Here is a 144,179-nt window from a genome sequence, read left to right on the forward strand (position 1 = left end):
TTATCTGAGGTACTGAGGGATCACTTTCTGTGGTACTGAGGAAGCACTTTCTGAGGTATTGAGGGTGCACTATCTGAGGTATTGAGGGAGCTCTTTCTCAGGTACTGAGGAAGCACTATCTGAGGTACTGGGAAAGCATTATCTTACATACTGATGGAGAATTATCTGAGGTACTAAGGGATCACTTTCTGTGGTACTGAGGCAGCACTTTCTGAGGGATTGATGGAGTACTATCTGAGGTATTGAGGGTGAACTATCTGAGTTATTGAGGGAGCACTATCTGAGGTATTGAGGGAGCACTTTCTGAGGATATTGACGGTGCACTATTTGAGGTATTGAGGGAGCACTTTTTGAGGTACTGTTGGTGCAATATCTGAGGTACTGAGGGAGCCATTTCTGAGGTATTGTGTGTACACTATCCGAGGATCTGAGGAAGCACTATCTCAACTATTGTGGGAGTACTTTCTGAGGTACTCAGGGAGTACTTTCTGTGGTATTAAGCGAGCACTACCTGAGGTACTGAGGAAGTACTACCTGAAGTATAAAGGGAGCATTTTCTGAGGTATTGAGGAAGCACTATCTGAGGTACTGAGGGAGCATTATCTGGATACTGAGGCAGCATTAATTCATGTACTGAGGACGCACTTTCTGTCGTACGGAGGAAGCACTTTCTGAGGTATTGAGGGAGCACTATTTGACGTATTGTGGACCATTATCTGAGGTACTGAGGGAGCACCTTCTGAGGTATTGTGCGAGTGCTTTCTGAGGTACTGAGGGATTACATTCTGTGGTATTGAGCATGCACTATCTGAGGTACTAAGGAAGTTCTATCTGAGGTACAAATGGTGCACTTTCTGAGCTAATCAGTTTGCACTATCTGAGGTACCGAGGAAGCACTGCCTGCGGTACTGAGAGTGCACTACCTGAAGTATTAAACTGCATTTTCTGAGGTATTGAGTGAGCACTATCGGAGGTATTGAGGGAGCACTTACTGAGGTATTGTGGGAGGTTTTTCTAAAGTATTGAGGGGGAACTTTCTGAGGTACTGAGGGAGAACCTTCTGAGGGACTTAGGAAGCACTGTCTGACTTATTGAGGGTGCACTATCTGATGTATTGAGGGAGCCTTTTCTGAGGTATTGTGGGTGCACTACCTGAGGTATTGAGGGAGCACTTTCTGAGGTCGTGAGGGAGCACTTTCTGAGGTACTGAGGGCGTACTATCTGAGGTATTGATGGAGCATTTTCTGAGGTACTGATGGTGCGCTGGCTAAGGTATGGAGGGAGCATTATCTGAGGAATTGAGGGAGCACTTTCTGAGGTAATGAGGGAGCACTATCTGAGAAATGGAGGGAGCACTTTCTGAGGTAATGAGGCACAGACAGTCTGAGGTACTGAGGTAGCCTTTTTTGAGGTATTGGATGTGCAGTATCTGAGGTACTGAGGGAGCACTTTCTGAGGTATTGAGGAAGCATTATCTGAGATACTGAAGGAGTACTGTCTGAGGTACTGAGGGTGCAATATCTCACGTATTGAGGGAGCACTTTCTGAGGTAGTAAGGAAGCACTATCTGATGTACTGAGGTTGCACTCTCTGAGGTACTGATGGACCATTTTCTGAGGTATTGAGCAAGCATTTCCTGAGGTACTAAGGGAGCAATCTCTGAGGTATTGAGGGAGATTTATCTGAGGTATTGAGGAACAATATCTGAAGTATTGAGGGAGCACTATCTGAGGAACTGAGGCAGCACTTTCTGAGGTATTGAGTGAGCACTTTCGGAGCTATTGAGTGAGCATTGTTTAAAGTACTGAAGTAGCACTTTCTGAGGTCTATTGGGAGCACTTTCTGAGGTATTGCGGAAGCACTATGTGAGGTACTGAGTGTGCAATAACTCAAGTATTGAGAGAGCGCTTTCTGAGGTACTGAGGAAACACTGCCTGAGGTACTGAGGGAGCACATTCTGAGGTATTGAGGAAGCACTTCCTGAGGTACTGACAGAGCACTATCTGAGGTATTGAGGGAGCTCCTTCTGAGGTATTGAGCGAGTATTTTCTGAGGTATTGACGAAGCACGATCTGAGGTAGTGAGGGACCATTTTCTGACGTATTAAGGAAGCACTGTCCGACGTAATGAAGGAGCTATTTCGGAGTTGTGAGGAAGCACTGCCTGAAGTACAGAGTGTGCACAATCTGACGTATTGAGGGAGCACTTTCTAAGGTATTGAGTGAGATATATCTGAGATATTGAGGGAGCACTTTCTGAGGTATTGAGGAAGCACTGCCTGAGGTACTGATGGAGCACTCTCTAAGGTATTGAGGGAGATCTATGTGAAGTATTAAGGAACTCTATCTGAGATATTGGGGGACTACTCTCGGGGGAACTGAGAGAGATCTATCTGAGTTATTGAGGCAGCACTTTCTGAGGTATTGAGGGAGCACTATCAGAGGTATCGCGGGAACAATATCTGAGGTATGGCGTGAACATCTTTTGTGGTATAAAGGGAGCACTATCTTAGGTATGGGGGAGCACTCTCTGAAGTATTGAGGGAGATTTATCTGAGGTATTGATGAACAATATTTGAAGTATTGAGGGAGCACTATCTGAGGAATTGAAGGAGCACTCTCTGATGTCCTGAGGTAGCACTTTCTGAGGTATTGACTGAGCACTTTCTGAGCTAATGAGTGAGCATGATATGAGATACTGAAGTAGCACTTTCTGAGGTCTAGAGGGAGCACTTTCTGAGGTATTGAGGAAGCACTGCCTGAGGTACTGAGGGAGCACTATCTGAGGTATTGAGGAAGCACTGCCTGAGGTACTGATGGAGCACTCTCTGAGGTATTGAGGGAGATCAATGTGAGGTATTGAGGAACTCTATATGAGGTATTCAGGGACTACTCTCTGAGGAACTGAAAGAGAACTATCTGAGTTATTGAGGTTGCACTTTCTGAGGTATTGAGAGAGCACTATCTAAGGTATGGGGGAGCACTATCTGAGGTATTGTGGGATAACACTCTGAGGTATTGAGGGAGCATTATCTGTGGTACTGAAGAAGCGCTTTCTGAGGTATGAAGGGTGCACTTTCTGAGTTATTGAGGAAGAAATCTCTGTGGTATTCAGGGAGCAATTTTTGAGGATTTGAGCAAGCACTCTCTGGGGTACTGAGGCAGCATTATCTGAGGTACAGAAGAAGCACTTTCTGACGTCTTATGAAAGCACTGTCCGAAGTATTGAGGGAGCAATTTCTGAGTTGTGAGGAAGCACTGCCTGAAGTACAGATTGTGCACTGTCTGAAGTATTGAGGGAGCACTTTCTAAGGTATTGAGTGAGCACTATCTGAGGTATTGAGGAAGCACTTTCTGAGGTATTGACGGAGCACTTTCTGAGCTAGTGAGGAAGCAATTACTGAGATATTAAGGAAGCCCTATCTGAGGAATTGGCGGAGCTCCTTCTGAGGTATTGACCGAGTATTTTCTGAGGTATTGAGGAAGCACTATCTGAGGTACTGAGGGAGCACTTTCTGACGTATTAAGGAAGCACTGTCCGACATATTGAGGGAGCAATTTCTGAGTTTTGAGGAAGCACTGCCTGAAGTACAGAGAGTGCACTATCTGACGTATTGAGGGAGCACTTTCTAAGGTATTGAGTGAGATATATCTGAGGTATTGAGGGAGCACTTTCTGAGGTATTGAGGGAGCATTATCTGACATACTGAGGGAGCATTATCTGAGGTACCGAGGGAGCACCTTCTGAGGTATTGAGGGTGCACTATCAGAGGTATCGCGGGAACAATATCTGAGGTATGGCGTGAACATCTTTTGTGGTATAAAGGGAGCACTATCTTAGGTATGGGGGAGCACTCTCTGAAGTATTGAGGGAGATTTATCTGAGGTATTGATGAACAATATTTGAAGTATTGAGGGAGCACTATCTGAGGAATTGAAGGAGCACTCTCTGATGTCCTGAGGTAGCACTTTCTGAGGTATTGACTGAGCACTTTCTGAGCTATTGAGTGAGCATGATATGAGACACTGAAGTAGCACTTTCTGAGGTCTAGAGGGAGCACTTTCTGAGGTATTGAGGAAGCACTGCCTGAGGTACTGAGGGAGCACTATCTGAGGTATTGAGGAAGCACTGCCTGAGGTACTGATGGAGCACTCTCTGAGGTATTGAGGGAGATCAATGTGAGGTATTGAGGAACTCTATATGAGGTATTCAGGGACTACTCTCTGAGGAACTGAAAGAGAACTATCTGAGTTATTGAGGTTGCACTTTCTGAGGTATTGAGGGAGCACTATCTAAGGTATGGGGGAGCACTATCTGAGGTATTGTGGGATAACACTCTGAGGTATTGAGGGAGCATTATCTGTGGTACTGAAGAAGCGCTTTCTGAGGTATGAAGGGTGCACTTTCTGAGTTATTGAGGAAGAAATCTCTGTGATATTCAGGGAGCAATTTTTGAGGATTTGAGCAAGCACTCTCTGGGGTACTGAGGCAGCATTATCTGAGGTACAGAAGAAGCACTTTCTGACGTCTTATGAAAGCACTGTCCGAAGTATTGAGGGAGCAATTTCTGAGTTGTGAGGAAGCACTGCCTGAAGTACAGAGTGTGCACTGTCTGAAGTATTGAGGGAGCACTTTCTAAGGTATTGAGTGAGCACTATCTGAGGTATTGAGGGAGCACTAACTGAGGTATTAGCGGAGCTCCTTCTGAGGTATTGACCGAGTATTTTCTGAGGTATTGAGGAAGCACTATCCGACATATTGAGGGAGCAATTTCTGAGTATTGAGGAAGCACTGCCTGAAGTACAGAGAGTCCACTATCTGACGTATTGAGGGAGCACTTTCTAAGGTATTGAGTGAGATATATCTGAGGTATTGAGGGAGCACTTTCTGAGCTATTGAGGTAGCACTGCTGAGGTACTGATGGAGCACTCTCTGAGGTATTGAGGGAGATCTATGTGAGGTATTGAGGAATTCTATCTGAGGTACTGAGGGACTACACTGTGATGAACTGAGAGAGAACTATCTGAGTTATTGAGGTTGCACTTTCTGAGGTATTGAGGGAGCACTATATAAGTTATGGTGGAGCACTATCTGAGCTATTGTGGAATCAAACTCTGAGGTATTGAGGGAGCAATTTCTGAGTTGTGAGGAAGCACTGCCTGAAGTACAGAGTTTGCACTGTCTTAAGTATTGAGGGAGCCCTTTCTAAGGTATTGAGTGAGCACTATCTGAGGTATTGAGGGAGCACTTCCTGCGGTATTGAGGGAGCAATTGCTGAGGTTTTGAGGGAGCACTATCTGACGTATTGAGGGAGCAATTACTGAGATGTTGAGGAAGCACTATCTCAGGTATTGGAGGAGCTCCTTCTGAGGTATTGAGCGAGTATTGTCTGATGTATTGAGGAAGCACTATCTGTGTTACTGAGGGAGCACTTTCTGACGTGTTAAGGAAGCACTGTTCGACATATTGAGGGTGCTATTTCTGAGTTGTGAGGAAGCACTGCCTAAAGTACAGAGTGTGCACTATCTGACGTATTGATGGAGCACTTTCTAAGGTATTGAGTGAGAAATATCTGAGGCATTGAGGGAGCACTTTCTGAGGTATTGAGGAAGCACTGTCTGAGGTACTGAGGGAGCATTATCTGACGTACTGAGGGAGCATTGTCTGAGGTACTGAGGGAGCATTTCCTGAGGTATTGAGGTTGCACTATCGGAGGTATTGCGGGAACAATTTCTGAGGTCTGGCATGAACTCCTTTTGGGATATAAAGGGAGCAGTATCTTAGGTATGGGGGAGCACTATCTGAGGTATTGAGGGAGCACCTTCTGTGGTATTGAGGGAGCACCTTCTGAGGTATTGAGGAAGCACTATCTGATCTATTGAGGGAGCATTGTCTTTGGTACTAAGGGAGCACTTTCTGTGGTACTGAGGGAGCACTATCTGAGGTACTGAGGGAACACTTCCTGAGGTATTAAGGGTGCACTTTCAGAGGTATTGAGGAAGCACTATCTGAGGTCGTGATGAAGCACTCTCTAAGGTACCGAAGGAGCATTACCTGAGGTGTTGAGGGAGCACTTTCTGATGTTTGTCGTCTGCTCCTTCTGAGGTATTGAGCGAGTGCTTTCTGAGTTATTGAGGGAGCACAATCTGAGCTATTGAGGGTGCACTATCTGGGGTACCGAGGAAGCACTTTCTGATGTATTGAGGAAGCACAATAAGAGTACTAAGGGAGCACTGTCTGAGTTACTGAGGAAGCACTACCTGAGTTATTGAGGGTGCACTGTCTGAGTATTGAGGGAGCATTTTCTGAGGTACTGACGGCGCACTATCTGTGGTACTGTGGGAGCCATTTCTGCGGTATTGTTTGTGCACTATCTGAGGAACTGAGGAAGTTCAAAATGAGGTATTGAGTGAGTACGTTCTGAGGTACGGAGGATGTACTTTCTGTGGTATTGAGCAAGCACTATCTGAGGTACTGAGGAAGTACTATCTGAGGGATAAAGCGAGCACTTTCTGAGGTATTGAGGAAGCAATATCTGAGGGACTGTGGGAGCATTATCTGACATACTGAGGGGGCATTATCTGAGGTCTTGAGGGATCACTTTCTGTGGTACTGAGGAAGCACTTTCTGAGGTATTGAGGGTGCACTATCTGAGGTATTGAGGGAGCTCTTTCTCAGGTACTGAGGAAGCACTATCTGAGGTACTGAGAAAGCATTATCTTACATACTGATGCAGAATTATCTGAAGTACTAAGGGATCACTTTCTGTGGTACTGAGGCAGCACTTTCTGAGGGATTGATGGAGAACTATCTGAGGTATTGAGGGTGAACTATCTGAGTTATTGAGGGAGCACTATCTGAGGTATTGAGGGAGCACTTTCTGAGGATATTGACGGTGCACTATTTGAGGTATTGAGGGAGCACTTTTTGAGGTACTGTTGGTGCAATATCTGAGGTACTGAGGGAGCCATTTCTGAGGTATTGTGTGTACACTATCCGAGGATCTGAGGAAGCACTATCTCAACTATTGTGGGAGTACTTTCTGAGGTACTGAGGGAGTACTTTCTGTGGTATTGAGCGAGCACTACCTGAGGTACTGAGGAAGTACTACCTGAAGTATAAAGGGAGCATTTTCTGAGGTATTGAGGAAGCACTATCTGAGGTACTGAGGGAGCATTATCTGGATACTGAGGCAGCATTAATTAATGTACTGAGGACGCACTTTCTGTCGTACGGAGGAAGCACTTTCTGAGGTATTGATGGAGCACTATTTGACGTATTGTGGACCATTATCTGAGGTACTGAGGGAGCACCTTCTGAGGTATTGTGCGAGTGCTTTCTGAGGTACTGAGGGATTACATTCTGTGGTATTGAGCATGCACTATCTGAGGTACTAAGGAAGTACTATCTGAGGTACAAATGGTGCACTTTCTGAGCTAATCAGTTTGCACTATCTGAGGTACCGAGGAAGCACTGCCTGCGGTACTGAGAGTGCACTACCTGAAGTATTAAAGTGCATTTTCTGAGGTATTGAGTGAGCACTATCGGAGGTATTGAGGGAGCACTTACTGAGGTATTGTGGGAGGTTTTTCTAAAGTATTGAGGGGGAACTTTCTGAGGTACTGAGGGAGAACCTTCTGAGGGACTTAGGAAGCACTGTCTGACTTATTGAGGGTGCACTATCTGATGTATTGAGGGAGCCATTTCTGAGGTATTGTGGGTGCACTGCCTGAGGTATTGAGGGGGCACTTTCTGAGGTCGTGAGGGAGCACTTTCTGAGGTACTGAGGGCGTACTATCTGAGGTATTGATGGAGCATTTTCTGAGGTACTGATGGTGCGCTGGCTAAGGTATGGAGGGAGCATTATCTGAGGAATTGAGGGAGCACTTTCTGAGGTAATGAGGGAGCACTATCTGAGAAATGGAGGGAGCACGTTCTGAGGTAATGAGGCACAGACAGTCTGAGGTACTGAGGTAGCCTTTTTTGAGGTATTGGATGTGCAGTATCTGAGGTACTGAGGGAGCACTTTCTGAGGTATTGAGGAAGCATTATCTGAGATACTGAAGGAGTACTGTCTGAGGTACTGAGGGTGCAATATCTCACGTATTGAGGGAGCACTTTCTGAGGTAGTAAGGAAGCACTATCTGATGTACTGAGGTTGCACTCTCTGAGGTACTGATGGACCATTTTCTGAGGTATTGAGCAAGCATTTCCTGAGGTACTAAGGGAGCAATCTCTGAGGTATTGAGGGAGATTTATCTGAGGTATTGAGGAACAATATCTGAAGTATTGAGGGAGCGCTATCTGAGGAACTGAGGCAGCACTTTCTGAGGTATTGAGTGAGCACTTTCGGAGCTATTGAGTGAGCATTGTTTAAAGTACTGAAGTAGCACTTTCTGAGGTCTATTGGGAGCACTTTCTGAGGTATTGCGGAAGCACTATGTGAGGTACTGAGTGTGCAATAACTCAAGTATTGAGAGAGCGCTTTCTGAGGTACTGAGGAAACACTGCCTGAGGTACTGAGGGAGCACATTCTGAGGTATTGAGGAAGCACTGCCTGAGGTACTGACAGAGCACTATCTGAGGTATTGAGGGAGCTCCTTCTGAGGTATTGAGCGAGTATTTTCTGAGGTATTGACGAAGCACGATCTGAGGTAGTGAGGGACCATTTTCTGACGTATTAAGGAAGCACTGTCCGACGTAATGAAGGAGCTATTTCGGAGTTGTGAGGAAGCACTGCCTGAAGTACAGAGAGTGCACTATCTGACGTATTGAGGGAGCACTTTCTAAGGTATTGAGTGAGATATATCTGAGGTATTGAGGGAGCACTTTCTGAGGTATTGAGGAAGCACTGCCTGAGGTACTGATGGAGCACTCTCTAAGGTATTGAGGGAGATCTATGTGAAGTATTAAGGAACTCTATCTGAGATATTGGGGGACTACTCTCGGGGGAACTGAGAGAGATCTATCTGAGTTATTGAGGCTGCACTTTCTGAGGTATTGAGGGAGCACTATCTAAGGTATGGGGGAGCACTATCTGAGGTATTGTGGGATCACACTCTGAGGTATTGAGGGAGCATTATCTGTGGTACTGAAGAAGCACTTTCTGAGGTATTAAGGGTGCACTTTCTGAGTTATTGAGGAAGAACTCTCTGTGGTATTCAGGGAGCAATTTTTGAGGATCTGAGCAAGCACTCTCTGAGGTACTGAGGGAGCATTATCTGAGGTACAGAGGGAGCACTTTCTGTCGTATTATGGAAGCACTATCCGACGTATTGAGGGAGCAATTTCTGAGTTGTGAGGAAGCACTGCCTGAAGTACAGATTGTGCACTGTCTGAAGTATTGAGGGAGCACTTTCTAAGGTATTGAGTGAGCACTATCTGAGGTATTGAGGAAGCACTTTCTGAGGTATTGACGGAGCACTTTCTGAGCTAGTGAGGAAGCAATTACTGAGATATTAAGGAAGCCCTATCTGAGGAATTGGCGGAGCTCCTTCTGAGGTATTGACCGAGTATTTTCTGAGGTATTGAGGAAGCACTATCTGAGGTACTGAGGGAGCACTTTCTGACGTATTAAGGAAGCACTGTCCGACATATTGAGGGAGCAATTTCTGAGTTTTGAGGAAGCACTGCCTGAAGTACAGAGAGTGCACTATCTGACGTATTGAGGGAGCACTTTCTAAGGTATTGAGTGAGATATATCTGAGGTATTGAGGGAGCACTTTCTGAGGTATTGAGGGAGCATTATCTGACATACTGAGGGAGCATTATCTGAGGTACCGAGGGAGCACCTTCTGAGGTATTGAGGGTGCACTATCAGAGGTATCGCGGGAACAATATCTGAGGTATGGCGTGAACATCTTTTGTGGTATAAAGGGAGCACTATCTTAGGTATGGGGGAGCACTCTCTGAAGTATTGAGGGAGATTTATCTGAGGTATTGATGAACAATATTTGAAGTATTGAGGGAGCACTATCTGAGGAATTGAAGGAGCACTCTCTGATGTCCTGAGGTAGCACTTTCTGAGGTATTGACTGAGCACTTTCTGAGCTAATGAGTGAGCATGATATGAGATACTGAAGTAGCACTTTCTGAGGTCTAGAGGGAGCACTTTCTGAGGTATTGAGGAAGCACTGCCTGAGGTACTGAGGGAGCACTATCTGAGGTATTGAGGAAGCACTGCCTGAGGTACTGATGGAGCACTCTCTGAGGTATTGAGGGAGATCAATGTGAGGTATTGAGGAACTCTATATGAGGTATTCAGGGACTACTCTCTGAGGAACTGAAAGAGAACTATCTGAGTTATTGAGGTTGCACTTTCTGAGGTATTGAGAGAGCACTATCTAAGGTATGGGGGAGCACTATCTGAGGTATTGTGGGATAACACTCTGAGGGATTGAGGGAGCATTATCTGTGGTACTGAAGAAGCGCTTTCTGAGGTATTAAGGGTGCACTTTCTGAGTTATTGAGGAAGAAATCTCTGTGGTATTCAGGGAGCAATTTTTGAGGATTTGAGCAAGCACTCTCTGAGGTACTGAGGGAGCATTATCTGAGGTAAAGAAGAAGCACTTTCTGACGTCTTATGGAAGCACTGTCCGAAGTATTGAGGGAGCAATTTCTGAGTTGTGAGGAAGCACTGCCTGAAGTACAGAGTGTGCACAATCTGACGTATTGAGGGAGCACTTTCTAAGGTATTGAATGAGCACTATCTGAGGTATTGAGGGAGCGCTATCTGAGGTACTGAGGGTGCACTATCTGAGTTATTGAGGTTGCACTTTCAGATGTATTGAGGGAGCACTATCTAAGGTATGGGGGAGTAATATCTGAGGTATTGTGGGATCACACTCTGAGGTATTGATGGAGCATTATCTGTGGTACAGAAGAAACACTTTCTGAGGTATTAAGGGTGCACTTTCTGAGTTATTGAGGAAGAAATCTCTGTGGTATTCAGGGAGCAATTTTTGAGGATCTGAACAAGCACTCTCTGAGGTACTGAGGGAGCATTATCTGAGGTACAGAAGGTGCGCTTTCTGACGTATTATGGAAGCACTGTCCGACGTATTGAGGGAGCAATTTCTGAGTTGTGAGGAAGCACTGCCTGAAGTACAGAGTGTGCACTGTCTGAAGTATTGTGGGAGCACTTTCTAAGGTATTGAGTGAGCACTATCTGAGGTATTGAGGGAGCACTTTCTGAGGTATTCAGGGAGCAATTACTGAGGTATTGAGGGAGCACTTTCTGAGGTAGTGAGGGAGCAATTACTGAGATATTAAGGAAGCCCTATCTGAGGTATTGTGGGAGCTCCTTCTGAGGTATTGACCGAGTATTTTCTGAGGTATTGAGGAAGCACTATCTGAGGTATTGAGGGACTACTCTCGGGGGAACTGCGAGAGATCTATCTGATTTATTGAGGCTGCACTTTCTGAGGTATTGAGGTAGCACTATCTAAGGTATGGGGGAGCACTATCTGAGGTATTGTGGGATCACACTCTGAGGTATTGAGGGAGCATTATCTGTGGTACTGAAGAAGCACTTTCTGAGGTATTAAGGGTGCACTTTCTGAGTTATTGAGGAAGAACTCTCTGTGGTATTCAGGGAGCAATTTTTGAGGATCTGAGCAAGCACTCTCTGAGGTACTGAGGGAGCATTATCTGAGGTACAGAAGGAGGACTTTTTGACTTATTATGGAAGCACTGTCCGACGTATTGAGGGAGCAATTTCTGAGTTGTGAGGAAGCACTGCCTGAAATACAGAGTGTGCAATGTCTGAAGTATTGAGGGAGCACTTTCTAAGGTATTGAGTGAGCACTATCTGAGGTATTGAGGGAGCACTTTCTGAGGTATTGAGGGAGCAATTACTGAGGTATTGAGGGAGCACTATCTGAGGTATTGAGGGAGCGCTTTCTGAGGTAGTGAGGGAGCAATTACTGCGATATTAAGGAAGCCCTATCTGAGGTATTGGGGGAGCTCCTTCTGAGGTATTGACCGAGTATTTTCTGAGGTATTGAGGAGGCACTATCTGAGGTACTGGGGGAGCACTTTCTGACGGATTAAGGAAGCACTGTCCGACATATTGAGGGAGCAAGTTTTGAGTTTTGAGGAAGCACTTCCTGAAGTCCAGAGAGTGCACTATCTGACGTATTGAGGGAGCACTTTCTAAGGTATTGATTGAGATATATCTGAGGTATTGAGGGAGCACTTTCTGAGGTATTGAGGGTGCACTATCGGAGGTATTGCGGGAACAATATCTGAGGTATGGCGTGAAAACCTTTTGCGGTATAAAGGGAGCACTATCTGAGGTATTGAGTGAGCACCTTCTGAGTTATTGTGGGAGCATTATCTGTGGTACTGAGGGAGCACTTTCTGTGGTACTGAGGGAGCACTATCTGAGGTACTGTGTTAACACTTTCTGAGGTATTAAGCGTGCACTTTCAGAGGTATTGAGGAAGCGCTATCTGAGGTAGTAATGAAGACTCTCTAAGGTACTGAGGGAGCATTACCGGAGGTATTGAGGGAGCAATTTCTGAGGTATTGAGGGTGCTCCTTCTGAGGTATTGAGGGAGCTCTATCTGAGCTATTGAAGGTGCACTATCTGTGGTACCGAGAAAGCACTTTCTGATGTATTGAGGAATCACAATAAGAGTACTGAGGGAGCACTATCTGAGTTACTGAGGAAGCATTACCTGAGGTATTGAGGCTGCACTTTCTGAGGTATTGAGGGAGCATTTTCTGAGGTACTGACGGCGCACTATCTGTGGTACTGAGGGAGCTATTTCTGAGGTATTGCTTGTGAACTATCTGAGGAACTGAGGAAGCTCTAAATGAGGTATTGAGGGAGTACGTTCTGAGGTACGGAGGGAGGACTTTTTGTGGTATTGAGCAAGCACTATCTGAGGTACTGAGGGAGCATTATCTGACTTACTGAGGGAGCATTATCTGAGGTACTGAGGGAGCACTTTCTGTGGTACTGAGGGAGCACTTTCTGAGGTATTGAGGGTGCACTTTCTGAGGTAATGACGGTGTACTATCTGAGGTACTGAGGGAGCCATTTCTGAGGCATTGTGTGTGCACTATCTGAGGTACTAAGGGAGCACTATCTGAGGTATTGTGGGAGTACTTTCTGAGGTACTGAGGGATTACTTTCTGTGGTATTGAGCAAGCACTATCTGAGGTACTGAGGAAGTACATCTGAGGTATAAAGGGAGCACTTTCTGAGGTATTGAGGAAGCAATATCTGAGGGACTGAGGGAGCATTATCTGACATACTGAGGGAGCATTATCTGAGGTATTCAGGGAGCACTTTCTGTGGTACTGAGGAAGCACTTCCTGAGGTATTGAGTGAGCACTATCTGAGGTATTGAGGGAGCACTTACTGAGTTATTGTGGGAGCTTTTTCTAAAGTATTGAGGGAGCACTTTCTGCGGTATTGAGGGAGAACCTTCTGATGGACTGAGGAAGCACTATCTGTGTTATTTAGGGTGCATTATCTTAAGTATTGAGGGAGCTTTTTCTGAGGTATTGAGGGTGCACTACCTGAGGTATTGAGGGAGCACTTTCTAAGGTATTGAATGAGCACTATCTGAGGTATTGAGGGAGCGCTATCTGAGGTACTGAGGGTGCACTATCTGAGTTATTGAGGTTGCACTTTCAGATGTATTGAGGGAGCACTATCTAAGGTATGGGGGAGTAATATCTGAGGTATTGTGGGATCACACTCTGAGGTATTGAGGGAGCATTATCTGTTGTACAGAAGAAACACTTTCTGAGGTATTAAGGGTGCACTTTCTGAGTTATTGAGGAAGAAATCTCTGTGGTATTCAGGGAGCAATTTTTGAGGATCTGAGCAAGCACTCTCTGAGGTACTGAGGGAGCATTATCTGAGGTACAGAAGGTGCGCTTTCTGACGTATTATGGAAGCACTGTCCGACGTATTGAGGGAGCAATTTCTGAGTTGTGAGGAAGCACTGCCTGAAGTACAGAGTGTGCACTGTCTGAAGTATTGTGGGAGCACTTTCTAAGGTATTGAGTGAGCACTATCTGAGGTATTGAGGGAGCACTTTCTGAGGTATTCAGGGAGCAATTACTGAGGTATTGAGGGAGCACTTTCTGAGGTAGTAAGGGAGCAATTACTGAGATATTAAGGAAGCCCTATCTGAGGTATTGTGGGAGCTCCTTCTGAGGTATTGACCGAGTATTTTCTGAGGTATTGAGGAAGCACTATCTGAGGTATTGAGGGACTACTCTCGGGGGAACTGCGAGAGATCTATCTGAGTTATTGAGGCTGCACTTTCTGAGGTATTGAGGTAGCACTATCTAAGGTATGGGGGAGCACTATCTGAGGTATTGTGTGATCACACTCTGAGGTATTGAGGGAGCATTATCTGTGGTACTGAAGAAGCACTTTCTGAGGTATTAAGGGTGCACTTTCTGAGTTATTGAGGAAGAACTCTCTGTGGTATTCAGGGAGCAATTTTTGAGGATCTGAGCAAGCACTCTCTGAGGTACTGAGGGAGCATTATCTGAGGTACAGAAGGAGCACTTTTTGACTTATTATGGAAGCACTGTCCGACGTATTGAGGGAGCAATTTCTGAGTTGTGAGGAAGCACTGTCTGAAATACAGAGTGTGCACTGTCTGAAGTATTGAGGGAGCACTTTCTAAGGTATTGAGTGAGCACTATCTGAGGTATTGAGGGAGCACTTTCTGAGGTATTGAGGGAACAATTACTGAGGTATTGAGGGAGCACTATCTGAGGTATTGAGGGAGCGCTTTCTGAGGTAGTGAGGGAGCAATTACTGCGATATTAAGGAAGCCCTATCTGAGGTATTGGGGGAGCTCCTTCTGAGGTATTGACCGAGTATTTTCTGAGGTATTGAGGAAGCACTATCTGAGGTACTGGGGGAGCACTTTCTGACGTATTAAGGAAGCACTGTCCGACATATTGAGGGAGCAATTTCTGAGTTTTGAGGAAGCACTGCCTGAAGTCCAGAGAGTGCACTATCTGACGTATTGAGGGAGCACTTTCTAAGGTATTGATTGAGATATATCTGAGGTATTGAGGGAGCACTTTCTGAGGTATTAAGCGTGCACTTTCAGAGGTATTGAGGAAGCGCTATCTGAGGTAGTAATGAAGACTCTCTAAGGTACTGAGGGAGCATTACCGGAGGTATTGAGGGAGCAATTTCTGAGGTATTGAGGGTGCTCCTTCTGAGGTATTGAGGGAGCACTATCTGAGCTATTGAAGGTGCACTATCTGTGGTACCGAGAAAGCACTTTCTGATGTATTGAGGAAGCACAATAAGAGTACTGAGGGAGCACTATCTGAGTTACTGAGGAAGCATTACCTGAGGTATTGAGGCTGCACTTTCTGAGGTATTGAGGGAGCATTTTCTGAGGTACTGACGGCGCACTATCTGTGGTACTGAGGGAGCTATTTCTGAGGTATTGCTTGTGCACTATCTGAGGAACTGAGGAAGCTCTAAATGAGGTATTGAGGGAGTACGTTCTGAGGTACGGAGGGAGGACTTTTTGTGGTATTGAGCAAGCACTATCTGAGGTACTGAGGGAGCATTATCTGACTTACTGAGGGAGCATTATCTGAGGTACTGAGGGAGCACTTTCTGTGGTACTGAGGGAGCACTTTCTGAGGTATTGAGGGTGCACTTTCTGAGGTAATGACGGTGTACTATCTGAGGTACTGAGGGAGCCATTTCTGAGGCATTGTGTGTGCACTATCTGAGGTACTGAGGGAGCACTATCTGAGGTATTGTGGGAGTACTTTCTGAGGTACTGAGGGATTACTTTCTGTGGTATTGAGCAAGCACTATCTGAGGTACTGAGGAAGTACATCTGAGGTATAAAGGGAGCACTTTCTGAGGTATTGAGGAAGCAATATCTGAGGGACTGAGGGAGCATTATCTGACATACTGAGGGAGCATTATCTGAGGTATTCAGGGAGCACTTTCTGTGGTACTGAGGAAGCACTTTCTGAGGTATTGAGTGAGCACTATCTGAGGTATTGAGGGAGCACTTACTGAGGTATTGTGGGAGCTTTTTCTAAAGTATTGAGGGAGCACTTTCTGCGGTATTGAGGGAGAACCTTCTGATGGACTGAGGAAGCACTATCTGTGTTATTTAGGGTGCATTATCTTAAGTATTGAGGGAGCTTTTTCTGAGGTATTGAGGGTGCACTACCTGAGGTATTGAGGGAGCACTTTCTGAGGTAGTGAGGGAGCACTTTCTGAGGTACTGAGTGTGTACTTTCTGAGGCATGTATGGAGCATTTTCTGAGGTACTGTTGGTCCGCTGGCTAAGATATTGAGGGAGCACTTTCTGAGGTATTGAAGGAGCACTATCTGAGGAATTGAGGGAGCACTTTCTGAGGTAATGAGGCACGGACTGTCTGAGGTACTGAGGAAGCACTATCTGAGGTATTGAGGGAGCACGTTCTGAGGTATTGAGGAAGCACTATTTGATTTGCTGAGCAAGCACTCTCTGATGTACTGAGGGAGCACTTTCTAAGCTATTGAGTGAGCACTATCTGAGCTATTGAGGGAGCACTTTCTGAGGAATTGAGGGAGCAATTACTGAGGTATTGAGGAAGCACTATCTGACGTATTGAGGGAGCAATTTCTGAGATGTTGAGGAAGCACTATCTCAGGTGTTGGTGGAGCTCCTTCTGAGGTATTGAGCGAGTATTGTCTGATGTATTGAGGAAGCACTATCTGTGGTACTGAGGGAGCACGTTCTGACGTGTTAAGGAAGCACTGTCCGACATATTGAGGGAACAATTTCTGAGTTGTGAGGAAGCACTGCCTGAAGTACAGAGTGTGCACTATCTGACGTATTGATGGAGCACTTTCTAAGGTATTGAGTGAGAAATATCTGAGGCATTGAGGGAGCACTTTCTGAGGTATTGAGGGAGCACTGTCTGAGGTACTGAGGGAGCATTATCTGACGTACTGAGGGAGCATTATCTGAGGTACTGAGGGAGCACCTCCTGAGGTATTGAGGTTGCACAATCGGAGGTATTGCGGGAACAATTTCTGAGGTCTGGCATGAACTCCTTTTGTGATATAAAGGGAGCAGTATCTTAGGTATGGGGGAGCACTATCTGAGGTATTGAGGGAGCACCTTCTGTGGTATTGAGGGAGCACCTTCTGAGGTATTGAGGAAGCACTATCTGATCTATTGAGGGAGCATTATCTTTGGTACTAAGGGAGCACTTTCTGTGGTACTGAGGGAGCACTATCTGAGGTACTGAGGGAACACTTCCTGAGGTATTACGGGTGCACTTTCAGAGGTATTGAGGAAGCGCTATCTGAGGTAGTGATGAAGCACTCTCTAAGGTACTCAGGGAGCATTACCTGAGGTGTTGAGGGAGCACTTTCTGATGTATGGAGTGTGCTCCTTCTGAGGTATTGAGCGAGTGCTTTCTGAGTTATTGAGGGAGCACAATCTGAGCTATTGAGGGTGCACTATCTGGGGTACCGAGGAAGCACTTTCTGATGTATTGAGGAAGCACAATAAGAGTACTGAGGGAGCACTGTCTGAGTTACTGAGGAAGCACTACCTGGGTTATTGAGGGTGCACTGTGTGAGGTATTGAGGGAGCATTTTCTGAGGTACTGACGGCTTAATATCTGTGGTACTGAGGGAGCCATTTCTGAGGTATTGTTTGTGCACTATCTGAGGAACTGAGGAAGCTCTAAATGAGCTATTGAGGGAGTACGTTCTGAGGTACGGAGGGTGTACTTTCTGTGGTATTGAGCAAGCACGATCTGAGGTACTGAGGAAGTACTATCTGAGGGATAAAGCGAGCACTTTCTGAGGTATTGAGGAAGCAATATCTGAGGGACTGAGGGAGCATTATCTGACATACTGAGGGAGCATCATCTGAGATACTGAGGGATCACTTTCTGTGGTACTGAGGAAGCACTTTCTGAGGTATTGAGGGTGCACTATCTGAGGTATTGAGGGAGCACTTTCTGAGGTACTGAGGAAGCACTATCTGAGGTACTGAGAAAGCATTATCTGACATACTGATGGAGAATTATCTGAGGTACTAAGGGATCACTTTCTGTGGTACTGAAGAAGCACGTTCTGAGGGATTGAGGGAGAACTATCTGAGGTATTGAGGGTGCACTATCTGAGTTATTGAGGGAGCACTATCTGAGGTATTGAGGGAGCACTTTCTGATGTATTGACAGAGCAATTACTGAGGTATTGAGAGAGCCCTATCTGAGGTATTGGGGGAGCTCCTTCTGAGGTATTCAGCGAGTATTTTCTGAGGTATTGAGGAAGCACGATCTGAGGTACTGAGGGAGCATTTTCTAACGTATTAAGGAAGCACTGTCCGATGTATTGAGGGAGCTATTTCTGAGTTGTGAGGAAGCACTGCATGAAGTACAGAGTGTGCACTATCTGACGTATTGAAGCAGCACTTTCTAAGGTATTGAGTGAGGACTACTTGAGGTATTGAGGGAGCGCTATCTGAGGTACTTAGGGTGCACTATTTGAGGTACTGAGCGAGCATTATCTGAGGAATTGAGGGAGCACTTTCTGAGGTATTGACGGTGCTCCTTTTGAGGTATTGAGCGAGTACTTTCTGAGGTATTGAGGGAGCACAATCTGAGCTATTTAGAGTTCACGACCTGTGGTACCGAGGAAACACTTTCTGAAGTATTGAGGAAGCACAATAAGAGTGTTGATAGAGCACTATCTGTGTTACTGAGGAAGCACTATCTGAGTTATTGAGGGTGCACTGTCTTAGGTATTGAGGGAGCATTTTCTGAGGATACTGACGGTGCACTATTTGAGGTATTGATGGAGCACTTTTTGAGGTACTGTTGGTGCACCATCAGAGGTACTGAGGGAGCCATTTCTGAGGTATTGTGTGTACACTATCCGAGGATCTGAGGAAGCACTATCTGAGGTATTGTGGGAGTACTTTCTGAGGTACTGAGGGAGTACCTTCTGTGGTATTGAGCATGCACTATCTGAGGTACTAAGGAAGTACTATCTGAGGTATAAATGGAGCACTTTCTGAGGTATTCAGTGTGCACAATCTGAGGTACTGAGGAAGCACTGCCTGCGGTACTGAGAATGCACTACCTGAAGTATTAAAGTGCATTTTCTGAGGTATTGAGTGAGCACTATCGGAGGTATTGAGGGAGCACTTACTGAGGTATTGTGGGAGGTTTTTCTAAAGTATTGAGGGAGCACTTTCTGAGGTATTGAGGGAGAACCTTCTGAGGGACTTATGAAGCACTGACTGAGTTATTGAGGGTTCACTATCTGATGTATTGAGGGAGCCTTTTCTGAGGTATTGTGGGTGCACTACCTGAGGTATTGAGGGAGCACTTTCTGAGGTAGTGAGGGAGCACTTTCTGAGGAACTGAGGGCGTACTATCTGAGGTATTGATGGAGCATTTTCTGAGGTACTGATGGTGCGCTGGCTAAGGTATTGAGGGGGCACTATCTAAGGAATTGAGGGAGCACTTTCTGAGGTAATGAGGCACAGACTATCTGAGGTACTCAGGTAGCCTTTTCTGAGGTATTGAGAGTGCAGTATCTGAGGTACTGAGGAAGCACTATCTGAGGTATTGAGAGAGCACTTTTTGAGATATTGAGGAAGCACTATTTGATTTGCTGAGGAAGCACTCTCTGAGGTACTGAGGGAGCACTTTCTGAGGTATTGAGCAAGCACTATCTGAGGTACTGCGGGTGCAATATCTCACGTATTGAGGGAGCACTGTCTGAGGTAGTAAGGAAGCACTATCTGATGTACTGAGGAAGCACTCTCTGAGGTACTGCTGGAGCATTTTCTGAGGTATTGAGCAAGCATTTCCTGAGGTATTGAGGGTGCACTCTCTGAGGTATTGAGGCAGATTTATCTGAGGTATTGAGGCATAATATCTGAAGTATTGAGGGAGCACTATCTGAGGAACTGAGGGAGCACTATCTGATGTACTGAGGTAGCACTTTCTGAGGTATTGAGTGAGCACTTTCTGAGCTATTGAGTGAGAAATATATGAGATACTGAAGTAGCACTTTCTGAGGTATTGCGGAAGTACTATGAGAGGTCCTGAGTGTGCAATAACTCAAGTATTGAGAGAGCGTTTTCTGAGGTAATGAGGAAGCACTGCCTGAGGTACTGAGGGAGCACTCTCTGAGGTATTGAGGGAGATCTATGTGAGGTATTGAGGAACTCCATCTGAGGTAATAAGGGACTACTCTCTGAGGAACTGAGAGAGCACTATCTGAGTTATTGAGGTTGCACTTTCTGAGGTATTGAGGGAGCACTATCTAAGGTATGTGGGAGAACTATCTGAGGTATTGAGGGATCACACTCTGAGGTTTTGAGGGAACATTATCTGTGGTACTGAAGAAGCACTTTCTGAGGTATTAAGTGTGCACTTTCTGAGTTATTGATTAAGCACTCTCTGTGGTATTCAGGGAGCAATTTTTGAAGGTCTGAGGAAGCACTCTCTGAGGTACTGAGGGAGCACTTTCTGACGTATTAAGGAAGCACTGTCCGACGTATTGAGGGAGCAATTTCTGATTTGTGAGGAAGCACTGCCTGAAGTACAGAGTGTGCACTGTCTGAAGTATTGAGGAAGCACTTTCTAAGGTATTGAGTGAGCACTACCTGAGGTATTGAGGGAGCACTTTCTGAGGTAGTGAGGGAGCAATTACTGAGATATTGAGGAAGCGCTATCTGAGGTATTGGGGGAGCTCCTTCTGATGTATTGACAGAGTATTTTCTGAGGTATTGAGGAAGCACTATCTGAGGTATTGAGGGAGCACTTTCTGAGGTAGTGAGGGAGCAATTACTGAGATATTGAGGAAGCGCTATCTGAGGTATTGGGGGAGCTCCTTCTGATGTATTGACAGAGTATTTTCTGAGGTATTGAGGAAGCACTATCTGAGGTACTGAAGGAGCACTTTCTGAGGTATTGAGGAAGCACTATCTGAGGTACTGAGGGAGCATTATCTGACATACTGAGGGAGCATTATCTGAACTACTGAATTAGCACTTTCTGAGGTATTGAGGGTGCACTATCGGAGTTATTGCTGGAACAATTTTTGAGTTATTGCGTGAACACCTTTTGTGGTATAAAGGGAGCACTATCTGAGGTATTGAGGGAGCACCTTCTGAGGTATTGAGGGAGCACCTTCTGAGGTTTTGAGGAAGCACTATCTGCGCTATTGAGGGTGCATTATCTTTGGTACTGAGGGAGCACTTTCTGAGGTACTGAGGGAGCACATTCTGCGGTATTAAGGGTGCACTTTTTGAGGTATTGCAGAAGCGCTATCTGAGGTAGTGATGAAGCATTATCTGACATACTGAGGGTGCGTTATTTGAGGTACTGAGGGAGCACTTTATGTGGTACTGAGGAAGCACTTTCTGAGGTATTGAGGGTGCACTGTTTGAAGTATTGAGAGAGCACTATCTGAGGTATTGGGGAGCTCCTTCTGAGGTACTGAGGGAGCATTTTCTGACGTATTAAGGTCGCACTGTCCGACGTATTGAGGGAGCAATTTCTGAGTTGTGAGGAAGCACTGCCTGAAGTACAGAGTGTGCACTATCTGACGTATTGAGGGAGCACTTTCTAAGGTATTGAGTGAGGACTATCTGAGGTATTGAGGGAGCACTTTCTGAGGTATTGACGGAGCAATTACTGAGGTATTGAGGGAGCACTTTCTGAGGTATTCAGGAAGCAAAATCTGAAGTACTGAGGGAGCATTATCTGACATACTGAGAGAGCATTATCTGATGAACTGAGGGTGCACTTTCTGTGGTACTGAGGAAGCATATTCTAAGGTATTGTACTATCTGAGGTATTGATGGAGCATTTTCTGAGGTACTGAAGGTGCGCTGGCTAAGGTATTCAGGGAGCACTATCTGAGGTATTGAGGAAGCACTTTCTGAGGTACTCAGGGAGCAATTACTGAGGTATTGTGTAAGCACTATTTGAGGTATTGGGGAACATTATCTGAGGTATTGAGCAAGTGCTTTCTGAGGTATTGAGAGAGCATTATCTGAGCATTATTTAGGGTGCACTATCTGGGGTACGAAGGAAGCACTTTCTGATGTATTGAGGAAGCACAATAAGAGTACTTAGGGTGCACTATCTGAGTTACTGAGGAAGCACTATCTGAGTTATTGAGGGTGCACTGTCTGAGGTATTGAGGGAGCATTTTCTGAGTTACTGACGGTGCTCTATCTGAGGTACTGAGGGAGCCATTTCTGAGGGATTGAGTGTGCACTATCTGAGGAAGTGAGGAAGCTATAAATGAGGTATTGACGGAGTACTTTCTGAGGCACTGAGGGTGTACTTTCTGTGGTATTGAGCAAGCACTATGTGACGTACTGAGGATGTACTATCTGAGTTATTGAGGGAGCACTTTCTCAGGTATTGAGGGAGCACTTTCTGAGGTAATGACGGTGCAATATCTGAGGTACTGAGGGAGCCATTTCTGAGGTATTTTGTGTGTACTATCTCAAGAACTGACGAAGCTCCAAATGAGGTATTTTGGGAGTACTTTCTGAGGTGCTGAAGGAGTACTTTCTGTGGTATTGAGCAAGCACTATCTGAGGTACTGAGGAAGTACTATCTGAAGTATAAAGGGAGCACTTTCTGAGGTATTGAGGAAGCAATATCTGAGGGACTGAGGGAGCATTATCTGACATACTGAGGGAGCATTATCTGATGTACTGAATGAGCACTTTGTGTGGTACTGAGGAAGCACTTTCTGAGGTATTGAGGTAGCACAGTCTGAGTACTGAGGAACCACTGCCTGAAGTACAGAGTGTGCACTATCTGAAGTATTGAGGGAGAACCTTCTGAGGTATTGAGTGAGCACTGTCTGAGGTATTGAGGGAGTACTTACTGAGGTATTGTGGGAGCATTTTCAGAAGTATTGAGGGAGCACTTTCTGTGGTATTGAGGGAGAACCTTCTGAGGTACTTAGGAAGTACTATCTGAGTTATTGAGTGTGCACTATCTGAGGTATTTAGGGAGCCTTTTCTGAGGTATTGAGGCTGCACTACCTGAGGTATTGAGGGAGCACTTTCCGAGGTAGTGAGGGAGCACAATCTGAGGTACTGAGGGTGTACTATCTGAGCTATTGAAGTAGCATTTTCTGAGGTACTGAAGGTGCGCTGGCTAAGGTATTGAGGGAGCACTATCTGAGGTATTGAGGAAGCACTATCTGAGGAATTGAGGGAGCAATTTCTGAAGTAGTGAGGGAGCAATTACTGAGGTAATGAGGAAGCACTTTCTGAGGTTTTGAGGGTGCACTATGTGAGGTATTGCGGGAACACTTTCTAAGGTATTGGGTGAACACGTTTTGTGGAATAAAGGGAGCACAATCTGGGATATTGAGGGAGCACTACCTGAGGTATTGAGGGAGCACCTTCTGAGGTATTGAGGAAGCACTATCTGAGTTATTGAGGGAGCATTATCTGTGGTACTGAGGAAGCACTATCTGTGGCACTGAGGGAGCACCCTCTGAGGTGCTGAGTGTGCACTATCTGAGGTATTGAGGAACACTATCTGAGGTATTGAGAGAGCACTTTCTGAGGTATGGAAGGAGCTCTTTTTGAGCTATTGAGGGAGCACTATCTGAGGTATTGAGCAAGCACTATTTGAGCTACTGAGGGAGCAATCTCTCAAGTTTTGAGGTACCATTTTCTGAGGTATTGAGGAGGCACTATCTGAGGTACTTTCGAAGCGCTCTCTGAGGTACTGAGGGAGCACTTTCTGAGGTATTGCGGAAGCATTGCCTGAGGTACTGAGGGAGCACTCTCTGAGGTATTGAGGGAGATCTATCTGAGGTATTGAGGAACACTTTCTGAGGTATTGAGGGGACAGTTTCTGAGGTATTAAGGGAGCGCTTTCTGTGGTATGGAAGGACCTCTTTTTGAGATATTGAGGACCACTATCTGAGGTATTGAGGAAGCACTTTCTGAGGTATTGAGTGAACACTTTCTGAGATATTGAGGGATCATTATATGAGGTACTGAGGGAGCCGTTGCTGAGGTATTGAGTGAACACTTTCTGAGGTATTGAGTGAACACTATCTTAGGTATGGGGGAGCACTATCTGAGGTATTGAGGGAGCATTATCTGAGGTACTGAGGGAGCACTTTCTGAGGTACTGCGGAAGCACTATCTGAGGTATTGAGGGAGATCTTTCTGATGTATTCAGGGAGAACTTTCTGAGATATTGAGGGGGCACTTTCTGAGGTATTGAGCGAGTAATTTCTGAGGTATTGAGGGAGCAGTATCTGACGTACTGAGGGGGCAATTTCTGATGTATTGAGGGTGCACTACCTGAAGTATTGAGGAAGCAATGTCTGATGTACTGAGTTAGCACTATCTGATGTATTGAGGGAGCACTTTCTGAGATATTGAGGGGGCACTTTCTGAGGTATTGAGCGAGTAATTTCTGAGGTATTGAGGGAGCAGTATCTGACGTACTGAGGGGGCACTTTCTGACGTATTGAGGGTGCACTATCTGAAGTATTGAGGAAGCAATGTCTGATGTACTGAGTTAGCACTATCTGAGGTACTGAGGGAGCACTTTCTGACATATAGAGCGTGCACTTTCTAAGGTATTGAGTGAGCACTATCTGAGGTATTGAGCGAGTACAATCTGAGGTATTGATGGAGCACTATCTAGGGACTCAGGGAGCAGAGTCTGAGGTATTGAGTGAGCACTTTCTGAGGCAATGAGGGAGCATTATCAGAGTTATTGAAGGAGCACATTCTGCAGTACTGCGGGAGCACCTTCTGAGGTACTTAGGAAGCACTATCTGAGGTAGTGACGGTGCACTATGTGAGGTATTGAGAGAACATTTTCTGAGGTATTGAGGGAGCATTTTCTGAGGTACTGATTAACGGGTAGTGATTAACAGCTCCATTTCAGAATGGCAGGCAGTGACCAGTGGGGTACCGCAGGAATCCGTGCTGGGACCGCAGCTTTTTACAATATATGTAAATGATATAGAAGATGGTATCAGCAATAACATTAGCAAATTTGCTGATGATACAAAGCTGGGTGGTAGGGTGAAATGTGATGAGGATGTTAGGAGATTACAGGGTGACCTGGACAAGTTGGGTGAGTGGGCAGATGCATGGCAGATGCAGTTTAATGTGGATAAATGTATGGTTATCCACTTTGGTGGCAAGAACAGGAAGGCAGATTACTACCTCAATGGTATCAAATTAGGTAAAGGGGCTGTTCAGAGAGATCTGGGTGTTCTTGTCCACCAGTCAATGAAGGCAAGCATGCAGGTACAGCAGGTCGTGAAGAAGGCTAATAGTATGCTGGCCTTCATAGTATAGAAGCAAAGAGGTGCTTCTGCAGCTGCACAGGGCCCTGGTGAGACCACACCTGGAGTACTGTGTACAGTTCTGGTCTCCAAATTTGAGGAAAGACATTCTGGCTATTGAGGGAGTGCAGCGTAGGTTCACGAGGTCAATTCCTGGAATGGCAGGATTGCCTTACACGGAAAGACTGAAGCAACTGGGCTTGTATACCCTTGAGTTTAGAAGACTGAGAGGGGATCTGATTGAAACGTATTGGATTATGAAAGGATTGGACACTCTGGCAGGAGGAGACATATTTCCGCTGATGGGGGAGTGCCGAACCAGAGGACACAACTTAAAAATACGGGGTAGACCATTTAGGACAGAGATGAGGAGAAACTACTTCACCCATTGAGTGTTGGCTGTGTGGAATGCTCTGCCCCAGAGGGCAGTGGAGGCCCAGTCTCTGGATTCATTTAAGAAAGAATTGGATAGAGCTCTTAAAGATAGTGGAGTCAAGGGTTATGGAGATAAGGCTGGAACAGGATACTGATTGGGAATGATCAGCCATGATCATATTGAATGGCGGTGCAGGCCCGAAGGGCTGAATGGCCTACTCCTGCATCTATTGTCTATTGTCTATTGTCTATTGTACTGAGGGTGCACTATCTGAGGTTTTTAAGGAGCATTTTCTGAGATACTTGATGATGCACTATCAGAGGTATTGAGGCAGCAGGATCTGAGGTACTGAGGGAGACCTTTCTGAGGTATTGAGGGAGTTCTTTCCGAGGTATTGAGCAAGCACTATCTGAGGTACTGAGGAATAATATCTGAGGTATTGAGGGAGCACTTTCTGAAGAATTGGGGGAGCACTATTTTATTTACTCAGGAAGCACTCTCTGAGTAACTGAGAGAGAACTTTCTGACGTATTGAGGAAACACTATCTGAGGTACTGAGGGAGCAATGTCTCAGGTATTGAGGAAGCAATTTTCTGATGTACTGGGGGAGCACTTTCTGAGGAATTGAGTGACTACTTTCTGAGCTATTGAGTGAGCATTATATGAGTACTGAGGTAACACTTTCTGAGGTATTGAGGGAGCACTATTTGAGGTATTGGGGAGCACTATCTGAGGTATTGAGGGAGCACTATTTGAGGTATTGGGGTATCCTGTCTGAGGTATTGAGGGAGCTCTCTCTGAGGTACTGAGGGAGCACTTTCTGAGGTATTGAAGAAGCACCATCTGAGGTACTGAGGGAGCCTCTCTAAGGTATTGAGAGAGATCTCACTGAGGTATTGAGGAACACTATCTGAAGGTATTGAGGAACACTATCTGAGGTATTGATGGAGCATTTTCTGAGATACTGAAGGTGCGCTGTCTAAGGTATTCAGGGAGCATTATCTGAGGTATTGAGGGAGCACTTACTGAGGCACTGAGGGACGGACAATCTGAGGTACAGAGGGAGCCCTTTCTGAGGTATTGGGTGTGCACAATCTGAGGAACTGAGGAACTGAGGAATCACTATCTGAGGTATTGAGGGACTACGCTCTGAGGTACTGAGGGAGGACTTTCTGAGGTATTAAGTGTGCAGTATCTGAGGAACTGAGGAAGCACTATCTGAGGTATGGAGGGAATACGATCTGAAGTACTGAGAGAGCACTTTCTGAGGTATTGAGGAAGCACTATTTGATTTGTTGAGGAAGCAATCTCTGAGGTACTGAGGGAGCACTTTCTGAAGTATTGAGGAAGCACTATCTGAGATACTGAGGGAGTACTGTCTGAGGTATTGAGGGTGCACTATCTGAGGTACTGAGGGTGCAATATCTCACGTATTGAGGGAGCACTTATTGAGGTATTGAGGAAGCACTTTCTGATGTACTGAGGAAGCATTCTCTGAGGTACTGAGGGAGCACTTTCTGACGTATTGAGCAAGCATTGCCTGAGGTACTCAGGGAGCAATCTCTGAGGTATTGAGGGAGATTGTTGTGAGGTATTGAGGAACACTATCTGAGGTATTGAGGGAGCCCTCTCTGAGGAACTGAGAGAGCACTATCTGAGGTATTGAGGGTGCACTTTCTGAGGTATTGAGGAAGAACTATCTAAGGTATGGGGAGGACTAACTGAGGTATTGAGGGATCTCACTCTGAGGATTTGAGGTAGCATTATCGGTGGTACTGAAGAAGCACTTTCTGAGGTATTGAGGAAGCACTATCTGAGGTATTGATGCAGCACTTTCTGAGGTTCTGACGAAGCACTATCCGAGGTACTGAGGGAGAACTATCTGAGGTATTGACGGAGCACTATCTGAGGTACTGAGGGAGCAATTTCTGAGGTTCTGAGGAAGCACTTTCTGAGATATTGAGGGGGCACTTTCTGATGTACTAAGGGAGAACTACCTGAGGTATTGAGGGAGCACTCTCGGAGGTACTGAGGGAGCACTTTCTGACGTATTGAGGGTGCACTCTCGGAGGTACTGAGGGATCACTTTCTGAGGTATTGAGGGTGCACTTTCTGAGGTACTGAGGGAGGACTTTCAGAGGTATTGAGGGAGCAATTACTGCGGTATTGAGGAAGGACTACATGAGGTATTGGGGGAGCTCCCTCTGAGATATTGAGCGAGTGCTATCTGAGGTATTGAGGAAGCACTATCTGAGGTACTGATGGAGCACTTTCTGATGTATGAAGGAAGCACTGTCCGACATATTGAGGGAGCAATTTCTGAGTTGTGAGGAAGCACTGCCTGAAGTACAGAGTGTGCACTATCTGATGTTTTGAGGGAGCACTTTCTAAGGTATTGAGGGAGAAATATCTGAGGTATTGAGGGAGCACTTTCTGAGGTATTGAGGGAGCACTATCTGAGGTACTGAGGGAGAACTATCTGAGGTATTGAGGAAGTACTTTCTGAGGTTCTGAGGGAGCACTTTCTGAGATATTGAGGGAGCACGTTCTGATGTAATAAGGGAGAACTATCTGAGGTATTGAGGGAGCACTCTCGGAGGTACTGAGGGAGCACTTTCTGAGGTATTGAGGGTGCACTTTCTGAGGTACTGAGGGAGCAAGTTCAGAGGTATTGAGGGAGCACTATCTGATGTATTGAGGAAGAACTATCTGAGATATTGAGCGAGTGCTATCTGAGATATTGAGGGAGCACTTTCTGAGGTATTGAGGGAGCACTTTCTGTGGTATTCAGGGAGCACCTTCTGAGGTAGTGAGGGTGTACTATCTGAGGTAATGAGGGATCATTATCTGAGTACTGAGGGAGAACTATCTGAGGTATTGACGGAGCACTATCTGAGGTACTGAGGGAGCAATTTCTGAGGTTCTGAGGGAGCACTTTCTGAGATATTGAGGGAGCAATTTCTGATGTACTAAGGGAGAACTATCTGAGGCATTGAGGGAGCATTCTCGGAGGTATTGCGGGAGCACTTCCTGACGTATTGAGGGTGCACATTCTGAGGTACTGAGGGAGCACTTTCGGAGGTATTGAGGGAGCACTTTCAGAGGTATTGAGGGAGCACTATCTGATGTATTGAGGAAGAACTATCTGAGATATTGAGCGAGTGCTATCTGAGATATTGAGGGAGCACTTTCGGAGGCATTGAGGGAGCACTTTCGGAGGCATTGAGGGAGAAATCTCTGAGGTATTCACGGAGCTAGTTCTGAGGTATTGGGGGAGCACTTTCTGAGGTATTGGGGGAGCACTTTCCGAGGAATTGAGGGAGCACTTTCTGTGGTATGGAGGGAGCACTTTCTGAGGTATTCAGGGAGCACCTTCTGAGGTAGTGAGGGTGTACTATCTGAGGTATTGACGGAGCATTTTCTGAAGTACTGAAGGTGCGCTGGCTAAGGTGTTGAGGGAGCAATATATGAGGTATTGAAGGAGCACTATCTGAGGAATTGAGGGATCACTTTCTGAGGTAGTGAGGGAGCAATTACTGAGGTATTGAGGAAGCACTATCTGAGGTACTGAGGGAGCACTTTCTGACGTATTAAGGAAGCACTGTCCGATATATTGAGGGAGCAATTTCTGAGTTGTGAGGAAGCACTGCCTGAAGTACAGAGTGTGCATTATCTGATGTATTGAGGGAGCACTTTCTGAGGTATTGAGGAAGCACTATCTGAGGTACAGAGGGAGCATTATCTGTCATACTGAGGGAGCATTATCTGACGTACTGAGGGAGCACTTTCTGAGGAATTAAGGGTGCACTATCGGAGGTATTGAGGGAACAATTTCTGAGGTATTGCGTAAACACTTTTTGTGGTTTAAAGGGAGAACTATCTGAGGTATTGAGGGAGCACATTCTGAGGTATTGAGGCAGCACTTTCTGAGGTTCTGACGAAGCACTATCTGAGGTACTGAGGGAGAACTGTCTGAGGTATTGAGGGACCGCTATCTGAGGTACTGTTGGAGCACTTTCTGAGGTACTGACGGAGAACTATCTGAGGAATTGAGGAAGTACTTTCTGAGGTACTGAGGGAGCACTTTCTGAGATATTGAGGGAGCACTTTCTGATGTACTAAGGGAGAACTATCTGAGGTATTGAGGGAGCACTTTCTGAGGTATTGAGGAAGCACTATCTGAGGTACTGAGGGAGCATTATCTGTCATACTGAGGGAGCATTATCTGAGGTACTGAGGGAGCACTTTCTGAGGAATTGAGGGTGCACTGTCGGAGGTATTGCGGGAACACTTTCTGAGGTATTGCGTGAACACTTTTTGTGGTTTAAAGGAAGAACTATCTGAGGTACTGAGGGAGCACTTTCTGAGGTACTGAGGGAGCACTTTCAGATGTATTGAGGCAGCAATTACTGCGGTATTGAGGAAGGACTACCTGAGGTATTGGGGGAGCTCCCTCTGAGTTATTGAGCGAGTGCTATCTGATGTATTGAGCAAGCACTATCTGAGGTACTGTGGGAGCACTTTCTGACGTATTAAGGAAGCACTGTCCGACATATTGAGGGAGCAATTTCTGAGTTGTGAGGAAGCACTGCCTGAAGTACAGAGTGTGCACTATCTGATGTTTTGAGGGAGCACTTTCTGAGGTATTGAGGGAGAAATATCTGAAGTATTGAGGGAGCACTTTCTGAGGTATTGAAGGAGCACTATCTGAGGTACTGAGGGAGCACTTTCTGAGGTACTGAGGGAAAAATATCTGAGGTATTGAGGAAGTACTTTCTGAGGTTCTGAGGGAGCACTTTCTGAGATATTGAGGGAGCACTTTCTGATGTACGAAGGGAGAACTATTTGAGGTATTGAGGGAGCACTATCTGAGGTATTGAGGGTGCACTTTCTGAGACAATAGACAATAGACAATAGATGCAGGAGGAGCCCATTCAGCCCTTCGAGCCTGCACCGCCATTCAATATGATCATGGCTGATCATTCCCAATCAGTATCCTGTTCCAGCCTTATCTCCATAACCCTTGACTCCACTATCTTTAAGAGCTCTATCCAATTCTTTCTTAAATGAATCCAGAGACTGGGCCTCCACTGCCCTCTGGGGCAGAGCATTCCACACAGCCAACACTCAATGGGTGAAGTAGTTTCTCCTCATCTCTGTCCTAAATGGTCTACCCCGTATTTTTAAGTTGTGTCCTCTGGTTCGGCACTCCCCCATCAGTGGAAATATGTTTCCTCCTGCCAGAGTGTCCAATCCTTTCATAATCCAATACGTTTCAATCAGATCCCCTCTCAGTCTTCTAAACTCAAGGGTATACAAGCCCAGTTGCTTCAGTCTTTCCGTGTAAGGCAATCCTGCCATTCCAGGAATTGACCTCGTGAACCTACGCTGCACTCCCTCAATAGCCAGAATGTCTTTCCTCAAATTTGGAGACCAGAACTGTACACAGTACTCCAGGTGTGGCCTCACCAGGGCCCTGTGCAGCTGCAGAAGCACCTCTTTGCTTCTATACTATGAAGGCCAGCATACTATTAGCCTTCTTCACGACCTGCTGTACCTGCATGCTTGCCTTCATTGACTGGTGGACAAGAACACCCAGATCTCTCTGAACAGCCCCTTTACCTAATTTGATACCATTGAGGTAGTAATCTGCCTTCCTGTTCTTGCCACCAAAGTGGATAACCATACATTTATCCACATTAAACTGCATCTGCCATGCATCTGCCCACTCACCCAACTTGTCCAGGTCACCCTGTAATCTCCTAACATCCTCATCACATTTCACCCTACCACCCAGCTTTGTATCATCAGCAAATTTGCTAATGTTATTGCTGATACCATCTTCTATATCATTTACATATATTGTAAAAAGCTGCGGTCCCAGCACGGATCCCTGCGGTACCCCACTGGTCACTGCCTGCCATTCCGAAATGGAGCCGTTAATCACTACCCTTTGTTTCCTATGAGCCAACCAATTCTCTATCCAATCTAGTACTTTGCCCCCAATACCGTGCGCCCTAATTTTACTCACTAACCTCTTGTGTGGGACTTTATCAAAAGCTTTCTGAAAGTCCAGGTACACTACATCCACTGGATCTCCCTCGTCCATCTTCCGAGTTACATCCTCAAAAAATTCAAGAAGATTAGTCAAGCATGATTTCCCCTTCATAAATCCATGCTGACTCTGTCCTATCCTGTTACTATTATCCAGATGTGCCGTAATTTCATCCTTTATAATAGACTCCAGCATCTTTCCCACCACTGAGGTCAGACTAACTGGTCTATAATTTCCTGCTTTCTCCCGCCCACCCTTCTTAAAAAGTGGCACAACATTAGCCGCCCTCCAATCCTCAGGAACCGACCCCGATTCTATTGAAGTCTGGAAAATAATCACCAGCGCATCCACGATTTCCCGAGCCACCTCCTTCAGTCCCCTGGGATGCAGGCCATCAGGTCCCTGAGACTTATCAACCTTCAGACCTAACAGTCTCTCCAACACCAAATCCTGGCAAATATAAATTCCCTTCAGTTCAGATCCTTCAGCCACTGTTACCTCAGGGAGATTGCTTGTGTCTTCCCCAGTGAACACAGATCTGAAGTACCCATTTAATTCCTCTGCCATTTCTTTGTTCCCAGTAATATATTCCCCTGTTTCTGTCTTCAAGGGCCCAATTTTTGTCCTAACCATTTTTTTGCCTTGGACATACCTAAAAAAGCTTTTACTATCCTCCTTTATATTCTTGGCCAGTTTACCTTCGTACCTCATTTTTTCTCTGCGTATTTCCTTCTTACTAATCCTCTGTTGTTCTTTGAAAGCTTCCCAGTCCTCAGTTTTCCCACTTATCTTCGCTAAGTTATACTTTTTCTCTTTTAACTTTATATGTTTCTTTACTTCCCTCGTCAGCCACGGACGCCCATGTCTCCTCCTGGGATCTTTCTTCCTTTTAGGAATGAACTAATCCTGCAACTTCTGCATTATACACAGAAATATCCGCCATTGTTCCTCCACGGTCTTCCCTGTTAAGGTATTGCACCATTGAACTTTGGCCAGTTGCTCCCTCATAGCTCCATATCTCCCTTTATTCAACTGAAATATTGTCACTTCCGATTGTACCCATTCCCTCTCAAATTGCAGATTGAAGCTTATTGTATTATGGTCACTACTTCCCAATTGCTCCTTCACTTCGAGGTCACTGACCAATTCTGGCTCGTTACACAATACCAGATCCAGAATCGCCTTATCCCTGGTCGGCTCCAGCACCAGCTGCTCTATAAATCCATGAGGTACTGAGGGAACACTTTCTGAGGTATTGAGGAAGCACTATCTGAGGTACTGAGGAAGCATTATCTGAGGTACTGAGGGAGCACTTTCTGAGGTATTGAGGGTGCACTATCGGAGGTATTGCGGGAACACTTTCTGAGGTATTGCGTGAACACTTTTTGTGGTTTAAAGGGAGCACTATCTGAGGTATTGAGGGAGCACATTCTGAGGTATTGAGGGAGCACCTTCTGAGATATTGAGGAAGCACTATCTGAGCTATTGAGGGAGCATTATCTGTGGCACTGAGAGAGCACCTTCTGAGGTATTGAGGGAGCACTTTCTGAGGTATGAAGGGTGAACATTTAGAGGTATTGAGGAAGCACGATATGAGATGGTGATGATGCACTCTCTAAGGTACTGAGGGAGCATTATCTGAGGTACTGAGGGAGCACTTTCTGAGGTATTGAGGGATCACTTTCTGAGGTATGAGGGAGCACTTTCTGAGGTACTGTGGAAGCACTATCTGAGGTACTGAGAAAGCATTAGCTGACATTTGATGGAGCATTATCTGAGGTACTGAGGGAGCACTTTTTGTGGCACTGAGGAAGCACTTTCTGAGATATTGAGGGTGCACTATCTAAGGTATTGAGGGAGCATTTTCTGAGGTACTGAGGAAGCACTATCTGAGGTACTGAGAAAGAATTATCTGACATACTGATGGAGCATTATATGAGGTACTGAGGGAGCACTCTCTGGGGTATTGAGGGTGCAATATCTGAGGTATTGAGGGAGCACTTTCTGAGGTATTGAGGGAGCAATTACTGAGGTATTGAGAGAGCACTATCTGAGGTATTGCGGGAGCTCCCTCTGAGTTATTGAGCGAGTGCTATCTGAGGTATTGAGGAAGCACTATCTGAGGTACTGATGGAGCACTTTCTGACGTATTAAGGAAGCACTGTCTGACATATTGAGGGAGCAATTTCTGAGTTGTGAGGAAGCACTGCCTGAAGTACAGAGTGTGCACTATCTGATGTTTTGAGGGAGCACATTCTGAGGTATTGAGGGGGCACTATCTGAGGTACTGAGGGAACACTTTCTGAGGTACTGAGGGAGAACTATCTGAGGTATTGAGGGAGCACTATCTGAGGTATTGAGGGAGCATTATCTGTCATACTGAGGTAGCATTATCTGAGGTACTGAGGGAGCACTTTCTGAGGTATTGAGAAAGCACTATCGGAGGTATTGCGGGAACACTTTTTGTGGTTTAAAGGGAGCACTATCTGAGGTATTGAGGCAGCACATTCTGAGGTATTTAGGGAGCACCTTCTGAGATATTGAGGAAGCACTATCTGAGCGATTGAGTGAGCATTATCTGTGGCACTGAGGGAGCACCTTCTGAGGTATTGAGTGAGCACTTTCTGAGGGATTAAGGGTGAACTTTTAGAGGTATTGAGGAAGCTCTATTTGAGATGGTGATGATGCACTCTCTAAGGGACTGAGGGAGCATGATCTGAGGTACTGAGGGAGAACTTTCTGAGGAATTGAGGGAGCACTGTCTGAGGTACTGTGGAAGCACTATCTGAGGTACTGAGAAAGCATTATCTGACATACTGATGGAGCATTATCTGAGGTACTGAGGGAGCACTTTCTGGGGTATTGAGGGAGCACTTTCTGAGGTATTGAGGGAACAATTACTGAGGTATTGAGAGAGCACTATCTGAGGTATTGGGGGAGCTCCTTCTGAGGTATTGAGCGAGGATTTAATGTGGTATTGCGGAAGCACGATCTGAGGTACTGAGGGAGCACTTTCTGACGTATTATGGAAGCACTGTCCGACGTATTGAGGGAGCAATGTCTGAGTAGTGAGGAAGCACTGCCTGAAGTACAGAGTGTGCACTGTCTGATATATTGAGGGAGCACCTTCTAAGGTATTGAGTGAGCACTATCTGAGGTATTGAGGGAGCACTATTTGTGGTATTGGGGAGCCTTATCTGAGATATTGAGGGAGCACTTTCTGAGTTATTGAGGGTGCAATATCTCACGTATTGAGGGAGCACTTATTGAGGTATTGAGGAAGCACTTTCTGATGTACTGAGGAAGCACTCTCTGAGGTACTGAGGGAGCACTTTCTGACGTATTGAGCAAGCATTTGCCTGAGGTACTGAGGGAGCATTCTCTGAGGTATTGAGGGAGATTTTTGTGAGGTATTGAGGAACACTATCTGAGGTATTGAGGGAGCCCTCTCTGAGGAACTGAGAGAGCACTATCTGAGGTATTGAGGGTGCACTTTCTGAGGTATTGAGGGAGAACTATCTGAGGTATCGGGGAGCACTAACTGAGGTATTGAGGGATCACACTCTGAGGTATTGAGGTAGCATTATCGGTGGTACTGAAGAAGCACTTTCTGAGGTATTGAGGAAGCACAATCTGAGGTATTGAGGCAGCACTTTCTGAGGTTCTGACGAAGCACTATCTGAGGTACTGAGGGAGCAGTATCTGAGGTACAGAGGGAGAACTATCTGAGGTATTGACGGAGCACTATCTGAGGTACTGAGGGAGCAATTTCTGAGATTCTGAGGGAGCACTTTCTGAGATATTGTGGGAGCACTTTCTGATGTACTAAGGGAGAACTATCTGAGGTATTGAGGAAGCACTCTCGGAGGTACTGAGGGAGCACTTTCTGAGGTATTGAGGGTGCACTTTCTGAGGTATTGAGGTAGCACTTTCGGAGGTATTGAGGGAGCACTTTCAGAGGTATTGAGGGAGCACTATCTGATGTATTGAGGAAGAACTATCTGAGATATTGAGCGAGTGCTGTCTGAGATATTGAGGGAGCACTTTCTGAGGCATTGAGGGAGAAATCTTAGAGGTATTCACGGAGCTAGTTCTGAGGTATTGGGGGAGCACTTTCTGAGGTATTGAGGTAGCAATTTCTGACGCACTGAGGAAGCACTATCTGAGGTATTGAGGGAGAACTATCTTAGATATTGAGGGAGCACTATCTGAGATATTGAGGAAACACTTTCTGAGGTATTGAGGGAGAAATATGTGAGGTATAGAGGGCGCACTTTCTGAGGTATTGAGGGAGCACTTTCAGTGGCATTGAGGAAGCACTTTCTGAGGTATTGAGGGAGCACTGTCTGAGGTAATGAGGGAACACTTTCTGAGGTACTGAGAGCCTACTTTCTGAGGTATTGGGGGAGCACTGTCTGAGGTATTGAATGAGCCCTTTTTGAGGTGCTGAGGGAGCACTTTCTGAGGTATTGAGGGAGCACTTTCTGAGGTACTGAGGGAGCACTTTCTGAGGTACTGAGGGAGCACTGTCTGAGCTACTGAGGGAGCACTTTCTGAGGTACTGAGGGAGCACTGTCTGAGCTACTGAGGGAGCACTTTCTGAGGTACTGAGGGAGCACTGTCTGAGCTACTGAGGGAGCACTTTCTGAGGTATTGAGGGAGCACTTTCTGAGGTATTGAGGGAGCACGATCTGTGGTACTGAGGGAGCACTTTCTGAGGTATTGAGGGAGCACGATCTGTGGTACTGAGGTAGCCCTTTCTGAGGTATTGAGGAAGCACTATCTCAGGAATTGAGCGAGTACTATCTGAGGTACGTAGGGATAGCTAGGTGAGCTATTGAGGGGGCACTTTCTGAGGTATTGAGGGAGCACTGCCTGAGGTACTGAGGGAGCACATTCTGAGATATTGAGGGAGCACTTTCTGAAGTATTGAGGGAGAACTGTCTGAGGTGGTACAGAGTGCAGAGAATTGAAAGGAACAGATGTTATTTCCTGATCATTTCCTCAGTGTCCCCGAGGCACTCTGGTGTCGTAATTTGAAATGGAAGCCACTACCCATTTCAGAAGATTCAGATCATTTTAAACAATCCGTGAAAAATAACAGCAGCATGTGTCTGAAACATGGTTTGGGGAAAAACTTTCATCAATCTATTGTTACTTGTTGCTTGGAGACGTTTTAGAAAAGCAGGCACCCAAACAGACTAATGCTGTCAATGCTGGTGATGGTGCACAGGAAGATCCAACAAGTCCATCTGGAGCTGCTGTCAGTCTCCCTGGAGCAGTCATTATGTGAGATCAGGGTTCAGTCCTCGGAGAAATCATTTCTCCAGCAATACCTCAACCATGCCTTTACAGCTGTATGTGTGTGCGTGTGTGTATGTGTGTGTGTGTGTGTGTGTGTGTGTGTGTGTGTGTGTATATGTGTGTCTGTGTGTGTGTGTGTGTGTGAGAGAGAGAGACAGAGAGAGAGAGAGAGAGAGAGAGAGAGAGAGACTGCCCGTGTTTGTGTGTGCGAAAGAGTGGATGCATGTGTATCTCTGTGTGTCTGTATATGTGCATGAGAGAGAATGTGAATGTTCATGTGAGAGTGTGTGGCTGTGTGTGTTTGAGGGTGTGTGTGTCTCTGTGTGCATGTGTGTGAGTGAGGGTGTGTGTGAGAGAGTGTGTATGTGTGTGAGAGAGAGTGTGTCTGTGTGTATGTGTGTGTGAGTGTGTCTGTGTTTGTGAGAGAATGTGTCTGTGTGTCTATGTGTGTGTGAGTGTGTCTGTGTTTGTGAGAGAATGTGTCTGTGTGTCTCCCTGTGTGTGTATGACAGTGTGTCTTGTGTGAGAAAGAGTTTGTATGTGTGTGTGAGAGAGTGTGTGTCTGTGTGCATATGTGTGTGAGTGAGGGTGTGTGTGAGAGAGTGTGTATGTGTGTGAGAGAGAGTGTGTCTGTGTGTATGTGTGTGTGAGTGTGTCTGTGTTTGTGAGGGAATGTGTCTGTGTGTCTCCCTGTGTGTGTATGACAGTGTGTCTTGTGTGAGAAAGAGTTTGTATGTGTGTGTGAGAGAGTGTGTGTCTGTGTGCATATGTGTGTGAGAGTGAGTGTGTCTGTGTGTGAGAGAGAGTGTGTGTGTCAGTGTGTGTGAGACAGAGTGGGTGTCCGTGTGTGTGAGAGAGAGAGTGTGTCTATGCATATTTGAGGCAGCGTGTGTCTGCGTGTGTATGTGTGTGTGAGAGAGAGTGTAACTGTGTGTTTATGTTTGTGTGAGTGAGAGCGTCTGTGTGTGAGAGAGAGTGTGTGTCCGTGTGTGTGTGTGAGAGAGAGTGTGTCTATGTGTGTTTGGGGGAGTGTGTGTCTGCGCGTGTATGTGTGTGAGAGAGAGAGTAACTGTGTGTTTATGTGTGTGTGTGAGAGAGTGTGTCTGTGTGTGTTTGAGGGATCGTGTGTCTGTATGTCCATCTGTAAGTATGTGTGTGAGAGAGAATGTCTGTGTGGGTGAGAGACAGAGAGTGTGTGTGTGAGAGAGAGTGTGTCTGTGTGCATGAGAGTGAGTGTGTGTTGGAGAGAATAAGAGTGTGTGTGTGTGAGAGAGTGCGTGTGTAAATGAGAGGGAGTGTGTGTATGTGTGTGTGAGAGAGAGTGTGTCTGTGTGAGAGAGAGTGTGTCTGTGTGCGCGTGAGAGAGTGTCTGTGTGTGTGTGAGAGAGAGTTGTGCCTGTGTGTATGTGTGTGTGAGAGTGTGTCTGTGTTTGGGTTTGAGGGAGCGTGTGTCTTTGTGTGTATGTGTGTGAGAGATATAGCGTGTGCTTGTGTGTGTCTCTGTGTGAGAGAGTTGTGCCTGTGTGTATATATGTGTGAGAGTGTGTCTGTGTTTGTGTTTGAGAGAGCGTGTGTCTGTGTTTATGAGAGAGCCTGTTTGTGGCAGGGTCCTTTGTGTATGTGTGTGTGAGAGTGTGTGTGTGTGAGAGAGAGCGAGAGAGAGAGAGAGTGAGACCATTGCTCTGTGTGTGAGATAGTGAGACCATGCCTCTGTCTGTGTGTGTGTGTGTGTGTGTGAGAGAGAGAGAGAAAGAGAGAGAGAGAGAGACCATGCCTGTGTTTGTGTGTGTTTGTGTGTGTGTGTGTGTGTGAGAGAGAGAGAGAGATAGTGAGACCATGCCTCTGTGTGTGTGTGTGTGTGTGAGAGAGAGAGAGAGAATAAGACAATGACTCTCTCTGTGTGTGTGTGAGAGAGAGAGAGAGACCATACCTCTGTGTGTGTGAGAGAGATAGTGAGACCATGCCTGTGTTTGTGTGTGTGTGTGTGTGTGTGTGTGTGTGTGTGTGTGTGTGTGTGTGTAAACTCGCCAATCTTATTGGGTGCTAATGAATATAAAATCCAGCTGCTGTTGCAGGTGAATTGGTTCTTGTGTCTTGTAAGACTTTTGGCTAAATCTACCAACTTACCAACCGAGTCGAGTCCTGCGTGTTCTTTTAAATGAAGCACTAGGAGAAGATATTCAGTCTCATAATCTTAATTTATTTTAAGCAGTAAGTGGATAAAGCATTCAGAGCTCTGGGTCTAAACCTTTTAGTCCCTGACAAACTACCCAGTGTGCCAGTTCAAAAAGTAAGACCCCGTTCTGTCCCTGACCCAATCTTTTATACAATGAAAAAGGTCATACAAATGCTGAGGTAGAATTATCTTCTGATTAGCTGTTGATCTGACTCCATTTCCCACCTCCTCGCATTCCCGGATGTCTGACCCCACGTGAGCTTCTTTTGCCCGCGAAACGGAGCATCACGTGACCTCCTCGGGGTGCGAAACGGAATGTCACGTGACCGCCTCGCACTCTTCCGGCCGCGAAACGGAACGTCACGTGACCGCCCCCTTGCATGAGTTACGCAGTGTCTCCACAGGCTTCTGAATGCTGAATACATTCACAGTCGCACTCAGCCTTCTGTTTGTCGAGTAAGCCATATATTTACAGTCTCCAAAGACGCAAAATCTGTCAGGGTGGCTTAACTGGGGTAAAGAGAGTGCTGTTCATTCCAGTGGGGATTCATGCAGTAAACCTTCCCCACACACTAACATTCCTCTGACAATGCAGTAACTAGTCCTGCACACAGTGCTCCAGGTACAAACCAATGTAATGTCACCATAGTCTTACCAGAGCATGGGACAGCTCCTCATTACAGAGCGGGGTCTGGTGGGGATTTGATCAGAGGGTCACCAGGGCCCAGCTGAGGGGAGAGGTTGGGAAGGAGAGTCCTTCAGAGTAACCCCAGCTGGTGTGGGAAGAGAACACACGGTATTGGTTTTACTCTGTATTATAAACCAACTGTCCAGCCAACTGAGCTGACCGACCTCACTCCAGGGGCATGCCCTGTATAACCCAATCATTGCCAGCCTGAACCTCAATAGGAGCCACGAGCAAGGCCATTCGGCCCCCACCCTAACCCAGAAGGGAGAGCACGGGAAGCTGATGAAGAAAACAAGCCCCTCCCATGTGGCCTTCTGAAATGGAGCTGGAGGACATTGCAGACCTGGCCTGCTGTTTGCTTCCCCGGGACTGGCCTGCTCCACCTTACAGTGAGAGACTGACGGGAACCTCAAGGAGATTTCACTTCTCACTGAGAGGCTGCAACTCCAATCCAAATCAGGCTGGTTCCCTCCGAGACTCACGGAAGAGTGCAGCACTCTACAGATCAGGGCCTTGTGGAGTCATAACCTCCAGTGTGGGGGCCAAGAGCTGGGAGGTAGTGTTAAGGACAGAAGACCATCCGAAATAGGAACAGGAGGAGACCATTCAGCCCCTTGAGCCTGCTCTGCTATTCAATAGGATCGTGGATGATTCAACATTTAATTTGGGAGCTGAAACCCGGACAGTACAGAGACAGAGAATCAAATTATTCTGCCATACGGGATCATCAGACAGGGGGTGGAACCAGAGAGAGTGAACACACACACACACAGACACACACACACACACACACACACACACACACACACACACACACACACACAGACACACACATAGACACACACACACACCCGCACATACACACAGACACACACAGACAAACACACACACACGCACAGACACACACAGACACACACAGACAAACACACACACACACACACAAACACAGACACACACATAGACACACACACACACCCGCACATACACACAGACACACACAGACAAACACACACACACGCACAGACACACACGCACACACACACACACACACACATTGTGGGATTCAGGCTGTCTGTCGGAATTTTACCACAAGGGGCGAGCTCTACAATGGGGAGTGACAAAGGCGCAAAATGCTAGAGAGGGCAGCTGCACAGTCTGATCCTACTGATCTCACTGCTTCCCACTCCCATGAGAGCTCTTATGTATATTTCTGTGTTCCCAGGTATCTCTCCCACATCTTTCCTTCAATCCCTATCTCACAACATCCTTCATATCTCTGCCCTGTTGCCATTTCCCTGAAGATTCCCTTCCTCCAACACTCTGCCCCTTTCACACCCCATCATGTTTTTCAGGAATGTTTAATCATTCAATCTTCCACAAAACCAACACCTTGCTCATCTCTCTCTGCATCTTTCTCTCAGCTCTGGGGGATCTTGCTATTCTTGTCTGTAAATCATTCACGTTGCATCGTAGCAGCCCCCCCCCCCCCACCCCCCACTCCACTCTCTCAGCTCTATGCTCCTGCTGCGACTCCTCTCTCTCTCTCTGTCCTATATCTCTCCCTGGGATTTCTCTCTTGCTGTCTGTCTGACCTTCTCTCCCTGTCTTTGCCTCCCCTTTTCCCCCTTGTATCTGTCTGACATTGTATTTCTCTTCCTGGGGTTTTTCTCTCTCTCTCTCCCTTTCTCTCTCTGCCTCTCTCCTGCTCTTTTTCCGTTCTTCTCACTTTCTCTCCAACACTCTGCCTGCCCGTATTTCTCTTGTTCTCTCCCTCCCTCTCACTGTCTGTCTACCCATCTCTCTTTCTCTCTTGTAGTTTCTCTCCCTCTGTCTCCCTAGACCCCTGTCCCATTGACTGGGGAAGGGACATGGGAAGAGTTTGTCTCTGTGTCGCTGGATGCTGTACAGTTAATGCGGGGGATCAACCTTTTCCTGGTCTCTCCCGAATGTTACCCCGACTGTGGGGAGGGGGTTAGTGTAAGGGACATAAAAGTACTTTTCTCATTGAGTCTGAAATGAAGAAAAAGAGAAGGGGAGGGTGACAAAAAGAGAAAGAGAGACATCGAGAGAGTGGGGATTGAGTAATTGAGGAGAGAGAGAGAGATGGGCAGTGAGAAACAGGGAGAGGAAGAAGGACACATATGGAGGGAGAAGGACAGTGTGTGTGGATGGGGAATGGTTGCATAGTGGGATCTTTCTGTGCATGACAGCAGTCAGTCAAAAGGTGTGTTAGTCTCTGCATCATGTCCTCCAGCCCAGGAGCTGTGGGTCTACATGGGAAGGGGGAGATTGGGAGACGGGGGGGAGTGGGACAAAAGAGACGGGGGACTGTTTGATGGGGTTTTGGGGTTGGTGGAGAAAGGAGGGGCTGCTGTGAGAGACAGAGAGATTGAGGGAGGGACAGCATGAGACGCAAAGGCTGAAACAGGATGGAGAAGAGGTGTTCAAAGTTTGTGAGAAGATTTGTAGCTCGGGTGCTCGTTGTTATGGTTCTGTTCGCCGAGCTGGGAATTTGTGTTGCAGACGTTTCGTCCCCTATCTCAGTGACATCCTCAGTGCCTGGGAGCCTCCTGTGTAGCGCTTATGTGTTGGTTCCTTCGGCATTTGTAGTGGTTTGTCTCTACTGCTTCTGGTTGTCATTTCCAGCTGTCCGCTGCAATGGCTGGTATATTGAGTCCAGGCAGATGTGATTAACAAACACATCGACCTGGACCCAATATAGCAGCCACTGCAGCGGACAGCTGGAACTGACAAACGGAAGCGGTAGAGACAAACCTGTATAAATGCTGGAGGAAAGATCACAGAAGTGCTTCACAGGAGGCTTCCAAACACTGAGGATGTCACCTAGACAGGGGACGAAACGTCTGCAACACAAATTCCCAGCTCGGCAAACAGAACCACAACACGGAGAAGAGATCTCCACAGAAAGGATAGTCAATGAGGCCATTCAGGGGACAATCCTGAGGATCCGGAACAGGACCAGGATCATTTAATGGGGGGTTGGGGGGGTGTATGGGCAGAAAGGACTCCATCTGTGATACATGCCTTCTATAATTCTGGGACTGGGATCTTGCTGTGCATTAAAACAGCCACAGGCCAGTCAGTCAGCCCAGACTCATTTACCTGTGTGAGAAAGTGAGGACTGCAGATGCTGGAAAGTCAGAGTTACAAATTGTGGAGCTGGGGAAGCACAGCGGGTCAGCCAGGAGAGTCGATGGTTCAGGACTGACCTGCTGGGCTTTTCCAGCTCCACACTTTTCCACTCATTTCCCTCTGCCCCAGGGCTCACAGCAATGTTGGGGGCAGCAAAATATTTGAGGGGGGCTACTTTGGTGAGGCAATTATTTTGGAGGGAAGATATTCGGGAACGGGAATAAATTGGGGAGGACAATGAAAATGAAGGGCATACTGTTTTTGAGGGGGTACAAAATTGGGTGAGATCTTTCCGGGCTGACATAGCGAAAAATAGAAAGGGAGGGTGAGAAAAAGAGACAGAAATGGAGAGAGTGGGGATGGAGAAGGGGGTTGGGAGAAAGAGAGGCAGAGAGAGACAGGGAGAGTCAGAGAGAGTGAGAGAAAGAGTGTGTATGTGTGAGAGAGAGGGACAGAAGGACAGAGAGAGAGGGGACAGACAGGGGGAGAGAAGGGGAAGTCAGACTAAGACTGAGGAGTTAAAACATGGACAGACTGTAGGGGTGATACTTGTTATTCCAGTTGGTTCCAACTCTCTCTCTCAATGGATTTTCACATTCCCTCTCTCCCATGCCCCTGGGTTTTGCTTCAGCCTGTCTCTCTCTCTCTCTCTCTCTCTCTCTGGTTCTGCTTCTGTGTCTGTGAAACTCTTTTCTCTCTTCCTCTCTCTCTCTGGATGGTCAGATGGTCTCTGTCTCTTGCCATGCTGGTCTCCTCAGAAGGCCTCCAGAGATTCAGGCAATCAGTCTGCAGATAAACCCTGTTTTTGTTCATTTCTGGATGGTTTTCAGGAACTTTCTATCCTTCTGGCCAATTAGGAGAATCCGTTAATAGTTTGAAGCATTGCCAATCATTTGGATGGCTTGTTGCTGTTAGTTTCTTTGTGTAGCAGGACCCGGTGCCTTCCTGTCTGGGCCCTCATTTGTTTGGGGTATACGTCTGTCCAGAATAACCGTTGCCTTTTACATTATGCTGTGTTTGCGCCGTGCCTGGTGTGATTTGGGAGATTTCCTTGGCCAATAAACCTTGGCTGTCTATCTGTGTTTTAGCCAGGAGTTTGTGACATCTCCCCCAACTCATCCACTTGAAAGGAAAGAAAAGAATCTTATGCAATAAATTACAAACCTAACTTTAAAAGCTGGTTATGCTTGTTGTCAGAGTAGCCAGCTGTCTGTGCAAAAGCCATTGTGTACATTTTCCAAACCGATGGTCTTATCGCTTCACTTGGAGGTCGCCACTGATGATGCTACCCAGCCAGGTAACGAAACGTCTGGATATCAAACCTATCACCGAGCAAACCTACACCCTAAGTCTTATAGCTGATAAGTGATATCATAAAATCTTGACAGAACAGAATCAGACCGTTCAGCCCATTGAGTCCACAATGACCCTCTGAAGAGAATCCAACTCAGACCCACTCCCTCGATGATATCCCTGAAACCCTACATTTCCGATGGCTATTCCAGCTGGCCCGAATATCCCTTGACACAATGGGAAATTTAATATGGCCAATCTGTCGTAATGGCAACTATGGGCAGGCAATCAATACTGGCCCAGCCAGGAACACTCAAACACTGCAAATGAATGAAACTAAGGTGATCACCCGGGGAGTTCCATCTACCTTCCAGCCCCTGGAGGGTGTGTCCAGGCATTATTCACCATGATCGTACACATTTGTTACAGCCTGCAATCCTAACCACCAGTATCCCGAGATATATCAAGGTGAGTGCGGTTAGGACCACAGCCGATGTGAGAGGAGCCGAATTCTTGGATAACAGGCTATGGGAATGTCATGGTATGACCTGGTCCTTCCCATTTACGTAAGTATGGTCCCTGTCAATGTTCCCTCTGTCTCCACAGTAACTGGGAGGTAATCATGGTCGCCCATCCAAATACCTTTTTTATACAACTCCGATAATTTGGACTTCATCCTAACTTTGGTCACTTGGGTTAAGTGGAATCCCTCATACCAAGCCCAGGTGTCCCACTGAGAGTGTCCTTACAGCTGTTATTAACCCAGCCCTTGGTGAGCTGCTGTCACTGACAGTGAGAGATGTTGGTGTGGGTGTTCTCCTGGAACAAATATTGATGCTGTTTGTCACTAACCCGGGATGGGACTTTCCCTTGGTTGGCCTGCCTGAGCTCCTCCCTCAGCTGTTCCATCATCACGTTACTGCACAGGGTGTGGTTTTACTGCTCACCATAATCTCTGATTGGGCCGTGGATGATCTGGTTAATCGTGTTGGCGTGACCCTCCAGTCTGGTCACTAAGTGATGGTTAGCCTAATTCTCCACGAATTGTCCCATGGTCTCCTCTGGGTTTTCTGTGTTCAGTCTTTCTCAGGCTCATTAGAGGGTCAGGATCCTGATTTATTCTCCAAATTAGCCAAGTCAGCGTCCTGACCAGTAACACTCCTGCCCTGGGAGTGGACTCGTATACTGTGGCTAAATCATTAAGGAGTTCCCTTTTCTTTTGCCTCTTAATTACTTTTCTGGGTTCTGTGTTTTCCCTCAAATTTCCCTGTCCATTGTCCCATTATCCTGTGGGTCAGTTGGGAACATGATTATTTTAATGGGGAAGGACACCACTCTGATTACTGTATCCCTGATACATTCATTATGATTAGTGTCAGTTTGTGATAAATGTTCGTGAACAAGGAATTCCCTGTGAGTTTAGTGACTAGTCCATTGTGAGAGCCTGGTATGTGTGGGACAAGCTGGGGGAGGATCCTTCCCTCCTGGTCACAGCCCGTTTTTAATTTTGTTTCTGAGGAATCCTCCCTGGTGGGCTTCCTGGGATATCACTGTCCGAAAATGACCCCTAGTCCAGGCAGGGATCTTGGTATCCTACTAGCATGCACCCATTCTCGGGGAAACCCTACCAATCGCTTCTGGTCCCTGAGCTCCTGTAACACAATGTGGAAATCTCTAAAGTCTATTTCGTATTCAGCAATTAATTAGCAGAGAACCCAAGCCTCATTACGGGCGCGATTGAGGGGTCGAATCCCAGGTGTCCCTCCTCCTTTCTGAGACATGGGAGACAAAGGGTCGGGCCCAGTTTCTCATCGCTAAGAGAGGTGCAGATCATATCCCCAAAAATCCAGACAAATTGGACCCAGAGTCTCCGGGTGAAGCTGACGGGGGGAGGGGGGAGCATTCCCCTGGTTGTTGTTCTGCAGTTATGTAGCGCCTCTGGAGGATATGCCTTATCCTGCCCTCGAGCAGTGAGGATCGCTGCCTTCATCTCATCATGGATGCCCCTCCCTAGCTGTTGGCCCTCAGGGAGGGCTGAATGGCCTGCTGGACTAAGGCACATGGCGATTCATTTGGTTTGCTCCTCAGCGTCCACTCTGTGTATGACAGACTGTCAGTCAGTATCCGTGCCAGAGACGGGACCTTTTTGGTGCTGCCCACCAGCTGGGTGCCTGGAAATGGCTGTTGTGTACGGAGTGACACCATAAGCTGCTTTACACTGGGTAACCACAGGATTCATGGAATCTGAGTTCGGCTGTGACTCAGGGCTGGGGGCAAAAGGTGCAGTTACCTGGGAGACAGGCAGTGGGAGTCCCCATCTGTGAGCGGGTGTGGATGTGTCAGAGTGGGGCCTGTCATTATCTCCCTGGGGAGGTAGAACACCAAAGCCACACATTATCCCATTCTGGGAGGAGTCCTGGTTCCCTAGGGATTGTATTTGCTCCTGACACCCCCTACTAGGGCCTGATGTGTGTAGCTCCGTGTTGCAGGTGTACAGGACCCATGCAGCTGCTTGGAGCTCATACACTGTCCTTCCAGATTGTCAATGTAACCTGAGGCTGCCTCCCCATCCCCAGAGAACCTCCTTTCACTGGATTGGGCTCTTCCCAATTGTAACTGGAGTCGAATCCTGCAACCTTCTGTCCTGCTCATTGTGTTGGAGACCTAGCTCTGTCACAACCTGTAGGTTTCCCTGGGGTGACCGGATCCCAGCTGCCTTATCCCAGCCAGGGGTCCTCTAGGCTATCTGCAGTGGAGTGAGCTTTCCAGCTTCCTTCCCCAGTTCTCTATGGCCATCTCACCACAGCTCCTGGACCAGGAATCGTTCACTGCAAGGCCAGGCTGGCTTCCTGTGAAATTCTGCAGGACTGTTTCACATTTGTACCGGCTCGTGTTCGTGTTGCTTTGGACGCTTCTGGATGATGGGACACTTCGGTATGTTCATAGAGTTCGACAGCATGGAGACAGGCTCTTTGGCCCAAACTGGTCCATCCACACTAACCCCGTTTCCCTGCACTTGGCCCATATCCTTCCAATACTTTCCTCTCCATGTATTTGTCCAAGTGCATTTTAAATGTTATTAAATGCATCCTCCTCGACCACTTGCACTGGTAGTTCATTCCGTATGTGTACCACCCTCTGGGGAAAAGCATTGTCCCTCAGCTTCCCTTTTAATCTTCCCTTTCACCTTAAACTGATGCCCTTTCATCCTTGATTCTCCAAGCCTTGGATAAAGACTGAGTGCATTCACCCTATCCATGCCTCCCATGATCTTATACACCTCTATAAGGACACCCTTCAGTCTCCTACACACTAAAGAAAATGTCCCTGCTTGTCCAACCTCTCTCTATAACTCTAGTTGAGTTCTGGCAACATCCTTGTAAGTTTCTTCTGCACTCTTTCCAGTTTAATAACATCATTCCTATCGCAAGGTGGGCAAAACTGAACACAATATTCCAAGTGCGGCCTCACCAACATCCTGCACAAATACAACAGAACTTCCCAACTTCGATATTCCATGCCCTGACTGATGAAGGGCCCAGTGTGCCAAAAGCCTTCTTCACTGCCCTGTCTCCCTGAGTTCGGAGAACCGTGCTCCTGGAATCCAAGGTCCCTCTGTTCCACTACACTCCTTCACGCCCTACCATTCACCATGAAACCCCAGTCTTGATGTGACTTTCCAAAATGCAAGATCTTGCCCTTGTCTGTATTTAACTCCATTTGCCATTTCTCAGCCCAATTTCCCAGCTGATCAAGGCCCTGTTGCAATTTCTGAGAACCTTTCTCACTTATTTTAGTGTAATCTGCAAACTTTCTAATCATGCCTTAAACATCCTCATCCAAATCACTGATATAGATAACAAACAGCCATGGGCCTAGCACTGACCAGCTCAGTGGCACAATGGCTCAGTGGTTAGCACTGCTGCCTCACAGCACGGTGGAAATGGGTTCAAAACCAACCTCACAGGATGGTCTGTGTGGGTTAGATCCTGTTAGGGTTAGATTTCCTACAGTATGGAAACAGGTCATTTGGCCCAACAAGTCCACACCGACCTGCTGAAGAGTAACCCATCCAGAGACATTCTCCCGACCCAACATTTACCCTTAACGAATGCACCTAGCAATATAGGCAATTTAGCCTGACCACTTCATCTGACCTGCACATTTTTGGAATGGGGAGGAAACCAGAACACCCAAAGAAAACCCACACAGACACAGGGAGAATGTGCAAACTCCACACAGTCACCCGAGGCTGGGGTCGAACCCGGGTCCCTGGCGCTGTGAGGCAGCAGTGCCAATCACTGAGCCACCATGCCACACCAACTGAGTTTGTACGTTCTCCCCATGTCTGCGTGGGTTTCCTCTGGGTGCACCGGTTTCCTCCCACAATCCAAAGATCTGCAGGTCAAGTAAATTGGCCATATTCAATTGCCGAGAATGTTCATGGATGTGTAAGTAAGTTGCATTACTCAGGGGTAAATGTAGAGTAATAAAGTAGGGGAATGGATTTGAGTGAAATAATCTTCAGAGGACCAGTGGTCTTGTTGGGCCGAAGGGCCTGTTTCCACAGAGGAGGGATTCTATGATTCTATGACCGCTGAGGCACACCACTAGTCACAGGCCTCCAGTCTGACTGTTACTCTCTGCTTCCTACCATCAAGCCAAGTGTGTACTCAGCTTGCCAACGCTCCCTGGATTCCATGCGATCTAACCTTCCAGAGCAAGTTATCATGTGGAACCATATCAAAGGCCTTCCTGAAATCTGTAGAGTCTACATGGACTGGCCTGTCCTCGTCAAACTTATTGATCACTTCAATAAAGAACGCTGCCAAATTTGTGAGGCATGGTCTCCCATGCACAAGGCTTTGCTGACTACTCCCAATCAAATGTTGTATTTCCAAATGCATGTCTATCTAATCTCTCAGCATCTTCTCAAGTAACTTACTTACCACAGATGTTACGTTTACTGATCTATACTTCCCAGGTTTATCTTTGCAGCTATTCTTGAATAACATATGCTGTCTTGCAGTCTTCCAGGACCTCACCCGCAAAAAGATCAGCAGGGACCCCACAAGTACTTCCCTCGCCTCTTGAGGTGCCGTTGGATATGTTTGGTCAGGTCCAGGAGATTTATCCACCTTCATACATTCTAATGCATTCAACACATCCTCTCCTGTGATATGGTCTGACACCAAGAGATCATCACTAACTTCCCCAAGTTCCCAAGCCTTCATGTCTTTCTCCAAGGTCAACACAGAGGAGAAAGATCTCCTGCGATTCTGCGCACACATGTCAACATTGGTCCTTGAAGGGTCCTATTTTCTCTCTAGGTGTTCCTTTTTCCTTGGGTGGGGGAGATTGCAGTGTTGGGTAGGGATCAGTCAGGGAGGGGAGATTGCAGTGTTGGGTAGGGATCAGTCAGGGAGGGGGAGATTGCAGTGTTGGGTCAGGATCAGTCAGGGAGGGGTAGATTGCAGTATTGGGGAGGGATCAGTCATGGAGGGGGTGATTGCAGTGTTGGGTAGGGATCAGGCAGGGAAGGGGAGATTGCAGTGTAGGGTAGGGATCAGCCAGGGAGTCAGTGATTGCAGTGTTGGGTAGGGATCAGTCAGGGAGGGGGAGATTGCAGTGTTGGGTAGGGATCAGTCAGGGAGTCAGTGATTATAGTGTTGGGTAGGGATCAGTCAGGGAGGGGGAGATTGCAGTGTTGGGTAAGGATTAGTCAGGGAGGGGGTGATTGCAGTGTTGGGTAGGGATCTGTCAGGGAGGGGGTGATTGCAGTGTGGGGTAGGGATGAGACAGGGAGGGGGAGATTGCAGTATTGGGTAGGGATCAGTCGGGGAGGGTGTGAGTGCAGTGTTGGGTAGGGATCAGTCAGGGAGGGGGAGATTGCAGTGTTGAGTAGAGATCAGTCAGGGAGGGGGTGAGTGCAGTATTGGGTATGGATCAGTCAGGGAGGGGGTGAGTGCAGTGTTGGGTAGGGATCAGTCAGGGAGGGGGAGATTGCAGTGTTGAGTAGAGATCAGTCAGGGAGGGGGTGAGTGCAGTATTGGGTATGGATCAGTCAGGGAGGGGGTGAGTGCAGTGTTGGGTAGGGATCAGTAAGGGAGGGGGAGATTGCAGTGTTGGGTAGGGATCAGTCAGGGAGGGGGAGATTGCAGTGTTGGGTAGGGATCTGTCAGGGAGGGGGAGATTGCAGTGTTGAGTAGAGATCAGTCAGGGAGGGGGTGAGTGCAGTATTGGGTATGGATCAGTCAGGGAGGGGGTGAGTGCAGTGTTGGGGTGGGATCAGTCAGGGAGGGGGAGATTGCAGTGTTGGGTCGGGATCAGTCAGGGAGTGGGTGATTGCAGTGTTGGGTAGGGATTAGTCAGGGAGGGTGTGATTGCAGTGTTGGGTAGGGATCTGTCAGGGAGGGGGAGATTGCAGTATTGGGTAGGGATCAGTCGGGGGGGAGATTGCAGTGTTGGGTAGGGATCATTTAGGGAAGGGTGAGTGCAGTGTTGGATAGGGATCAGTCAGGGAGGGGGTGATTTCAGTGTTGGGTTAGCGATACTCAGGGAGGGGGCTATTGCAATGTTGAATAGGGATTAGTCAGGGAGGGGGAGATTACAGTTTTGGATCGGTTCCAGACATGGATTTGGTGATTGCAGTGTTGTCTGGGAATTAATCAGAGAAGGAATGATTGCAGTGTTGGGTAGGGATCAGTCAGGGAGGGGGAGATTACAGTGTTGGTTAATGATCAGTCAGGGAGGGGGAGATTGCAGTGTTGGGTAGGGTACAGTCAGGGAGGGGGAGATTGCAGTGTTGGGTAGGGATCATTCAGGGAGGGGGTATCTGCAGTGTTGGGTAGGGATCAGTCAGGGAGGGGGAGATTGCAGTGTTGGGTAGTGATCAGTCAGGGAGGGGGAGATTGCAGTGTTGGGTAGGGATCATTCAGGGAGGGGGGTATTTGCAGTGTTGGGTAGGGATCAGTCAAGGAGGGTGTGATTGCAGTGTTGGGTAGGGATCAGTCAGAGAGGGGGTGATTGCAGTGTTGGGTAGGGATCAGTCGGGGGGAGGGGGGTGACTGCAGTGTTGGTGAATCTGGTTTTTTGGTAACAGTACAGATGGATGTACAGTCTGTATCTGGAACTGTAACCAACGAATCCACATTGTTCCAAAGCCAATAGAGTGTATGTTGGCTGGAAGATCGAAAGTGCTTTTTGAATTTAAGCACAGCAACACCTGCCATCTGAGAGATCAGCTGTTCCAAAATAGATGCATGTTCCAATTACTTGAGGTTTGGCTGCTGTTTTGACCACGATTCCAATTTACCCAATTAGTTTAAGTTGTGCCCAGGATACCAGAAACCAATGGCATTTGGTTTGATCGTTTTGACACCTTGAAACTGATTATAAGAGTTTATTGAGTCGTGGGTGTTATATAAACCCGGTGTTTTGAAAGTATGAGGGAGAGCAACTGCCATCAAATAGCGAACAACTGCTGTCGAGCCCAAGAGCTGAATGGCCATCTCACATTTTCCTCTCAAGGAAATTAGAAAACAATTTTAACCAAAGTACCTTTTTATGTGAAACCTTCTCACATTAAAAAAAAGAAACAAGATGGCCCAGCGAGATCAGCAGCCAGAGGATTGAATTCAGAGGAACCTGTTTGGTCTTGAGATTAAGTTAAAGCAATACTTAATAAGTGTCCAGTTTAATAATTGGAACAGTGTACTTTTGTGGAGTTGGAGTCAGATAATAAGTAGGTAAAAGAAGGGGACTTGGATTTGTGAACAGTTGTTGTTTAGTGTTCACTATTATTTTAAGTAAATAATTATAATTTTCTTAATGTATTGGAATTTTAGAGTTCTTTGTCCTTATTACTTTAACAGATTACAGAGTGAACCAAGACTCTCTGGGTGTTTGGTTTAATTAAAAGAGAGGTTCGATCTCTGCATCGTAATCAATGGCAGGAAATTTCAGATGAGACTGAAATGGATAAGCAGCCCAAAGAAACTGAAAGCTTGATGCTGAAAAATCGAGGCCAGCCATTTCTTTGGTGAGTGGGTTCTGATAATTTCATGTAATCACCTACCACGATTTCTCACTTCAAAACAGCTCATAGATCGCTATTTAGGACATTAGAAAAGGATTGGTTGACGTGGAGTATTTACAGATTAACTCGTCTGTTTAACTGTATCAGTACCGGCTGAAGAATTTGATTTTTGATGGACACTTAGAGGGTTCCAAGCTGATAGGACTTACCCAGTAGGAAATTCCACTTTCCTCGACAATTCCTTTGGATTATGCTAAATTGGGGAATCTGCCGGTTCCCAGCTCAAACCTGCCTCTACACTGGGATAAGGACTCTCTGTAGGATGTGATGGAATATGCTCCACTTGCCTGTATGAATGCAGCTCCAATAAACACTCAAGAAACTTGACACCATCCAGGACAAAGCAACCTGCTTGATTGGCACCTCAACCACAAATATCCACTCCCTCCACCAAAGATGCTCAGTAGCAGCAGTTGGTACCACCTACAAATGCAGTGCAGATATACACCAAAGATCCTCAGACAGCACCTTCCAAACCCACAGCCACTTCCATTTCGGATAATGGCAACAAATACATGGGAACACAATATCGTGTAAATTGCCTTCCAAGATTCTCACCATCTTGAAGTGGAAATATATCCCTGTGTCAAATTCCTGGAATTCCTTCCCGAACAACGTTATGGGTTGACCTACATGGACAATAGCAGTTCAAGAAGGCAGTTCACCACCAACTTCTCAAGGGCCAACTAGGGATGGGTAATAAATGCTGGGCCTGGGCAGTGACGCCAACATCCCATGAATGAATTTGAAAAATTGTTTCATGTCGGGAACAACAGGACCCTCCTGTGGCTTAACTGAGGAGTTTTATTTATTCATTATGCAAGGAATTTGTGTAACTCGCTACTGTGCTGTGTTAGTGATCTTGACTCTGTACTGAGATAATGTTGCCGCATAAATGAACCTGTTTGTGCACCAACTTAGGGTCTGCAGCATATAAACAAGTTTTGTGAAGTTATGCAGGAAAAGCAAGTCATCTTCAGGCTGGACTCCTTGAATAACATAATGTAAGACACTTAAAACACAGATGAACAACAGGAGGATGAAGCTCCAAGACATAGTGAGGAGCAAAATCACAGACTTCCTTCTGCTCTCCATCTCTGGGTCTCTGTGCTGTAGATCCAGCACAGAATGCAGTTTTGTTGCCCACCGTCATTATTGCTGGGACACCCTGTGCAGTATCTGCAGGAACAGGATGAGGGAGGAGTTCAGACAGGCCAGCCAAGGGAAAGCCCAACAACAAATTTGTAAGTCACAGTGTAAACATTTGTTCCAGGAGAAGACCCACCCCAATATCTCTCACTGTCAGTTTAAATTACATTCCCTAGAATATGGAAACAGGCTCTTCAGCCCAACAAGTCCATTCCGGCCCACTGAAAAGGAACCCACTCAGACCCATTTCCCCACCCTATATTTACCCCTGACAAAGCACCTATCACTGTGGGCAATTTAGCATGGCCAATTCACCTAACCTGCACATCATTGGCCTGTGGGTGGAGACCCCCGCAGACACGGGGAGAATGTGCAAACTCCACACAGACAGTCGCCCAAGGCTGGAAATGAAGCCATGTCGCTGGTGCTGTAAGGCAGCAATGCTGACCACTGAGCCACCATCCACCCCAATTACAGCAGCTCACCAAGGTCTGGTTTAATGGCAAATGCAAGGGCACTCTCAGTGCTCGGGATTCCAATTATCCCAAGTGACGAAGTTAGGATGATGTCCAAATTAACGGAATTATATAAAAAAATGTATTTAGATGGCTTATCATATCTTCCTCCCACATACTGTGGAGATAGAGGGGACATTGACAGGGACCACCCTTAAGTAAATGTGAAGGAACAGGCCATATGATCACATGCCCATAGCCTGTCGTCCATGAATTCGGCTCCTCTCACATCAAGCTGTGGTCCTAACTGCACTCCCCATGATATATCTCGGGATACTGTTGGCTATGATTGTAGTTTGGAAAAGGCACCTATCCCCACACATGGGTATGATCCAGATGAATACAGACCAGGGCTATAAGGTAGATGGAACCTCCAGGGTTATCACTTTATTCTTATCCATTGATGAGATGTGGGCATCACTGGCTGGGCCAGTGTTTATTACTCGTCCCTAGTTGCCCCTTTGGGAAGGATGAAGAATGACAATAAGAGTGACATCAGTAATGCCTCCATTGTTGGAAGCCCATCTTGTTCACTCAATCCCCTTCCACCAGGAAAGCCGTTCATGTTCCTCCAGAACCTGGACAATTAGAGATGGGGAATAAATGCTGACCTCAGCAGTAATGCACACATTCAGTGTGTATGAAGAATCACATTTCAATCAGTGAGTGAAATGCTCTTGTTTAAAGAGGGCAGCTCCTGCTCTAGAGAACAGAAAAACAGCTCTGAGATATATTTTCATACATGGAATAAACTGGCTCGATGCAGCATTGGTTGAAATTATTTGTGATCTCGTGATGGGGCTCATGGTATTTGAGTGGGCAGCATTATTGCTGAGAGATCCCAGGTTCTGTTTTTTGTTATTTCATTATGATATACTAAACAGCAACACTCCTTCATAATTGGGATTAAACTTGTTATTGTAATGAGTTTGTTCATTGTCAGAGTTTTGACACAAAGCTGAGCAATGCTGTCGTGTCAATCTCCCAAAGGAGCTTTCAGACAGTATGAGGCAGCATCTCTGGGAATGCATCAGCCCAGAGATTCAAACAAGGAGCTTGTCAGCTGCCTTAAGGGACAGACCACCTCACATGGAAACATGCATCCACCAACTCAGCAGGTGGAGAAGGTATTCAACACCAGCCTTGTTATTATTGGTGTTCCTGGTGTGGCATAAAGACATTTTGGACTTGGTTTAATCTGCTGCTGATCTGCTCTCTGGTTTTACATTTTGAACAACAACGTCACCATCTAATTGACTGGTCAGCCATATCCAGACCCCAGAACAGTGATAACAATCCAATGAGCAGCATTCATGGTACAATTTTCCATTGACAGAGACTCCCAAAGTCACTGCTGCTGCAGAATGTCCTGACTTCAGTATTCTCTCATCTGTTCTGGTTTCATATGTTCTGAAGGTATGAAGAGAAATCATGCAACTTAGTTCTGAAGAAGGGTCTCCGGACTTGAAACATTTACTCTACTTTCTCTCTCACAGATGCTTGCCAGACCTGCTGATCAATTTCTGTTTTTTGATATACAAACGAAGCCTGTGTTCACAAGGATCTTGAAGGTTAAGGGCTGATCTGAGTGAAGTCCTCCAAGACATTAACAGAAAAAGATAAATGATTTCCATTGGCTGGCAATTCTCTAACGAGGGGGCACAGTCTGAGAATGAGAGCCAGAGCGTTCGGGAGAAATGTTAGGATGCACATCTATACACAAAGGATGGGAGAGGTTTGGAACTCTCTTCCACAAACGACAGTGGATTCTGGAACTGTTAGTCAGTTTAAATGAGGAAGTTTTTTTTAAACAAAGGAACTGAAGGATACACGTATTTTGATTTGTGAAGCGACATCCATCTACCATGCCACCCAGAAATGTTCTCGTTCTCACCGTCTCTGGTTAGAGAATTCAAGTCTTGACAGATTGCCCTCCTGGTCTCTGTACGTTGAGGTGTTTGCCATGTACAGATGTGTAGATTTAGAGTGTAAATAGCACCACAGTGCAAATACTCCCTTGTTGTCACTAAGGGAGCCCTGAATGCTTTGATATACTGCACTTAGTCATAGAGATGTACAGCATGGAAACAAGCCCTTTGGTCCACCTCATTCATGCCAACCAGATATCCTAACCTAATCTAGTCTCTTTTGCCAACACCTGGCCTGTATCCCTCTAAACTTTACTATTCATATACCCGTCCAGATGCCTTTTAAATGCTGCAATTGCACCAATCTCCACTACTTCCTCTGGTAGCTCATTCCATACACACACCATCCTCTATGTGAAATAGTTGTCTCCTTTGGTCCATTTTATATCTTTCCCTTTCACTCTAAGCCTATGCCCTCCAATTTGGGACTCTCTCACCCCAGGGAAAAGACTTTGTCCGATCCATGCCCCTCATGATTTTATGAAACTTGAGAAGCCTCCAACACTCCAGGGAAAACAGCCCCAGCCTATTTCAGTCTCTCCCTACAGCTCAAATCCTCCACCCTGGCAATATCTTTGTAAATATTTTCTGAACCCTTTCAAGATTCACCACATTCTTCGTTTGGAAGGAGACCAGAATTGCACGTGGCCTAACCAATGTCCTGTATAGCCACAACATGACCTCCTAATTCCGATACTCAATCATCTGACCAATAAAGGAACGCATGCCAAATGCCTTCTTCACGATCCTATCTGCCTGCAACTCTACTTACAAAGAACTATGAACCTGCACTCCAATGTCTCTTTGTTCAGCAACACACCCTTACCTTTAAGTGGATATGACGTGCTCTGATTTGCTTTTCCAAAATGCAGCACCTCGTATTTATCTAAATTAAACTCCAACAGACACTGCTCGGCCCATTGGCCCATTTGATCAAGATCCCATTGTACTCTGAGGTAACCTTCTTCACTGTCCACTGCACCCCCAATTTTGTTGCCCCCTGCAAACTTACTTACTATACCTCCTACGTTTGCATCCAAATCATGTATATAAATGATGAAAAGCAGTGGACTCAACACCGATCCTTGGAGCACATAAGTGGGCTTAGGCGTCCAGACTGAAAAGCAACCTTACACCACCACCTCTTGCCTTCGAGACAATTCAAATGGCTATTTCTCCCTGTATTCCATATGATGTAACCTTGCTAACCAGTATCCCATGGGAAACCTTGTTAAACACCTTACGGAAGTACATACAGATCCCGTTCACCGCTCTGCCCTCATCAATCCTCTTTGTTACTTCTTCAAAACAATCAGTCAGGTTTGTGTGACATGATTTCCCACACGCAAAACCATTGCTACTTTAAAATTAATCAAACTTTGGTCACTGGCCCCAAAGTGTTCCCCCACTGACACCTCAGTCACCTATCCTCAGTCTGTTACCATTGTAATAGGCTGCTTCATTGCTGTGAATTTGAATTAAAATGAGAAAAACCTGGACTGACTGGAAGCTGCTCCTCCATCAGGTAGGGAGTGGGGCAGGATCACACGACACCGAATTTATAGTAAATTCTGTGTTCCATGATCTTGCCCCACGAACTACCCAATGAAGCTCTCGAAAGCTAATATACTTCCAAATAAACCAGTTGGACTATAACCAGGTGTTGTGTGATTTTTAACTTTGGCCAGTCCAACACTGACACATCTCTGTCCTCATAGAATCCCTACAGTGCGGAAACAGGCCGTTCGGCCCAATAAGTACACACCAAATGAATTTAATTGATTCACTCATTGATTAGAGTGAAGGCATATTTCAGCACCTTCTTCAGTTGCTGCCTGAACTTTGTCAGGGTAAAGGCAAAAATACCATGCAGCAACTGAGAAACTGCATCATGAATCCCAATTCCAGCACAATTCATGTTGATACGTAGACCAATACCCTATCACAAACATTTGGCTCCATCTTGAATACATTGTTAACACGAACAGTAACAAGATAGATTTACTTCAGCTTTGCATTTCGGTGTCTCTGTGAGACTCACCACTGGTCTCCTGTGGGCTCTGCTGGACATTAACATGTGTCTGATGATGAAAACATTGAGCAGCAGAATCAGGGGAAATTGGAAAGTCGGGTTAGAATGTGGTGGAAGAACTCGATTATGACCCAGACTCAGGAGTAATAAACACCGATTGTTATATCACAAAGACAGGGGGTGTTCTCCAGCCAATACTGAGCTGGGAGAATAAAATACCAGAAGATGTTCTTTAAACAGCTCAGCACAGTCGCTGTTCCCAGATCAGTTTCCTAACTGGAATATTTAAATTCAGCTTCTGGCAACAAATGGCCACAAATCAATCACAGGTGAAAGTGATGGCAAACCAGACAGGACCGTCCGCCCAGATATAAAGCATTACAGCATAAATATTACACATCGGGACGCCCAAGAGGAAACTGTGGTGTTTTCAATAAACAATCCGAATGTGTCTCAGGATCAGGTTGAGAATAACGACCAGTCGACCTGCCACTCCCATGGCCACCAAGTAATGGGTATCACATCGAGACAATCCACTGTCTTTATCAAGCAGCATGAAGATCATCACTACATTAACTGTGAGGAAGGCAAGCAAACAAATTATACATTAATTTGGAGGTAAGGTTACAGTACCTTAATGGTTAGTACTGCTGCCTCACAGCGCCAGGGACATGGTCTTGATTCCAGTCTGGGTCAACAGTCTGTGTGGAGTATGCACATTCTCCCTGTGTCTGCATGGGTTTCTACTCAGTACTCCAGTCCGAAAATGTGCAGGTTAGATGATTGACCATGGTACATTTGTCCTCGAGTGACCAGGATTGTGCAGGTTCATTGGATTAGCTCTGGGAAATGCAGGGATAGGATGGGGTGCTGGGCTTGAGGTCAGTGCAAACTTGAGGGGCAACATGGCATCTTGTGCACTGTAAGGATTCTATTCTGTAACTCTATGCCTCACAGCACATTGAGAAAAGGAGAAAAATCTCTTCATCTCTGTAGCCAATCAAAGTTGCCTAATTTCAGAGAAAACAACAAGTGCCCTCTACCTCTTGTCACAATTTTAGTGTTTCTTGCAAGGAGTCACCCATGAAGGAAGCGTTGCTGTAGCTGTTCCCAGTTTTACTGAGATCGCAGCTGGAAGACTGTATGAGACTGTTTTTATCTCCTTGCCTCAGAAAGAATTTAATTACATGAGAAAGTGTATGGACACAGCTCACTCGGTTGATTCCTGGGTTGACGAGTTCATCCCATGCGCAGTTTGGAATGTATACCCTTTGAAGTTCAGCAGAAACAGACATGATCATATTGAGACATAACTGACCCTGAGAGGACTTCACAGGCTGGATGCTGAGAGGATGGCTCCCCACATGATGTTGTGTCGAACGAGGGGAACTGGAGAATGTTTGAAAATGTAGCCTCTTCCATTTCAGACTGAGATAAGGATATATCTGATAATGTGTTGCCCAGAGAGCATTGAAGGCTGAATTTGATAGATATTTGATCAACCTGACAGCCAGTGCTTATGGGGGCCAGGTTTGAGGGGGTTGAATGGTCTACGTCTGTTTTGATTTGTTGTGCATCATGTCACAAATAGGAGGTGATTTGGTCCAAGGGCAATCACTTTAAATGTAAGGGTGCTCCCATTTCAGATTGAGATGAGGATGCTCCTTTGTCCTGAGGGATGTGCTAACTGTGGCATTCTCATCTGCAGGGAGCAGTGAAGATATTCAAGGCTGAGCTCAGTAGCTCCTTGATAGTAAAGGGAGCCCGTGATTATTGGGAACAGAGATGGACAGGGGGTTCAGCCACATTCAGATCAGCTCTGATCTGTCTGAATGGTGAATCAGAGACCGAATGGCCAACTGGTGCTCCTACCTCCCGTGTAATGTCACACAACACGTCTCTGACAGAATTTCTCAAGGCTATTACTGAGGCACAGGAATAAACCATTCAGCCCCTCTAAAGAGTTGCATAGTAACTTGTATTCAGCACTTAGAACATACTGCACAGTGTACCAAGGAGATGATTTAACTCTTTTAAACAACTCCTCCTCATCTGAACATATTCTGTGTATGCGTAGGGCTTGTCCAAAGGGGCTGGCTGTTTTAATATGTTTTGGGTGGAAGGTGGAGAAGTGGAGCATTGTGAGGTTATCTGTGGGTTTGCGGTAGAGTGAGGTGCCCATCCTTGATGGAGATACAGTTGTCCAAGAATGAGACAATAGAGAGTCGTCCATTTTGAGTTTGATGGTGGGATAAAACTTGTTGATATCACTGTGTAGTTTTATCAGTGACTCCTCGCCATGGGTCCAGAGGAAGAAAATGTCGTTGATGTACCTGGTGTATAGTGTTGGTTGGAGGTCCTGCGTAGAGAAGAAGTCTTGTTCAGACATGTGCCTAAAGATGTTGGCATATTGGGGTGCAAATTTGGTCCCCGTGGTTGAACCGTGTGTCTGGATGAAGAACCTGTTGTCAAAGGTGAAGACATTATAATTGAGGATAAAGCGTATGAGTTGTAGGACGGTGCTCGGAAATTGGCAGTTGTTGCTCGTCTTTAAAGAACTCCCAAACCTCAAACAGGTGAAGGGGTAAATGTAGGGGAATGGGTCGGTGTGGACTTGTTGGGCCGAAGGGCCTGTTTCCACACTGTAAGTAATCTAATCTAATCTAAACTATAGAGGAAACAGAGAATAATGAATAACGAACAGTACAGCACAGGAACAGGCCCTTCGGCCCACCAAGACTGTGCTCACACTTGATGCCTTCCCAAATGAAAAACCATTTATCTTTTCATGGTCCATATCCCTTGATTCCCCACCTATTCAAGAAATTGCTATTGTATCCACCTCCACCATTACCTTTCAGAAGCACATTTCAGGTACTTATCACCATCGGTATAAAAAAGCTGTCTCACATCTCCTTTAAACTTTCCTTTCTTACCTTAAAACTATGTCCCATTGTAATTGAGATTAGTATCCTGGGAAAAAGGCTCTGACTATCCACAGTAATAGCCTGGGGCTCTGATTGCAAGTGTAGTGATATTATCACAATCCCACTGACTCTCCTGAAGTCAGCACCTTTCAGGGAGAACACACAATATTTCAAGTCAAATTATTTGTGGCAGGAAGAGAATAGGAACAGCTGAATCTGGATATAACAAAGGTGCAGATGATGGTTTATTCAGCAGCTAGACTGAGACAAAATGGGAGACCTGAGATATTGCGGAGTTGATAGTGAACAGGATTGGTGCTGGAGAGAATATGGAAATAGATATCAGCTTCGAGCCGAAGTACACGTTGTAGTTATACGCAGTTTGATTCCACTTCAGATATTGGCATTAAAATTGTTTGGTTAGGAATGGAGTTTGAGGACAGAATTCATGGCAACAGCTTCCTTTTTTTTCAGTATTTAAGTTATGAGGACAGTAAGTTAGTTCAACAAAGTTTATTGAATTCATAGTCAGATGGAAAGACTTACCAGGAATAATAGTGAGGAGGGGATAGAAATCAGCTTGAATCAGCCAAAGCACTCTTAAGGTCCACCCAATCTTGAGGAAGATTGTGAAGACCCAAATGAAAACCCCTGGTCAGTATTGAAACATTCCAGTCTACTGTTCCCATATTCTGGTCCATTGTTGGAACACTCTCGTGCATTGTTCTCAGACCCTGATCTCTTCTGTCCCTCATTCTTGAACTGTTGATACTGGTTAGTGCTGCAAGTTAAGTTCCTACTAATACTATGTGATAATATTGTAAGAGCCCCTTATTAATAGGAAGTAAACTTTTTAGTGAAATAATTTGATGCATGGAGACTGACATTAACTACAATCACTGAACGAGCAGGTTCACGTAACCCCATTCAAACCAATTTGTTCTATACCATGGTAAATTAATACATTTGCTCAGTCTGGATGGGATGTCTGAGTGTTTCTGAGCAATGGACACAACAGCAAAGTGATTGATCTTAACTATTTAATGCTCCATAGATATGGAAGTGTAGTCAGAGGACTGAAGAGTTTTCAATTACCATCTCTTTTCATAAAAGCAGAGACAAACCCTGTAATAAAGAATAGCCAATATAACATAATGAAAATATTGAGGATACTTCCAGAGTCTACAATTTGGGGAGAATAATCTGTTCCTCAGAAACATTGGATTTACACAAAGCAACTAGAATAGAGACGCAAATGGAAAACACATGTATAGAAAAGAAAGGACAGTTTATTAAGCTAGTATCAGAGCAGATCAATGAAGATGGTCCTGTAGATTTTCTCAACAAAAATACAATCAAGAGTCATTGTCATGGAAATTAAATCTCCTCAACTATTAGCAGGAGCAAAGAAAGGATCTTTATTTTGAATCCTGCAGGATTGACTCACTACGCCAGATGCCTTAATGCAAAGAGCGCTGAAACATTGTACAGATGCTTGCCGTATAGTGTTCCTTATCACACTCTCAAGGGCAACTCCCTGGTCTTTCAGATATAATGGTTCTTCAGCCTTCGCTAAGTTCGACTATCGCAAGGTCAAGTAGAATGTTTACAGAATTCACACAGAGTTAAGCTGACTGCAACCCTTCATCAAAGCATCGTTTGCAAAGATCAGCACGGAATTGCATTAAAGAAAGGCATTCTCTTTAAATTTCACAGCAAATGGATAATTAATTTCACAGTAAATGGATAATTTCCCATTTCATTTTCCCCCTTTTTGTCATTTTATGACATCAAGCCCACCAACAGCAACAACTACAAAGAAATACAGAGCCGTAATAGCTATACATCAAAAAATGTTGAGGAAACACCAGGCCTTTCCTCAGATACCACCTCCCCGAAACACAGCTTTGTGGTGGTACCTTCCCTTGCTCTGGTGTACCCTGTACACAGCCCGTCTGTGAGCTGCGGCAGCCCCATAACCGTATGAGACTTCTAATCACTACTTGCCCTTAATTGGTTCTGGTGCTGTCCGATATCTCCTCGGGCCCAGCTACACACTTGTAAAGGCTGGTGTGTACCCACGTGGCTCTTTCTGCGATCTTAACTGCTGTCTCTGTTGTGGGGAGCACTTGAAATGGTCCAAGCCACATCTTCGCCTTCCAGTTGTTCCTCCTGAAGTCTTTCACCACTATCCAGTCTCCAGGTTCTAGATCATACAGCTTCCCTCCTGCTGGTTGGGGTAGTGCTGCTTTCACTTGATTCTGTATTTGAGACAAAAGTGCAGAGAGTTTTATACAGTAACACAACATCTCATCCTCACAGCGGCCTGTTATCTGTGTTACCTTAGGTCTTGGGCCCATTCCTGTGTTGGACGGTCTACCAAACAAAATCTCAAACGGGCTAGGATTAACTCTTCCTCTCCTCCTCGATCTCATATACCCTAGCACAATCGGAAGTGCCTTTGTCCATGTCACCCCTAGTTCCTCACAACATTTTGTCCATTTATTTTTTTAGGGGAGCATTTTCACTTTCCACTGCCCCACTACTCACTGGGTGGTAGACACAGGGTTGTCTCATATATTTTACCAAATAATCACTGATCTGCTGTAAGACATTATTGGCAAATGGTGTCCCATTGTCACTATTGATCCTTTCAGGGATGCCCTATCTCGGAATTATCTCAGTGAGCAAAGCCTTGGCTACTGCACTGGCATCCTGGTTAGACGTGGGGAACGGCTTCCACCCATTTGGAAAGCATATCGACTATTACCAGACAATACCTTTTCCCTTCGCTGGGTGTTAGCTCAATGAAATCCATCTGTAAATGTTCAAAAGGTTTTTGGGGTTGGGGGTGTGCTGCATGAATTATCTGTATTCCCCTTCCCATATTATTAGTGACACAGATAAAACAATATTTCTGGGATTAATGAGTATATCCCTTAGTGTACCAGTGTGTCAAAATACAGTCGTACGCCCACCCTTTTGACACATGGTCCTTACCGTGTGTCAGTTTGGCATATAATGGAAATAATGATGGTGGTAGACAGGGTTTCCCATTGGGACCACACCATACTCCTTCCCCCACATTGCATCCTGCTTTCGTCCGCTCACACTTTTCTTCTGGTGTGGCCTGTGACTGTAACTCCCGTACATCTGCTGTTGGAGTACAAATTTTTATCAGACACATGTCAATCTGCTCAGTTGGCAGCTGCTGGGCTGCTGTTCTTGCTGCTGAGTCTGCCCTCGCATTGCCTTGGGAAATAAGATCATTATTTTTTGTGTGAGCTTCACACTTACACACAGCGATTGATTTAGGCAACAGGACTGCTTCCAGGAGGTCCGAAATCAGGTCGCGGTGTGTGATGGGCTTTCTGGTGGAGGCCAAGAATCCCCTGTGTTTCCACAGGGTTCCAAAATCATGTAAGACCCCAAAGGCATAACTGCTATCGGTGTAAATATTCACTGTCCTTCCCTCAGCCAACTTACAGGCCTCAGTCAAGGCAATCAGCTCCGCTGCTGGCACTGACAGATGAGAAGGGAGTGATCCCACTTTGACTACCTCGTAGATAGTCACTGCATCATACCCAACACAATTCTGGCCTGTCCCCTTGCTCCTGAATGCTGACCCATCCACAAAAAATTCCATCTCTGGATTCTGACATGGTCAATCCTGCAAATCTGGTCTGGGGCTGCAAATTTCATTAGTTACAGCAACACAATCGTGTGTGTCTCTGTCTCCTTCTGTGGGGAGAAGGCTAGCAGGGTTAAGGGCGTTACATCGCTTTATTATAATGTTAGGCGTCTCCAATAACACAGTATTGTATTGGAGCCAACGTGCTGCTGACATGTGTGTGGTCTTTTGCTCGTAAAGCAGTCAGGATCCTGCATGTGGGATCAGGAGGGTTAATTCACCACAGCCGATTATATCCCTGGATGCTACAACAGCCTTTTCAGCTACAGCCACAGCTCACAGGCATTGACGCAATCCTGCCACTACGGGGCCAGGTTTAGCTGAAAAATATGCTACCGGCCTCAATCTTCCCCAATGATCCTGGAACAGCACAGATGTCATGCAGCCACGCTAATAATCTACCGTTTGTACAAAAGGCTGGTTTGGGTTCAGAATCCCCAGTGTAGATGGAGTTTGGAGCGCCCCTTTTTAATTCAACAAAGGCACTCTCGGCCTCTGGGGTCCACTGTAATGGACTCTGGATCTGCAACCCTTTTCCATGGGCTATGTCACTTAGGAGACCCTCAAGGGTTGTGTAATGTGTGTTAAACATCCTACAGTAGGAGCACATACCCAAAAAGGATAGAAATTGTCTCTTCGTGTGAGGCTTTGGAATATTTGCTGGATTGCTTGAACTCTGTCTTGACCAATAGCCTTCCCTTATTCAGATATTAGGTGACATAAGAACGTCACATGTTGTTGCACAAATTGTAGCTTTGCGAGACTGGCTTTGTACCCTTCCCCCGCTAGATGGCAGAGCAACGGAAGGGTCAACTTCCACATTGTTCCTTTGTTGGTGCCGCAGTCAAGCAATCATCTCCATCCTGCAGCAGCACTGACCCCGGGGTTTGAACAAGAGTCTCCAGACTCCTGCGTAGAGCCACATTATATATGGTGGGAGACTCACAGTAACCTCGCGTGAAGGTATATGATTTCCTTTTGAATGAAAAAGCGAACCAGAATTGACTATCTGGGTGCACCAGATAGCAGCACGTTGGCTCCGATACAATACTTTGTTATTGGAGACGCCTAACATTACAGTAAAGAAGGCATTTGCTAAATCCACAACAGAGAACCATTTCCTGTCCGGTGGAATTTGAGCCAGTATAGTATAGGGTTTGGGAACATTTGGGGCACGAGGAATAACAGCGTCATTGACAGAAGGTCTTGAACAAACCTCCATTCCTCTGGTTCACCGGGAATGTTTGTCTTTTTGAACGGATAAATGGGGGTTCTCACCGGTGAGTTTTCACAGGGGATTATCACTCCAGCCTTTAGGAGGGATTCAAAGACTGCAGTAATTCCTTCTTTGGCTTCGGGTTTTAACAGGTATTGTGCTCTGCGAGGACGATCCTCAGACTTCGGGGTTATCCTTATGGGCTCACAACCCCATATAAGCCCCATATCATGTTTGCCCTTTGTCCACAACTCAGTAGGGACCATTTTTAATCTTGGGTTTGAGACTTCTATCTTCGGGAAACGCCAGGCTATCCCCCTAGGCTTCTCAGAACTAGCGGGCGTTACCTGGACTGTCCTATCTGCCTGGGTAACCAATTTAGTTTCTTCTTATATGTCCGCATATCTGCATTTAATCAGATACCCACATCGTCCCTGAAGACCCAACCTTTCATTCTTTGTGCCTTTAGCACCCATGCTCCTAAATCCTACCACCTGTCACTGGACACCTTCACCAGTGACACGTGAGAGCAGAACCTTCCACATCAACAAAATAGGGTCGACTTGCCGTCACAGATACTTTAGATAAGTTCCAATAAAATTCAGACAATAACAACTGATCTGGTTTAACCAATCTCCTGAACCAATCCTTCTCATGTGGTTCGTCAGGGCCAACGTGATGTATATGTGCTGTGCAGTGCAGCATGTCTCCAGCAAGAAAATCAATGTTAGTAGGATTAACATAGTTACTTGCTTCCAGGGTGAATGAATTGCTCACTGAACTTATCTCTCTCTGGATTAATAGCCACTCATAGACATACATCAGGGGTCGTAGGTCATATTTTACAGCCTGCACTGGTAAATCGTTTCTTTGAATTATCTACAAGCCCGTCGGAGTACTGATCAAATCCAATCCCAGTCTCCGTATGAGATCCCGGCCCATCAAATTTAAAGGACAAAATTCCGATAACAAGAAGGAGAATTAGAATGTTTCCCTTTTACTAGAGGTGCAGAAAATCTCTCCCGCACCATGACTCCTGATGCACCCATTGTGTTCAGGAACCTTTCACTCATCTTTATTTGTGTTGATTGTCTAAACGGGCCTAATGTAAGGACTGAGTATGTTGCCCCTGTTTTACCAAAAAGGTAACTGATGTACGTTCACATATAATATAGAGGTGGGCATCAACTTATACACATCATTGTGATATTGGACATACCATCCACACTTTGCAATCACAGTGCTGAACATTGAGGTGAGATATGTCTCAGTGTGCGAAAGGTTAATAGAAGAGATTAGCATAAGCAAGTCTTCATTGCCAAGCATAAAGGAAAGAGGCTTACCTGTACCTTGTGGGCTGCCCACCTCCACCTCAGCCTTCCCCTGTTAGTCACCCTCATGTCCCACCTCTAGGGACGAGTGAGGCTGTCTGTGTGGGCACCGTCTCACCCAGTGGTCCATTGCTCTGCAAACAAAGCACCCACCAGATCTCCATCTATCAGTGCCTCTTTTCTGACCTCTTCCTCTTCCGCGAACTCCCCCTCTGCCTCTCTCTCTTCCTGCAGCACCTCCCTCCAACAGCTGGGTGACCATTTGCATCAGAGTAAGCTGAGCTTTATGTGTTTGCTGTTCCATCTTAATTTCCGCTTATCCTTCCCTTGGGTAAGCAATATTTCAGCATGTATTGCATGTTGTTCTATCAAATTCAGCTTTCCCGTGTCCAGGTAATACATGTGTCTTTTACCTTTTTCGCTATTTCTTCCTTCATTCCATTGATGAAGCTGTTCCTCAGGTGTGCCTCATACAGTGTGATTTCTGCCGTCGTCATGTCCTCATGTCGTCTCAGTGCACTATGGGTGTTATGGACTTCAGTGAGGTGCGTAAGGTACTGGGACACTCTCTCACATTCCCATTGTTTTCACATTGCTGTTTTGGTCATGTCCATTCGCACTGGGAATGCCTCCCTACAGGCGGTTCCCAGCGCTGCAACAAAAGCATTAAAGTCTCCCTTCTCTTCCACTTGCGGGTTGGCTGCTCTGGCATGGACGTTTGCAGCTGGCCAGGTATCCTTGTGTTTGGTGACATTGGCACCTAGTTTTCATCCCAGGAGACGTCTTATCTCTTGTGACATGGGACGGAATTCAGTACAGAACTTTGTCACTTCTTATTAGCTCCAACCTCGCGTGGGTCAGGCAACTACCCACAGGCACTTTCCAGATCCTTCATGGTCCATGGCTGGTGGGCCAACACTGGGCGCCCTTCTGGACCTGCAACTTCACCCATTGGGTCTTGCAGAACGACCTGGTTAGATGATCGTACACCAGTACCCTCACCGTGAGACTCATCATCCGTCGGGGAGTGATCATGGATAGGCCTTGGATGCCTTTCCACCTTGGAGTGGTCGTCCTTCTTTTGGCCTTCTTGCTTCGGTCTGATGTGGGTATGGTGTGCTCTCGGTAATCTAGCAGGACCTGAGACGGTGGTCGTTGACGTGGAACTTTCACCAGGCGGATCCCGTGGCGGGGGGGGGGGGGGAGGAGGGCAGGTCTCGGAGGGAAGTCATCAAGGTCAGGGTCTGAAACAGATTTCAGACACTGTACAGCTTCGTTAGGTTGTTTCCCACATGGGCACTGGTGGTTGTACGTGTATTTGATCTATCCTTTACTTGAGAATTCCTTTCTCTGATATCAGCCTCAGCCTTCCACTTACAAGAAACACTCCAATTCACAGGTTCGATCTTTCCGTCCCTTTTCTCCTTCTCTCTCTCCTCCCACCTCAACCTTAATATTTCCAGCTGTCTTTTACTAAAACTTCCTCCCTCCAGAAAACCACATTCCTTAATCCACAATTCTAACTGCTTTACACATTCTGGGCGGTACTTTTTTAGCATGTATTGAAATTTTGGTTGGCTATTCCAAATTTTGTGTGGACTCCCCCTTTGTTCGCTCTTGCCAGAACCCATTTTTTGTGTAACATCAAAAGTGTTCAGCTCTCTCTCTCTCTCTCTCTCTCTCTCTGTCTCTCGCTCTCGTGGTACAGTTATCTATTCCCTTTTGACTTTCTTTTACTTCCGGAGGTCCCCTCTCACATTGAGCACGTCCGCCTCAAGGCCTTGGTTTTCGTAAACCAAGAAACCACGTACCTGGTACATCTTCGGCGAGTCCAACTCAGCCAGTGGTGGTTCCAAGTCTAAAACCAGCCTTAACCTTGCTGTCTCCTAAACACTCTTCAGACAGCAATCCCCTTCCCCTTGGGGTTTTACTCTAATACCACGTGAGAGTTCACTGTACCCTTTTCCTGTTGTATTTATTCTCTAAGAATGACTCTCCATGTAGGATTACGCAAACCACGACTATTACCCAACCTTAATTGATTTGAAACCCCGGCGCTAGGCAAATCTACAGATTCCCAGTCCTCTCACGCAAAAGGTCCATTTCAGCTCTCGAGATGAAGTGAAAGACCTTCAAGGCGCTGGCACCTGCGCTTCCTGGGAATCTTCAGAATCTCATCCAGTCGCTGGGTCCGGGGATGAGCCCCCAAGTTTACTGTCATGGAAATTAAATTGACTTGACTCAATAATTAACAAGGGCCTTCATTAAAAATTTTACAAGATTGACCCATTACACTAAGTCAGATGTTCAATGCAATAAGTACCCAAACATTTACACAGACACCTGCCTTATAGCGTTCCTTACCACACTCTCAAGGGCAGAGACTGGGGAAACTCAAGTTGTTATCCTCTCATCCACTGGTGCTAGACATAACAGTTATTCAGCTTTTGCTGAGTTCGACTATCGCAAGGTCGAGTTGAATGCTTACAGAAATCAAACAGAGATAAGCTAACTGCAACCCTTCATCAAAGCATCGTTTACAAAGCTCAGCACAGCATTGACTTAAACAAAGCATTCTCTTTAAATTTTACAGTAAATGGATAATTAATTTCATAGTAAATGGATAGTTTTCTATTACAGTCACAGTGTGTTCAGAGAGTCAGAGGGTGTCACAATGTGTCTCAGAGAGCGTCACAGTGAGTCAGAGTGTCATAGTGTGTCTCAGGGTGTGTCTTAGAGAGGGTCTCAGTGTGTCCCATTGTGTCTCAGAGAGTGTCACAGTGTATCAGAGAGAGGCAGGGAATGTCATAGTGTGTCAGAGAGTGTCACAGCGTGTCAGAGATTGTCATAGTGTGTCAGATAGAATCAGAGAGTGTCACAGTGTGTCAGAGAGTGCCACAGTTTGTCTCACAGAGTGTCAGAAAGTGTCACAGCGTCTCAGTGGGTATCACAGTGTGTCAGGCATTGTCACAGTGTGTCAGAGAGAGAGAGTCAGAGAGTGTCACAGTGTGTCAGAGAGAGAGTCAGAGAGTGTCAGTGTGTCAGCGAGTGTCATAGTGTCACAGAGAGAGTCAGAGAGTGCTGCATGCAGAGTCAAACAGTATCACAGTGTGTCACAGTCTGTTAGAGAATGTCACAGTGTTGCTCAGAGAGTGACAGAGAGAGTCGGAGAGTGGCACAGTGTGTTTCAGAGAGTGTCAGAGAGAGTCAAAACGTGTCACAGTGTGTCACAGTCTGTCAGAGAGTGTCACAGTATGTTTCACACAGTGTCAGAGAGATTCAGAGACAGTCAAATACGTGTCACAGTGTGTCACAGTCTGTCAGAGAGTTTCACAGTACGTTTCAGAGAGTGTCAGAGAGAGCCGCAGTGTGTTTCAGAGAGTGTCACAGTGTGTCTGAGAGAGTGTCACAGTGTATCAGAGATTGTCACACGGTGTCACAGTCAGTCAGAGAGTGTCAGAGAGAGTCAGAGAGTGACACAGTGTGTCTCAGACAGTGTCAGTGAGAGTCAGATAGTGTCACAGTCTGCCAGAGAGTGTCACAGTTTGTCTCTGAGATTTTCATAGAGTGTCTCAGTATGTCATAGTCTGTCAGAGAGAGTCAGTTTGTCTCAGAGAGTGTCAGATAGAGTGGGAAAGTGTCACAGTGTGTCTCAGAGAGTGTCACAGTGTGTCAGAGATTGTCACAGTGAATCACAGTCAGTCAGAGAGTGTCAGAGAGAGTCAGAGAGTGTCACAGTGTGTCTCAGACAGTGTCGGTGAGAGTCAGATATTGTCCCAGTCTGCCAGAGAGTGTCACAGTGTGTCTCAGAGATCTTCAGAGAGTGTCTCAGTGTGTCACAGTCTGTCAGAGAGAGTCAGTGTGTCTCAGAGAGTGTCAGATAGAGTCGGAAATTGACACCATGTGTCTCAGAGTGTGTCACAGTGTGCCACATTCTGTCAGAAAGTGTCACAGTGTGTTTCAGAGAGTATCGGAGAGTGTCACAGTCAGTCTCAGAGAGGGTCAGAGTTTCACACAGTGTGTCACATCCTGTCAAAGAGTGTCATAGTATGTCTCAGAGTGTGTCAGAGAGAGTCAGAGAGTGTTACAGTGTGTCTCAGAGAGTGTCACAGTGTATTTCAGAGAATCAGAGAAAGTCAGAAAGTGTCACAGTGTGTCTCAGTGAGTTTCACAGTGTGTCACAGTCTTTCAGAGAAGGTTACAGTGTATTTCAGAGTGTGTCAGAGACAGTCAGAGAGTCTCACAGTGTTTCTCAGAGAGTTGCACAGTGTGTCACAGTCTTTCAGAGAAGGTTACAGTATGTTTCAGAGTGTGCCAGAGGGAGTCAGAAAGTGTGAAAGTGTGTCATACTGTGTCTCAGAGAGTGTCAGTGTTTGTCTCAGAGAATGTCACAGTCTGTCAGAGAGTGTCGCAGTGTGTCACAGTGTGTTTCAGAGTGTGTTAGAGAGAGTCTGAGAGTGTCACAGTGTGTCATATAATATCTCAGAGAGTGTCCGAGACAGTCAGAGAGTTCTCAGTCTGTATCAGAGTGTCAGAGTCAGAAAGTGTCACAGTGTGTCACAATCTGTCAGAAAGAGTCACAGTGTCTCTCAGAGATTATGAGAGAGAGTCAGAAGATGTCACAGTGTGTCACACTCTGTCTCAGAGAGTGACCGAGTGTCTCAGAGAGAGAGGCAGGGAGTGTCACAATGTGTCTCAGAGAGTGTCACAGTGTGTTTCTGAGGGTCAGAGAGAGAGACAGAATGTGTCACAGTGCGTCTCAGAGAATGTCACAGCATCTGAGAGAACGTCACCGTGTGTCAGAGAGTGTCACAGTGTGTTACAGAGAGTGCTAAAGAGGTTCAGACAGTGTAACAGTGTGTCCCAGAGAGTGTCACAGTGTGTCTCAGGGAGTATCAGAGAGAGTCAGGGAGTGTCACAGTGTGTCACAGAATGTCTCAGAGAGCGTCAGAGATTATCACAGTGTCTTAGAGAGGGATACAGGATGTCTCTGAGAGTGTCAGAAAGTGTCACAGTGTCTTAGAGAGTGTCACAGTGTGTCAGGGATTGTCACAGTGTGTCAGAGAGAGAAAATCAGAGAGTGTCACAGTGTGTCAGCGAGTGTCATGGTGTGTCTCAGAGATAGTCAGAGAGTGCTGCATGCGGAGTCAACCAGTATCACAGGCTGCCACAGTCTGTCAGAGAATGTCACAGTGTTTCTCAGAGAGTGACAGAGAGAGTCAGAGAGAGCCACAGTGTGTTTCAGAGAGTGTCACGGTGAGTCACAGAGAGTGTCACAGTGTATCAGAGATTTTCACAGTGTCTCACAGTCTGTATCAGAGTGTCAGAGAGAGTCAGAAAGTGTCAGTGTGTCTCAGATAGTTTCACAGTGTCTCAGAGAATGTCACAGTGAGTCAGAAAGTGTCACAGTGTCTTAGAGAGTGTCACAGTGTGTCAGGGATTGTCACAGTGTGTCAGAGAGAGAAAATCAGAGAGTGTCACAGTGTGTCAGCGAGTGTCATGGTGTGTCTCAGAGATAGTCAGAGAGTGCTGCATGCGGAGTCAACCAGTATCACAGGCTGCCACAGTCTGTCAGAGAATGTCACAGTGTTTCTCAGAGAGTGACAGAGAGAGTCAGAGAGAGCCACAGTGTGTTTCAGAGAGTGTCACGGTGAGTCACAGAGAGTGTCACAGTGTATCAGAGATTTTCACAGTGTCTCACAGTCTGTATCAGAGTGTCAGAGAGAGTCAGAAAGTGTCAGTGTGTCTCAGATAGTTTCACAGTGTCTCAGAGAATGTCACAGTGAGTCAGAAAGTGTCACAGCGTGTCACAATCTGTCAGAGAGAGTCAAAGTCTGATTCAGAGAGTGTGAGAGAGAGTCAGAAGATGTCACAGTGTGTCACACTCAGTCTCAGAGAGTGACCAAGAATCTTTTGAGAGAGACAGGGAGTCTCACAGTGTGTCTCAGACAGCGTCAGTGAGAGTCAAAGTGCCACAGTCTGCCAGAGAGTGTCACAGTGTGTCTCGGAGATTTTCAGAGAGTGTCTCAGTGTGTCACAGTCTGTCAGAGAGAGTCAGTTTGTCTCAGAGAGTGTCAGATAGAGTCGGAAAGTGTCACCGCGTGTCTCAGAGTGTGTCACAGTGTCTCACAGTCTGTCAGAGAGTGTCACAGTATGTTTCAGAGAGTGGCAGAGATAGTCAGAGAGTGTCAGCGAGATTCAAAACGTGTCACAGCCTGTCACAGCCTGTCAGAGAGTGTATAAGTGTTTTTCAGAGAATGTCAGAGAGAGTCAGAGACAATCAAATACCTATCACAGTGTGTCACAGTCTGTCAGAGAGTATCACAGTACGTTTCAGAGAGTGTCAGAGAGAGCCACAGTGTGTTTCAGAGAGTGTTACGGTGTGTCTCAGAGAGTGTCACAGTGTATCAGAGATTGTCACAGAGTCACACAGTCAGTCAGAGAGTGTCAGAGAGTGTCACAGTGTGTCTCAGACAGTGTCAGTGAGAGTCGGATAGTGTCACAGTCTGCCAGAGAGTGTCACAGTACGTTTCAGAGAGTGTCAGAGAGAGCCACAGTGTGTCACAGTCTGTCAGAGAGAGTCAGTTTGTCTCAGAGTGTCAGAAAGAGTCGGAAAGTGTCACAGTGTGTCTCAGAGTGTCTCACAGTGTGTCACAGTCTGTCAGAAAGTGTCAGAGTGTGTTTCAGAGAGTGTCCGAGAGTGTCACAGTCTGTCTCAGAGAGGGTCAGAGTGTGACACCGTGTGTCACAAACTGTCAGTGTCATAGTATATCTCAGAGCGCGTCAGAGAGAGTCAGAGAGTGTTACAGTGTGTCTCAGAGAGTGTCACAGTGTATTTCAGAGAATCAGAGAAAGTCACAACGTGTCACATTGTGTCTCAGAGAGTTTCACAGTGTGTCACAGTCTTTCAGAGAAGGTTACAGTACATTTCAGAGTGTGTCAGAGAGTGTCACAGTGTGTCATACTGTGTCTCAGATTGTGTCAGAGTGTCAGTGTTCGTCTCAGAGAATGTCACAGTCTGTCAGAGAGTGTTACAGTGTGTCTCAGAGAGTGTCAGAAAGGGTCAGCATTTGTCTAAGAGAGGGTTAGAGAGTGACACAGTGTCTCTGAGAATGTCACCGTGTGTCAGAGAGAGTCGCAGTGTGTCACAGTGTGATTCAGAGTGTGTTAGAGAGAGTCTGAGAGTGTCACAGTGTGTCATACTATATCTCAGAGAGTGTCCAAGAGAGCCAGAGAGTGTCTCAGTCTGTATCAGTGTCAGAGAGATTCAGAAAGTGTCACAGTGTGTCTCAGAGAGTTTCACAGTGTCTCAGAGATTGTCACAGTGTGTCAGAAAGTGTCACAGTGTGTCACAATCTGTCAGAGAGAGTTACAGTGTGTCTCAGAGAGTGTGAGATTTAGTCACAAGATGTCACAGTGTGTCACACTTTGTATCAGAGAGTGACCGAGTGTCTCAGAGAGAGAGGCAGGGAGTGTCACAGTGTGTCTCAGAGAGTGTCACAGTGTGTTTCTGAGGGTCAGAGAGAGAGGCAGAATGTGTCACAGTGCGTCTCAGAGAGTGTCACAGCATCTGAGAGAACGTCACTGTGTGTCAGAGAGTGTCACAGTGTGTTACAGAGAGTGCCAGAGAGGGTCAGACAGTGTAACAGTGTGTCCCAGAGAGTGTCACAGTGTGTCTCAGGGAGTATCAGAGAGAGTCAGGGAGTATCACAGTGTGTCACAGTCTGTTAGAGAGTGTCACAGTATGTCTCAGAGTGCGTCAGAGATTATCACAGTGTCTTAGAGAAGGATACAGTATGTATCTGAGAGTGTCAGAAAGTGTCACAGTGTCTTAGAGAATGTCACAGTGTGTCAGAGATTGTCATAGTGTGTGAGATAGATTCAGAGAGTGTCACAGTGTGTCAGAGAGTGCCACAGTTTGTCTCACACAGTGTCAGAAAGTGTCACAGCGTCTCAGTGGGAGCTACAGTGTGTCAGGGATTGTCAGTGTGTCAGAGAGAGAGAGTCAGAGAGTGTCACAGTGTGTCAGCGAGTGTCATAGTGTGTCTCCGAGAGAGTCAGAAAGTGCTGCATGCAGAGTCAAACAGTATCACAGTGTGTCACAGTCTGTCAGAGAATGTCACAATGTTTCTCAGACAGTGAAACAGAGAGTCGGAGAGTGGCACAGTGTGTTACAGAGAGTGTCAGAGAGAGACAGAATGTGTCAGTGTGTCACAGTCTGTCAGAGAGTGCCACAGTGTGTTTCAGAGAGTGTCAGAGAGAGTCAAAACGTGTCACAGTCTGTCACAGCCTGTCAGAGAGTGCCACAGTGTGTTTCAGAGAATGTCAGAGAGAGTCCGAGACAGTCAAATACGTGTCACAGTGTGTCACAGTCTGTCAGAGAGTGTCACAGTACGTTTCAGAGAGTGTCAGAGAGAGCCACTGTGTGTTTCAGAGAGTGTCTCAGTGTGTCTCAGAGAGCGTCACAGTGTGTCTCAGACAGTGTCAGTGAGAGTCAGATAGCGTCACAGTCTGCCAGAGAGTGTCACAGTGTGTTTCAGAGATTTTCAGAGAGTGTCTCAGTGTGTCAGAGAGAGTCAGTTTGTCTCAGAGAGTGTCTGATAGAGTCGGAAATTGTCATCGTGTGTCTCAGAGTGTATCACAGTGTGTCACGGTCTGTCAGAAAGTGTCACAGTGTGTTACAGAGTGTGTCGGAGAGTGTCACAGTCGGTCTCAGAGAGGGTCAGAGAGTGTCACAGTGTGTTACAACCTGTCAAAGAGTATCATAGTATGTCTCAGAGTGTTTTAGACAGAGTCAGAGAGTGTTACAGTGTGTCTCAGAGAGTGTCACAGTGTATTTCAGAGAATCAGAGAAAGTCAGAAAGTGTCACAGTGTGTCTCAGAGAGTTTCACAGTGTGTCACAGTCTTTCAGAGAAGGTTACAGTGTATTTCAGAGTGGGTCAGAGAGAGTCAGAGAGTGTTACAGTGTGTCTCAGAGAGGGTCACAGTGTATTTCAGAGAATCAGAGAAAGTCAGAAAGTGTCAGTGTGTCTCAGAGAGTTTCACAGTGTGTCATACTGTGTCTCAGAGTGTGTCAGAGAGGGTCAGCATTTGTCTCAGAGAGTGTCACAGTCCATGAGAGAGTGCTAAAGTGTGTCTCAGAGATTGACAGAAAAAGTCAGAGAGCGTCACATTGTGCCTCAGTGTCAGAGAGTGTCACAGTCTGTCTCAGAGAGTGTCAGAGAGATACAGAAGGTGTCACAGTGTGTCTCAGAGAGTGTCACAGTGTCTCAGAGAATGTCACCATGTGTCAGATAACATCGCAGTCAGGCAGAGAGTGTCACAGTGTGTCAGAGAGTGTCACAGACAGTGTCAAAGTCTGTCAGAGAGTGCGACAGTGTGTTTCAGAGAGTGTCAGAGAGAATCAGAAAGTGTCACAGTGTGTCTAAGTGAGTGTCAGAGAGTGTTACAGTGTGTTTCAGAGAGGGTCAGAGAGAGTCGGAGAGTGTTACACTGTGTCGCCGAGAGGGTCAGAGAGTGTCACAGTGTGTCTCAGAGATTGTCACATTGTGTCACAGTCTGTCCGAGACGGTTACAGTATATTTCAGAGTGTATAAGACAGTGTCAGAGAGGGTCAGCATTTATTTCAGAGAGGGTCACAGTCTGTCAGAGGGTGTTACTGTGTGTCTCAGAGAGAGTCAAAAGTGTCGCAGTGTGTCTCCGAGAGTGTCACAGTGTCTCAGAGAATGTCACTGTGTGTCAGAGTGTGTCACAGTATGTCAGAGTGTCACAGTGTGTCAGAGTGTGCCATAGTGTGTCAGAGAGTTTCATAGTGTGTCACAGTGTGTTTCAGAGAGTGTCAGAGAGAGTCAGAGAGTGTCACAGTCTGTCTCAGAGAGTGTCAGAGAGTCCACAGTGTGTCCCGGAGAGTGTCACAGTGTGTCAACGAGTGTCACAGTGTTTCTCAGAGAGTCTCAGAGAGTGTCACAGTGTGTCTCAGAGTGAGTCAGAGAGTGTCAAAGTGTGCCTCAGAGTGAGGCAGATAGAGTCAGAGTGTCTCACAGTGTGTCACAGTCTGTCAGAGAGTGTCACAGGGTGTCTCCGTGAGTCAGAGAGAGTCACAGAGTGTCACAGCATGTCTACGAGAGTGTCACAGAACATCAGAGAGTGTCACAGTCTGTGTCAGAGCGGGTCAGAGTGTGTCACAGTCTGTCAGAGAGTGTCACAGTGTTCCTCAGAGAGTGTCAGAGAAAGTCAGAGAATGTCACAATGTGTCTTAGTCTGTCAGAGAGTGTCACAGTGTGTCTCAGAGCATGTCAGAGAGAGTCAGAATGTGTCACAGTCTGTCACAGAGAGTGTCACAGTGTGTCACCGTCTGTCAGAGAGTGTCACAGAGTATTTCAGAGAGTGTCAAAATGCGTCACAGTGAGTGACAGAGAGTATCTCAGTGTGTCACAGTCTGTCAGAAAGTGTCACAGTGTGCCTCAGTGAGTGTCACAGTATCGCAGAAAATGTCACCGTGTGTCAGCGAGTGTCCCACTAGGTCAGAGAGTGTCATCGTGTGACTCAGAAATTGTCACAGTCTGTCAGAGAGCGTCACAGCATGTCTAAGAGAGTGTCATAGTGTGTCACAGTGCGTCTAAGAACCAGTCAGAGAGTATCACCGTGTGTCTCAGAGAGTGTCACAGTGTGTCTCAGAGAGTGTCATAGAGAATCAGAGAGTATCACAGTGTGTCACAGTCTGTCTGGGATTGTCACGGTGTACCTCAGAGAGTGTCAGAAAATTCAGAGAATGCCACAGTCTGTCATAGACTGGCAGAAAGTGTCACAGTTTGTCTCAGAGCGTCAGAGAGAGTCAGAAAGTGTCAAAGTGTCAGAGAGTGTCACTGTCTGTCTCAGAGAGTATCAGAGAGAGACAGAAAGTGTTCTAGTGTGTCTCAGAGAGTGTCACAGTGTCTCAGAGAATGTCACAGTGTGTCAGATAGAATCACAGTCGGGCAGAGAGTGTCACAGCTTGTCAGAGAGTGTCACAGTCTGTCACAGTCTGTCAGAGAGTGTCTCAGTGTGTTTCACAGAGTGTCACAAACTGCTTCAGAGAGTGTCAGAGAATCGGAGAGTGTTACACTGTGTCTCAGAGAGTGACAGAGAGGGTCAGAGAGTGTCGCAGTGTGTCTCAGAGAGTGTCAGAGTGTTTCATTGGTTGTCTCAGAGAGTGTCACATTGTGTCACAGTCTGTCAGAGAAGGTTACAGTATATTTTAGAGTGTATCAGACAGTGTCAGAGAGGGTCAGCATTTGTCTCAGAGAGGGTCAGAGAGTCCACAGTGTGTCTTGGAGAGTGTCACAGTGCGTCAACGAGTGTCGCAGTGTGTCTCAGAGTGAGTCATATAGAGTCAGAGTGTCACACAGTGTGTCACAGTCTGTCAGAGAGTGTCACAGGGTGTCTCCGTGAGTCAGAGAGAGTCACAGAGTGTCACAGAATGTCTAAGAGAGTGTCACAGGGCATCAGAGAATGTCACAGTCTGACTCAGAGCGGGTCACAGTGTGTCACAGTCTGTCAGAGAGTGTCACAGGGTGTCTTAGTGTGTCAGAGAGAGTCACAGAGTGTCACAGAATGTCTAAGACAGTGTCACAGAGCGTCAGAGAATGTCACAGTTTGTCTCAGAGCACGCCACAGTGTGTCATAGTCTGTCAGAGAGTGTCATAGTGTGTCTCAGAGAGTGTCAGAGAGAGTCAGAGAGTGTCACAGTGTGTCTCAGAGAGTGTCAGAGAGAGTCAGAGAGTGTCACAGTGTGTCTCAGAGAGTGTCACAGTGTGTCACAGTGTGTCAGAGAAGGTTATAGTGTATTTCCAAGTGTGTCAGAGAGAGTCTGAGAGTGTCACAGTGAGTCATACTGTGTCTCAGAGAGTGTCAGACAGGGTCAGCATTTGTCTCAGAGAATGTCACAGTCTGTGAGAGAGTGTCACATCTGTCACAGAGAGGGTCGGAGTGTGTCACAGAGAGTGACAGAATGAGTCAGAAAGTGTTACAGTGTGTCTCAGAGAGTGTCCCTGTGTGTCACAATCTGTAAGAGAAGGCTACAGTGTATTTCCGAGTGGGTCTGAGAGAGTCAGACATTGTCACAGTGTGTCATACTGTGTCTCAGAGAGTTTCAGAGACAGTCAGCATTTGTCTCCAAGAGGGTCACCGTCTGTGAGAGAGTGTTATAGTGTTTCTCAGAGAGTGACAGAAATGGTCAGAGAGTGTCACAGTGTGTCTAAGAGAGTGTCAGAGAAAGTCAGAGAGTGTCACTGTTTGTCATTGTCTGTCAAACAGTGTCACAGTGTGTTTCAGAGATTGTCAGAGAAAGTCAGAGATTGACACAGTGTGTCACAGTCTGTCAGAAATTGTTACAGTGTGTTTCAGAGAGTGTCAGAGAGAGTCAGAGAGCATTACAGTGCATCATACTATGCCTCAGAGGGAGTCAGAGTGTGTCACAGTCTGTCTCAGAGAGGGTCAGAGAGTGTCACACTGTCTCAGAGTATGTCACAGAGTGTCAGAGTGAGTCACAGTGTGTCTCAGAGTCAGTCAGAGAGTGCCAGAGTGCATCTCAGAGCGAGTCAGAGAGAATCAGAGTGTCATAGTGTGTCACAGATTGTCAGAGAGTGTCACAGTGTATCTCAGAGAGTGTCATTGAGAATCAGAGAGTGTGACAGTGCGTCACAGTCTGTCAGGGAGTGTCACAGTGCATCTCAGAGAGTGTCATTGAGAATCAGAGAGTGTCGCAGTGTGTCACAGTCTGTCAGGGAGAGTCAGTGTGTGTCTCAGAAAATGGCAGAGAGTGTCAGATAGAGTCACAATTTGTCTCAGAGAGTGTCACAGTGTGTCATACTGTCTCTCAGAGCGTGTCAGAGTGTGTCACAGTCTGTGTCAGAGAGTTTCAGAGAGGGTCCGAGTGTGTAACAGTGTGTCACAAAGTGTCTGAGAGTCAGAGAGTGTTACAATGTGTCTCAGAGAGAGTTAGAGAGTTTCGCAGTGTGTGTCAGAAAGTGTCAGAAAGTGTCAGTTTCTCAGAGAGTGTTACAGTGTGTCTCAGAGAGTGTCATAGTGTTTCTCTAAGAGTTTTACACTGTGTCTCAGAGAGGGTCAGAGTGAGTCAGAGAGTGTCATATTGTGCCCCAGAGAGTGTCAGAGAGAGTGTGAAAGTGTCACAGTGTGTCTCAGAGAGTGTCAGAGAGTGTCATAGTGTGTCTGAGTGAGTGTCAGAGCGATTCAGAGAGTGTTACAGAGTGTCTCACAGAGTGTCAGAGTATGTCTCAGAGTGTCAGAGATAGTCAACGAGTGTCACAGTGTGCCTATGAGAGTGTCACAGTCTGTCACAGTCCGTTAGAGAGTGTCACAGTGTGCCTCAGAGAGAGTCAGAGAATGTCACAGAGTTTCATAGTCTGTCAGAGAATGTCATGCTGTGTCATAATGTGTTTCAGAGAGTGTCACAGAGTTTTACAGTGCGTCTCAGAGAGTATCAGAGAGTGTCAGAAAATGTCACAGTCTGTCAGAGTGTCGCAGTGTGTCACAGAAAATTTCACAGTCTATCACAGTCGATCAGAGAGTGTCAGAGAGTGTCACAGTGTGTCTCAGAGAGTGTCACAGTGTCTCAGAGAATGTCACCATGTGAGAGAGAGTGTCACAGTCGGTCAGAGAGTGTCACAGTGTGTCTCAGAGAGTGTCAGAGAATGTCACCGTGTCTCATAGTCTGTCAGAGAGGGTCACGGTGTGTCTCAGAAAGGGTCAGAGAGGGTCACAGTGTGTCTCAGATAGACAGAGATAGTCAGAAAGTGTAACAGTGTGTCTCAGAGAATGTCACAGTGAGTCACAGTCTGTAAGAGAAGGTTACAGTATATTACAGAGTGTATCAGAAAGAGTGGGACAGTGTGACAGTGTGTCATACTCTGTCTCAGAGAGTGTCAGGCAGGGTCAGCATTTGGCTCAGAGAACGTCACCGTCTGTGAGAGAGTGTCACAATGCATCTCAGATTGTCAGAGAGTGCCACAGTGTGTCTCAGAGAGTGTGAGAGAGATTCAAAAAATGTCACAGTGTGTCTCAGAGAGTGACCGAGTGTCTCAGCAAAAGAGCCAGAGAGTGTCACAGTGTGTCTCAGAGAGTGTCACAGTATGTATCCGAGTGTCAGAGAGGAAACGTAAGTGTCACAGTGAGTCTCAGAGAGTGTCACAGTGTCTCAGAAAATGTCACCGTGTGTCAGATACTGTAACAGTGTGTCAAAGAGTATAACAGTGTGTCAGAGAGAGTGTCAGAGAGAGTCAGAGAATGTCACAGTGTGACTCAGAGAGTGTTAGAGAGTGTCATAGTGTGTCTTAGTGAGGGTCAGAGCGATTCAGAGTGTGTTACAGCGTGTCTCAGAGAGGTTCAGAAAGTGTCACAGCGTGTCTGAGAGTGTCAGAGAGAGACAGAGAGTGAGTGTCACAGTGTCTCAGAGAATGTCACCATGTGTGAGAGAGCGTCTCAGTCAGTCAGAGAGTGTCACAGTGTGTCTCAGGGAATCAGAGAATGTCACAGAGTGTCACAGTGTGTCAGAAAGTGTCACAGTGTGCCTCAGAGAGTGTTAGATAATGTCACAGTGTGTCAAAGTCTGTCAGAGAGTGTCATAGCGTGTCTCAGAGAGTGTCAGAGATAGTCAGAAAGTGTCACAATATATCTCAGAAAGTGTCGCAGTGTGTCTCAGAGAGTGTCACAGTGTGTCACAGTCTGTAAGAGAAGGTTACAGTGTATTTCAGAGTGTATCAGAGAGAGTCAGAGAGTGTGACATTGTGTCATACTGTGTCTCAGAGAGTGTCAGACAGGGTTAGCATTTGTCTCAGAGAATGTCACAGTCTCTGAGAGAGTGTCAGAGTGCATCTAAGAGTGTCAGAGAGAGTCACAGTGTGTCTCAGAGAGAGTAAGAGAATGTCACAGTGTGTCTCAGAGATTGTGACAGAGATTCAAAAAATGTCATAGTGTGTCTCAGAGATTGTGAGAAATATTCAAAAAATGTCATAGTGTGTCTCAGAGTGTCAGAGATAGTCAGAGAGTGTCACAGTGTGTCTAGGAGAGTGTCACAGTGCGTCACAGTCTGTCAAAGAGTGTCAGAGTGTGCCTCAGAGAGAGTGAGATAAAGTCAGAGAATGTCATAGTTTGTCTCAGAGAGTGTCAGAGAGTGTCACAGTGTGTCACAGAAAATGTCACAGTCTATCACATTTTATTCCTGATGAAGGGCTTTTGCCCAATACGTCGATTTCGCTGCTCCTTGGATGCTGCCTGAACTGCTGTGCTCTTCCAGCACCACTAATACAGTCTATCACAGTCAGTCAGAGAGTGTCACATTGTCTCAGAGAATGTCACCATGAGTGAGAGAGTGTCACAGTTGGTCAGAGAGTGTTACAGTCTGTCACACAGAGTGTCACAGTCCATCATATTCTGTCAAAGAGTGTCACAGTGTGTCTCAGAGAGTCAGAGAGAGTCAAAGAATGTCACAGTGTGTCACATTCTGTCAGAGAGTGCCACACAATGTTTCAGAGAGTGTCAGAGAGTGCCACAGTGTGTCACAGTCTGTCAGAGAGTGTCATACGATGTTTCAGAGAGTGTCAGAGAGTGCCACAGTGTGTCTCAGAGAGTGTCAGAAAGGATCGGAGATTTTCACAGTGCGTCTGAAAGTGTCAGAGAGGGTCAGAGAGTGTCACAGTGTGTCTAAGATAGATTCAGAGAGAGTCAGAGAGTGTCACAGGGTGCCACAGTCTGTCAGACAGTGTCACAGTGTGCCTCAAAGAGAGTCGGAGAGTGTCTCAGCGTGTCTGAGAGTGTCAGAGAGACTTAGAGAGTGCCACAGTCTGTCAGAGAGTGTCACAGTGTGTCTCAAAATCAGAGAGAGTCAGAAAGTGTGACAGTCAGTCTTTGAGAGTGTCTCAATGTGTCAGTCTGTCAGAGTGTCACAGTGTGTCTAAGAGAGTGTCCGAGGGAGTCATGTGTGTCTCAGAGAATGTCGCAGTGTGTCTGAGAGAGTCAGAGAGAGTCAGAAAGCGTCACAGTTTGTCTCAGAGAATGTCACAGTGTGAAACAGTGTGTCAGAGAATGATACAGTGTAATTCAGAGAGTGTCAGAGAGAGTCAGAAAGTGTCACAATGTGTCATACAGTGCCTCAGAGAGTGTCAGTGAGGGTAAGCATTTGACTCAGAGAAAGTCCCAGTCTGTGAGAGATTGTCACAGTGTGTCTCAGAGAGTATCAGAGTGAGTCAGAGAGGGTCACAGTATGTCATACTGTGCCTCAGAGAGTGTCAGAGAGTCAGACTGCATCACAGTGTGTCTCAGAGAGTGTCAGAGAGTGTCACAGTCTGTCTCAGAGAGTGTCCGAGCGGGTCAGAGAGTGTCACCTTGTTTCTCCGGGAGTGTCACAGTGTCTCAGAAAATGTCACTGTGTATCAGAGAGTGTCACAGTGTGTCAGGGAGTATCACAGTCTGTCTCAGAGTGTGTCAGAGAGGGACAGAGGGTGTCACAGTGTGTTTCAGAGTGTCAGAGAGAGACACAGAGGGTCACAGTGTGTCAGCATGTCAGAGAGAGTCAGAGAGTATCACAGTGTGTCTCAGAGAGTGTCACAGTGTGTGTCAGAGATAATCAGAGAGTTTCACAGTCTGTCTCAGAGAGGGTCAGAGAGTGTCACAATGTGCCTCAGAGAGAGTCAGAGAAAGTCAGACAATGTCACAGTGTTTCATAATCTGTCAGAGAGTGTCATAGTGTGCCTCAAAGAGTGTCATAGAGTGTTACAGTGTGTCTCAGAGAGTGTCAGACAGTGTCACCGTCTGTCAGAGAGTGTCACAGTGTGTCTCAGAGACTGTCAGAGAGTGTCACAGTGTGTCTCAGAGAGTCAGAGAGAGTCACAGTGTGTCACAGTCTGTCACAGAGTGTCTCAGTGTGCCTCAGAGAGTGTCACAGTGTGCCTCAGAGAATGTCAGGTAAGATCAGAGAGTGTCACAATGCGTCTCAGAGAGAGTCAGATAGCATCAGAAAGTGTTCACAGTGAGTCACACTCTGTCAGAGAGTGTCACAGCGTGTCTCAGAGAGTGCCACAGCGTGTTTTAGAGTGTGTCACAGTGCCTTTCGGAGAGAGTTGGAGAGTGTCACAGTGTGTCTCAGAGAGTGTCAGCGAGTGTCACAGTGTGCCTATAAGTGTCAGAGAGAGTCATGGAGTGTCACAGTGTGTCTCAGAGAGTGTCAGAGAAAGTCAGAGAATGTCACAGTTTGTCACAACCTGACAGAGAGTGTCACAGTGTGTTGTGCTGTGCCTCAGAGAGTATCAGAGAGTGTCACTTTCTGTCTCAGAGAGTGTCAGAGAGAATCAGCATGTGTCTCAAAGAGTCAGAGAGTGTCACAGTGTCTCACAGTGTGTCACAGAGTGTCACAGTGTGTCTCAGAGAGTCAGAGAGTGTCACAGTGTGTCACAGTCTGTCACAGAGTGTCACAGTGTGTCTCAGAGAGTGTCAGAGAGTGTCACGGTGTGTCTCAGAGAGCCAGAGAGTGTCACAGTGTGCCTCAGAGAGTGTCAGGTAAGATCAGAGAGTGTCACAATGCGTCTCAGAGAGTTTCAGGTAGGATCAGAGAGTGTCACAGTGTGTCAGAGAGAGCCAGAGAGTGTCACAGTGTGTCACAGTCTGTCAGAGAGTGTCACAGTGTGTGTCAGAGAGTGTCAGGTAGAATCAGAGAGTGTCACAGTGTGTCTATGAGAGTGAGAGAGAGAGTCAGAGAGTGTCACAGTCTGTCAGAGAGTATCAGAGTGAGTCTCAGCGAGTGTCACAGTGTGTCTCAGAGAGTCAGAGAGTCGCCGTCTGTCTTTGAGAGGGTCACAGTGCGCCATAGAGAGTGTCAGAGAGAGTCAGAGAGTATCATAGTGTGTTTAAGAGAGTGTCAGAGAGAGTCACAGTGTGTCTCAGAGAGAGTCATAGTGTGTCTCAGAGTCAGAGAGAGTCAGAACGTGTTACAGTCCGTCTCATAGAGTGTCACAGTGTGTCACAGTCTGTCAGAAAAGGTTACCTGTATTTCAGAGTGTGTCAGAGAGTCAGAGAGTGTCACAGTGAGTCCTACTGTGTCTCAGAGAGTGTCAGAGTGGGTCAGTGTTTGGCTCTGAGAGGGTCTCTGAGTGACAGAATGACTCAGAAACTGTCACAGAGTGTCTCAGAGAGAGTCAAAGAGTGTCACAGTGTGCCTAAGAGAGTGTCAGAGAAAGTCAGAGAGTGTCACAGTTTGTCACAATTTGTCAGAGAGGGTCACAGATGTCGTGCTGTGCCTCAGAGAGTGTCAGGGAGAGACAGAGAGTGTCACAGTCGGTCTCAGAGAGGGTCAGAAAGTGTCACAGTGTGTCACAGTCTGTCAGAGCGTGTCACAGAGTGTGTCAGACAGTTTCACAGTCTGTTAGAGAGTGTTACAGTGTGTTTCAGAGAGTGTCTAAATCTGCCTCAGAGAGTGTCAGAGAGAGGCAGAGAGTGTCACACTGTGTTTAAGAGAGTGTCAGAGAGAGTCACAGTGTGTCTAAGAGAGAGTCACAGCGTGTCTCAGAGAGTCAGAGAGAGTCGGAACGTGTCACAGTCTGTATCAGAGAGTGTCACAGTGTGTCACAGTCTTTCAAAGAAGGTTACAGTATATTTCAGAGTGAGTCAGAGAGGGTCAGAAGTGTCACAGTCTGTCAGAGAGTGTCACAATGTGCCTCAGAGAGTGCCAGAGAGCGTCAGAGAGTGTCACAGTGCATCTCAGAAAGAGTCAGAGAGTCAGAGCAGATCGGAGTGTGTCACAGTGTGTCTCAAAGAGTGCTACAGTGTGTCTAAGAGAGTGTCAGAGAGAATCAGAGAGTGTCACAGTGTGTCACAGTCTGTCAGAAAGTGTCACAGTGTGCCTCAGAGAGAGTCACAATGTGTCTCAGAGAGAGACAGAGTGTCAGAGTCGGACAGAGAGTGTCACAGTGTGTCTCAGGGAGTCAGAGAGAGACGGAAAGTGTCACAGTGTGTCCCAGAGAGTGTCGCAGTGTCGCAGAAAATGTCACCGTGTGTCAGAGAGTGTCACAGTAGGTCAGAGAGTGTCATCGTGTGTCACAGAAAGTGTCACAGTCTGTCAGAGAGCGTTACCGTGTTTCTCAGAGAGTGTGAGAGAGCGTCACAGGATATCTCAGAGTGTCAGAGAGAGTCACAGTGTGTCTCAGAGAGAGTCAGTGAGTGTCACAGTGTGTCTCAAAGAGTGTGAGAGAGGGACAGAGAGTGTCACAGTGTCTTCCAGAGTATCAGAGAGAGTCACAGAGTGTCACAGCGTGTCTCAGAGTATCAGAGAGAGTCAGAGAGTGTCACAGTGTGTCTACGTAAGTGTCAGAGAGAGTCATAGAGTGTCATAGTCTGTCAGAGAGTATCACAGTGCGTCAGAGTTTGTCTCAGAGAGGTTCACAGTCTGTGAGAGAGTGTCACAGTGTGTCTCAGAGAGTGTCAGAGTGAGTCAGAGAGTGTCGTAGTGTGCCATACTGTGCCTCATAGAGTGTCACAGAGAGTCAGACTGTATCACAGTGCATCTCCGAGAGTCAGAGTGTGTCACAGTCTGTCTCAGAGAGTGACACCGTGGGTCACGCTCTGTCAGAGAAGGCTACAGTATATTTTAGAGTGAGTCAGAGGGAGTCAGAAAGTGTCACAGTCTGTCTTTGAGAGTGTCACAGTGTGTCTCAGATAGGATAACAGAGTGTCACAGTGCATCTCAAATTGTCAGTGTCCCAGTGTGTCTCAGCGAGTGTCAGAGTGTGTCACAGTGTGTCACAGTCTGACAGAGCTTGACACAGTGTGTTTGAGAGAGTGTCAGACAGTGTCACAGTGTGTCTCATAGAGTGTCACAGTGTGTTACAGCGAGTGTCACAATGCCTATTGGAGAGAGTTAGAGAGTGTCACAGTGTGTCTCATAGTGTTACAGCGAGTGTCACAATGCCTATTGGAGAGAGTTAGAGAGTGTCACAGTGTGTCTCATAGTGTCACAGTGTGTTACAGCGAGTGTCACAATGCATATTGGAGAGAGTTAGAGAGTGTCACAGTGTGTCTCAGAGAGTGTCACAGTGCCTTTCAGTGAGAGTCAGAGAGTGTCACAGTGCGTCTTAATGTGTCAGAGAGTGTCACAGTGTGTCACAGAGGGTGTGAGATAAGATCAGAGAGTGTCACAGTGCGTCACAGAGAGTGTCTCAGTGTGTCACAGTCTGTCAGAGAGTGTCACATTGTGCCTCAGAGAGTGTCACAGTGTGTCACAGTCTGTCTCAAAGTGTCAGAGAGAGTCAAAGAGTGTCACAGTGTGTCTCTGAGAATGCCAGATAGGATCAGAGAGTGTCACAGTGTGTCTATGAGATTGTTACAGTGTGTCACAGAGAGTGTCACAGTATGTCTCAGAGAGTCAGAGGGAGTCAGAAAGTGTCACAGTGTGCCTCAGAGAGAGTCAGAGAGTGTCACAGTTTGTCTCAGAGAGTCAGCGATAGTTAGAACGTGTCAGTCTGTCTCATGAGTGTCACAGTGTGTCACAGTCTCTCAGAGAAGGTTACAGTATATTTCAGAGAGAGTCAGAGAGAGTCAGAAAGTGTCACAGTCTGTCTTTGAGAGTGTCTCAGTGTGTCACAGTCTGTCAGACAGTATCATAGTGTACCTTAGAGAGAGTCAGACAGAGTCAGAGAATGTCACAGTGTGTTTAAGAGATTGTTAGAGAGGGTCATAGTGTGTCTCAGAGAGTCAGAAAGTGTCACAGTATTTCTCAGAGAGTGTCACTGTGAGACACAATCTGTCAGAGAATCTTACAGTGTATTGCAGTTTGTCTCAGAGAGAGTCAGAAAGTGTCACAGTGTGTCATACTGTGTCTCAGAGAGTGTCAGAGAATGTCAGCATTTGGCTCAGAGAGTGTCACAGTCTGTGAGAGAATGTCACAGTGTGTCTCAGAGAGTGTCAGATAGGATCAGAGAGTGTTGCAGTGCGTCTCAGAGAGTGTTAGATAAGAACAGTGCGTGTCAGTGTGTCTAAGAGAGTGTCAGAGATTGTCACAGTGTGTCACAGTCTGTCAGAGAGTGTCACAATGTGCCTCATAGAGTGTCCGATAGGATCAGAGATTTTCACAGTGTGTGTCAGAGACACAGGGAGAGTCAGAAAGTGTCACAGTCTGTCTCTGAGAGTGTCACAATGTGTCACAGTCTGTCAGAGAGTGTAACAGTGTGTTTCAGAGAGACTCAGAGAGTGTCACAGCGTGTCACAGTCTGTCAGAGAATGTCACAGAGTGTCTCAGAGAATGTCAGGCAGTGCCACAGTGTGTCTCAGAGATTCAGAGAGTCAGAAATTGTCAGTCTGTCTCAGAGAGTGTCACAGTGTGCCTCAGAGAGTGTCACAGTGTCTCAGAAAAAGTCACCCAGAGTCAGAGAGTGTCACCATCCATCAGAGAGTGTCATTGTGTGTCTCAGAAAGTGTCACAGTCTGTCAGAGAGTGTTACAGTGCTTCTCAGAGAGAGTGAGAGAGCGTCACTGTGTATCCCAGCGTGTCAGAGAGAGTCACAGTTTGTCTCAGAGAGAGTCAGAGAGTGTCACAGTGTGTCTCAGAGAGTGTGAGAGAGAGAGTCATAAATGTCACAGTATGTCTCAGAGCGTGTTAGAGAGGGACAGAGAGTGTCACAGTGTGTCTCATACAGTCAGAGAGTGTCACAGTGTGTCTCAGAAAGAGTCAAAGCATGTCACAGTGTGTCTCAGAAAGTCAGAGAGTGTCACAATCTGTCTCAGAGAGTGTCAGAGCGTGTCACAGTTCGTCTAAGTAAATGTCAGAGAGAGTCGGAGAGTGTCACAGTCTCTCAGAGAGTGTCACAGTGTGTCTCAGAGAGTGCCAGAGTGAGTCACAGAGTGTCATAGTGTGTCATACTGTACCTCAGAGAGTGTCAGAGAGAGTCAGACTGTATCACAGTGTGTCTCAGAGTGTGTCACAGTTTGTTTCAGAGAGTGTCACAGTGTGTCACAGTCTGTCAGAGAAGGTTACACTATATTTCAGAGTGAGTCAGAGGGAGTCAGAAAGTGTCACAGTCTGTCAGAGTGTGTCACAGTGTGTCTTAAATTGTCAGAGGGAGTTAGAGAGTGTCCCAGTGTGTCTCAGCGAGTGTCAGAGTGTGTCACAGTGTCTCAGAGAGTGTCACAGTGTGTTTCAGAGAGAGTCAGAGAGTGTCACAGTGTGTCTTATAGAGTGTCAGATAGGCTCAGAGAGTGTCCCACTGCGTCTCAAAGTGTCAGAGAGAGTCAAAGTGTGTCTCAGAAAGTGTCACAGTGTTTAGATTACAGTACAGATTAGATAACATTACAGTGTGGAAACAGGTCCTTCGGCCCAACAAGTCCACACCGACCCACCGAAGCACAACCCACCCATACCCCTACATTTACCCCTTACCTAACACTACAATTTAGCATGGCCAATTCACCTGACCTGCACATCTTTGGACTGTGGGAGGAAACCGGAGCACCCGGAGGAAACCCACGCAGACACTAGGAGAACGTGCAAACTCCACACGGTCAGTCGCCTGAGGTGGGAATTGAACCCGGGTCTCAGGCGCTGTGAGGCAGCAGTGCTAACCACTGTGCCCCCGTGCTGCACACAGTGTGTCACAGTCTGTCAGAGAAGGCTACAGTATATTTCAGAGTGAGTCAGAGAGAGTCAGAAAGTATCACATTCTGTCTTTGAGAGTGTCTCAGTGTGTCGAAGTCTGTCAGAGAGTGTCACAGAGTGCATCAGAGAGAGTCAGAAAGTGTCACAATCTGTCTTTGAGAGTGTCTCAGTGTGTTACAGTCGTTCATAGAGTGTCATAGTGTGACACAGAAATTCTCACAGTCTGTCAGAGCATGACACAGTGTGTCTCAGAGAGTGACAGAGAGAGTCAGAGAGTGTCACAGTGTGTCTAAGAGAGTTTCAGAGAATGTCAGTTTGTCACAACCTGTCAGAGAGTGTCACAGTGTGTCCTGCTGTGCCTCAGAGAGTGTCAGAGAGTCTCACATTCTGTCTTAGAGAGTGTCAGAGAGAATCAGCATGTGTCTCAGAGAGTCAGCGAGTGTTACAGTGTGTCACAGAGTGTCACAGCGTGTCTCGGAGAGTGTCAGAGAGTGTCACAGTGTGTATCAGAGAGTGTCAGATAGAATCAGAGAGTGTCACAGTCTGTCAGAGAGTGTCACAGTGTGTCTCAGTGAGTGTTACAGTCTGTCTCAGAGAGTGTCACAGTGTGCCAGAGAATGTGACAGTGTCAGGCAGTGCCACAGTGTGTATCAGAGTCATAGAGAGTCAGAAAGTGTCACAGTCTGTCTCAGAGAGTGTCACAGCGTGTCAGAGAGTGTCACAGTGTGTCTCAGAGAGAGTCAGAGAGTGTCACAGTGTGCCTCAGAGAGTCAAAGGGAGTCAGAAAGTGTCATAGTGCGCCTCAGAGAGATTCAGAGAGTGTCACAGTGTGTCTCAGAGAGTCAGAGGGAGTTAGAACGTGTTACAGTCTGTCTTTGAGAGTGCCTCAGTTTGTCACAGTCTGTCAGCGAGTGACACAGTGTGCCTCAAAGAGTGTCAGAGAGAGTCAGAAAATGTCACAGTCTGTCTTTGAGAGTATCACAGTGTGTCACAGTCTGTTAGAGAGTGTCAAATTTTGTCTCAGAGAGTGTCAGATAGGATTAGAGAGTGCCCCAGTGTGTCTCACTGAGTGTCAGAGTTTGTCACAGTGTGGCACAGTCTGTCAGAGAGTGTCACAGTGTGTTTCAGAGAATGTCACGGTGTATCTCAGAGTGAGTCAGATAGGATCAGAGAGTGTCCCAGTGCATCTCAAAATGTCAGAGAGTGTCACAGTGTGTCACAGTCTGTCAGAGAGTGTCACAGTGTGTCTCAGAGAGAGTGCGATAGGATCAGAGAGTTTCGCAGTGTGTGTCAGAGAGACAGGGAGTGTCAGAAAGTGCCACTGTCTGTCTCTGAGAGTGTCACAGTCTGTCAGAGAGTGTAACAGTGTGTTTCAGAGAGAGTCAGAGAGTGTCACAGTGTGTCAGAGAGTGTCAGGTAAGATCAGACATGTCACAGTGCGTCTCAGAGAGTGTCTTAGTGTGTCTAAAAGAGTCTTAGAGAGAGTCAGAGTGTCACAGTCTGTCAGAGAGTGTCACAGTGTGTCACAGTCTGTCAGAGAGTGTCACAGTGTGTCTCAGAGAGTGTCACAGTGTGTTTCAGAGAGAGTCAGAGATTGTCACAGTGTGTCACAGTCTGTCAGAGACTGTCACAGTTCTTTTCAGAGAGTGTCAGAGAGTGTCACAGTGTGTCTCAGAGAGTGTTGGATAGATTCAGAGAGTGTCCCATTGCGTCTCAAAGTGTCAGAGAGGGCCCCGCTGTGTCGCAGAGTGTGTCAGAATGTGTCACAGTTTGTCAGAGTGTGTCACAGTGTGTCACTTTCTGTCAGAGAGTGTCACAGTGCGTCTCAAAATCTCAGAGAGTGTCCCAGCGTGTTTTAGAGAGTCTCAGAGAGTGTCACAGTTTGTCACAGTTTCTCAGAGAGTGTCACAGTGTGTTTCAGAGAGATTCAGAGAGTGTCACAGTGTGTCACAGTCTGTCAGAGAGTGTCACAGTCTGTCAGAGAGTGTCACAGTGTGTTTCAGAGAGAGTCAGAGTGTGTCACAGTGTGTATTAAAGAGTGTCAGAGTGTGCCACAGTGTGTCACTTTCTGTCAGAGAGTGTCACAGGGCATCTCAAAATCTCAGAGTGTCCCAGCGTGTCTTAGAGAGTCTCAGAGTGTCACAGTTTGTGAGTTTCTCAGAGAGTGTCACAGTGTGTTTCAGAGAGTGTCAAAGAGTGTCACAGTGTGTCTCAGAGAGTGTCAGAGAGAGTCAGAGAGTGTCACAGTGTGTCTCAGAGAGTGTCAGATAGGATTAGAGAGTGTCATAGTGCAACTCAAAGTGTCAGCGAGAGTCAAAGAGTGTCACAGTATGTCTAAGAGAGTGTCAGAGAGAGTCAGAGCATGTTTATAGTGTGTCACAGTCTGTCAGAGAGTGTCTAGTGCGCCTTAGGGAGAGTCAGAGAGTGTCACAGTTTGTCATACTGTGTCTCAGAGTGGCAGAGAGTGTCAGCATTTGGCTCAGAGATGGCTACTGTCTGAGAGAGTGTCACAGTGTGTCTCAGAGATGTCAGAGTGAGTCAGAGAGTGTCAAAGTACGTCATACTGTGCCTCAGAGAGTGTCAGATAGAGTCAGACTGTATCCCAGTGTGTATCCGAAAGTGTCAGATAGGATCAGAGAATGTCACAGTGTGTCTCAAAGTGCTGGAGAGTGTCAGAGAGCGTCACAGTGTGTCACAGCCTGTCAGAGAGTGTCACAGTGTGTGTCAGAGAGTGTCAGATAAGATCAGAGAGTGTCATAGTGTGTCTCAGAGAGTGTCTCAGTGTGTCACAGTCTGTCTGAGAGTGTCACAGTGTGTGTCAGAGAGTGTCAGTTAAGATCACAGAGTGTCACAGTGCGTCTCAGAGAGTGTCTCAATGTGTCACAGTCTGTCAGAGAGTGTCACAGTGTGTCTTAGAGAGTGACAGACAGTATCACAGCATGTTTCAGAGATTCTGCGAGAATCTGAAAGTGTCACTATCTGTGAGAGAGTGTCATAGTGTGTCACAGTCTGTCAGAGAGTGTCACAGTGCTTTTCAGAGAGTTTTAGAGAGTGTCACAGTGTGTCTCAGAGAGTGTAGGATAGGATCAGAGAGTGTTACAGTGCATCTGAAATTGTCAGAGAGAGTCCCAGTGTGTCTTAGGGAGTGCCAGAGTGTGTCACAGTTTGTCAGAGAGTGTCACAGTGTGTATCAACGAATGTCAGCGAATGTCACAGTGTGTGTCAGAGTGTGTCACAGTCTGTCAGAGAGTGTCACAGTGCGTCTCAAATTGTCAGAGAGGGTCCCAGTGTGTCTCCGAGACTCTCAGAGAGTGTCACAGTGTGTCTTATAGAGTGTCAGATAGGATCAGAGAGTGTCATACTGCGTCTCAAAGTGTCAGCGAGAGTCATAGAGTGTCAAAGTGTGTCTCAGAGAGTGTTGGATAGGATCAGAGAGTGTCCCAGGGCGTGCCAAATTGTCAGAGAGGGTGCCGCTGTGTCACACAGTGTGTCAGAGCGTGTCACAGTGTGTCACAGTCTGTGAGAGAGTGTCGCAGAGCATCTCAAATTGACAGATAGGGTCCCAGTGTGTCTCAGAGAGTGTCACAGTGTATCACAGTCTCTCAGAGAGTGAAGCAGTGTGTTTCAGAGAGAGTCAAAGAGTGTCACAGTGTGTCTCAGAGAGTATCAGATAGGATCAGAGAGTGTCATAGTGCGTCTCAAAGTGTCAGCGAGAGCACAGTGTGTCTAAGAGTGTGTCAGAGAGAGTCAGAACGTGTTTCAGTGTGTTACAGTCTGCCAGAGATTGTCACAGTGTGACTCAGAGAGAGTCAGAGAGTGACACAGTGTGTCATACTGTGTCTCAGAGAGTGTTAGCATTTGGCTCAGAGATGGTCACAGTCTGTGAGAGAGTGTCACAGTGTGTCTCAGAGATGACAGAGTGAGTCAGAGAGTTGTCTCAGTACGTCATACTGTGCCTCAGAGAGTGTCAGATAGAGTCAGACTGTATCCCAGTGTGTCTCCGAAAGTGTCAGACAGGATCAGAGAGTGTCACAGTGTGTCTCAAAGTGTCAGAGAATATCAGAGAGTGTCACAGTGTGTCACAGTCTGTCAGAGAGTGTCGCAGTGCGACTCAGAGAGTGTCTTAGTGTGTCACAGTCTGTCAGAGAGTGTCACATTGTGTCTCAAATTGTCAGATAGGGTCTTAGTGCGTCTCAGAGAGTGTCACAGTGTAGCACAGTCTCTCAGAGAGTGTCCCAGTGTGTTTTCAGAGAGTGTCTGATAGGATCAGAGAGTGTCATAGTGCGTCTGAAAGTGCCTGCGCGAGTCAGACAGTGTCACAGTGTGTCTCAGCGAGTGTCAGAGAGTGTCACAGTGTGTCTCAGAGAGTGTCAGATAGGATCAGAGAGTGTCATAGTGCGTCTCAAAGTGTCAGCGCGAGTCAGAGAGTGTCACAGCGTGTCGAAGAGAGTGTCGGAGAGTGTCACAGTGCTTTTCAGAGAGCTTCAGAGAGTGTCACAGTGTGTCTCAGAGTGTGTTGGATAGGATCAGAGAGTATCACAGTGCGTGTCAAATTGTCAGAGAGGGTCCCAGTGTGTCGCAGAGTGTGTCGGAGTGTGTCACAGTCTGTCAGAGAGTATCACAGTGTGTTTCAAAGAATGTAAGAGAGTGTCACAGTGTGTCTATAGAGTGTCAGAGTGTGTCACAGTGTGTTACTTCCTGGCAGAGAGTGTCACAGTGCTTCTCAAAATCTCAGAGATGTTCCCAGCGTGTCTCAGAGAGTAGCACAGTTTTTCATAGTTTCTCAGAGAGGGTCGCAGTGTGTCTCAGAGAATATCAGAGAGAGTCATAGTGTGTTTCAGAGAGAGTCAGAGAGTGTCACAGTGTGTCTCCGAGTGTGTCAGATAGGATCAGACAGTGTCACAGTGCATCTCAAAATGTCAGAGAGAGTCAGAGAGTGTTACAGTGTGTCTCAGAGAGTGTCAGATAGGAGCACAGAGTGTCATAGTGCGTCTCAAATTGTCAGAGAGAGTCACAGAGTGTTTCCGTGTGTCACAGTCTGTCAGTGAGTGTCACAGTGTGCCTCAAAGAGAGTCAGAGAGTGTCACAGTGTGTCATACTGTGTCTCAGAGAGTGTCAGCATTTGGCTCAGAGATGGTCACAGTGAGCGAGTGTCATAGTGTGTCTCACAGATGTCAGAGTGAATCAGAGAGTGTCATAGTACGTCATACTGTGCCTCAGAGAGTGTCAAATAGAGTCAGATTGTATCCTAGTGTGTCTTATAGAGTGTCAGACAGGATCAGAGTGTGTCACAGTGCATCTCAAAATCTCAGAGAGGGTCCCAGTGTGTCTCAGAGATGGTCGCAGTTTGTCACAGTATCTCAGAGAGTGTCACAGTGTGTTTCAGAGAGAGTCAGAGAGTGTCACAGTGTGTCATTTTCTGTCAGAGTGTGTCACAGTGCATCTCAAAATCTCAGAGAGGGTCCAGGTGTGTCTCAGAGAGTGTCACAGTTTGTCACAGTTTCTCAGAGAGTGTCACAGTGTGTTTCAAAGAATGTCAGTGAGTGTCACAGTGTGTGTCAGAGAGTGTCACAATGCGTCTCAAATTGTCAGATAGGGGCCCGGTGCATCTCAGAGAGTGTCACAGTGTATTTCAGTCTCTCAGAGAGTGTCGCAGTGTGTTTCAGAGAGAGTAAAGAGTGTCACAGTGTGTCTCAGAGAGTGTCAGATAGGATCAGAGAGTGTCATAGTGCGTCTCAAAGTGTCAGCGCGAGTCAGAGAGTGGCACAGTGTGTCTAAGAGAGTGTCGGAGAGTGTCACAGTGCTTTTCAGAAAGCATCAGAGAGTGTCACAGTGTGTCTCAGAGTGTGTTGGATAGGATCAGAGAGTGTCAGTGTGTCTCAGAGTGTGTTGGATAGGATCAGAGAGTGTTACAGTGCATCTCAAAGTGTCAGAGAGGGTCCCAGTGTGTCGCAGAGTGTGTCGGAGTGTGTCACAGTCAGTCAGAGAGTATCACACTGTGTTTCAATGAATGTCAGACAGTGCCACTGTGTGTCTTATAGAGTGTCAGAGTCTGTCACAGTGTGTCTTATAGAGTGTCAGAGTGTGTCACAGTATGTCTTATAGAGTGTCAGAGTCTGTCACAGTGTGTCACTTCCGGGCAGAGAGTGTCACAGTGCATCTCAAAATCTCAGAGAGGGTCCCAGTGTGTTTCAGAGAGTGCCGCAGTTTGTCACAGTTTCTCAGAGAGGGTCTCAGTGTGTCTCAGAGAGTCTCAGAGAGAGTCACAGTGTGTGTCAGATAGGATCAGAGAGTGTCACAGTGCATCTCAAAGTGTCAGAGAGTGTCACAGTGTGTCACCGTCTGTCAGAGAGGGTCACAGTGCTTTTCCGAGAGTTTTCTGAGACTGTTACAGTGTGTCTCAGAGAGTGTCGGATAGGATCAGAGAGTGTTACAGTGCATCTCAAATTGTCAGCGAGGGTCCCAGTGTGTCGCAGATAGTGTCAGAGTGTTTCACAGTTTGTCACGGAGTGTAATAATGTGTTTCAAAGAATGTCAGAGAGTATCACAGTGTGTGTCCGAGTGTGTCAGAGTGTGTCACAGTCTATCAGAGAGTGTCACAGTGTGTCTCAAATTGTCAGAGAGGGTCCCGGTGTGTCGCAGAAAGTGTCAGAGTGTGTCACAGTCTGTCAGAGCTTGTCAGAGTGTGTTTCAAAGAATGTCAGTGAGTGTCATAGTGTGTGTCAGAGAGTGTCACAATGCGTCTCAAATTGTCAGATAGGGTCTTAGTGCGTCTCAGAGAGTGTCACAGTGTATCACAGTCTCTCAGAGTGTCGCAGTGTGTTTTGCAGCGAGTAAAGAGTGTCATACTGTGTCTCAGAGAGTGTCAGGTAGGATCAGAGATTGTCATAGTGCGTCTCCAAGTGTCAGCGCGAGTCAGAGTGTGTCACAGTGTGTCTAAGAGAGTGTCGGAGAGTGTCACAGTGCTTTTCAGAGAGCATCAGAGAGTGTCACAGTGTGTCTCAGAGTGTGTTGGATAGGATCAGAGAGTATCACAGTGTGTCTCAGAGTGCGTTGGATAGGATCAGAGAGTATCACAGTACGTGTCAAATTGTCAGAGAGCGTCCCAGTGTGTCGGAGTGTGTCACAGTCTGTCAGAGAGTATCACAGTGTGTTTCAAAGAATGTAAAAGAGTGTCACAGTGTGTCTTATAGAGAGTCAGAGTGTGTCACAGTGCATCAAAAAATCTCAGAGAGGGTCCCAGTGTGTCTCAGAGAGTGTCACAGTTTGTTATATATTCTCAGAGTGGGTCTCAGTGTGTCTCAGAAAGTCTCAGAGAGAGTCACAGTGTGTTTCAGACAGAGTCAGAGAGTGTAACAGTGTGTCTCAGAGAGTGTCAGATAGGATCTGAGAGTGTCACAGTGCATCTCAAAATGTCAGAGAGAGTCAGAGAGTGTTACGATGTGTCTCAGAGAGTGTCAGATAGGATCAGAGAGTGTCACAGTGTGTCACCGTCTGTCACGGTTTCTCAGAGAGTGTCACAGTGTGTTTCAGACAGAGTCAGAGAGTGTCACAGTGTGTCTTATAGAGTGTCAGAGTGTGTCACAGAGTGTCATGTTCTGTCAGAGTGTGTCACAGTGCATCTCAAAATCTCAGAGAGGTCGCCAGTGTGTCTCAGAGTGTCACAGGTTGTCATAGTTTCTCAGAGAGGGTCTCAGTGTGTCTCAGAGAGACTCAGAGAGAGTCACAGTGTGTTTCAGAGAGTCGGAGAGTGTCACAGTGTGTCTCCAAGTGTGTCAGATAGGATCAGAGAGTGTCACAGTGCATCTCAAAATGTCAGAGAGAGTCAGAGAGTGTTACAGTGTGTCTGTGAGAGTGTCAGAGAGAGTCAGAGTGTCACAGTGTGTCTCAGAGCGTGTCAGATAGGAGTGTCATAGTGCGTCTCAAAGTGTCAGAGAGAGTCAGAGTGTCGCAGTGTGTCTAAGAGAGTGTCATAGAGAGTCAGAGCGTGTTTCAGTGTGTCACAGTCTGTCAGTGAGTGTCACAGTGTGCCTCAAAGAGAGTCAGAGTGTGTTGGATAGGATCAGAGACTGTCCCAGTGCGTGTCAAATTGTCAGAGAGGGTTCCGCTGTGTCACAGAGTGTGTCAGAGTGTATCACAGTCTGTCCGTGATTTTGACAGTGTGTTTCAAAGAATGTCAGAGAGTGTCACAGTGTGTCTTATAGAGTGTCAGAGTGTGTCACAGTGCATCTCAAAATCTCAGAGAGGTTCCAGGTGTGTCTCAGAGAGTGTCACAGTTTGTCACAGTTTCTCAGAGAGTGCCACAGTGTATTTCAGATAGAGTCAGACTGTATCCCAGTGTGTCTCCGAGAGTGTCAGACAGGATCAGAGAGTGTCACAGTGTGTCTAAAAGTGTCAGAGAGTGTCGGAGAATGTCGCAGTGTGTCACAGTCTGTCAGAGAGTGTGTTAGTGTGTCTCAGAGAGTGTCAGATAAGATCAGAGAGTGTCACAGTGCGTCTCAGAGAGTGTCTCAGTGTGTCATAGTCGGTCAGAGCGTGTCACATTGTGTCTCAGAGTGTGTCAGACAGTATCACAGTGTGTGTCAGAGATTCAGAGAGAGTCTGAATGTGTCACTATCTGTCAGAGTGTGTCACAGTGTGTCACAGTCTGTCAGAGAGTGTCATAGTGCTTTTCAGAGAGTTTCAGAGAGTGTCACAGCGTGTCTCAGAGAGTGTCAGATAGGATCAGAGAGTGTAACAGTGCACCTCAAATTGTCAGAGAGTGTCCCGGTGTGTCACAGATAGTGTCAGAGTGTGTCACAGTCTGTCAGAGATTGTCACAGTGTGTTTCAAAGAATGTCAGCGAGTGTCACACTGTGTGTCAGAGCGTGTCAGAGTGTGTCACAGTGCATCTCAAAGTTTCAGAGTGAGTCAGCGTGTCACAGTGTGTCTCAGACAGTGTCAGATAGGATCAGAGAGTGTCATAGTGCATCTCAAAGTGTCAGAGAGTCTCAGAGAATGTCACAATGTGTCTCAGAGAGTGTCGGAGAGTGTCACAGTGCTTTTCCGAGAGTGTCAGAGAGTGTCACAGTGTGTCTCAGAGTGTGTTGGATAGGATCAGAGAGTATCACAGTGTGTCTCAGAGTGTGTCGGACAGGATCAGAGAGTGTTACAGTGCATCTCAAATTGTCAGAGAGGGTCCCAGTGTTTCGCAGATAGTGTCAGAGTGTGTCACAGTTTGTCAGGGAGTGTAATAATGTGTTTCAAAGAATATCAGCGAGTATCACAGTGTGTGTCAGAGAGTGTCAGAGTGTGTCACAGTCAGTCAGAGAGTGTCACAGTGTGTCACAAATTGTTAGAGAGGTTCCCGTTGTGTCGCAGAAAGATTCAGGGTGTGTCACAGTCTGTCAGAGCTTGTCACAGTGTGTTTCAAAGAATGTTAGTGAGTGTCACAGTGTGTGTCAGAGAGTGTCACAGTGTGTCTCAAATTGTCCGATAGGGGCCCGGTGCGTCTCAGAGAGTGTCGCAGTGTAGCACAGTCTCTCAGAGAGTGTCGCAGTGTGTTTCAGAGAGAGTAAAGAGTGTCACAGTGTATCTCAGAGAGTGTCAGATAGGATCAGAGAGTGTCATAGTGCTTCTCAAAGTGTCAGCGCGAGTCAGAGAGTGGCACAGTGTGTCTAAGAGTGTCGGAGAGTGTCACAGTGCTTTTCAGAAAGCATCAGAGAGTGTAACAGTGTGTCTCAGAGTGTGTTGGATAGGATCAGAGAGTATCACAGTGCGTGTCAAATTGTCAGAGAGGGACCCAGTGTGTCGCAGTGTGTCGGAGTGTGTCACAGTCTGTCAGAGAGTATCACAGTGTGTTTCAAAGAATGTCAGAGAGTGTCACAGTGTGTCTTATCGAGTGTCACAGTGTGTCACAGTGTGTCTTATAGAGTGTCAGAGTGTCAAAAAGTTCCCAGTGTGTCTCACAGAGTGTCTCAGTTTGTTATAGTTTCTCAGAGATGGTCACAGTGAGCGAGTGTCACAGTGTGTCTCAGAGATGTCAGAGTGAATCAGAGAGTGTCACAGTGCGTCATACTCTGCCTCAGAGAGTGTCAAATAGAGTCAGATCGTATCCCAGTGTGTCTTCGAGAGTGTCAGACAGGATAAGAGAGTGTCACAGTGTGTCTCAAAGTGTCAGGAAGTCTCAGTGAATGCCACGGTGTGTCACAGTCTGTCAGAGAGTGTCACAGCGTGTCTCAGACAGTGTCAGATAAAATCGGAGAGTGTCACAGTGCGTCTCAGAGAGTGTCTCAGTGTGTCAGTCAGTCAGAGTGTGTCACATTGTGTCTGAGAGAGTGTCAGACAGTATCTCAGTATGCGTCAGAGTTTCAAAGAGAGTCTGAATGTGTCACTATCTGTCAGAGCGTGTCATAGTGCTTTTCAAAAAGTTTCAGAGAGTGTCACAGCGTGTCTCAGAGAGTGTCAGATAGGTTCAGAGAGTGTCACAGTGTGTGTCAGAATGTGTCACAGTCTGTCAGAGAGTGTCACAGTGCATCTCAAATTGTCAGAGAGTGTCCCGGTGTGTCGCTGATAGTGTCAGAGTGTGTCACAGTCTGTCAGAGATTGTCACAGTGTGTTTCAAAGAATGTCAGCGAGTGTCACAGTGTGTGTCAGAGTGTGTCACAGTGCATGTCAAAGATTCAGCGTGGGTCAGATTGCCACAGTGTGTATCAGAGAGTGTCAGATAGGATCAGAGAGTGTCATAGTGCGTCTCAAAGTGTCAGCGAGTCTCAGAGAGTGTCACAGTGTGTCTCAGGGATAGTCAAAGAGTGTCACAGTGTGTCTATGAGAGTCTCAGAGAGTGTCACAGTGCTTTTCAGAGTGTGTCAGAGAGTGTCACAGTGTGTCACCGTCTGTCAGAGAGGGTCACAGTGTGTCTCAGAGTGTGTCGGATAGGATCAGAGTGTGTTACAGTGCATCTCAAATTGTCAGCGAGGGTCCCAGTGTGTCACAGATAGTGTCAAAGTGTGTCACAGTTTGTCAGGGAATGTAATAATGTGTTTCATAGAATGTCAGAGAGGATTACAGTGTGTGTCAGAGTGTGTCAGAGTGTGTCACAGTCTGTCAGAGAGTGTCACAGTGTATCTCAAATTGTCAGAGAGGTTCCTGGTGTGTCGCAGAAAGTTTCAGAGTGTGTCACAGTCTGTCAGAGATTGTCACAGTGTGTTTCAAAGAATGTCAGTGAGTGTCACAGTGTGTGTCAGAGAGTGTCACAATGCGTCTCAAATTGTCAGATAGGGGGCCAGTGCGTCTCAGAGAGTGTCACAGTGTATCACAGTCACTCAGAGCGTGTCGCAGTGTGTTTCAGAGAGAGTAAAGAGTGTCACAGTGTATCTTACAGAGTGTCAGAGAGTGTCGCAGTGTGTCTCAGAGAGTGTCAGATAGGATCAGAGAGTGTCATAGTGCGTCTCAAAGTGTCAGCGCGAGTCAGAGAGTGGCAAAGTGTGTCTAAGAGAGTGTCAGAGAGTGTCACAGTGCTTTTCAGAGAGCTTCAGAGAGTTTCACAGTGTGTCTCAGAGTGTGCTGGATAGGATCAGAGAGTATCACAGAGCGTGTCAAATTGTCAGCGAGGGTCCCAGTGTGTCGCAGAGTGTGTCGGAGTGTGTCACATTCAGTCAGAGAGTATCACAGTGTGTTTCAAAGAATGTCAGAGAGTGTCACAGTGTGTCTTATAGAGTCTCAGAGTGTGTCACAGTGTGTCTTATAGAGTGTTAGAGTGTGTCACAGTGTGTCACTTCCGGGCAGAGAGTGTCACAGTGCATCTCCAAATCTCAGAGAGATTCCCAGCGTGTCTCAGAGAGTGTCACAGTTTGTCATAGTTTCTCAGAGAGGGTCTCAGTGTGTCTCTGAGAGTCTCAGAGAGAGTCACAGCGTGTTTCAGAGAGTCAGGGAGTGTCACAGTGTGTCTCCGAGTGTGTCAGATAGTATCAGAGAGTGTCACAGTGCATCTCAAAATGTCAGAGAGATTCAGAGAGTGTCACAGTGCGTCTCAGAGAGTGTCAGATAGGATCATAGAGTATCATAGTGCATCTCAAAGTGTCAGAGAGAGTCAGAGTGTCGCAGTGTGTCTAAGAAAGTGTCATAGAGAGTCAGAGCATGTTTCAGTGTGTCACATTCTGTCAGAGAGTGTCACAGTGTGCCTCAAAGAGAGTCAGAGAGTGTCACAGTGTGTCATACTGTGTCTCAGAGAGTGTCAGCATTTGGCTCAGAGATGGTCACAGTGAGAGAGTGTCACAGTGTGTCGCAGAGATGTCAGAGTGAATCAGAGTGTCACAGTACGTCATAATGTGCCTCAGAGAGTGTCAAATAGAGTCAGACTGTATCCCAGTGTGTCTTCGAGAGTGTCAGACAGGATCAGAGAGTGACACAGTGTGTCTCAAAGTGTCAGAAAGTGTCAGAGAATGTCGCGGTGTGTCACAGTCTGTCAGAGAGTGTCACAGTGTGTCTCAGACAGTGTCAGATAAAATCAGAGAGTGTCACAGTGCGTCTCAGAGAGTATCTCAGTGTGTCAGTCTGTCAGAGTGAGTCACATTGTGTCTGAGAGAGTGTCAGACAGTATCTCAGTGTGTGTCAGAGTTTCAGAGAGAGTCTGAAAGTGTCACTATCTGTCAGAGAGGGTCACAGTTTGTCACAGTCTGTCAGAGAGTGTCACATTGCTTTTCAGAGAGTGTCAGTGAGTGTCACAGTGTGTCTCAGAGTGTGTTGGATAGGATCAGAGACTGTTCCAGTGCGTGTCAAATTGTCAGAGAGGGTCCCGCTGTGTCGCAGAGTGTGTCAGAGTGTATCACAGTCTGTCAGTGATTGTGACAGTTTGTTTCAAAGAATGTCAGAGAGTGTCACAGTGTGTCTTATAGAGTGTCAGAGTGTGTCACAGTGCATCTCAAAATATCAGAGAGGGTCCCAGTGTGTCTCAGAGAGTGTCACAGTTTGTCACAGTTTCTCAGAGAGTGCCACAGTGTATTTCAGATAGAGTCAGACTGTATCCCAGTGTGTCTCCGAGAGTGTCAGACAGGATCAGAGTGTCACAGTGTGTCTCAAAGTGTCAGAGAGTGTCAGAGAATGTCGCAGTGTGTCACAGCCTGTCAGAGAGTGTGTTAGTGTGTCTCAGAGAGTGTCAGATAAGATCAGAGAGTGTCACAGTGCGTCTCAGAGAGTGTCTCAGTGTGTCACAGTCTGTCAGAGAGGGTCACATTGTGTGTCAGCGAGTGTCAGACAGTATCACAGTGTGTGTCAGAGATTCAGAGAGAGTCTGAATGTGTCACTATCTGTCAGAGAGTGTCATAGTGCTTTTCAGAGAGTTTCAGAGAGTGTCACAGCGTGTCTCAGAGAGTGTCAGATAGTATCAGAGAGTGTCACAGTGCATCTCAAATTGTCAGAGAGTGTCCCGGTGTGTCGCAGATAGTTTCAGAGTGTGTCACAGTCTGTCAGAGATTGTCACAGTCTGTTTCAAAGAATGTCAGCGAGTGTCACAGTGTGTGTCAGAGTGTGTCAGAGTGTGTCACAGTGCATCTCAAAGTATCAGCGAGAGTCAGCGTGTCACAGTGTGTCTCAGACAGTGTCAGAAAGGATCAGAGAGTGTCATAGTGCATCTCAAAATGTAAGCTTGTCTCAGAGAGTGTCACAGTGTGTCTATGAGAGTGTCGGAGAGCGTCACAGTGCTTTTCAGACAGTGTCAGAGAGTGTCACAGTGTGTCTCAGAGTGTGTTGGATGGGATCATAGATTGTCACAGTGTGTCTCAGAGTGTGTTGGATAGGATCAGAGTGTGTTACAGTGCATCTCAAATTGTCAGCGAGGGTCCCAGTGTGTCACAGATAGTGTCAGAGTGTGTCACAGTTTGTCAGGGAGTGTTATAATTTGTTTCAAAGAATGTCAGAGAGAATCACAGTGTGTGTCAGAGTGTGTCAAAGTGTGTCACAGTCTGTCAGAGAGTATCACAGTGTGTCTCAAATTGTCAGAGATGTTCCTGGTGTGTCGCAGAAAGTGTCAGAGTGTGTCACATTCTGTCAGAGATTGTCACAGTGTGTGTCAAAGAATGTCAGTGAGTGTCACAGTGGTGTCAGAGAGTGTCACAATGCGTCTCAAATTGTCAGATATGGGCCCAGTGCGTCTCAGAGAGTGTCACAGTGTATCACAGTCTCTCAGAGAGTGTCGCAGTGTGTCTTATAGAGTGTCAGAGTGTGTCACAGTGTGTCATTTTCTGTCAGAGTGTGTCACAGTGCATCTCAAAATCTCAGAGAGGGTCCAGGTGTGTCGCAGAGAGTGTCACAGATTGTCACAGTTTCTCAGAGAGTGTCACAGTGTATTTCAGATAGAGTCAGACGATATCCCAGTGTGTCTCCGAGAGTGTCAGATAGGATTAGAGATCATCAGAGTGTGTCTCAAAGTGTCAGAGAGTGTGACAGTGTGTCTCAGAGAGTGTCAGAAAAGATCAGTGTCACAGTGTGTCTCAGAGAGTGTCTCAGTGTGTCACACTCTGTCAGAGTGTGTCACATTGTGTCTCAGAGAGTTTCAGACAGTATCACAGTGTGTGTCAGAGATTTTAGAGAGAGTCTGAATGTGTCACTATCTGTCAGAGACTGTCACAGTGTGTCTCAAATTGTTAGAGAGGTTCCCGGTGTGTTGCAGAAAGTTTCAGAGTGTGTCACAGTCTGTCAGAGATTGTCACAGTGTGTTTCAAAGAATGTCAGTGAGTGTCACAGTGTGTGTCAGAGAGTCAGAGAGTGTCACAGTGTGTCTCTGAGTGTGTCACATAGGATCAGAGAGTGAAACAGTGCATAGTAAAATGTCAAAGAGAGTCAGAGAGTGTCACAGTGCATCTCAGAGAGTGTCAGATAGGATCATAGTGTATCATAGTGCATCTCAAAGTGTCAGAGAGAGTCAGAGTGTCGCAGTGTGTCTAAGAAAGTGTCATAAAGAGTCAGAGCATGTTTCAGTGTGTCACAGTCAGAGTGTGTCTAAGTTTGTCAAGGAGTGTAATAATGTGTTTCAAAGAATATCAGAGAGTATCACAGTGTGTGTCAGAGTGTGTCACAGTCTGTCAGAGAGTGTCACAGTGTGTCTCCAATTGTTAGAGAGGTTCCTGGTGTGTCGCAGAGAGTTTCAGAGTGTGTCACAGTCTGTCACAGATTGTCACAGTTGGTTTCAAAGAATGTCAGAGAGTGTCACAGTGTGTGTCAGAGAGTGTTGGAGAGTGTCACAGTGCTTTTCAGAGAGCATCAGAGAGTGTCACAGTGTGTCTCAGAGTGTATTGTATAGGATCAGAGAGTATCACAGTGCGTGTCAAATTGTCAGAGAGGGACCCAGTGTGTCGCAGAAAGTTTCAGAGTGTATCACAGTCTGTCAGAGATTGTCACAGTGCGTTTCAAAGAATGTCAGAGAGTGTCACAGTGTGTGTCAGAGTGTGTCACAATTCGTCTCAAATTGTCAGATAGGGGCTCAGTGCGTCTCAGAGAGTGTCACAGTGTATCACAGTTTCTCAGAGAGTGTCGCAGTGTGTTTCAGAGAGAGTAAGAAGTGTCAAAGTGTATCTCAGAGAGTGTCAGATAGGATCAGAGCGTCTCAAAGTGTCAGCGTGAGTCAGAGAGTGGCACAGTGTGTCCATGAGTGTCGGAGAGTGTCACAGTGCCTTTTAGAGAGCATCAGAGAGTGTTTCAGTGTGTCTCAGAGTGTGTTGGATAGGATCAGAGAGTATCACAGTGCGTGTCAAATTGTCAGAGAGGGACCCAGTGTGTCGCAGTGTGTCGGAGTGTATCACAGTCAGTCAGAGAGTATCACAGTGTGTTTCAAAGAATGTCAGAGAGTGTCACAGTGTGTCTTATCGAGTATCACAGTGTGTCACAGTGTGTCTTATAGAGTGTCAGAGTGTGTCACAGTGTGTCACTTCCGGGCAGAGAGTGTCACAGTGCATCTCCAAATCTCAGAGATGTTCCCAGCATATCTCAAAGAGTGTCACAGGTTGTCATAGTTTCTCAGAGAGGGTCTCAGTGTGTCTCAGAGAATCTCATAGAGAGTCACAGTGTGTTTCAGAGAGTCAGAGAGTGTCACAGTGTGTCTCCGAGTGTGTCATTTAGGATCAGAGAGTGTCACAGTGCATCTCAAAATGTCAGAGAGTCAGAGAGTGTTACAGTGTGTCTGAGAGAGTGTCAGAGAGAGTCAGAGAGTGTCTCAGTGTGTCTCAGAGAGTGTCAGATAGGATCATAGAGTGTCATAATACGTTCCAAAGTGTTAGAGGGAGTCGGAGTTTCGCAGTTTGTCTAAGAGAGTGTCATAGAGAGTCAGAGCGTGTTTCAGTGTGTCACAGTCTGTCAGTGAGTGTCACAGTGTGCCTCAAAGAGAGTCAGAGAGTGTCACAGGGTGTCATTCTGTGTCTCAGAGAGTCTCAGCTTTTGGCTCATAGATGGTCACCGTAAGAGAATGTCACAGTGTGTCTCAGAGATGTCAGAGTGAATCAGAGAGTGACACAGTACGTCATACTGTGCCTCAGAGAGTGTCAAGTAGAGTCAGATTGTATCCCAGTGTGTCTCCGAGAGTGTGAGGCAGGATCAGAGAGTGTTACAGTGTGTCTCAAAGTCTCAGAAAGTGTCAGAGAATGTCGCAGTGTGTCACAGTCTGTCAGAGAGTGTCACAGTGTGTCTCAGACAGTGTCAGATAAAATCAGAGAGTGTCACAGTGCGTCTCAGAGAGTGTCTCAGTGTGTCACAGTCTGTCAGAGAGTGTCACATTGTGTCTCAGAGAGTGTCAGACAGTATCACAGTGTGTGTCAGAGATTCAGAGAGAGTCTGAATGTGTCACTATCTGTCAGAGAGTGTCACAGTGTGTCACAGTCTGTCAGAGAGTGTCATAGTGTGTGTCAAAGAATTTCAGCGAGTGTCACAGTGTGTGTCAGAGAGTGTCAGATTGTGTCACAGTCTGTCAGAGAGTGTCACAGTGTGTCTCAAAGTGTCAGCGAGAGTCAGAGAGTGTCACAGTGTGTCTCAGAGAGTGTCAGAGTGGTTCACAGTGTGTCAATTTCTGTCAGAGCATGTCACAGTGCCTCTCAAAATCTCAGAGTGGGTCCCAGTGTGTCTCAGAGAGTGTCACAGTTTGTCACAGTTTCTCAGAAAGTGTCACAGTGTGTTTCAGAGAGAGTCAGATTGTATCCCAGTGTGTCTCCGAGAGTGTCAGATAGGATCTGAGAATGTCATAGTGCGTCTCAAAGTGTCAGAGAATCTCAGAGAGTGTCACAGTGTGTCACAGTCTGTCAGAGAGTGTCACAGTGCTTTTCAGAGAGTTTCAGAGAGTTTCACAGCGTGTCTCAGAGAGCGTCAGATAGGATCAGAGAGTGTTACAGTGCGTCTCAAATTGTCAGATAGGGGACCAGTGCGTCTCAGAGAGTGTCACAGTGTATCACAGTCTCTCAGAGAGTGTCGCAGTGTGTCTTATAGAGTGTCAGAGTGTGTCACAGTGTGTCATTTTCTGTCAGAGTGTGTCACTCTCTTTGTCCCCACTCTTTACCCCCTCACTATGTCCCCCCGATCTCTGACACCCCCACTCTCTGTCCCCCACTCTCTATCCCCCCTCTCATTAAGTCCTCCCCTATTTCTCTCTCTCTCCCCGTCCCTCACCTTATCTCTCCCTTGCCCCCCACCCCCCACACTCTGTCTCTCCCTCTCTCTCTGTCTCTCCCTACTCCACCACTATCTCTACACCTTCTCTTATTCTCGATCCACCTACCTCGGTCTCTCTTTCTCCCCGCTTCCCTCTGTTTCTCTCTGACTAAATCTCTCTCTCCTGCCCCTCCCTCTCTCTATGACACACTCTGTCTCCCTGATGCGGCCCTCTCCCTCTGATCTAGAGACTGGGGGTGGGGTTGTGGGGTGGATGCAGTTGTTGCTGCTGTGGCTGCATGAAGTGGTTTTGAGATGATACAGAGATGGGAGAGGTGAGAGGAGGGGGAAAATGTGGTAGAAATGGAATTGCATGAGGGAGACATACGGCAGAAGAGAGAGAGAGTGCAGGGGAGGGGGGAGGAATGACTGGAGGCAGGTGAAGAAACCAGGGTTGGGGTTGTGTGTGTGAGAGATTGGTGGACGATGGAGAGTGAAAGGGGAGGTGGTGTGAAAGAGAGAGTATGCAGAGAGAGAGAGAGACAGAGAGACAGAGAGAAATGAGGAGAAAGTGTGGGGGTGAGGAAATGGGGAGGTCAGGTTGGAGTGGCGGGAACAGAGGGAGTTAAATCCAGCTCCTCAGCTCAGGGCGCGGTCCCCTCCCCTTCCCTGAGGACCAGGAATTGGGGCTGAGTCTGTCTCTCTCCAGCTCAGCTTCTCCAACACAAAGACACACAACAACATCGGTCACTCTGCTGCTCGGCACGATTTAATCAACATTTTTATTGGTTACAAATGGGAGTGATGGATACAGTCAGTGGGATGGTGCCTTTTCTCACTGACCCCTGAGTTGTGAGAAACATTGAAATGTTTCCCTGTAACCCCCCTGTGGGACAAGGATGGACAAACCAGCGCTACCCTCAGTCTGTTACCATAGCGACAGGCTGCTCCATCGCTGAAACACTGAACTGAAATGAGAAAATCCCGGATGGATTGATTAATGAGGGAATTTGATGGATGGATGGATTTGGGTGAAGGGATATTTCAGCACATTCTTCAGCTGCTGCCTGAACTTAGTCTGGGTCACGGCATAAATCGCTGTGTTTGTGCAGCAACTGAGGAGTTGCAGCATGAAGCCCAATTCCTGTACAAACCAATGGAGATACACAGACCGATACCCAATCCACCACATCCGTCTCCATATTGAAAACAGCATTAACGTTGACCATAACAGGATGAAATTTGCCGAGATCACAAACAGTAAAATGATGGATTTTTTTCGGTTTCTCATTTCAGTGTCAGACTGAGTGTCCCCATTGGTGTGAGCGCGGAGTCTCCTGCGGGCTCTGCTGGTCACGAAAATGTGTCTGACGGTGAGAACATTGAGCAGCAGAATCAGGAGAAATGGGACACACGGGGTTAGAATGTGGTGGAGGAACTCGATTGTGCCCCAGACACTGGAGTAACGAGCAGCTTCTGTTAAATCACAAAACCAGGGGCGGTTCATCAGCAAATACTGAGCCTCGCGCATAAAATACCAGGAAATGTTCTTTAAACAGCTCAGCACAGTCACTGCTCCCAGAACCACAGCCGCCGTTTTCTCACTGCAATATTTACTTTTCAGCTTCTGGCAACAAATGGCCACAAACCGATCAAAGGTGAAAGTGACGGTGAACCAGACAGAGCAGTCAGTGGCTGCATAAAGCAGGACGGCGTGAATATTACACACGGGGACGGAGTACTTCTGGAAATAAAACTGTTCCCAATAAACAATGGGAATGTGTCTCAGGATCAGGTCGAGGATAATGACCAGGAGATCCGCCGCTGCCATGGCCCCCAGGTAACGTCTGACACATGGAGACAATCCACAATCTTTATAAAGCAGGACGTAGATGGTCACTACGTTAACTGTGAGGAAGGAAAACAAACCCATTATCCATCAGCCTGGAGGCAAAGGGACCCGTTTGATCGGGGACCCAGTGAGATTTTCAAATGTGTCCCTGTATTCAGGGATTTATTAAATTAATTGGAGCTGGAATAACAAATGGGAAGTTCAGAATTACTGACAAAAATGTGACATAAACTACCAGAAACCCTCCCTCCTCAAACACACAGAGACACATCCATAAGGACAGATTGTTTCTAGAACATTCCCACACACTCGATCACTCGAGAGCAGACACAGGTCACTCCTTCCCAGTTCCTAATACGGAGGGTGGAAACATTGCTGTACTGAAGGATTCTCTCCCAGTTTCCTGAAGACAAATGGAGTTTGGAAATTTCTGTATTTTGCTCTAAATTGTGGTCGATCCTGTGTCGTGAAGAAATGTAAACGCAGGGAAAACGTATTCACCGCTTTAACTGCCTGAGGGGCCTTCGGAACAGTGTCTCCTTCTCCCTGGAACGGGATCTCTTCCCTCGGGATTTTATCGTTTGTTCAATTCACTGACGTCCGGCCGTTCACAAACAATGTCAGGGTCAGAACGTTCCGGGGAATGTCAGTTATAGAATGTCAGGGACAGAATATTCCGGGGAATGTCAGTTATAGAATGTCGGGGACAGAATATTCCGGGGAATGTCAGGTATAGAATGTCAGGGACAGAATATTCCGGGGAATGTCAGTTATAGAATGCTGGGGACAGAACGTTCCGTGGGATGTCAGGTACAGAACGTTCCGGGGAATGTCAGTTATAGAATGTCAGGGACAGAATGTTCCGGGAAGCCCTTGACCTGTCCATGACCTTTACCCCCTATCCACCCCACCAACATGATGTACTGTGCAAAGGCTACATATCCATCCGGCCGAGGGGGGGGGGGTGCACTGACCACATCATTGCATTATCTATAAACCGCAGATAGTCTGACCAGCACAGCAGGATGTGCAGTGATCGCACGGGAATTAATCCGTAACCCAGGAACAGTTACCCTCCCAGCATGTAGGACTGTGTACCCTCCCCAGTGCATTGATCTATAAATCAGGAGCAGTTACGCTCCCAGCATGGAGGACTGTGTACACCAACCCGGTGCATTGATCTGTAACCCAGGAGCAGTTACCCTCCCATCATGCAGGACTGTGTACCACACCCCAGTACATTGATCTGTAATCCAGGAGCAGTTACCCACCCAGCATGTAGGACGGTGTACACCACCCCAATGATATGATCTGTAAACCGGAAGCTTTTACCCTCCCAGCATGTAGGACTGTGTACACCACCCCAGTACATTGATCTGTAAACCAGGAGCAGTTACCCTCCCAACATGTAGGACTGTGTACCCCACCCCAATGCATTGACCTGTAACCCAGGAGCAGTTACCCTCCCAGCATGGAGGACTGTGTACACCAACCCGGTGCATTGATCTGTAACCCAGGAGCAGTTACCCTACCAGCATGCAGGACTGTGTACCACACCCCAGTACATTGATCTGTAATCCAGGAGCAGTTACCCTCCCAGCATGTAGGACGGTGTACACCACCCCAGTACATTGATCTGTAAACCGGGAGCAGTTACCCTCCCAGCATGTAGGACTGTGTACACCACCCCGGTGCATTGATCTGTAACCCAGGAGCAGTTACCCTCCCAGCATGTAGGACTGTGTACACCACCCCAGTACATTGATCTGTAAACCAGGCGCAGTTACCCTCCCAGCATGTAGGACTGTGTACACCACCCCGGTGCATTGATCTGTAACCCAGGAGCAGTTACCCTCCCAGCATGTAGGACTGTGTACACCACCCCAGGACATTGATCTGTAAACCAGGAGCAGTTACCCTCCCAGCATGTAGGACTGTGTACCCCACCCCAGTGCATTGATCTGTAACCCAGGAGCAGTTACCCTCCCAGCATGTAGGACTGTGTACCCCACCCCCGTACATTGATCTGTAACCCAGGAGCAGTTACCCTCCCAGCATGTAGGACTGTGTGCACCACCAAAGTACATTGATCTGTAACCCAGGAGCAGTTACCCTCCCAGCATGTAGGACTGTGTACCCCACCCCCTTACATTGATCTGTATCCCAGGAGCAGTTACCCTCCCAGCATGTAGGACTGTGTACACCACCCCGGTGCATTGATCTGTAAACCGGAAGCAGTCACCCTCCCAGCATGTCGGACTGTGTACCCCACCCCAGTGCATTGATCTGTAAACCAGGAGCAGTTACCCTCCCAGCATGTAGGACTATGTACACCACCCCAGTACATTGATCTGTAAACCAGCAGCAGTTACCCTCCCAGCATGTAGAGCTCTGTACTCCAACCCACTGCATTCCTCAGTAACACTGTGTTAGATCCCTGCCCAGTGTGAGGAAACTTGCAGCCCATGCTGGAAGTGACAGGATGTGCAGCTCCCACCCATTTACAGCTCCATGTCTCCATTCTGCCCTGACAAGGGGATGCTGTGGGTATGAACATCACTGCCAGAGAGAGATGGCAGGGGAATCAGTTTAAATATCGCCACATGAGAGGGATTTGGGGTATAGACAGAGAGGGGGAGACTGAGAAACAGTGTCATGGAAGGATGTGGTCCCTGGTTGCAGAATGCTGAAATGTAGACACTTCGATAGCATCCTGTAACATGAGCCTGTCTTCCCAGGAAAGATGGGAAAAAGTGATATTGGTGTGAGGCCAGATGAGCATTTGTTCTGCATCTTTGTAACTGCAATTAGTTTCAACAGAGTCTATGATTCATTGGGTAGATCCTAACAATAATTGATCTTTGTTTGATTTTCCTTCAGTGTGACGGAGGGATTGTCCACACGAGGCTGAGCTCGTTTCCTGGTCCTATCTTATCGGACTCACCTCATTAACTACCCAGCCCACCCCATGGTATCTCTCTCATTCAATATCCGCCTGATTCTCCCAAAAATCATGGCTGGAGATCCTCACCATCACCCGCGTGCTCCTGGATATTTGGTGATCCCTGACACTGGTGACATTTTTAAAAGGCCAATGGGCACATGGTTGAGTTTTCTCAGTAAGGAGCTGCCCTGCATAGTTTACCCCGAGCATGGCAGATAAGCGGCAATTATACCACAGTTTGTTGATGCTGCATGGTGTGCATAGTGGATGGGCTAGTACAGTGTGGGACCATTGCCTTTCCAGAGGGGGCCTTTCCACCAGACCCACCGAGCATGGTCTGCGCTCACCACCAAACTCGGTGCAGTACCTGCTGTCTGAAGAAATGTCCATCAAAACAGGACAAGCATCAATAACCTTCCCTGTTCTGTTAGGATAAGGGTCACTGTATTCTCTCTCCTGCCTCACACTCACTGTATATCTGTTATAGGACCTATCGCTGAACAAGGCTCATGGTCCACCACTCTCACTGCTGCATGCAGCACCTTTCCCCCACATCCCCATCTCTCTCTCTCTCTCTCTGTGTCACCCCTTCCATTACACTAATAACACTGCATGAATACAATACTGTGGACTGACTCTCCCCATCCCTCACCTACACCAGCACTCACAACAGGGCCACCCACTCCCACCCTCCATCCCTCCCCCCCTTTCTCCCATATCCGTTCCCTCCCTCCGCCCCCCCCCCCCCCCACCCGCCATGTGAGGAGGACCCTGGTAGGAGCCGGAGAGGACCAGGACACCTCGTGTGGAGATTCTGAAACATCCACGTCCCACCAACCGAATAAGGAGCAATGTTCAGCGAAGGGCAATTCTCACTTTAAACCCACTGGCAGCTCCGTTTCCCCCCGGCACAACTTAGAAGCCGTGGCCCTGATGCCATCTCCCTTTTGTGTCGAGCTGGTACAAGTGGAATCCCCACGGTCTCGGTGGGCAGGAGGGTGGGCTCACAACACATCGTCACCACCACCTCCCAGGAAGGGAGCAGGGAGGCTCCCTCCTACACCTCCTCCTATAAACAGCTCAGATACTGAAACTAATCTGTAATATTTACTGCTCTCCCCACTTGTCCTGACATCTTCAATAATCTGTGCTCATATACACCCAGCGCTCTCTGCTCCTGCAGCCCCTTTATTACGGTACAGCCTGTTTCAAACTGCCTTTCAATGTCCTTCCTACCACAGTACATCACCTCACACTGCTCTGCACTGATCACCATCTGCCCGAAAACTACTCCAACGTATCACTGTCCTGTTACAGTTGCACACTGTCCTCCATAGACTTCAGAGTTCTTCCAGGTTCGGTGCCACCTACAAACATTGAGATTGTCATAGCGTCACGGTCCCCATGAAACAACTGAAATCCTGCCCACACTTGCGAGTGTGAGCATGTGAAATACTGATATATTCCCACGGATGGAATCGAATGATGACGTGCTATCAATGGAGCAGCAAAACTCCTGACACACACCAGACGGAGTGAATGAAATATTGACAAACCACCGAGCAAGAGAAATCCGGATAGGTCCCACTTATCAATATTCATCAGGGTATAATGTGATGAAGTTGAAAGTGTGTACTGTACTTTTAAGAGAGAGGGAATGCTGTTCTGAACTGAGGGCTTACAAGCACCTGTGGTAGGAGAGGATGGCAGACACAGAAACAATATATTGCTATAGAGCTGGAGTCGGGTAATAAGCAGTTAAGGGAAAGGGGGTCCCAGAGTTGTGAATAGTTCATGTAAAATGTTCACTTTCAGAGTGAAAAAATAAATTGATGATTTTATTTAAACAGTGGAATTTGGGAGTTCTCTGTCCCTCATATTTTAATAGTTTACGAGGCGAATTGAGCATTTTTTAATGTTTAGTTTAAGTTACCAGATGAGCTTCACGCAGTGCCCTAACCATTCCCGTGTGTTTATCTGTGTGTCTCTGTGTGGGGCAGGTCTGGCTGTCTCTGTGGTGCTTAAAGTGATGCAATGCCACACTCTGCTGGCCTCCACTCGCCACTGCACAGGCATTGGCAGAGGGTGAAAACCAACAGGGATTCAGAGATGGGGAGGGAGAGGGCAGCTGCTCACAGCACCATCCAAACTGATGTCTTATCCATGTACTGATCTAAATGTCCTTTAAACGTTGTAACTGTCCCTGCTTTCACCACTTCCTCTGGAAGTTCATTCCACACACAAGCCAGATTCTGTCTAAAATAATTACCTCTAATGACTTTTGTAAATCTTTTCCCTCGCATCTTAAAATATCCCTCAGTTTTGAATCCCCAACTCTAGGAAAAAATATCAGCCCTTCAGCTTATCTGTCCCCCTCACGATTTTATAAACCTCTGTAAAGTTACCCCTTAATCTCATCCTCTCCAGTGAGAAAAGTCCCAGCATACCCAGCCTCTCCTTATAGCTCACTCCTTCCAGTCCCAGCAACCTCCAGGTTAATCTCTTTTGAACCCTCTCCAGCTGAATAATATCAAGGTCAATAATATCAAAGTGAATAGTCAAGGTGTGTTCTAAGCGTACGGGGACACCAAAACTAGAGGACATAGGCTTAAGGTGAGAGGGGAAATATTAAAGTGACCTAAGGGGCAGCTTTTTCACCCAGAGGGTGGTGTGCCTATGGAGTGAGCGGGCAGGATGACCAGGCTGGACACAGTATTCCAGAAGAGGTCTCACCAATGTCCTGTACAACCACATCATGATATCCCAATTCCGATACTCAAAGGTCTGTCCTATGAAGACATGTGTGTTAAACACCTTGTTAACCACACTATCTATATGAGATGCAAATTTTAAAGAATTAAACCTGACGGCCTAGGTTTCTGTACTACAACACTGCCAAAGGATCTACATTTAATTGTTTAGATCCTGCTCTTGTTTGATTTACCAAATCCAATTCCTCGCATTAATCCAAACTAAACTCCATCTGCTACCCCTCAGCCCAGTGAGTGATATTACTGCCACCTCCCCTTCCCCCTTCAATTTTAAAATGCCCATCCCTCTCCAGGAGGCCTGCACACTCAGGCCTTGTTTTTCACAAAGACCCTGAGCTTGGTTTGCCTTGTGTGGTTAGAGGGAGGAGGGACAGATTGCAGATACAGTCAGTGGGGAGGAGAGGCTGGACAGTAATCAGCGGCCAGGAAAAGGGCAGTCGCACGTTGGAGGTTGCTCAGAGTGATCGGTGCTTTGGGATCAGAAATTAAGCTCTCCTTCCGTCTCTGGTGTTCAGTAATAAATATCTTTTTGAGACCCTTCATTGTGCAGAATGTCTGCAGGATTTCTTTCCCTAATATTGCAGACTTCAGATAACAGCGATTAAAGCTGTTCATAGTTAACTTCGATGGCACAGCAGGTGCACTCAATATCTTACAGTTGAGACAAATATCTTGCATTTGTTTAACAATACAAAGTGTTTTGTGTAGTTCAGTAATGGTAACCTGACTATAATAAATCCACACCGAGCTGAAAGCTGACACTTAAAATATAACCCAAAATCTGGGTATGGTAGTGTAGTGGGCAATGTCCCTGTCTCTGAGCCAGAACTCTGGATTTGATTCCAATTCCTGAACTTTTGTGGTAGTGATCCTAGCTCTGGACTAGAAGTTCTGGATTCAAGTCCTGCCTGTTGCAGAGGTATGTCCCAGCATGTCAGGACAGTCTGATGAACAAACACACAGGAGAATACTGTTTCAGCTTTATGGGTATTGTTGAGTGATGCTAGTGTCCCTACCTCTGGGAACAAAGGTCTCGGTATAAAGCCCACAGAAGTGTCTCAGGATACATCTGAACAAACTGATTAAAATGGATTTAGAATTGTGAGTTGATGGAGAAGGAAGAGGTGTCAGTATGGCACTTCAGAATTTAGGCCCAGGATGACTGAAAGTACAGCCATTCGTGTTGATTGGAGGCACATTTCGCAGCAGTAAAGGTTTATAAAATCAAAATGGTCATGGGTAGGGTGAGTAATCAGGGGTTTTTCCCCAGATTAGGGGCGTCCAAAACTAGAGGGCATTGGTGGAAAGTGAGAGGGGAAAGGTTTTGATGATACCTAAAGGGCACAATTTCACACAGAGGGTGGTGTGCGTATGGAATGAGCTGCCAGAGGAAGTGGTGGTGGCTGGTACAAATGCAGCATGTAAAAGGCATCTGGATGCTGACAGACCTGCCGAGCTTTTCCAGAAATTTCTGTATTTAAAAATACATGCATTTTAACACAGATATTCTGAATACATTAAATATTTTATTTTTTTAAAGACGCAGGGCCATGTAAACATATTTCAAATTAACCGAGACCATTTTCTGCGAAGGATATAGCTTTGTGTATGACAGCAGCAATGATACACCTACATGGAGCAGGGAATGTGATGGAGACATAGTTTGGACAATGTACAAGGAGACATCACATGGTCCAGTTTGGGAATCACACATTACTGCGTGATTCAACTCAGTGAGGGAGACAATGTAATCTGCCTGAGAATGAATGGTCTATTGCACTCTCTCTCCTTCATTGTTCTTCATCACAGCAATGTGTGCGAGCTAAAGAAAAACCTCTACAGTCATCGTTGCCGTTCTTAATTTTATGGAATCCCTGCAGTGTTGAAACAGGCCCTTCGGCCCAACAAGTCCATACCAACCTTCCCAACCCATTCCCCTAACTAATGCACCTAATCTAGAATTCCCTGAACACTACGGACAATTTAGCATGACCAATCCACCGAACCTACACAGTTTGTGGTAGGAAACTGGATCACCCATTAGGAGCTCACACAGGAAAGTATGCAAACTCCACAGAGACAGTGACCCAAGGCTGGAATCGACCCCAAGTACCTGGTGTTGTGAGGCAGCAGTGCAAACCACCGTGCTTCCCTTTGGGTGCTCCCTGATCAGAATTAATTGGAATCTACTCACTGCCTAAAGCAAAGGGAATTCAGCCAAATCCAACTCTCCCAGGATGAAATCCCATTGCTAGCAGCTGTGTGAGTACAATATCTTCAGAAGCAGAATAACGGTTTGGACAATCTCAATTTTAACTTTTGTCATGAGTTCCATTAATATCTGGACAAAGTTATTTCAAATTAAAATTGCAAAAATTTTGTTAATCTGTGTGTGTGTGCGCGCGTGTGTGCGTGTGCATTTGTTTGTGTGTGCGTGTTTGTTTGTCTGTAAGTGTGTGTGTGTGTTTAGAAAGGGAAGTATTAGACCATAAGACCATAAAACATAGGAGTGGAAGTAAGGCCATTCGGCCCATCAAGTCCAATCTGCCATTTAATCATGGCTGATGGGCATTTCAACTCCACTTACCCACATTCTCCCCGTAGCCCTTAATGCCTTGTGACATCAAGAATTTATCAATCTCTGCCTTGAAGACATTTAGCGTCCCGGCCTCCACTGCACTCTGCGGCAATGAATTCCACAGGCCCCTCCACTCTCTGGCTGAAGAAATGTTTCTGTATTTCTGTTCTGAATTGATCTCCTCTAATTCTAAGGCAGTGTCCACGGGGCCTAGTCTCCTCGCCTAACGGAAACAAATTCTTAGCATCAATCCTTTCCAAACCATTGATTATGTATTTGCAATACCCAAACAGTTTGCCATTCATCTTTCCACCATAGTTTGACTAACATTGCTCTGGATCATAAACGTGTTGTTTTAGCAGATTAAAGAAACTAGCCTGACTTGTTGCTAAAACTGACCCTGACCCAGTCTGAGACTGATATGATTGGCCACATCACCGACCTGGTTATATATCACATTTGTTGTGAGCAGTGGAGGAGTGGGACTAGAAAAGGAAACAGTGACCCAAAAAGCTGGGGAACTATAGACCGGTGAGCCTGATGTCAGTGGTGGGTAAGTTGTTGGAGGGGATTCTGAGAGATAGCATTTACATACATTTGGGAAGGCAAGGGCTGATCGGGGTAGACAATGTGGCTTTCTGCATGGGAAATCATGTCTCAATAATTTGATTGAGTTTTATGAAGAGGTGACAAAGAAGATTGATGAAGACAGTTTGGTGGACATTGTCTATATGGACTTCAGCAATGTGTTCATTTAAAGAACAAAGAGCAAAGAAAATTTACAGCCCAGGAACAGGCCCTTCACCCTCCAAGCCTGAGCCGATCCAAATGTACTGTCTAAATCTGTCGGCCACTTCCTAAGCTTCTGTCTCCCTCTGCTCCCCACCTACTCATGCATCTGTCCAGACGCATCTTAAATGAATCTGCCGTGCCTGCTTCTACCACCTCTGCTGGCAATGTGTTCCAAACCGCCACCACCCTCTGTGTGAAGTACTTACCGCGTGTATCCCCCTTAAACATTCCACCCCTCATCTTGAAACACGACCTCTCGTTACTGAATCCTTCACTCTGGGAAGAAGCCCCTCTCGATCCACCCTGTCTATACCCTTCATGATTTTGTAAACATTAATCAGGTCCCCCCGCCTCCCGTCTCCTTTTTTCCAGTGAAAATAAACCTAACCTACTCAGCCTCTCTTCATAGCGAGTAATTCATTCCGATTGGTAAACAGATTAGTAACTTTCTGTCACATGGGATACAGAGGAAGCTAGTCACAATTGGCTTGAAGGAAGAGGGGTATTTTTCAGCCTGGAGGCTTGTGAGCACCAGTGTGCTGTAAGAATCAGGACTGAGTTCACTGCATTTCATCATTTATGTAAAGGATTTAGATGTGAATATTGGGGCAATAGTTAGTAAGTTTACAGATTACATCAGAAAGGTGGTGTAGTAGATTATCTCAGAGTACAACAAGACCGCAATTAGATGGGACAAAGGATCAAGGAGTAACAGATGAAGTTTAATTTAGATAAATACGAGGTTTTGTATTTTGGGAAGGCAAACCAGGGCAGGAATAGTCCACTTAATGGTAAGGTCCTGGAGAGTGTTCTGAAACAAAGGGACATAGGGCTGCAGGTACATAGTTCCTTGAAAGTGGAGTCGCAGGTAGACAGTGTCGTGCTGAACACATTTGGCAGATTTGCCTTTATCAGTCAGAGCACTGAGTCTAGGAGTTGTGGTGGCATGTTGTATCTGTGCAGGATGTTGGTGAGGCCACTTTAAGAATACTGCGTACAACTCGGTTTTCTGCAGAAATGACTTACACGGGAGTCCCAGGACTGGGAGTTTGAGCTGTCGGGAGAGGTTAATTAGTTTAAGGTGTTTCCCCCTGGAGTGTCAGAGGCTAAAGGGTGACATTATAGAGGTTTATAAACCATCAGGGGCATGGATGTTCTGAACAGCCACGTTCTGCTCCCCAGGGTAGGGGAATCCAGAACAAGAGGGCATAGGTTGGAGGGGAGAGGGCGAATGATTTAGAAGGGACCTGAAGGTAAATATTTTACACAGAGAGTGGTGTGTGTACAGAAAGTGCTGTCAGAGGAAGTGCTGAAGGCGGTTACAATCGCACATTTAAAAAGTATCTGAGAGGAGGGATATTGGCCAAATGCTGGTAAATGGGACTGGATCAGATTTGATATCTGATCGGAGTGAACAGATTGGACTAACGGGTCTGTTTCCGTTCTGCATGACTCTCTGATTCTATAAGAAGGATGATGAAAAATTCTGAAAGGACCTTTCAAGAGGGAATTCTCTTCACTGGAAGTTTCTCGTGCCTCTATGTTCACATTGATTGAAAGCTGCATTAGTTAAATATTTGACAGATAAGTGAGTCACGGATATTGGGATATAGACAGGAAAGTGGGGATGAGACCACAACCTGATCAGCCACAATCTTAGAGCCTAGTGGAGAAGGCTCGAAGTATCTAATGACCCACTCCTGTTCCTCAGTCCCATTTTCCTGTGTTCCATTCAGCACCTCATACCTGCTAGACAGGAGCAGTTGGAGGCCACTTACTCCTATAACCTGTTCCACAGAAACAGGGGAGACCAATCAGCCCCTCAGTACTGTCCCACACGCTTTGAGGTGATTTGGGAAATGTAATTGGAAAGCCCAGGCTAGGAATGAAAGAGGCCCCTCATCTCTTTTTCCAGAGCTTCCCGTCTCTGCAACTTGTGCTTCATTTGTTGGTCATGTTGTACACCCAGATTCACTGTGAATACAGCCCCTATACCTCTCCCAGAGATGGGTCACAAAATCATCTGGTCTCCCTGACTGCAATATGCAATACTAGAACATTCATGAAAATAACACCCACTAACTTTCCAATAACAGAATGGGAGAACATCAGAAACAGGGGCATGTTGTTCACTCCCCAGACCTGACTTGTCCTTCACTAAGATTGTGGCTGATCTGCTCTTGGTCTGAAATCCTCTTTCATACCCAATTCTTCATAGCCCTCAACTCTCTGACAGGTCAATATCTATCTGCCTCCTCTTCAAATACTTTCAGTCATCTCTCTCCCCGAACACTCTTGAGAACACAAATCCTTACATTCAATCCCACCTGTTTGAAGAAAACACGTGCTGCTCCTATATCATGGCTTATTGATATGAACTTAAGAGGTTGAGACAAGGGTTCAGGTATAAATGACCGACCCCGATATCAAGGCAGTGGTTAACTTCTGTTGACATCAAGGAGCTTAACAAAACTGGACTTAATGGGAATCAGAGTAACCTGTCCAGTGTTTGGGGTCAAACATGGCACAAAGGAAGATGTTCATCATCTCAGTCCTGGGTCACCTCTGTGGGAAATCCTCAGGGTAGCTTCCTCTTCAAATACATGTTCAGCTGCTTCATCAATGTCTCCCCTCCCCACCATAAGATCAGAAGTGGGGATGGTCACTGAAGACTCCACAATGTTCAGAACATTTTGTCCCCCCGTCAGCTCCTGAACTGGTCTGTGTCCATGTGCAGCAAGGCCCAGACTCCATTGAGACTTGTGCTGTTAACGTGTCAGTAACATTCATGTAACAGCACTGCCTGACACTGCACATTGCTACCGTAAAACAAGAGTTCATTCAGCATCTCACGCTGGTTTCACAGGAATATTAGGAAGACATTCAGCCCATTGACACTATTGGAGATGAACAGGGACAGCCCATTCAGTGCCTCCGGCCTATTACTCAGGAAGAGAAGGAGTCTAGTGTGATGGACCACTAGAGCCCCTCGAAAATATTTGAAGGCAGTAGCGTCGACTCTAATGTTTTCTTATTTTAAAGGGAATGTAAAGTGTCTGTTAATGATGCAATGTGACAGCATCAAGAGAAAATTCAGAGACAGTAGCAGTCAGGAGACATTCCCTGAAGCTTCCAACTCTGTGGAGACCCCAATAGTTTCTGATGTTACTGAGAAACCAAAACCCAGTGATCCTCATCTGTGAGAGCTGGTCACAACCATTCAGGCTGCATTAAAATTAACCTAAGGCATCCCTCGCTGTTTACCCAAGTGGTCTTAACTAACCAGCTTGGTAACGATCGTTCAATCTCTCTCTTAAAAGTAACCAGGACAAAATAACCTCTTAAAGCTACAGCATCATCACACTTGTCAGTACATAGAGCTATCAAACAGGAACCAGGGGTAACCAGTCAGGCCGTTGGCCCTGTCCAATCAGACAAGGAAGAAGTCATCAGTCCCTTGAGTCACTTATACAGGAACAATAGGAGGCCATTCCCACCTCAATGCACTTACACAGGGGGCAGAATGAGGTAATTGATGCTGATTCCTCATGAATGTCTTATTCCCGAAACGTCGATTCTCCTGCTTCTCGGATGCTGCCTGACCTGCTGTGCTTTTCCAGCAATCGACGCTCTACTCTGATCCTGGATTAGTGGTGCTGGAAGAGCACAGCGGTTCAGGCAGCATCCGAGGTGCAGTAAAATCGACGATTCGGGGAAAAGCCCTTCGAGGAGGAAAACTTCTTCAAGGCAAATCAAAAATCACACAACACCAGGTTATAGTCCAACAGGTTTCATTGGAAGCACACTAGCTTTCGGAGCGATGCTCCAAACACCTGATGAAGGAGCACCGCTCCGAAAGCTAGTGTGCTTCCAATTAAACCTGTTGGACTATAACCTGGTGTTGTGTGATTTTTAACTTGGTGCACCCCAGTCCAACACCGGCATCGCGGAATCATTCTTTAAGGCAGGCATCCTTGCAAGAGGATTCACAGTAGGGTTAAAATCAACTCGGTAAAAACAATGACTGCAGATGCTGGAAACTCTGATCTCTAGCATTGGCAGTCTTAAGTGTCTCCAGATTGATGCTCCAACATGATGAACAAGTGGAGCAGAGGCTGCACAGACAGACTGTTCCACGTTGTTCCTCCTGGCTCTGTTGCTTATGATCCACACTTGGGACTTGAACGTGGTTTTCTAGTGGTGAGCAGGGAAGCGATATGTCGTGTGTGAAGTCTCAAGAAGGCACCTTCCATCTCCGAGAAGACAGCCTGGTGTTCTCTATGTAAGGTGGAAACTGGTGGGAATGGCTACCTGTTTCAGATGGAAGGTATTGTGGCTGCTGTTGGGGCTTGTGTACAACCTAACGTTCAGTATAGGTTCACACACCGACTGCACAATAACGTGGGGAGCGTTAATTTAGGCAAATAAACTATTAGGAAACTCACGTTAGACTGATGAATGGACTCTCTAAGATCAAATAATGCTGATCTTGTTCATGTTGATCTTGTCTAGTGCACGTCCTGTTCAGTGTATCCTGTATGCCTTACTCTGTCCAAGTCTATTTCCACCCTATGATCTGTCTGGCCATGCTTACTATGACCTGCCCCCACTGCTCATAACTAAAGCGTTTCCCTGTACTGAGGTACATGTGGCAATAAATCAACCCAATCAATCCTGGGTAAAGTATGGAATTTCTCTCCCTGTCAATGTCTGTTTTGGAAATAAGAGATCGCTGCCACTCCTCGTGTTTCAGCGTCACCATTTCCCCGTCTCTCACAGCTCTAGAGATTAAACATTCAAATCTGTAGAGAGTGCCCCAAATGCTCTCTCAGGAAGGCTCTACAACAGCAGGAAGATGGCTTTACATATGTAATCGAATCATCTTACAATGAAGCACAGCATACCATTGTCTGCACCCATTGCTTACACAGGGTTTGATTCGGACCGGTCAGCATAGATTTGTGAGTGGGAGATCATGCTTGTAAAATTTCTTAGAGTTCTCTGATGAAGTGACCAGGAAGATTGACGAGGACAGAGCGGTAGACGTAGTCTCTTTGGATTTCAATAAGGCCTTTGATAAAGTTCCATACCGAAGGCTGCTCAGGAAGGTTACATCGCATGGAATGCTGGGGGAACTGGCCAATTTGATACACAGTTCGGTTGTTGATAGGAAACAGAGGGTTTAGTGGAAGGATGCTTGTTAGACTGGAGGCTGGGTCCATTGCTGTTTGTTATCTATGATTATCTATGTTAATCTGTGACTGCAGACACATAGACATGGGATAAAACTTTTCAATGATCTCTGAATCAGCCAAGCAAGACACTCTATTGTATCAAATTGCTCTGAGGTCTTAAATGATAAACCTGGACAGATCACCCAGCCCCAGCCTCAGTATCGGAAAAAGGGAACGGGAAACACAGTCCTGCTGATACTGCAGAGACCTCCTTCCTAACATCTGAGAGCTTGTGGCAACAATAGATAATAGACAATAGGTGCAGGAGTAGGCCATTCTGCCCTTTCAACCTGCACCACCATTCAATATGATCATGGCTGAACATTCCTAATCAACATCCTCTTCCTGCCTTATCTCCATAACCCTTGATTCCACTATCTTTGAGAGCTCTATCCAACTATTTCTGGGGTAGAGCATTCCACACATTCACCACTCTATGGGTGAAGAAGTTTCTCCTCATCTCTGTCCAAAATGGTCTACCCCGTATTTTTAAGCTGTGTCCTCTGGTTCGGCACTCACCCATCAGCGGAAACATGTTTCCTGCCTCCAGAGTGTCCACTGGAGCGACTGGACTTGTATACCCTTGAGTTTAGAAGACTGAGAGGGGATCTGATTGAGACATATAACATTGCTGAACATTGTACAATCCCCACTTCTGACCTTATAATAGAGGCAAGGCCATTTATGAAGAAGCCCTGAAGATGTATGGGCCTAGGCCACTGCCCGAGGGACTCCTACAGACTTGCCCTGGAGCTACGTTGACTGGCCTTTATCAACCATGACCATCTTCCTACGTGTCAGGTATGATTCTAACCAGCAGCGTGTTTGCCCCTGATACCCATTGATTCCAGTTTTGCTAAGACCCCTTGATACCACACTTGGTCAAATGCAGCCTTGATTTAAAGGGCTATCGCTCTCACCCCACCTCTGGAATTCAGCTCTTTTGTCCATATTTGAACCACGGTAATGAGGTCAGGAGCTGAGTGGCCCAGGTGGAGCCCAAACTGGGCGTCATTGACCAGGGTATTGTTGAGCAGGTGCTGATTAAAAGCACTGAGACCTTCCACCACTTTACTGATGATCGAGAGTAGACTGATGGGGTGGTAATTGGCCGAATTGGATTTGTTCTGCTTTTTAATGCATAGGAGATACTTGGGGTAATTTTCGACGTAATCGGGGAAATGTTGTTGTAACGGGATTGGAACAGCTTGGTGAGGGCAGTGACAAGGTCTGGAGAACAACGTTTCAGTACTATTGCCAGAATGTTGTCAGGGTATGTACCCTCTGAGGTATCCAGTGTCTCCAACTGAACCTGGATATCGTGTGGAGTGAATCAAATTGGCTGATGACTGGTAACTGAATTGTTGAGGGCCACTGGAGGAGGCCGAGATGGATCATACACTCAGCACTTCTGACTGAAGATTGTTGCGAATGCATGAACGTTATCTTTTGCACTGAAGTGCTAGGCTCTTCCATCATTAAGGATGGGATACTTGTGGAATCTCCCCCTCCAATGACGTATTTAATTGTCCATAACTATTCTCAACTAGAAGTAGAAGGACTGCAGAGCTGAGATCTGAATCGTTGCTTGTGGGATCACTTAGCTCTGTCTATCACTTAAGGCTTATGCTGTTTGGCACGCAGGTAGTCATGGCTGGTGACTTCATCAGGCAGACACCTCATTTTCAGGTATTCCCAGTGTTGCTCCTGCCCTCCTGCACACTCCATTGAATCAAGGTTGATCCTCTGGCTTGATGGTAATTGTTGTGAAGGGGATATGCCAGGCCATGAGGTTGTGCTGGAGTACAATTCTGCTGCTGTTGATGCCCCACAATACCTTATGGAAACCCAGACTTGAGCTGCTAGATCTATTCGAAGTCTCTCCCATTTAGCACGGTGATAGTGCCACCCACAAATGTGGAGGTTATTCTCAATGTGAAGGTGTGACTTTGTCTCCACAATGACTATATAGTGGTCACTCTTACCCGATACTGTCATGGATAGATACTTCTGCAGCTGGCAGATTAGTAAGGCTGTGGTCAAATATGGCTTTTCCCTCTTGTGGGTTCCTTCACCACCTGCTGCAGACCGAGTCGAGAAGTTATATCCTTTCGGACCCAACCAGCTCAATCAGTAATGCTGCTGCTGAACCACCAATGCTGAACATTGAAATCCCCCACCCAGAGTACATTTTGTGCCTTTGCCACCCTCAGTCCTACCTCCAAGTGTTGGTCAGCATGGAGGAGTACTGACTCATCAGTTGAGAGAGGCTGGTACATGGTAATCAGCAGGAGGTTTCCTTTCCTATGTGTAAACTAACGCCATGAGAGTTCATGGGATACAGAGTCACTGTTGAGGACTCCCAGAGCAATTCCTTTCAAACTGTATCCCACTGTGCCACCACTTCTGTTTTTTTTTTCTCTCCTGCTGGTGAGAGAGGAGATATCCGGGGAAGGTGATGGGGTGTCAGGGACATAGTCATACTCAGAGAATCAGACCTTACAGACAGTGTCAGGCTGTTGCTTCACGTGTCTGTTTATTTCTATTCACTGTTTCCTGACAGCTGTCCCATTCTAGAAGCATGGCCATATATTCGCCCCATTCCACTCAGATTTGATTTTGCAAACCCGGCTTGGAGCTTTACCAAAATCTTTCTGAAAATCCACGTGTTTTACATTGATTGCTTCTCTTTCATTTGTCTCCCAGTCTGTTTCTGAAACATAATTCCCATTTCATAAATCTATGCTAGTGTTGTCTATGACCATTATTTTCAGTCAAATAATTTCTCCCAAACCATTTACTTACTATGTTCTATGTTCCATGTACTATTTCGTTTTCCACACCAGACTTGGTTTTCCTGGTATTGTCAGAAAGTTCTGTGAAGACAGAACTGAAGTTGTGATTCATAGTTTTGCCATTTCCCTGTTTCCCATTCTCCATTCTCCGGTTTCAAACTGGAAGGAAACTGCACTATTTTTTCATACTTCTCACATTGACATAATTTGACAAGCTATAACAGTTCACTTTTATAACCTTTGTGAACATTATCTTCTTAAATCCACCAATTAATGTCTTAAGCTGCTCAGCTCCACATCATACACGCACAGGAGCATAGTCTCTGTACCAACAGAAATACAGCACGATCTATATTAGTCCCACTTTCCAACACCAGGCCCATAGCCTGGAATTTTATGAAACTTCCAAGTGCTCGTCCAAGTACTTTTAACGGTTGAGAGGATAGCCGTGATAACTCCCCTCTCAGGAAGTAGATTCCAGACATCAACACCCTCTGGGTGAAAAAAGTAATCTTTAAATCCTCTCTGAACCTCAAACCCTTCACTTTAAAAGTGTGTTCCCTTGTTCTTGACCCTTCGTCTAAAAGGGACAGCTACTGTCTATCCACCCTGTCGATGCCCCTTGTTAACTTATCCTTCTGAATCACATCTCCCTCAGCCTTCTCTGCTCCAAAGTAAACAACCTGCGCTTATCCAGCCTCTCTCCATAGCTGATATGCTCCACCCCAGGGAACATCCTGGCGAATCTCCTTTGCAAACCCCTCCAGTACAATCACATCCTTCCTGTCATGAGGCTCCCAGAACGACATACAGTACTCCATCATGGACTAAACCAAGCCCTGTATAGCACTTATAATCTACTCCCTGATTAATAAACGCTACACCCAAGGTTCAATTCTTAACTAGTCCATTACCCTGTACAGTCACATTCAGGGATGTGTGGAGAAACACCCTCTGAGCTCCCTAGTGTGCTGCCAATCATTGTGTACACCCCATGTCTGGTTCCTCCTTCCAAAGTACATCACCTCATATTTATCAGGATCACATTCCATCTGCCATTGATCTGCCCAACTGATCATTCCACTTGTATTTTTCTGTAAAATCAGACCTTCCTGCCAACCACCCGGCCAATCTTTGTATCAAACAAACTTACTTATCACAACTCCCACCCCTCCACCCACTCCCCCTCCAGATTCACATCTATACCATTTAAGAATGCTACAAATAATAAGGGACACAGCACTGATCCCTGTGGTACACCAGGGGACACTGGTCTCCAATCACACAAACAGCCTTCTCTCACCACCCCCTGACTCCTGACACTAAGACAATTTTCGCTGTAACTTTTCAAGTTTATCCTTGATACTGTGAGATTTTACTATAATTTTTTCAGTTTCCCATGTTGAACTTTGTTAAAGGCCTGGCTGCAAAAGTAAATAAGCGACCTCCTCAAACTACTTCAATCAAATTCATAAGGTGTGACTTCACTCTGATAAAGTCATGATGATTATCCCTGATCAAACCTTGCGACTCTGATTGGAGTTCAATTTTCTCCTTTTCTATTTTCTCCAGTAGTCTCCCGAACAGTGATCATCCATAGTTACCTTGGCAAATCTCTACCACCCTTACTGTGAAGTGGAATCATATTAGCTGCTCTCCAGTCCTCTGGCACCTCCCCTATGGTCAGATTCCAATTAAAAGTTTCCTCCCTTGACTCCAACAGTATCGAGACCAGCGGATTGGTCCAACTTTATACCAGACAAAGCCTCAAACCGCCGCTCGTATTTTACATCAATCTCTTTCCAAGAGCTTTCCAGTCCATCTTCTCGAATTCTGTACCTGCATCCTCCTTCTCCCAAGTAAAACAGCTGTGATGTTTACATGTAACAATATATCAATGTTCTCCAGGTTGACACACTGATTGCCCCCCTTTGGTTTCTAATGGACACTAACTGTTTGCTGATTGTTCTATTCTACTTGCCCGTGTAGAATACCGTGGGATTCTTCCTAATCTCACCTGCTTGCACTTCTCCATGTCTCTCTGTTATTCAGTCCCCTCTCTGTTCCTAAGTTTCTACATTTCTCTACAATCACCTCTCATCTTTTGAAATTCGAGATCACAGGCTGAATGTCCCCCATCAGACAATCTTGCCATTTTAGGATTAATCTGGAGAATACCTTTTGCAATTCCTCTGTAGTCAGTATATTCTATTTTAGATTGGGACTCCACGCGGTACACAATACTGTAAGTTTAGTCTCAGCAACACTCTATGCAGCTGGTGCACGACATCTTCGATATTGCAATTACATACACATGAATGTAAAACTAATTTTTCGTTTCCTATTTGCATGCGTTCTTCCCAATTCCTTTCACTTTAACAATTCTTATGATGTTAGTGGGAGAGTTCTTAAAAAAGATCCTCCTGAGTATCCAACATTATCCATTAGCTCTTCATTGCCTACGTCCATAAGAATCATCTCCAAACCATTCCAAAAAAATGTTTGCCACTTATGGTTTTCGTTTCATCGATGCATTATCATCCTCCCCAGTTTTCCCATTCCCTTCTATATATCCAATAACATGTTCTTTATAATCGAGCCCAACAGACACCCGACCGCGGATGACAAGTTACTGATCTGTAGTTCACCACTCTCCATCTTCATCCTTTCTTAAACTGTTGGATAATATTTATACCCTTTGCCTTATCCAGATTGGCTAAATATCTTTCGGGAATGTGTTGGGAAATAACGTGAAAATCTGTGATGCAATCAATATGTCTCTTGCTGCTTCCTCTGAAACTCTTGTATGAAGTACATCTGATCTGTCAGATTTATAAATACTCAATCCAGCTTCCTTTTAAAAGAAGACCTCAACACTGAAAAGAATGATCTTAGACTTTACTTGCACAAGTCCCAGGGTCACTTGTTGTTTCTGGGAGAATTTCAGGATATTCTGCCTTGAAGATAGACCCAAAGGAACTGTTCATTCCCCTGTGATTTCTGTGTTCTCTACAATAAGTTACCCTGTCTGCACACCTACTGTTCCACATTTGACCTTGTTTTTACTTTTGTTTCATACACTGATGTACGTTTTTTCTTTAGCAGTCGTTATGTTTTTCTTTTGTTTGCATGCTTTTTCGCTTTGTGATTTCCTTCCCATTTTCTTGGTCATCCGTTGCTGGGTCCCACATTTCTCCGAATCCACTGGCTTACTACAACACTTAGCATTTTTCTAAGCTGCTTCCTTTGGTCTAATAGATAGTTGAAGGTGAGGCTGAAAGGGTTAGGTCGGAAAGGAGGGTGGACCAGATTGATGGGAAGGAAGATGAACACGTAGGAACTTTCAAAAGGGGGGAGGGTGCTGAGTTGGAAGATTGAACTGGGATAAGGTGGAGTTAGGGGAAATGGGGAAACTGGTGAAATCTACAGTAATACCCTGTGGTTGGAGGGTCCCAAGGTGGAAGAGGAACCTTTCTTCATCCATGCTTCGGATGGTTAGGGTTTGGCAATGGAGGAGGCCCAGGACTCACATGTCCTTGACAGAGTGGAAAGGAGAGTTAAAGTGTTTAACCACCAGGTGGTGGAGTTGGTTAATGTGGCTGTTCCAGCGATGTTCTCTGAAATGATCCATGTATGTCTCGCCAATGTAGAGAAGACCACACTGAGTTTAAAGGATGCAGTAGATGAGGCGTTCTGTCTCCCTTCATCACCTATCACTTTCAACACCACCTTCATCTACCTATCGCATTCCTAGCTACCTGCCTCCTGCAACACCCCCTTATCATTTATCTCTCAGCTCCCTTGACCCAGAAGCCTCATTCCTGATAAAGGGTTGTGCCCGAAACGTCAATGCTCCTGCTCCTAGTACGCTGCCTGACTGTGGTTTTACAGCGCCACTGATCTCCAGCAGCTGCTGTCCCCACTTTCTCCTCACACCTTCAGGGCTTGTATGATTCTAATTTATAACAGTGACTTCAAATAAACCAAAAACTATGTGTACTCAAACAGCATAAAAGAAAACCAATGCATTGTGGTCACTGATCCCAAAATGTCCTCTACAGCATAGTTTTTAATTAGCTTTTCTGATCATCCAACACCAATTTCTAAATAACCTGATCTCGAGCTCCGTGCTCGACAAAATGTTAATGCCATCATCTAACACATGCTCATGAAATCCATTTTTCCCAGCATTAGCATTCAGTTGGGTTAACACAGTTTAGATAGAATGTAAACAGGACATTATTACTGCAGTACCCACAAATGTGTATGTCTCATTTTCCTGTTTTATAACATGCCCTACATTTGTATTGCAGCTTTCAGTTTGATGTATAACTCCCATCAATGTTTCCTTCTCCATGCTGGTTTTATGCTCGACATGACAAGATTCTGGAGAATCTGAGCGATGTGGGATTTGGGGAGATTAGTGGTAGAGATCATCTCGCCACATCATTTATGTTCTTCTTAACCATCATTGTGACATTTTCTCCAGATTTCCCGTAATGCTAGTGGAGTAGAGAAGGACAATGATCGTTCAACAATGCTCTGTATTCCCCCAGAGAGCTGAGACTGCTCTAACCTGGGTGGGAACCTTACAGCAGGATGGTAAATCATTTCTGCTGCTGTACAGGATCTTAGTGAGATCACATCTGGAGTAGTGTGTACAGATTTAGTCTCTTCAATGAAGAAAGGATATTGTTATGTTGGAAGCAGCTCAGAGATGGTCCCCTCAACTGATTCCTGCAATGAAGATGCTAACTTTTCACGAAAGGATGATCAGGTTGATCCAATAGCCTTTGGAGTTTACAAAACTGAAAGAAGATCTTATTTCAGCACAGATGACAGGAAAGAGTTAACAACTGAAGCGAATTACACAGATAGAGGACGAATCAATTCCGTTCTTCAGCCTGTTACACAAGAACAACAGAAGGATATTGAGGCCTTTGACCCTGTTAGACCAGAATAGGGCGAGGCTGTTCAGCCCCTGGAGACAGTTGTATATTTACAGGAGAAGGCCAATCAGCCCCTTGAATCTATAACAATGGCCCCAGAGTAGGCCATGCGACACCAGTATCCTGTTACACAGCAACAGGATCAGTCCATTCAGCCTCCTCAAGTCTGTAACATAGGAACTGAAAGCGGTCACACAGTGACTGGAGAGTGTTACACTGGGATAGCAGGAGGCCATTCAGACCCACCGAGTCTGTTGCAAGGGAATTGGATAATGATAAAAACTATCTGAGACTTATTTCATAAGAAAGGAGGAGGTAATTTAGACACGTGTCTATGGTATGGAAACAAGAGAAGACCAATCAATCACTTGGTCCCATCTCCAGGATACATGTGGAGACTGTTCAGTATCTCCACCTATTATGAATGAATATGAGAAGACCCATCAGCCCCTCAATGTGTTACACTGCAAAGGGAAGATTCCATAATACCCCACCCATTTAACGCATGAACGGGAGGAGGTCATTCTGGCCTTGGAGATGACAACATGAGATTACCAGAAAAAACTTCATCCCATCGAGTTTGTACACCAGCAGGATGATGAGTCCAGTCAGCCACACATGACTCTTACACAGCAATTGGAGCAGATCTCTTAAATCCTTTTGCCCATGAGACAGGAATTCAAAGAAAACGTAAAGGTTTTCGAAAGGGAAGAACTTACAATAGCTGTATACATTAATGAGTAAAATGTAACAATAAACTATTGTAATTTGAGGCAAATTATAAGAATCCACTGTTGAGGACATTTGCAAAGTTAAACCACAATCCATCGGAGTCAACATGGTTTTACAAAGATTAAATCAAGTTTGAAGTGTTTGCTTGAGTTACTTAAACATGTGATATCTTGTCTTCCAGAACGCATTGGATGTGTCGCTCCTCCAAAGAGTAACATGGGTTTAGGAGTAATTTATTCGCTTGAATGGAGGATTGGTTAACCAACAAAATGGAGTCAGATGGAATAAATGTGTCATTTTCTTTTGGAAAATGCAATTTGTAGAGTGCCATTGATTTCAGTTCTCATGCCTCAACCATTTGCGATCGATATAATTACTCGTTTGACGGGATAGAAAATACTTCAGCTACATTTTCAGTTGTACGTCGGAATGGTGATGCAAGAAGTTTAAAACTACATGGATAGGTTGGGTGAATGTTCCAAAATTTGGCAATGAAAATTGAAGTGGATAAATATAGGGTTATTCAAGTTGGCCAGCGTAACAGAAAGGCAAATTATTATCTAAAAGGAGAGAAACTTCAAAGTGCTCAGGTACAGAGTGATCAGGGTATCAGCTTGCATATCACAAAAAACCTGCCTGCGAGTACTACAAGTATTGAGAAATGCAAGCATAATTTCAGCATTTATTTGTAAAAGTATAGAGTAGAAATGTAGGGAGTGTTGCTGTAGCTATACAAGGCATTGGTGAGGCGGTACTGGAGTACAGATTGTGTGTCCCGTGGAATGAGGTATTTGCATTAGAGGCAATTCAGAAGAGGTTCATTGTATTGATTCCAAATTTGAAGTGTTTGTCTTATGAAGAGAAATTGAGCAGTTCAGGCCTACACACTTGAGTTTATAAGAATGAAAGGAGATCTCATTGAGGTCTGCAAATGCTAAATGTAATGGAAAGTGTAGAGGCGGAGTGATTTTTTTTCATGTCGCACAATTTACAACAAGAGACTAGATATTGAGGATGGAAAGATAGCAGGAAAGTGGAATAGACGGCGCGATGACATTAGCCATGATTGTATTCAATGGCGGAGCAGATTCGAGAGGTTGGGTTCCTGACTGATTCTCCTCATTCATATTCAGCTTTTCCACTGTGTTACACAGGAATGGGAGAGGACTGTGTATCAAACAGGAAGCAGGCACTCCGGATAAATCAGTCTTCATCAGTTAGACAGAACGTCACCAGTAGAGTCACACAGTGACCAGCGCTGGGTCCTCCACTATTTACAATCTATATCAATGATCAGGGGGATGGAACAGATATAGAGATACTGAGTTTGGTCATGTTGCTGTGATAAGCAAGAGATTAAATTGTCAAGAGAGGGTAGAGTGTCTACAGATAGATACAGAGAGGTAAAGTCAATGGAGAATAATTTGGCAGATGGAATATAACATGATATAACCTGTCATTCCATTTACAGGAATAATGGAAGGCAGTATGTTACTGAAATGGACAGGGATTAATGATACTTTGTACTGGGCGGGGGTGGGGGGGGGGTCACTCAGACCTGTTCAGACATGGGAGGGTTTGCTCCATCCCTGATCGTCTGCTCCTTGATGCTCCAAGTGACCCCATTGCTCTCCGTACCCATGGAATATTTTAATGTAGTTGGTTGGTGATGGGGATGGTGTTTTGAAACGTATATCAAGGGGACAGCCTTTATCCAAGATACATTTATTCCTTTCTACATGGAGAGATGAAGACGATTGGAATGGCTGCCTGCTTCGGAATGAAGAGGCCGTGACTGCTATCAGGACAGGGGTATTCACCAACATGTACTGTGCATGGGCACACTGTAACATTAATAGAGAGAGAGAGCTCCTACAGTTCCTCTACCTCTCCCCATTGACATGGCTAACCGCAGATGCCATGTACACCATCGGGATTCCCAATATACTGGGAAAATAAGGATACACCCGGCAGCTTCCCGCTGAGGGAGAAACAATATATTTTACTCATCCACCATATATATCCTCCGTCACCGGATGGTGACATTGATGTTGAGGTACTGGGAGATGATGGATATGTCACCCAGTCCTGCCTGGAAAGTTCTGGATTATTGAAGCTGAATGAAACAGTGACCCTAACAGCCACTGGCAGCACCATCCTCCCCCTGGTGTGAAGCTGCAGGTCGTGTTGAAGGAGGTGACACCGCTCTGTGACCAGCTCCTTGTTCAGTCAGGATCCCCTCTGTAGGGGGTAGTGTAATTTTTAAACGGTTAGCTGCCTTTTAGTCTTTTCGACCTCATAGTAAACACAAGCAGACACTCAACTGTTGCCGGACCTCCCCCACGTTTATATGAATGAAACAGTTGTAACAGCTTTCCTCGATAGTTGAGAGGCCGCCCTTAACCACAGTTGTACAACATCATCCATATAAGGGAAGAACGGGAAGCTCAAACACTGATTGGCCAAGTGAATGATAAAAGAATCCCAGGCACCAGAACCCAAATAAGGAAAACAGTGGGGAATCCGAGCACTCGTTGGTCAAGGCAGCAGTAGTAAACCCAGCCCACATATACATGTATATAATGTGTGGAGATTACTATGCTTGTGTGTGTGTACCTTTGGGAACAGCACCCGACTTTGCAAAGTTGAATGAAAAGTTTTGGACTGACTCCTCCGTGTCTTTGTTCCTGGGAAGGGAAATAAAAAGTGCCGTAGATGGGGCTGGACAGCCACTTATCTCGCACACCTCACACTCTGCTCCTGGGTTAAGTGGAGCTGGAGAAGCTGTTCCTGGAAAATCCGCGGTGGATACAGCAGATCCCTTTCACCACAAGCACTCACTGCGTGGTTTCACAGTTTCCCCCCTCTGCAGCCTCTGCTCCATTTGTTGTTCATGTTACAGACCCAGATGCTGTAACTACAGTCCCCATGCTCCATCCAGAGTTGGGTCACCAAATCCTAAGGTCTCCCGGAATGTCTGAGGCAGCTCACAGCACAACCTCCAGAAAACCGTCCCCAGCCCCTCCACTAACTTTTCAATAACAGGAGTCAGTTAGAAACTCCTCGGCTACAAACGTTGTGGACCAGACCAGATTCCCGCAAAATATTTTAAGAAGGCCGCTTAGACCCAAACCTTTCCTTATTTTAAACATAGATGGGAAGTGTGCTTTCCAGTTATGTTGTGACTGGTCTACCAAATCGACATTAAGCAAAATATAATCTATTCAAATGCTTTAGTTAAAATACAATCAAAGAGAACAACATTTTGAGATAGCTTATATGTTTGAACATTAACACATACAATAGATACCGTACCTTCTTGGTACAAAGATATATTCAAATACAGATTCTTACAGCAGTTTTCTGATCCAGGAGAAATCAACATCAGAGATATGAGAGAGAAAGGCGGCTAGGCATCATGTATTGACACTTCCAACCATTCTGGGACCCGAACAGCTTCTGAATGCTGCAGCTAAAATCAAAACGAGGAAACCTGGTCTGGGAGAGCTGGCCGCTGCCCTTCCATTGTTACCACCGTTTTAATAAAACCTAAAGGCTTTCTCAGTTATTTACTTAGTGTTTTCAGACAGAAGGTCTGCACCTCTGCCTTTAAAACCTCTCTTCATTAAAAAAAAACAAGAGAAAATAACCTTTTTACAGTGATAGTATCCTCACAACTCCATCTTTAATAAAATGATCCATCAATATACAACAGTGGATTCATTTTAGACCTCCTAATCTTCCTCTATTAGGAGACAGAAATGCATATACATTACATTGAGCATACAAATGTTCACAACTCGATTCCATTTCAGTCAGTTAACTCCTGCCACAGAATGCCTTTGTCTTTCTTCATTCAAGTCTCCACAATGTGTCAAAATGTAAGTTTTCTCACCCTGTCAACTGTGAATTTTAAAATTCAATGGCAGCAAGTATAAGCTCAATCGAAACAGACTGGTATTTTTCTCCCTAAACTTCTCCTAAAACTTTAAAAGGTCACGATCAGTGATAAAGATTTGTCTCATGTATGGTATTCGCAATTTTAATGCTGAAATGTTGTAACACCAACACCAAGTCAAGGCCTCCTTCCCCATTGTGGAATAAATCTGTTGATGTTTCCACTGGACACTCCAACCACACGTTACATAATGGAGCACTTCTCATCTCTCCAATAGTCCTTCTGAATGACATAGCTCCTCATGTCTCAGCATAAAAGAATTACATACTTCTGTACCTCTTAATGCTGTAACCTCTTTACCTGCTATCCTTTGCCTATGCTAATAAACCTTACTCTCACAGGGATATGTTTTGAGAAGATCTCGCACATACTTCTCAATCTCTCACAGAAACCAAGCTTTGATTTCTGAACCAAATCATCACCATCAGCCATTTCAACCTCTAATCTTGCTATTGTTACTCTCTGCTCTTCCACACGAGTTCGCACCACTGCAGGAAGTGAATTGTTGAACTTAACCAAAATAAGAATCTCTCTCATATGCCATAACTTTGCTCTGTTTTTAATACCCTTTCCCACCTTTCAAAATTACTTTGTTAGATTCTTTCAAACTCAATGTGCATTTAACCATGGACGCTATTTTAGATTCCTGAAACACTGTTTGACTTCTGGCACAAGCTCATGTGCACTCCAGATGGCTTTCTTCACCTCGTCCTCCTCCTCAGACGCCACCTCTGATAGGGATGCAAATACCTATCAGTTTTGTTTGAATCAGCTAAATCTACATGTTCACTGGGCACTGCATTTGTTTAGCCACTTTCTGAAATGAAATTAAAAAGGCTCCCCCATCCTTTTTATCAAATGTAGATAATACCTGGATGTATTTAAACAGATCCCCATCAAGCCTTTTTTCTACTATAGGGTTGATCATCCTCGCTATCCTCCTCATCCAGCCTACCGGCTACCTTCATCAACACCTTCTATGTCAACTTTCCTCTAATTACTAACCTTTGAAGTTGAAACTCTGCTTTACTTCTCTCTTTTTCTTTCTTCTTCATTTCCTGTTCTTTTATTTCTACTTTTCATCATAATTCAAACAGTTTCAATTCCTTCTCACGTTCAAGGTGCCTCATTTGAAATTGAATTCTCGCCATTTCTGAAGACTCTGATGATGGTTTCACCAAATATAATTGCCTAGCTATAGCTGTAATTATCTCATTTTCTCACAGACAAACAACCCCAACTCCAGCTTGCCTGCTAATTCCTACAGCTTTGCCATCGTTACCTTTTGTAAAACCCCCAACTTCACTTCTTCCACACCCCGAGAACTCAGTGACTGAAAGAATCTTTATACACAAAACACTGTTTAAACCAACTGAATTCAACATCTGGAACCAAAGACACTAACAACGACCATACGCGACCTTTGAACCCAATAGCCTCCTGGTGCATACTCTCCAGCGTCTGCATGACCTTATTCTGGATTATCTGGTTTCCTCCCACAATCTAAAGATGTGCATGTCAGGTGAATTGGCCATGCTAAATTGTTTGTAGTTTTCAAGGATGCGTGGGTTAGGAGTTTTTGGTCGGGGTAAATGTGTAAGAATAGGGTAGAGGAATGGGTCTGGGTAGGTTTCTCCTCGGAGGGTTAGTGTGGACTTGTTGGGTCGAATTGCCTGTTTGCACACTGTAGGGATTGCAATTCTAAACCCAATTTGTTGTTACTGATTTAGAACCAGACGAGAGTCCCCAGTTTGCTGTCCCCAGTCCCCAGACTGAAAAAACTATTTTAAGAAGGTAGCTTGGATTCCAACCTTTTCTTATTTTAAAGGTAGATGTGAGTTGGGTGTTCCAGATGTGATGCTACTAGTCAAACCACTCACCATTAAACAAAACACAATATATTTAAACACTAATGAAAATCCATACAAAATGAAGAGGAATTTAGAATAAAATATCTATTGGAAACCTTAACCGAATAATGGATACAGTTCCTTCTACAAATCAACTGTTCTAATATACTAAAATAACCTAAACACACCCTTTGGCAAAAAGGAACATTCAGACATGCATTCTTGCATACAGTTCTCCAATTCAGGAGGAAACAGCATGAAGTGAAGTTACAGAGAGAACAGCAGCTAGGGATAATTTACTAAAACTTCCAATCCTTCTGGGACCACATTCACCTGGTAACTGTTACATCTACAAGAAAAAAAACTTGTCTGTGCGAGCTGGCCATTGTTCCTACCATTTATTAAAATCCCTAAACGCCCCGTAAGTTATTTACTTGAGCCGTTTTCAGTCGGCAGTTTGGCCTTTATGACCTCTTACTTTAAAAAAAAGGAGAAAATAACCTTATATTAAAATAGTGAATGCATTGTCACACAATTTAGATGCCTGGTCCTTTACTCAGTGGGCTTCATGTTACTGATCGCAAGGTCACCTGAGGGGGCCAACCACTGGTACAAACCAAGTTACAAGGATGTGTCTCATAACTTCTGAAACACACCTGTCCCTGGCCATCACGTGGGACATACCGGGAAGTGAACAATAGCCTGTCACACACCATTTCATTATTTCTGAGCTACACAATGCCAGCACTTGATACACTAGGGAGACAAAACCCAAGGCCATGGAAAGTCGGACCAGAGTGATTCACATTAAAAACAAAAACAGACAGTTTTCCCTCCTAGTTGGGGAACACATCAGTGGTGCAGGACATTCAACCTCGGACCTCTGGGTGACCATCCTCCAAGGCGGACTTCAGGACAAGCAGCAGCGAAAAGTGGCCGAGCAGAGTCTGATAGCTAATTTCGGTACCCATAGGGAGGGCATCAACTGGGACCTTGGCTTCATGTCACAGTACAGGTGACCACCATTGCACAATACACACAGACACAGACACCACTACACACACACGCACTCCTATACCCAAACATACATACGGACACATGTACACAGACACACGAACAGACACTCCCACAGACACTTACAGACACCCACACTCACACAGGCATCCGCTCAGAGACTTAGACCACTGTAAACACGTGTACACACATATACACTCTCTCAGACACTCAGCCCCCCACTCCAGACACGCACACAGACTCCCACATTCACACATGCACCCCCTCAGACTTCAGACTACATCACTACGCACACATATACACTACATCACACTCAACTCTCAACCCACACAAACACGCACACACAAACAGACGACCTAAATGCACACAATTTGTGGGGTGAATTTGTACCTGCAGGGTGATATTGTACTTTGCTCAAAAACTGCATGAATTCATGTAAAACTGTTGTCTCACTTTTCAGATTAGAATCAATCTAAACATCATGGCATAGACAGAACACAAGGGGCCAACACCTTCAACATATTGTCTCGCTAACGTGTTGCTGGAAAAGCGCAGCAGGTCAGGCAGCATCCAAGGAACAGGAGAATCGACGTTTCGAGCATAAGCCCTTCTTCAGGAATGAGGCTGGTGTGCCAAGCAGGCTAAGATAAAAGGTAGGGAGGAGCGTTGGGAATGTGATAGCTGCAAGGAGGTCAAGGTAAGGGTATTAGGCCAGACATTGGCCTATCGCAGCTACACTGGCACCACTCCCCACCTTTTCCTCTGCTACATCGATGACTGTATCGGCGCTACCTCGTGCTCCCACAAGGCGGTTGAACAGTTCATCCACTTTACTCACTTTCCACCTCAAATTCACCTGGACCGTCTCAGAATCCTCCCTCACCTTCCTAGACCTCTCCATTTCTATCTCGGGCGACCGACTCAACACGGACATTTTCTATAAGCCGACCGACTCCCACAGCTACCTAGATTAGACCTCCTCCCACCCTAACAACTGTAAAAACTCCATCCCATATTCCCAATTCCTTCGCCTGGGCTGCAACTGCTCCCAGGAGGGCCAATTCCAATACCGAACAACCCAGATGGCCTCCTTCTTCAAAGACCGCATCTTCCCCTCAGACATGGTTGATGATGCTCTCCACCACATCTCCTCCACTTCCCGCGCCTCCGCCCTTGAACCCTGCCCCTCCAATCACCACCAGAACAGAACCCCATTGGTCCTCACTTACCACCCCACCAATCACCGGATACATCGGATCATCCTTCGTCATTTCCGCCACCTCCAACAGACCCCACCACCAAGGATATATTTCCTTCCCAACCCCTATCAGCGTTCCGGAAAGACCACTCCCTCGTCAGGTCCACACCAGGAACCAACCCAACCTCCAATCCAGGCACCTTCCCCTGCAACCACAAGAAATGCAAAATTTGCGCCCACACCTCCCCCCTCACTTCCCTCCAAGGCCCCAAGGGATCCTTCCATATCTGCTGCAAATTCACTTGCACCACCACACACATTTACTGCATCCGATGCACCCGATATGGCCTTCTCGAGTTTGGGGAGACAGGCCGCCTACTTGCGGAACGTTTCAGAGAACACCTCTGGGACACCCGCACTAACCAAACCAACCGCCCCGCGGCTGAACACTTCAACTCCCCCTCCCACTCCACCAAGGACATGCAGGTTCTTGGACTCCTCCATCGCCAGACCATGGCAACAAGACGCCTGTAGGAAGAGCACCTCATCTTCCGCCTAGGAACCCTCCAACCACAAGGGATGAATGCGGATTTCTCCACCTTCCTCATTTCCCCTCCACCCAACTTATCTCAATCCCAACCCTCAGATTCAGCACCACCTTCTTGACCTGCAATATTCTTCCCGACCTCTCCACCCCCGGCCTATCACCCTTACTTTAACCTCCTTCCACCTATCACATTCCCAACGCCCCTCCCCAAGTCCCTCCTCCCTACCTTTTATCTAGCCTACTTGGCACACCAGCCTCATTCCTGAAGGGCTTCTGCCCGAAACGTCGATTCTCCTGCTCCTTGGATGCTGCTTGACCTGCTGTGCTTTACCAGCAACACATTTTTCAGTTCTGATTATAATAAATCCACATAGAGCTGAAAGCGGGCACTAAAATATGTCCCAAAATCTGGATATGGTAGCGTAGTGGGTAGTGTCCCTGCCTCTCAGTCAATGCTCTGAATTTAATCCAATTCCTGAACTTGTGTGGTAGTGTTCCTAGCTCTGGAATAGAAGGCCTGGATTCAAGTCCTGCCTATTGCAGAAGTATGTCACATCATGTCAGAACAGGCTTATGAGCAAACACACAGGAGAATAATGTTCCAGCTTTATGGGTATTGCTGAGTGATGCTAGCGTCCCTACCTCCGGGCACAAAGGTCTAGGTGTAAAGCCCACAGAAGTGTCTCAGGATACATCTGAACAAACTGATTAAAATGGATTTAGAATTGTGACCTGATGGAGAAGGAAGAGGTGTCAATATTGAATTTCAGAATTTAGGCCCAGGATGACTGAAAGTACAGCCATTCGTGTTGATTGGAGGCACATTTCGCAGCAGTAAAGGTTTATAAAATCAGAATGGTCATGGACAGGGTGAGTAGTCACGGTTTTTTTTCCCTAGGTTAGGGGTGTCAAGAACATAGAACATAGAACAATACAGCACAGAACAGGCCCTTCGGCCCACGATGTTGTGTCGAACTTCTATCCTAGATTAAGCACCCATCCATGTACCTATCCAAATGCCGCTTAAAGGTCGCCAATGATTCTGACTCTACCACTCCCACGGGCAGCACATTTCATGCCCCCACCACTCTCTGGGTAAAGAACCCACCCCTGACATCTCCCCTATACCTTCCACCCTTCACCTTAAATTTATGTCCCCTTGTAACACTCTGTTGTACCCGGGGGAAAAGTCTGACTGTCTACTCTATCTATTCCTCTGATCATCTTATAAACCTCTATCAAGTCACCCCTCATCCATCGCCGTTCCAATGAGAAAAGGCCGAGAACTCTCAACCTACCCTCGTACGACCTACTCTCCATTCCAGGCAACATCCTGGTAAATCTTCTCTGCACCCTCTCCAAAGCTTCCACATCTTTCCTAAAGTGAGGCGACCAGAACTGCACACAGTACTCCAACTGTGGCATAACCAAAGTCCTGTACAGCTGCAACATCACTTCACGACTCTTGAATTCAATCCCTCTGCTAATGAACGATAATACTCCATCGGCCTTCTTACAAACTCTATCCACCTGAGTGGCAACCTTCAAAGATCTATGTACATAGACCCCAAGATCCCTCTGTTCCTCCACCTGACCAAGAACCCTACCATTAACCCTGTATTCCGCATTCTTATTTGTTATTCCAAAATGGACAACCTCACACTTGGCAGGGTTGAACTCCATCTGGCACTCCTCAGCCCAGCTCTGCATCATATCTAAGTCCCTCTGCAGCCGACAACAGCCCTCCTCACTGTCCACAACTCCACCTATCTTTGTATCATCTGCAAATTTACTGACCCACCCTTCGACTCCCTCATCTAAGTCATTAATAAAAATTGCAAACAGCAGAGGACCCGGAACTGATCCCTGCGGAACTCCACTTGTAACTGGGCTCCATGCTGAATATTTACCATCTACCACCACTCTGCCTTCGACCGGTTAGCCAGTTTTCTATCCAATTGGCCAAATTTCCCTCTATCCCATGCCTCCTGACTTTCCACATAAGCCTACCATGGGGAACCTTATCAAATGCCTTACTAAAATCCATGTACATTACATCCACTGCTCTACCCTCATCCACATGCTTGGTCACCTCCTCGAAGAATTCAATAAGACTTGTAAGGCAAGACCTACCCTTCACAAATCCGTGCTGGCTGTCCCTAATCAAGCAGTGTCTTTCCAGATACTCGTAAATCCTATCCCTCAGTACCCTTTCCATTACTTTGCCTACCACAGAAGACTAACTGGCCTGTAATTCCCGGGGTTATCCCTATTCCCTTTTTTGAACAGGGGCACAACATTCGCTACTCTCCAGTCCCCTGGTACCACCTCCGTTGCCAGTGAAGACGAGAAGATCATTGCCAACGGTACTGCAATTTCCTCTTGCTTCCCACATAATCCTAGGATATATCCCGTCAGGCCCGGGGGACTTGTCTATCCTCAAGTTGTTCAAAATGTCCAACACATCTTCCTTCCTAACAGGTATCTCTTCTAGCTTATCAGTCCGTTTCACTCTTCAACAATACGGTCCCTCTCGTTCGTAAATACTGAAGAGAAGTACTTGTTCAAGACCTCTCCTATCTCTTCCGACTCAATACACAGTCTCCCAACACTGTCCTTGATCGGACCTACCCTCGTTCTCGTCATTCTCAGGTTTCTCACATACGCATAGAATGCCTTGGGGTTATCCTTGATCCTATCCGCCAAGGATTTTTCATGCCCTCTTAGCTCTCCTAATCCCTTTCTTCAGCTCCCTTCTGGCTATCCTGTATCCCTCCACTGCTCTGTCTGAACCCTGTTTCCTCAACCTTATGTAAGCCTCCTTCTTCCTCTTTACTAGACATTCAACCTCCCTCGTCAACCAAGGCTCCCTCACACGACCATTTCTTTCCTGCCTGATCGTTACATACATATCAAGGACACGTCGTATCTGCTCCTTGAAAAAGTTCCACATTTCCACCACATCCTTCCCTGACAGCCTATGCTCCCAACGTATGCTCCTCAAATCCTGTCTTACAGCATCGTAATTTCCCTTCCCCCAATTGTAAAAACTTCCTTGTTGTGCGCACCTATCTCTCTCCATAACAAAGGTGAAAGTCACAGAATTGTGGTCACCATCACCAAAATGTTCACCCACTAACAAGCCCACCACTTGTCCCGGTTCATTAACGAGTACCAAATCCAATATGGCCTCCCCTCTGGTTGGACAAATCTACATACTGCGTTAGAAAAGCTTCCTGGACACACTGCACAAACACCGCCCCATCCAATCTACTTGCTCTAAAGAGCTTCCAATCAATATTTGGGAAGTTGAAGTCGCCCATGACTACGACCCTGTGGCTTCTGCACCTTTCCAAAATCTGTTTCCCAATCTGTTTCTCCACATCTCTGCTGCTATTGGGGGTCCTATAATAAACACCCAACAAGGTGACTGCACCTTTCCTATTTCTGACTTCA

The sequence above is a fragment of the Chiloscyllium punctatum genome, chromosome 24 (genome assembly GCF_047496795.1).
Source record: "Chiloscyllium punctatum isolate Juve2018m chromosome 24, sChiPun1.3, whole genome shotgun sequence".
Taxonomy (NCBI): Eukaryota; Metazoa; Chordata; class Chondrichthyes; order Orectolobiformes; family Hemiscylliidae; genus Chiloscyllium; species Chiloscyllium punctatum.